Here is a 144,179-nt window from a genome sequence, read left to right on the forward strand (position 1 = left end):
AAGGTCTGACCAGAGCAGAATACAGTGGTACTATTACTTCCCTTGATCTAGATGCTATACTCCTATTGATGCAGCCCAGAATTGCATTGGCTTTTTTAGCTGCTGCATCACACTGTTGACTCATGTCAAGTTTGTGGTCTACCAAGACTCCTAGATCCTTTTCACATGTACTGCTCTCAAGCCAGGTGTCTCCCATCCTGTATTTGTGCCTTTCAATTTTTTTTTTTGCCCAAGTGTAGTACCTTACATTTCTCCTTGTTAAAATTCATCTTGTTTGGTTTGGGGGTCTCAACATCAGAAATAACGTTCTGACAGTAAGGGCTGTTCGACAGTGGAAAAGTCTTTCTCGGGAGGTTGTGGACTCTCCTTCCTTGGAGGTTTTTAAGCAGAGGTGGATGGCCACCTGTCACGGATGCTTTAGCTGATATTCCTGCATTGCAGGGGGTTGGACTAGATGACCCCTGGGGTCCCTTCCAACTCTACAGTTCTATGATTCTATATGCCACCTCTTGCTTTGGCTGGACACTCTTCAGTTACCTCTGGTCCTTACTGCTAGAAAGAAAACAACTCTGGTTTCACCATGAAATGCAAAAGATCTAGGTTTAGATATAATCTGAAGTTCCTTTTTTATTAGATTTGACACATGGGGTTTGGATTTTAGTTTTAATCCTAACTTTTGGCGCAGATGAGAAAAAGATAAAAAGCTCTGATAGCATAGGGCTGCCATATGTCCGGAATTTCTCGAACATAGCTGGGATTTGGCCATTGGAAACAACGCCTGGGCAGAAATTGTTTAAATATCTGGGAAAATCTGGACATATGACAACCCATGTTGCACGTGTAGATTTTGGCGAATTTACTTTTAAAAAAGCTCCACTACTTTGCCAAAAATAGCTCAACAACTTTTGTGTCTGCATTTTCACTTTTTGAAATATGGCAACCCTGTGATAGCAGGTTTTTAAAGTAATGGTACTCCCATAGTGTAATCAAAATAAAATGATGGCTTTTCCCTTCCTATCTCTGAGAAACAACTTGTATTAGCAACAAGGAAGAAAAAACTAACCAATGTTTACTTAGGAATTCCATTGAATTAAATAGAGCTTGTAATCCTGTGCCTACTTCTCTGGAAAAAGGCGCTATAGGACTAAATGGGACTACTTCTGAGCAGACATGCAAACAGACATGACATGACAACCATCCTGCTGAAATTAATGGTACTTCAACTACTGTACTTAACAGGCTAGATCATGTCCTATGCAATTTGCCCTCTTTTACAGAAGTTACAAGTGTGAATGGCATTACACATATCCAAATTTAACACAAAGAGACTTGAACGGATGCAACAAAATAAATTATATTGGATCCCGAGTCCCAGGTGGCTGAAACACAACTGCTCAGAAGCACCCACCTAGAGGCTAAAACATCAATTTCATTATAATGTTGGAGGTTGCAGAAACCTTTCTCCCAGCAGAGGAATCAGTAAAAGTGATGGGCAAAATCCAGGTAAGGTGAACCTTCCCATGTTGCTAGTAAGGTAAAGGTAAAGGTAAAGGGACCCCTGACCATTAGGTCCAGTCGTGACCGACTCTGGGGTTGCGCGCTCATCTCGCATTATTGGCCGAGGGAGCCGGCGTACAGCTTCCAGGTCATGTGGCCAGCATGACAAAGCCACTTCTGGCAAACCAGAGCAGCACATGGAAACGCCGTTTACCTTCCCGCTGTAGCGGTTCCTATTTATCTACTTGCATTTTGACGTGCTTTCGAACTGCTAGGTTGGCAGGAGCTGGGACCAAGCAACGGGAGCTCACCCCGTCACAGGGATTCGAACCGCCGACCTTCTGATCAGCAAGCCCTAGGCTCAGTGGTTTAACCACAGCGCCACCTGGGTCCCTCCACAGCGCCACCTGGGTCCCTAGTAGCTCTGGTTTATCAAGACCTTGAGCCAGCAGACGTCCATCACCTTCTTGATCTGCTCTTTGGTTTTGATTGCATGATAATGGAGTTAAGTGAAGTGCACATGTTTAAAATAGCTCAATGTATGCATTACCTGTAATGCAACTTTGTTGGATTCCTGTCCTGCATGCTTCACTTTGAAAGAAAGTTGGCCCATTCTTTTATCAGTTGGTCTATCACAGGTACATGATTTCATTACTTTTACAGAAGACAACTGGATGGGAATTGCTCTGTGGCTGCTGGAGTTCACATGCATAGATTAATTAAAATTGCCCTATGAATGGGAAAGTTGCATATACAGGTTGGACTAGATAATCCTCAGGGTCCCTTCCAACCCTATGATTCCAACCAATGTTTCCAAAAATGCCTAAGTTAGTGAAAGTGTGCATTAAAATGAAGTTATTAATGAAAACACCATACAAAAGGCATTATTATATTAGAGGAAGCTGCTTGCAGAAATTTGCACATTAGTCAAAACCTAATATAAAAATGTGTCTATTATAATAAATTTGCACTAAAGAGATGAATTTCCACCCTGATTTTTTTTAAATCACAGATTAAAATTTAGGTAAAGTGCTTCCGGAAAAGAGAATATCAGTGGATGTGCTCTTCCCTATCTGAAAGTGACCATCATAAGGACACAAGACTAACACTGCTAGACATGCAACTACTCTACAGTATTCCGAACTAAAAATGGAAAGTGTAATGTTGGCGGTCAACAAAAGAGGTTCAAAGACTCTCGCAAATCTTTAAAAATGTAGTACTGTATTAACACCGACAACTGGGAAACACTGGCCTGAGCGTGCTCCAATTGGAGAACAGCCTTTACCAAAGGTGTCACGGGCTTTAAAAAACGCTGGAACTCAGGACGCAAGGGAGAAACGTACTAAGAGGAAGGCACGCTTGGCAAACCCTGACCACGATCAACTCCCACTCGGAAACCTATGTCCCCACTGTGGAAGGACGTGTGGATCCAGAATTGGCCTCCACAGTCACTTATGGACTCATTTTTAAAACCGTTTTTATGGAAGACAATCTTGCTCTGCTACGACTGATCTCCAAAGAAGAAGCCAGGACTTTTGTTGGGGGTGGGGTGGGGGACAGAACTGACGTGATTGGTCCGTTAGTGAAGTATGTCTATTGTTTTACTTGATCATATACTTGCTGCTAAAGGTAAAGGGACCCCTGACCATTAGGTCCAGTCGTGACCGACTCTGGGGTTGCAGCGCTCATCTCGCATTATTGGCCGAGGGAGCCGGCATATAGCTTCCAGGTCATGTGGCCAGCATGACAAAGCCGCTTCTGGCAAACCAGAGCAGCACATGGAAACGCCGTTTACCTTCCCACTATAGCGGTTCCTATTTATCTACTTGCATTTTGACGTGCTTTCGAACTGCTAGGTAAGGTTGGCAGGAATACTTGCTGCTACCGGTAGATGAGGCCAAAAGGCCTGTCTAGTCCAGCGACCCTGTTCTCCCACGGTGGCCAACCAGTGATGCCCACAAGCAGGACTCACCCCACTTGAGCCCCCCAGCAACCATCATTCACAAGCATCCCTGCCCCCAACCGCGGAGAGAGCTAGGAGCCCTCGCTCTCTCACTTTCCCTGGTCCTCTTTGGAACGCATCCTGAGCGCGGACTCTCGCGGCCACCTGCTCGCTCACCCGCGCAAGACGCGCGTCCGCGGAGCCTCGTTAACTCTTGGCGCTCCCGCAAAGGCGCAGGGGGGGGGGAGAGAAGCGGGAGGGGGGGAGAGTCAAGGCGGCACTTCCGGCGTTTCCTCCCGGCGGCGGGGTAGGCTCGGCGGATGGTCCAGAGAGCCGCGTCGAGCGCAGACGAGGCGTCGGGTTTCGCTTCGGACGCTGCTGCTCCTGCTCAGCCATGGTGAAAATCAGCTTCCAGCAGCCGGCGGCGGGGCTCAAGCCCGAGAAAGAGGTGGCGGAGGCGGAGGCGGCAACAGGAGCCAACTATGGAGCCAAAGCCGAGGTCCTCTTGCCCCACGACTTGGTGAGTGGCGGCGGCTGGGGAGCTCCTTTTAGCACAAAGGATAATGATGATAACAACACATTAAATAAAGGGAAAGCGTTTTGATGTCAAGGGATGGGTTCCATTAGGGTAACTTGAAAAGAAATAAAATCAGCCCCGGAGAGTTGCTTGGTTGGGACGGAGCCCCCTGCAATGCACAGCGCGGTCCGCTGCAGAGCCCGGCCGGGGCGGGACGGTTTTGCCTGCCGGTTTTCCTCTTGCAAGCGCCGGCCGGCCGGCAGAGCAGAGCGGAAGAAAGAAAGTTGCCTGCTTCCTTCTCGCCCCCGAGGGAGGGCAGAAAATGGACGCGTTTTCGGCAAAGGGAGGCTGTGCGGGGGTAGAAAAGTGGGGCAGGATTGCGGGGGTGGGGAGTATCATGGCGAGAGGGCGCGTCGTGGCGCGCAGCCCTTCCCGTTAGCTGGCGAGCCTTTTCCCCGCGGCGTTTCTCCTTCCGCCGCAGGGCCGGGACTCCTGAGCGTGCCCGCCCAAGCCCCTCGGTTGCGGGGCCGAGGAGGCACTTGGAGGCGCCTGCCTTGTTGGGCTCCTGCATCCTTAGGACGCGAGAGAGAAGTCGGAAAGTTACAGCAGGAAGAGGCCTGGCGCCGAGTTGCAGCAATAGTCCTGCAGCTGCCCCAGCGGTAGAGGCAGCTCGTAGCTCCCCGCAGGCGGAGGCAACTTTTGCCCATCCCTGATGTCTCGGGTTATTTATTTATTTTTCAGCAATGACCGGAAAAACGTGCGCTTTGACCACGAGTTATTCCCCCCCCCCTTCCTTTCAGGCACCATCATTTGAAAAACCCAGCTTTGGGAAACTGTAAAATACGTCTTAGAACTCCTGAGCTTGTGCAGATATTTTTTCCCCGCAGAGTGTTTGTTTCTCAACATTTATATCCCACCAAGAGTCTCGAGGAAGTGCAATTATTCCCTCCCTCCATTTTAGGTCTTGGCAAAACAACAACCCTGCGAAGTAGGTTGATACTGAGCGAGAAACTGGTCTGAGGTGATCCATTGTGCTCTGTGGCTAAGTGGGGATTTGAATCTGGATCTCCTTGTTTCTAATCAGACACGCAAACCACTAGGCCACGCTGTTCTCTCTGTGACCAGGGCCTGCTCAGCAGGGAAGGGCTTCTGGACCAAGGCAAGAGGGAGATAAGCTATCAGACATGCTAGATCTCTGTTGCCTCCTATGTTGAAGAGGGAAAAAAAAGTATATGGGGGTTGTTGGTTTTTTTGAGCCCAGGGGTCCAATCCATGGCCTAGAAAAAGGGCCGTTTCAGCTGTGCTTCAGGGACCTAGTTGAGAAACCAGCATCTCCACAGTGGGGTGCTTTGGGTCTCTCTTAAGATTCCCTCCACCCCTGGGGTTTGCTATTGATTCTTCCTCTCTCCTGCCCCCTTGAATAGAATCAATGGTTGGCATTCTTTGGAGAGATTTCAAAGAATGTTACAAAGCTGAAGGAAGCAGCCAAAAGATTTCTGGGCTATAGTGGTTGTGTCCCTTACGGCAGGGGACTCCTGCTAGTGTCTCTCTCTAGATCAGTTCCTATCCAGCGGGTGGGTGGGGAGGTGCTGAGCTGCCTCCATGATCTCTTCTAAAATAATGGGAGCCTGACTTCATCCTTTGTCGTTTGTGTGTGCTGCATAATATCTGCCCCTGTTTTCATCACACCAGGAATCTCCGCTTGACTCCCGCAAATTGCATTGCACCGCCTCTGTTTACTCCGTACAATTTCTCTTTCTAACTCGCTGTCCCGCTCCGCCCCCATGAATAGCCTGCAAGACATCCAACATGCTTAGATAATGTTCTCATTCAGCCAGATTGCTGAGCATTTCCAGAGGCTTTCACTGACACGAGGAATGCGCAGAAAACTGAAAAACGAGAAGCATTGTAAAACGGAGGTTTGGATGACCAGGATTCTTCTACTTGAGTTTAAAGTTTTGTACAGAGTGTTATAGCATCCTCCTTCCCAAAGGAGCCCCAGGGAAGCACTGTTCCATTCCTCCATTTATATACGTGCTATTTATCTTAAATTCTTGGCAGGGGTGGGGAGTGTGTTGCAATGACAGCTGCCTACAGTTTTGTTTCTGTAGATGTGGTCTTGGTGAGTGGTTCAGGAAGTGAACAAATTAAGGTCTCTCCCACTGTTGCCAGAACTGGGTGTACAGAAGAAGCCGCTTTATTATTATTATTTATTATTTATACCCCGCCCATCTGGCTGGGTTTCCCCTACCACTCTGGGCGGCTTCCAACAAAGATTAAAACACATTAAAATATCACAGATTAAAAACTTCCCTAAACAGGGCTGCCTTTAGGTGTTTTCTAAATGTCAGGTAGTTGTTTATCTCCTTGACCTCTGATGGGAGGGCATTCCACAGGGTGGGTGCCACTACCGAAAAGGCCCTCTGCCTGGTTCCCTGTAGCTTTGCTTCTCGCAGTGAGGGAACCGCCAGAAGGCCCTCGGTGCTGGATCTCAGTGTCCGGGCTAAACGATGGGGGTGGAGATGCTCCTTCAGGTATACAGGACCGAGGCCGTTTAGGGCTTTAAAGGTCAGCACCAACACTTTGAATTGTGCTCGGAAACGTACGGGGAGCCAATGTAGGTCTCTTTGGACCGGTGTTTATACGGACTATTGGGCTACATAGCCCAGTCGGGCTGGTAGTGGCTGTTCTCTGTCTTCCCCACCATGTGCTACCTGATCCTTTTAACGCAGGTGTGGGAAAGATTTGGCCCACCAAGTGTTGCTGAACTACAACTTCCATCATCCTGACCATTGGCTATGCTTGCTGATACAGACTGCAGTTCAGCAAGCTTTGGAGGGTCTGAGGTTCCCAGCCCTGGTGTAACGGGAGATGCCAAGGATTGAACCTGGAAACATCTTTGTGCAGCATGCATAGCATCCCACTTCTATCAATAAGCTATAGTCCCCATAACCTGCTATATGATCTGCACTTGTTCTCATTGGATCTGTAGCCAGGGAGTACAATAGCTTGGAGTTCTCTACCCGGATAAAGAACAATTCTTCACCAAGTTAACCCAGATTCTGATCCTAGGAAAGCTGAGTTCCGCAGTCGCAATGCAATATGCAAATGGATACAATTCTCGCAATATATTCCGCAATCTCGAATCTTTTGCTTTGTTTGCCTTTGTTAGTATGGAAAAATTCAAGGAGCTATGCAGGACTGTGAACTCATTGAAACTCCTCTTTAAAATACTAAAGGCTAAAAAGGTAAAGGTAAAGGGACCCCTGACCATTGGGTCCAGTCGTGACCGACTCTGGGGTTGCGCGCTCATCTCGCATTATTGGCTGAGGGAGCCGGCGTATGGCTTCCAGGTCATGTGGCCAGCATGACAAAGCCGCTTCTGGCAAACCAGAGCAGCACACGGAAACGCCATTTACCTTCCCGCTGTAGCGGTTCCTATTTATCTACTTGCATTTTGACGTGCTTTCGAACTGCTAGGTTGGCAGGAGCTGGGACCGAGCAACGGGAGCTCACCCCGTCGCAGGGATTCGAACCGCCGACCTTCTGATCAGCAAGCCCTAGGCTCATTGGTTTAACCACAGCTCCACCTGGGTCCCAACTTTTGAAACTTTTAAAAACCAGACCTTGTGGTTCTGCCTCAAGAATAGTATTTTCCATGGTTTGCACTTGTGTGGAATATCCAGAATTATCACCATATTCATGTTGGAGAAGGCTCCACATACAGTTTTGCCTGCTTGTAAATTTATAGTGCTAAATTGACTTTCCATGGCAACAGTCAGTGGTGACATCACTGCACCATGAGGAAGATGCTGGCAGGGATTCCTGACATATTTTTTAGAGTTAAAATGAAGAAAAAGATAACACAGTTTCTAACATCACTGAATGCACTACTTGGATTAGTGTTCCCTGAGAGACTTGTGAAAGTGATTTTTATGTTTTATTGTTTTTTAAAAAAAACTATTACAATAAAAAAATACTTTTTTTAAAAAAAACTTGAACTACTCTAGAATTTATTTTATGAATATTATAAAACTGAGCTAACACAAATCTGTAAACGTCAGGTCTTCTCCAAGCTATGCAGCTTGTGTTTCGAAAGGAGCAGCAACATGAATATTATGCAATCATTTTACAGTGGTACCTCTACTTACGAATTTAATGCGTTCCGAACACACATTTGTAAGTCGAATCCCATAGGAATGCATTGGGAGAAAAAATTCGTAAGTAGAAGCAACCCTATCTAAAAATTCGTAAGTAGAAAAAGTGCTATCTAAACTGCATCCAAGATGGCGGATGGAGCTCCATTCGTAAGTAGAAACATTCGTAAGTAGAGTTATTCGTAAGTAGAGGTACCACTGTACTTTCTTACTCCAAGTTGAATGAGTCGTATCTCAACTACTAGGATGTTTAGATGACTGATATTGAGCAAGCTGAGCTACAGATTTTGTCTGAGGCTCCTCCCATACAATTCTGAGTCAGAATCCTTGCTAATCTACTTCGTCACTCAGAGATCTACTAGCAGATTCCATCCGACCTTCCCCCCATTTCTGCTTTTGTACAGGGGAATAGGAAGCTCCCTTATACAGAGTCACACCACTTAGCGCCATGTTGCCCACACTGACTGGCAGCAGCTTTCCAGGATTTTAGGTGGGGGGGGTGGCATTCCTAGCCTTACCTGGAGATGCTGGGGACTGGACCTCGAATCTTTTGCATGCACAACTGCAGGCACAAGCTCCTCTTCCTCTCCTCCCACCTGAAACCCCTTTTTGTTCCAAAAAATCTGCTTCAGGAGGTTGGGGAACTCTGCATACCTAGGTGGGGGGAGATGAGGCCGAGGAGGATGGAGAGGTCATGTTGTGCAAGCAGGCTTGCACCACTGAGTGTCACTTAAGCTACAACCCTTTAACACCTGTGCTATTTCTTCCCTCCCACTGTGGAATATGTTCCAGAACAAGGAAATCTGGGCAGCTGGAGCTGCTGTCAGACCATAAGCTCTTGGCATTGGCCATGCTGAGAAGGGTTGGTGGGAGTCATGAAGGGACTCCGTTCCCCCCTCCCAGTTTTAGAGTCACCCTGAGGGGGCTGGAGAAACAACTATTGGGAATTTGCATGTGCTCGCCTCCCTCTCAACCCACTCCCCTTTCCACATGACAATCCTGCACTTCTCTGATAGAGGAAAAAGGGTTAAGCAGCCAGGGTTTTATTGAATTCCCTTGTTCTGATTGCACACCCACACGAATCAGCACCCTGCCACCTCTTTCATTTGTGCAGTGACAAAGCTATGCATTAATCGGAAAAGCAGCTTTATGAGATATTTTGCGCATGGCTTGCTGCCTGCAGCATCTGCTTAGGGCAGGTAGTTGAGCTTTGTTTCTTAAAGCACATGGCTGGTGTTAAGGATGCAATCAGACGCATCCTTGTGATTGTTCTCTTCAAGTGTCTTCATTTGAGATCCCAAGTGTCTGTGACTCTCTGTGGCTTTGCATAAGTACCACATTTCATATGCTCTCTGCTGAAAAACTGGTTGCTGTGAAGATTGCATGTGGTACCTTTTCCGTTCTAAAGCAGAGCTTTTGAAACAGTCTGTATGCATGATTGTATCCTGGTTTCTGTTGATGTGAGTAAACAATAGCCATAGTGTTAAGGCTGTGCTCTTGACTTCCTGGGGTTATGAGGATCTAGCTCAAAGCCAAGTGCCAGCAAGAATTCTTGGGTGCTAGAGAGGACGAGGTGAGAGGTTATAGCCAGTTTACATGTGCAGCAAGAATAGTCCCACCCCACCCCCTCCACCTAGCTCAGGATGTCCACTCCAGTAATCTATAACTTTTCCGACCTGGAACCTGCCCTCAACTCACATGCATTTGGAGACCCACTTCTTAATTTTTCCTCACCAATACATTAGTATGGCCGTAGTGTTGCTGTTGCAACCCATATTAAATCTGGCTGTGCCCAGTAGTGGGTCACACACCCCACTGGGTGAAGACAAATGGCATATACTGACTACACTCCAGCTTTTCAAAAATGGGACATTTCTGGCCCTACCTGGAGGTTCTGGGGTTCGAAGGTGGGCAAAGCAAGCAGTGATAGAAACTCAGATATATAAACTAATTGCCAAATGTTTGCACAAATTGCTTAAGCCTAGGTTACGTTCGCCACAATGGAATGTCTAGGGGCCAATGAAATTATTTCATTTCTGCATTTCTGCTTTATATTTCAAAGAACAAAAAAATTTCAAAGCAGTTACAAACGCATTAAAACAATCCATAATAAAACAAATTGAAGCTTCAAGGAAAATATATCGGATCCTTCTCTAAATGACATTTTGCTTTCCCCATATTTATTTTCCTACAGAAGTACTGTAGGAAGCCATGGTGGTGTAGTGGTTAGAGGGCTCGACTAGGACTTGGGAGATCAGGATTCAAATCCCCATTCGACCATGAAGCTCAGTGGGTTACCTTGGAGTCAGTCGCAGCTTCTAAACCTCACGGGGTTATTGTAGGGATTAACTGAGAAGGGGGTGAACCATGTACTCCTCGCAGAAAAAGGTAATTAATAAGTTCTTCTGCTTACTTGCTTAAGAAAGCCAGGGATGGGGCAGCCAGGTGGAGATGCCTGAACCAACCTGGCCTCCAGAGATCTCCATGTGGTTGCTGTTGGACCCACAGAATGCGTCTGGCACCTGGGAATTTCTAATACTGCAAAGGAGAGGCTCTGCTGCTGAGCTGCAATGAGTGGATTTGGTGCTCTTGTGCAACAAAGCCATGACAGAAACATGGAATTTTTTTGGTAAGAAAAGGTGCTGGAAGGTTATTGTATAACCTACATGCAAGCAAATTGGAATGAATGAAGTGCAGTGTTGTGTGACCTCTTTAAATGTTGTGCAAACAGATCAGGATGAATGGTGAGTAATTGGGTTGTCTGGAAGAGTTCTTAACAACATTTGCTAAGGACATATAGCGGCGCTGAGATTGTGGTGGGCATGCCCACCACTTCAAGAATTCATTGTTATGCCTCTCAGGAAACTGTGCCTGTTCCCCAAACCCATGTGTTTTTTTTAGGCAGGGGGCTCTTAACCAGCATTGCCTGCAAAGCTCTCAATGCAGAACAGAAATCATCTGCCAAACTCACAAAATGCCCACATTCTCTGTAAGCACATTTTAGCTGAGGTCATTTTCATATTGCAATCTTAGTACAATATATAAGCCCTTTGGGAGCTGCAGACTGTAGTGGAAGAAATAAATAAATGGGGAAAGAATATCGAGGTCCCAACAGAATAGAAATGGGAAGATTTCAGGGCAAGTCATAAATAATTATGCCATAATGTTCCCATCCCTGAAAAACCGAAACAGAGGACCAAAATGCGATAAGAGTTGAACGGCTGAGTGTCCTTTGCACCTTATTTGGGGGAAATGGTCTAGGATGGCACCAGCTGGAAAATGAAACAGATGAAACAGCTTTGGAAAGCTAAGTGGGCAGGGGAGATGAAGGGACTTTTCTCTGACTGCACTGAACTTGGGTAAACTTGCTTTAATTTCCTTCCTCTTGTTTACATCAGTGGAAATCTCATTGATCAAACCTGCCTGGATACAAACAACTGTAAACTTGGATGTTGTTTATTACAACTAACCTTGAAATTGATCAACGGCAACTGATTTCCTGCTGATACACACACGTAAATTATATATAATACACAGGCATACAACCCACCCTGTTTAGAAGGTCCAGGTGTCTTTTGTACCCTGCCTTTACAAACATCCCTATTTCACCTGGGAGTGCTGCATTTTCCCCTAAATTGGCTCTGGGTTATTTTGAGTTATTTTCCGCTTGCCCTCCCATGATTTTGGGTCAGGTCTGCAGTACTGCAAGAAGAGGAGGCATGAAAGGAAGAGTGGGGGATACTTGCTCTAGGCCAGAGGCTCAAACTTTCCACCCAATTGAAAGGGCTACAAATACCAAGGCTCCACCTATCACAAAATAGCCGTGTCAAGGTTATAGCCAGTTTCAAAACGGAGGTGGAGGCCGACATAATAAAACAAATGGCAATTGTTGGCAACATTTCCTATGGCTATCTAACCCCTCTTTTTAAAAAATGGATTGTTTGCCGCTGAGTTCCCTGCAGCAGGGAGTTCCACAGGTCAGCTTTACTCAAGCTTAGCGCAGACATTGGGTTCTGGGGGTATTGTGACTCCTGGAATTATTTTTGTTTTAGGCAAAATGCGCTGACGCCACAGAAGCTCCTCACAAGTATTTTTAGTAGCCTCCTGTAGCTTCTTCTCTCCATCTCCTTTCACACTTTTACTCTGTGCCTACCCCGAAACTGACACTTTCTTTCATCCTTCCTACCTGGGCCTTTTACATTCACTTCTTCCTCCTGTAACAGCTTCCAAGTTTTATCCCCTTCTTCTCTATCCCCAGTTTATTACTCTCGCTTTTGGAGCGGCTGCTGCTGCTGCTAGCACCTGCCCAACCCAAAGTATCACATAACCAGGGGTGGGTGGGTTATACTGCAGAGGCCTTCCTGCCTGAAAGTGGGTTGAGGCTCCCTAGTACAGTGTTTCTCAACCGCTAGTGTGCCGTGAGATGCTGGCTGGTGTGCGGCGACGAGAAGGGCAATTTGCATTGTCACATGCCTGGCGTCCGCCAATAGGCAGCACTGACCCACCGGAAAGCAATATTTCTCCTCCTCTTTCCCAAAGCTCAGTGCAAACGAGCCTGCCGGCCGCCAACACACAACACTGACCCGCCGGAAAGCAATATTTGGCAAGTGTTTCTTACAGTCATAATTATAATATAGGGTGGCACAGAGTTAAATTTTTTAACTTTTTTAATGGTGGTGTGCCTCATGATTTTTTTCACGGAACAAGTGTGCCGTGGCCCAAAAAAGGTTGAGAAACACTGCCCTAGTAGTCCCTGACCCACAGCTGGAGAAACGTGGCTCTAGACGGATTTCCTATTAATAATGAATATATTTCCATCCGTGTTTTCTCCCTGAACACCAATCTAGCATCGTTTCCAAGGAAAGAAGAAAATGTCTCAGAACAAATCAGTCAGCCCTGGTGTGTGTTAATTTATTGACCTGCCCTAAAACGGACCAGATGTTTTTCAGGATCCTTTTGTTTTATAACAAGTTTGGGAAAGCCTGCCTTTTCATAGCTTTTTTTTTTGCCATTCTGTGCCTGTCACTCATTGCTCTGCTTAGTTTTCTGCAGGCTGATCCACCCCTTGCTTTATTGGATCGTACACTCCTACTGTATATATCCTGCCTGCCAACTGGGATGGACTTAAAATGCCAGAGCATGCTTCTTGCAAGTCAGCCAGGGAGCCTGTTCTCACCCCCTTACTTCAAGGCCCTCCTAGCTCTGACTATGCCCCCCACCCACCCACTCCCAGCTGAACTGTGGAGTATCTGTTGTGTTCATGGAGCTCAGCCAAGCCACACAACCTGCCTTGTTGATTAGTTTATTATTTTTCTTCCTTGCCGCCCCGGTGGAATGCTCGCTTCTCACTTCTGCCGAATTGCATATGCCTGTTGCATACAGGGGCTGCTGCAAATGAGCTCATTTAATGTTTTCGTGCAGTGCATCCTGAGCCGTACCTTGTTTTAAGGATTTGCAGCCACAGGCTTGCTCTCAGCAGTGACCCTTCATTGTTTTCCTAGACTGTGTGCCTGGTGTTGCTGCGTTGAATTAGCATTATCATTGTGCAGGCTGATCTCATGAGCGCTGGAACAGTGATGTAATGCCACACGCCGGATTCCAGTTGCCCGTTTGAAATTTATTTATCTTTGCCCCTCAGATGTCTCCAAAGCTTAAATTAGAAAAGGTTAGTTAGCAAAACAGGGCCTGAAACCAGTTGGGTGTCGTTTTGTTAAGTACAGATGGACGAAACCACAGTTTCCCCAAGTTATGAGCATAACAGGAAATTGTGGTTTATTCAGAACTGTGTGTGAGTTTGCAACCTACAGCCTTTGCATGTGAACAAGGAGGGGAAGAGATGGGAGGGCAAAGCAGCCAAGCCTCTTTGAACTTTCCTGTTCGTAACTAAACTGAACTAAACAAAAATGGTTCACTGTTACTTTTGAGTCCTGATTATATAAACGAAGCAACAAAATTATTGTACGCTAAATATTGGGGAAAATAAAACAAGTTACAGGATTATGCAATAGTGCCAAAGCTCAAAAGGACTATGAATTAAGGAGGATATTTCTTAAATAAAAAGTTATGTACCAGTATTCTTTTCTGATTTTTTTGTGACATGGTTTTTGACTATTACAAAACATGATGTTTGTGTAATTACTATTAATTGTTTTCAGTAGTGTATCCAAGAGACTCAACAGGGACAAAAATATTAATGGCAGCGTTCAAATAAAATATGAGCCACTTGGCCTGCAGAAACATACCCTCCAACATTTAGCCGTTGAAAATAGGGACGTCTCATTCCATAATGATCATTTTACTATTTATATCCCACACATCTTATTGGGTTGCCCCAGCACTCTGGGCAGCTTCCAACATATATAAAAACCTAATAAAACATTAAACATTAAAAAATTTCCTATGCAGCATTACCTTCAGATGGCTTTTTTTTGGGGGGGGGGGTTGGATAACTCCATACTCTCCAACATTTCTCCAGTGAAAATAGGGCCATCCTAAGGAATAGCAGGACATTTCATGATCAAATCAGAAACCGGGATGGTTTCTCTAAATCGGGGACATCCCTGGAAAATAGGGATTCTACAGGCACTTGGAGGGTCTGTAGAAACATATCTGTATAGGGATTCCATAGTAAGTAAGTAAGTATGTACAATGTCCATATTGTTGAAAGGGATGCTGAGGCTGAAGCAGAATGACTTGCTTAAAGCTACCTAGTGAGCTTATGGCAGGGGCAGAATTTGAGTTGAGGCCTTCCTGGTTCAGAGCGCACTGTCTTAACTGCTCTTGACTAGTTATCACAAAATATAGTACAGAATACGAATCACACACCAGCAGTAGCATACCTGCTTGCAGACTACCTGTTTAGACTTTGCTTTGTTTGCTTGGCACAATTTGAAAACAATAATAATCAAAACTGAAAAAGGTCTGCTGTTCATCATGGAAAGCAAACTTTCTGAAATGTTTTACTTTGTATTGCCGTCTTGACTCCTCTTATCTTCTGAAAGTATTCCATGCAGCACTGAGAAATCCTGATCAGTGTTTAAGCATGTCTTGCAATGCCCATACCAATGTTTCTGTTACCATGTCTCCTTCTTTTAAACAGGAGGAGCAGCCCTTGCCTTTTCCAGTGGAGACCAGGAAGCCTCTTAGTCGCATCTTCTACTGGACGTTGATGATGCTTTTGTTGCTCCTCGGCCTGATTTTGACATCGATGTATGTCTGCAAATACTTCTCCTATTCTTTCCCAAATCAGGTATGTATGGGGCATTGTGAAGGGTCTCCACCTCGTCCCTCCAGGATTCTCAAAGTTCATGTTGACTTAACCTATTGCCCTATCCCCATTAGTCATTTGATTCCTTCATCTCTCCCCCGCCCCCAGTTTCATTTATCGTTCATGCCCCACTTTTGCTTCCTAGGGAAGCCCAGATCCCCAAACAGCAGACAAAAACAAAAAGCCAGAATGAAAGATCTCTGCTGTATATAACAAAATGCAGCATAGATCAAAACATAAAACACGTCAAAAGCAAATTCATATCAAAACAGTGTCAGCAAAACAATAAAACTGTTAGATACATAAGAATTAATTAAACAACTTAATCTTCTGACCTTAATGTTCCCAGCCCTTTTCCATGGTACCGACAGATAATTTTTCTGAGAACTCAAGGGTGGAGTCTGAGAGAGAGGTAGACCCCAGCACTTACCCATTAAGCACACTTTTTCTTTTTTTCCTTTTTGGCAAATTAAATTTCCCATCTTTAATATTAATCTGCAATTTTCATTTCCAAGTCCTTTGTCATTGGCATTTCTCTTTCTTGAGTAATTCCTGGCTCTCTTTTTCCTCACTGGAGAGTTTGCTCTGTACGTACACTGTGGTGAAGGTTTGTGTAAAAAGTGTTCTGTGAGGTAATATTTAAGCAACACAGGTGGAAAACTGAGACTTGTGATATATACAGCTGGTCCCAGAGAAGAGGAGGTAGGAAAAATGGGGAAGGTTGTTGTTGTTGTTGTTGTTGACTCATCATGTGCTTGATTTTGAGTGACATAGAAGCTTTGGGTAGAGAGGCAGCACTTGCTTAGAGTCACACTTGAGAGCCAGCTGCACATCATATGCAAATGTGTGCAACAAAGCCCCAACTGTCCCTTGTTTTAAAAGAAAAGCGGCTTCAGGAGGCAGCCATGTTGAGGTTGTTTGCTGTATGTGCCTAATCTTAAGGGCCTTAGCTCAGTGTGTGGGATGCAGAAAGCCCAAGCTTCAGCCCCTGGTCTCTCCAGAGGTGGGTGGGAAACGCATGTCTGAAACCATGGAGAGCTCGTGGTAGAGCCTACACAGCTAATGCAGAGTTTGGTGGGCCAACACAGGGGCCAACACAACATAAGGCACCGTCCGCTGTTCCTGTGTGAAAGCTTTTTCTCTGACTCTTGCAACAAAGGCCACAGAGCCTTTTTGACCACCCCTTTTTATTTCCACAGTATGGCCTGGAAGATCAGGACCAGGAGATGCTCTGCCAGCTTTTCTACGTAGACGAATTGAGGGAGCAGCTGGAGCTGCATGAGAACGTGAGGATTTACCTCGGCGAGAATTATGAGCAGATCAGCATCCCAATGCCCCACTTTGGTGAAAGCGACCCTGCAGATATTATCCATGACTTTCAGAGGGTAAGGAACGAGAAACGTGCTGCGGATATGATGACAGCTTCTGAGGAAGGGCTGCGACTTGGGAGTCTCCTGAATATGCTTGTAGCAGCTTCAGAGACTTGCAGGAGTGGCAGGATAGGAAGCCCACATGAGATGCAGTTTTCCTGACCATGTTTTTAGTACAGCTTTCAAAAGAGGTACCTGCCCAGTTAGCAGTACCAGTTCCTTTCCCTAGCATTACATCACAGGTATCTCCTGTGAGCAGAGCTTGTACTAGAACAGGCATCCCCAAACTTCGGCTCTCCAGATGTTTTGGACTACAATTCCCATCATCCCTGACTACTGGTCCTATTAGTTAGGGACATAGCTGCCAAGTACCCCGTTTTTCCCGGGAAACCCCCGTTTTTACTTACCTTTTCCCAGTGGTCCCCCGTATCACTTCGTCTCCCGTTTTTCTCCGTTATTTTCTCCTGCCGGCGGCCATTTTTTTCTCTTTCTGATTTGCCTTTCTATGGGCACAAAAAATGGCCACCGCCGGCTTCAAAAGTCGCATCTACGCATGACCGGAAGTGCGTAGACGCGACTTCCGGTGTCAGCAGCGGCCATTTTTGGTGCCCACAGATGGGCGGGGCGACACCGGAAGTTGCGTCGACGCACTTCCGGTCATGCGTAGAAGCTACTTTTGAAGCCAGCGGCGGCCATTTTTTGTGCCCATAGAAGGGCAAAGCGACACCGGAAGTTACGTTGACGCAACTTCCGGTGTCACACGGCTGCCGGTCCCGGATTCTGCAGTCCGGGACTTGGAAGGTAAGGTTAGGGATCATGGGAGTTGTAGGCCAAAACATCTGGAGGGCCGCAGGTTGGGGGTGCCTGTACTAGAAGGATCTTTCAAGAAGAGGATGCACTAATTGTTAATCTCTGATGTTGCATGAAGGAACTTGAGTCTGATGTATCGCTGAGAGGTACTAAGGTTCCTTAGGCTGAGGGATCCTGGGTTATTGGAGTAAACCTCTGCTGCTCTCTCACCAAGACCAACATAGCCTCCCTTGTTTGAGCTCATTCTGCCTGTTTCTCCTTCCAGGGTCTGACTGCCTACCTTGACATCAGCTTGGATAAATGCTACGTCATTGAGCTGAACACCACCACTGTCATGCCACCTCAGAGTTTCTGGGAGCTGTTGGTTAACGTAAAGGTAAGGGGAAAATGTTCCTTATTCTCACAGGGGTGCTTTGAAGATAAAACAGAGGGGACGCATAAAATAGAATAGATGAAAATAATTGTGCACGGTCTGAAACACAGGGCAGGATTCACCTTACAAACACCAGGGCTTTTGCTTGTGCAATTGGACTTCCCCCCTCACTTTCTTTCCTGGAACAGGCCCTTAGATTGACCCTGGGTCAAGGGGGGGGAGGGATGGGAGAACCCCCCGAATAGTGGGCACTGGGTGGGGACATCACAAATTGAACATGTGCATAGCTGCCAAGTTATCCCTTATTTTAAGGGATTTTCCCTTATGCTGAATAGGCTTCCTCGCGAGAAAAGGGAAAACTTGGCAGCTATGCATGTGTGAATGAGGGGGTTGCCTGTATGTTGTAAACTGCCTTGATATACTTTATAGAACTGTTGATTATAAATATTTAAGTAAAAATAAATAAATATAGTCGGTCTCGTCCAACCTTGGATTTTACAAATACAGTCATACCTTGGTTTAAGTACGCCTCGGTTTGAGTATTTTCAGTTTAAGTACTCCACTCCACAAACCTGTCTGGAACGGATTAATCCACTTTCCATAACTTTCAATGGGAAAGTTCGCTTCAGGTTAAGTACGCTTCAGGTTGAGTACTCCGCGGACCCGTCTGGAACAGATTAATCCACTTTCCATTACTTTCAACGGGAAAGTTCGCTTCAGGTTAAGTACGCTTCAGGTTAAGTACGGACTTCCGGAACCAACTATGTTTGTAAACCAAGGCTCCACTGTAGGTTTTGCCAGGAAATGCGTAGTCAGCCTTGCATGCCTGCTATCTTCTTTGTCAGTCTCCTTCCGTGATGCAGATAAACCGATAGCTTGACTTTTACAGAACAGCTCTGCTGGCATTGGAGAACTCTCCTTAATTGACCGAGACAGCAATATTTTACAACAGGCTATTGATTTGGCTTGATGTGGCAGCACAACAGCATGGCAATGTGTTAAGATGCCCTGCTCCCATTGAACTTTCTGAATCTCCCAGGAGATAATCAATCACTGGGTCAGGAAGTGGGGGGGGGGCATCTGTGGCTTGGGATGCTTGCCATGGAACTTCCTATTCAGCTGATGGCATCACTGTGGGATCTCTCTGCTTGCCTCCTCTGCTGTTTTGGAATGTGTAGGTCAGTTTGCTGGTGGGAAGCTTGTTCGCTTAGTAGATGTTCTTGTGTTGGGCCAGGTGTCTGCTTTTAAAAATTAATTTCAATCATTATTTTTTACGCTGCCCTATAATTGTGCAATCCTAGGGTGGCTAACAGGTTTAAAATTTGGGGTGGGGGTGAGGGTTGGTTAATAAAACATAAAGCAGAACTAAAAACAGCCCAAATACCAGAAACTTAAAGTAGACGCAAAAGGCTTAACAAAACAAAAAAGGTCTCCACCTGGCGCCAAAATGTTATCTAGGTAGATGCCAAGTGAGCTTCTTTTGATAGGGCATTATAATCAAGGACCATTACAGTCTCAAGCCATTTAAGGTTTTACGGGTCAAAAACCATTGCTTCTGTTTGTGCCCAGAAATGGTCTGGGAGCCAGTGAATCTGGCAACACACTGTCCTGTTTCCTAATCTCAGTTCAGCAGAGTTGCAGCTCAGTTTTGAACTCTGAAGTTTACAGACCATCAGTGGTCCTGTGCAGGGTACACAATGGGAGGTCGCCCAGGGCATGGATAACTGAAGCTGAGCTATTCCTGTCCGGGTAGTCAGCACCCAGCAAAGCTGCTAAAGGGCTATACCTCCTGTGCCAAATATAGTTCAAGAAGCACCCCCCCCCCGACTGCAAACCTGATTGTTCAACGCCCTCCAGAACAGGCTGAACACAAGTCGCTTCGCTATCTTGTTTGGGTTGAATTTCAATGTACTGAGCCTCGCGTGCTCTATTAATATGCCCAGGTATTGATTTAACACCTCTTCCCCCTCACCTGAGTCGATGAAAATGAGAAGTTGGGAGTCAACCACAAACTGACTTCGCTGAAAAGGCTCCAGATGACCTCGCTCCGTGGTTTCGTGGAAACCTTTAAGAGCACGTAGGCAATAGAGCAGGAATGAATAAGCACCCAGAAATGAAGTGAACTCTCCTCCAGCCACAAACTATTTTCTAAAATAATTTGACAAGTTGAACTGCAAAGCACTGCCCCCATTTATCAGCACAAGGCAACCTAATTCAGAAAGAAATCATGGTCACTTTGCTTTGTTTCTAAGGAGCAGGGATTGAATTGGCACAATCCAACCTATTTGGTCATTCAGATCAGATTGAGTATGAGTGTACCCAAAGATGAATGAGGACAGAGTCTTGCACTTAGCAGGCTCAAAACAAACTATATTTTATTATTCTGTCCTAATATTGTTTGTTGGAAGCCTGTGGGGTGAAGAAGATTAACCCCTGCACATTAAACTAGTTCTGTTTTCTTTCACCGACACGTTCAGAGCCATATGGTGCACCTGTGACTTTGCAATATCATATCTGATTCCCTATTTAGTGCTTCTTAACTATACTTCTAGCCTCCTGTGGCTACATTTAGACCATTGAGAAACCAAGGGACACTGGGAAGGTGGTCTGGCTCTAAATGGAGCTGCAGTTTCCCCATTCTGCTAGGATTTGCTTCAGAAAAACAACCACCACCTCTCAAAACATCTTCAGTGCTCTCTCTCTCTCTCTCTCTCTCTCTCTCTCTCTCTCTCTCTCTCTCTCTCTCTCTCTGTGTGTGTGTGTGTGCTTTTCCTCCATGCACATCAGAGCCAACTAGCTTACAGCTTTAGAGAGTAAGCAAAATCCAGCAGAGTTTTGATTAGATCTTCTTACTTCCCTGTTGGTAAAGTGTATAATTGCATAAACTATCCTAGGCAGGACAAGCTTGCTAGTTTCCTGCTAGCAGAAATTGGTCGCTGTGAGAAGAGAGTGCAGGACTAGATGGTCCTTTGGTTTGATCCAGCAAGGCTCTTGAACAAAATTTATCCAAGAAACCCGATGAGATCGTTGCCATTTCCCCTCAAATTCTGTGTTTTTTTTTTAAAAAACCCAATTATTAGTGATCGGGCATTCCGTCAGCACAAGGATTTCTTCCACTTGTGCAACAGAACGTCCTCCTCTTCTGCTGCCCCTGAGTGTGCTCCATACCCTCCTCACATCTGCTTCAGAGTGTTGGGGGGGGGGTGTCCCCAGAACAGATTTAGAGGGCATGGGGTGCGGGGCGAGAAGAGGGGAAGTTCTGCTGTGCTGTATGTGTATTAGTGCTGAGTGTATTAGTCAGATACCACCCACTCTTAGTCGTATTAGTATTTCATTATCATTGTATGTTGCACTGCATTGAGTAACATAAGAAAAAAAATTGGTCCCTTCCATAGTGGTCCTACAAATTAAACGTAGACTGAGGGGACCATGTAAGTTTATTAGAACAGGGGACAAAGGTGGAGGCCCCCTAGAGGGTCTACTTGTTCATTTTTGGCCTTTTGATTCATCAAAACCAATTAAGCCATGAGAAGATTTCACCTGATACCTGTTTGTATTGATTGTCTTCAGGAAGCTTACAAAATAATGATGTTCCTGTCAGAAGTGTGCCGCTGCTCCCGGCTGGTTTTCAAAATGCCAATTAAATCTTTTGCTGATGAAGATGAATGAAATGTTGCTTGGATCAAAATATTGAAGCGCTGATAAAAATCATTTCTGAAGAGCTTAAAGATCGTGGCTGTCAGGCATAGTTTCCCCCTGTAAATTTAATCCTCATCAAATAATCTCTGTAATAGTGAAGATTCTGTGAATTTAATTCTGTGATTTCAGAAAGGGGCCTACCTGCCACAAACCTACATGATCCAGGAGGAGATGATAGTGACGGAACATGTCACTGACGTGGACCAGCTTGGCTTCTACATTTATGCCCTGTGCAGAGACAAAGAGATATACAGGCTGAAGCGCAGGACTGCGAGAAGATGTAAGTTTTTGCTGCTGCTGTTGCTGCTGGAGTTACAGCGCTCAGCTGGGCTTTGAAGGCAGAACAGCATTTATCTTTGCAATTCCACAGAGGATAACTATTTTATTTAGACATTTATTAACTGCCCATCAACCATGGCCACTGGTTGGCTTACAACAAATGTATGAAACAGTAAAATATACAGTAATGATGAATTAGAACAATAAAATCAGTAAAAAACATTAAACTCAACACAATATGCATAAAACCCCTCGGAAGGCTATTAATTCATCTAGCTGATTTACAGTAGGAGTAACTGTATGCTTTTGTAAAGGATATCATTATGATAGTCTTTATTACTGAAGCCATGTGCTTTAAAAAAAAAGCTTATTTCTTTAATAGAATACAGTGGTGCCTCGCTTAATGAATGCCCTGCTTAACGAAATTTCCGCTTAACGAAAGGATTTTTTGAGCGGAGGTTGACTTGCTGGACGAATTTGTTTTATGAATAATTTGTCTAGCGAATCGCGGTTTCCCATAGGAATGCATTGAAATTCAATTAATGCGTTCCTATGGGCAAAAGAAAATTTAAAAAAAATTCAATGCATTCCTGTGGGATTCGCTAGACGAATTTTTCGTTATAAGAAAAGACCCGTGGAACGAATTAAATTTGTCTAGCGAGGCACCACTGTAAATGCCTTGATGGAGGCCAATTTTTAAGAAATGGTTATGGGATTATTTCTGTGCTCTTGCTTCAACATCCTTGATTCTTGAACCGGTTCTATTCAACACGCATCATTTTTCCCTGCCACACCATGTCTTAATCTGACATTTCTTTCTGTGCTCTTCCAGATATCCACCGACGTGCTGCTGAGACATGTCATCACATCCGCCATTTTGAAAACACCTTTGTGGTTGACACAGCCATTTGCCAGAAGTTGTGAGAGCTGCACTCCCAATGTAACCCTCTTGGGCTTTTCCTCTACTCATCCATGCAGGCGTTCTTGCTCTGTCCTCGAGAGAATGTGTCTTAATTTACTTTTTGCTCCCATTGTTTGCGCATTACTAACTTCTCAGGTCACATGTGGCCAAACACTGGGCCTTGGGTGTCTTGGTTCTGCATTTACATCTAACATTCACACTTCACTGGGCTTAAAGTTCCACAGTGACCCCAAAATGTGAGTATTGGGTTTCTTTTGAGAAAACTAGCACAAGAATCTCTTCTGAAAGAGCATGAGAAGTTGAGAATTGGGAGGCCCTACTTCAAATCTACCACAAAGATATCTGAGTGACAGTGAACCAGCCATTCACTCTCAGCCTTACCAACTTCATAATACTGTTGTGAGGATGAATGGGGTTGGTTTGTTGGTTAGGAGCTCCTTGTAATAATGAAAAAGAAGAGTTGGCCTTTCTCACTAGAGTGCCACTTCCTTGTAAGGGACCCTTCTCAGCACAAAGGACCATTTGTATGAATCAGTCAACAGAAAATCTGCAGTAAAATTAATTCCATAAAAGGGCAATGAAGATGTATCAGTATCCTTGCAGCTCAACATAGAAATTCATGGACTTGTTATTCTAGGTCAGAGCTTCCCAAACTTTTCACGTTTTAGACATGCATCATTTTGCAACACAGCAGTTCGGTTTTGCTAGCAAGCCAGAGGTGAAACTAACCCCCTTTCAGTCTTGAGGAGCAGCGCAGGGAACATTTGCCAGACACACCTGCAGTCAGCACTCTGACGGGTCCACAGAGTTTGGAAAGCTCTGTTCTAGGCTTTACATAGCAGCATTCGTTGCCTTTCTGTGCAAGCTTGCCTGCCATTTTCTCCTCATTTCTCTGTAAGAGGCACAATCCGACAATGCAAGGAATGTGTGTACAACTGATCTGCATGCAAGATTGGTCGTGTTCTCCTGAATCTTCAGGAGAAGGAAAGGCAAACTCTTAAAATCCCGAGTTTGTAGAACAGCAAGAATAAACCATTCTGGGAGATGTTGCTGATGAAGAGGTCAATACAGCTGGCTCTCCCATGCCCAGATTGTCTCACCATCTCCAAGTGAAACAGGGCCCACTAGTCTTTTTACCATTGGATAGATAACAACTGAACTTGGACCAAATGTTTATCTTGATTGACTTATCTTTGGGATCTTAAATAAATGTTTCAGAAGATCACTTAGCAATTCATTTTTGCCAGATGTTTATAATGGAGGTTTTGTAGATGCAACAGCCAGATTGAGCTCTTGCTTTGTAGGAATGGATTGGTTGAAATAATGATGAGGACCTCCATGCAAATAGGTAGTAGGGCTGTGATTCATGTTGCCCACCCTCCACAATAATAATAAAGAGAAAGGGATTGGTAGCATTGCATACTGGAGGAAATATTGGCTCCTCATTTCCTTCCACACTGTATTCTACTCATTCGGTTTCTAAACATCAGAAGTTGAACAGTAGATTATGATCCAGGTCCCTAGATGTCTGCTCTTGTAAAAGATTGGTTAAAACAAGAAAAATCAAATGCAATTGGACTGCAGTTACACAATTTTCTTTTTTTGTGGCAAGTGGGAAAATGTGGTTGAGAGCACCCCTGGATAAGTAGAGTTCAGGGAATATGAGGAGGGAGAGGGATGCACAGAAAAGAGACCAACATCCTTTGACACAGATTCTTGCGGATAAATATAAATAACCTTCAAAAGCAGAATGTGTTACTTTCCTTTAAGCTGGTGTGGCAAGATCTTTGAGGCATCACTTTGCAAACATTGTCCCTGGGGGCAACAAGTTGTGATCATCACAGTTTTTAGCAGAACTTCGCTAAACACTTCCTACACGGTAAAATTCTCCCAGAAGATAACAGAACTGAAAGGTGTGGTTGTATTTAATAGTACTGGAAATGCAAATTGCACAATCTGAAGCATCTTCATAATGTGTCTTCTTGACCATTGAGGGCATTAATGGATCAGTCCCTGGGAGAACGTTGGTCCAGATGTTGTGTAGGGCATAGTGTAGGGCATAGGATGCTTGTGTGGGGCTGGTAGATGGAGGAGGTGGACACAGGAAGAAAAGATCTGATATTTGTCAGAAGGTTACAGAAGGTCTGAGTTGCCAACACATCTCCATTTCAGGAGTGTGCCTGCATCTCAAACTGAACTCTTGGTGATTATCAACAAGTTTTAGGTCAGCTATGCATGAGCAAATTGCTGTATAATATGTGCTTCAAGTGTCCCTATGGCATTTGCTCCCTGCGATGAAGTAGTGGCCTCGAGTGATCTGCCACTGTGTTGTCGGAAACTTGCCTACCCAAATATAGGGCATGATGACACCGTCTCTGTATGGCAAATTGAGTGGTTTAGCCAGTGTTAATAATAACAAAATGCCTAATGTATGGCTGCTGCAAAATGGAGAAAAACTCAAAACAATGCACACATTTTGCCATGTGGAGGTGGACTCAGTGTGATTCCAATTAAAGCAGTCACAACATAGAGGCATATTACTTTTACCTGACCATGCAAACAGAATTTTCAGCTCCTTTTGAGGTATGCACTCTGCTTGGTTAGGAGTAATGTTCAAATTCCTATTGATTTTCATTGCAATTTCACCTGAATGGTACAGATCCTGAAGGGAAAGGAGCATCATAACAGTTTCTTTAGTGAGCATCCTGGCACAGTAATAAAAATTGGGCTTGCATTTTCTTCTGCGCTACTCAAGTTGGAAATCCAACCTTTTTGTGTTTGGTTGTGGCATGTTTTAAGCCAGTCATTAACCTTGGTAACTTTGTGCAAAACCGGAAACACAAGGACAAGGCCTTAGTTCTTTGCTGGAGCTAAAGATGATTCAAAGAACAGGACATCAGTTATCTGGTGACGAGATTGGGGGGGGGGGGAGAAAGACCATTAAATGCTTTATATATTTTGTCCGAAAGAAATCTTACCTTTTAGGAGAAATGAATGAGATAATAAAATATTTTACTTCTGGTTGCAGTTGTCTATTTATTTCTGTGTATGTATTCCTGAAGGATTTTTCCAGTGCTTTTTTTTTTCTAGAAAAAGGGGTGCCAAATCTTCTCTTACAGTGACAATGGTACCCACTTGAGATGTGCCAGAACTGAGTTCTGGTGAGTTGTGGCTGAAATAAAGCCCTGATCATACATGTCTTCAGGCCTTGCAAAGATGATTATTTAAGCACATGGAGGAGACTGTGGAGATGAGCACACCAGCTTCCACACCACCACTATTTTCATTGCCTTCCAACTGTGGAGGGAGATGGTCTGAAACGGGGTGTTTTGGAGCTTTGAGCTTAGAGGGGGGGGGAGTGGAATTGCTTAATTCCATGCAATTCCATCAGCTGAGAACCCCCTAGTTAGCCAGCACTGAATGTCATGGCCATCTGGATGTACAGTTCCTACTCCTCGTAAAGCAACAGTAGGGGAATACCTTTATTACAGCTAACTAAAATGTCACAAAACAGCGAGCAGACTTTTGAGTTCCCCAAGAGGCCTTCTCTAACATCGATCTTTCCATCTTGTAATTATGAAACCAAAGCTCGTAAACCAAAAGAGAATGGAAGCTGCTGAATCATATTTCTGAGTAAATGTTCTGCGAGCGTAAAGCCCACCATGAATCTTCCTGTCCAAAGCATTACAATTTTGCAACGTAAGAGAAATATAATAGTAGTAGTAGTAGTAGTAGTAGTTTATTATTTGTACCCTGCCCGTCCGGCTGGGTTCCCCCAGTCACTCTGGGCAGCTTCCAACAAAGATTAAAATACATTAAAATGTCACACATTAAAAACTTCCCCAAACAGGGCTGCCTTCAGATGTTTTCTAAATGTCAGGTAGTTGTTTATCTCTTTGACACCTGGTGGGAGGGCGTTCCACAGGGTGGGTGCATAGCTGCCCAGTCTCCATTTTAATCCGTTCCCCCCCCCCCAAAAAAATATCCCGTAAATCCCCTGGTTTCCTACCTGCCAGGGAGGCTCCTTCTGCGCATGTCTGGACACGCGCAGAACCAATTTTGGGTGCCACTCTGCCCATGTCTGGGCACCGGAAATCGGACAGCGCTGGCACCGGAAGTCGCTTCTACGCATGTTCAGACATGCATAGAAGCAACTTCCGGTGCCACGCCGCTGCTGATCCTGGATTTTTCAACAGGAGACTTGGCAGCTATGGGTGGGTGCCACTACCGAGAAGGCCCTCTGCCTGGTTCCATGTAGCTTTGCTTCTCGCAGTGAGGGAACCGCCAGAAGGCCCTTGACACTGGACCTCAGTGTCCGGGCAGAACTATGGGGGTGGAGAAATGCAGAAAACTGCGCCTGAATTGGCTGTGCTAATCATTTTACTGGTAAAAACACAGGAGTAACATTATTACAGCCAATGGATTTATATCAATATTTAATGACAAAAACCAGGACAATAATAGAGAAATCAGTTGCCTGTAAACTGAAATACTGTTTGGGTTTGGGAACAACTGCTACCTTACCACAGTCCTCACTGTGGGCCCTGGTTTGATTTCCAGGAAATTATGAACATAATGTGATTTAATTGGCACACACAAGTCTGGATGTCCCTCTCACACAGTTTGTTTCATTTATTTAGGAATCGAAATGCCACTTTTCAAAACACAGTTTTCTCAAGGTAGCTTATAATTAACACCATATGACATGAATTTAAGCACACTTTAGCAAAATTGTTCCAAGGGGAGAAATTTCCACTTCACAACAGCACATCCAAAATGGCTGCTCTCTGAATATTTTAGTCGATGGTACTCGTTTGTGTATTCTTCTCCGTTGAGGCAGATTTCATAAACTCCTTTAAGATGAAATAGTAGCAGATACCATCCAGGAAGCAGTTGAGATTAGCCCAGCACAGGCTGATTTGAACAAATGAGCGAATAATCTGCTGGCAATCATCCAGTATTTGGTTCTTCACAAGATAATATAACACCAGGGCCACGTGCAAAGGGGTGAAGCAGACGAGAAATGTAGTCAGGTTTGCTGTGATTATATTGATGGATTTGCTCCTGTTTGTGAGGGGCTCGCCAGGTGCTTGGTTCCTTCGCAGGCGTACAATGATCCTGACCGTGCAGAAGATCATAGCTGTCATGCAAACGAGAAAAGCTGTTTCCAAGGTGATAAACAAGATGGTGTTTTTCCAAATACTTCCGGAAAAGCCGTAGAAGCAGGGGCCTCCGTGTTGGTGAAGTTGATATGTACATGCAGTTCCTGCCCACACCCCAGCTGAGATGACAAGGCAAGTTGTGGCTGCTTTCTTGGGAGATCTCAGGGTCACGGCGACAAACGGGTGCAATATAGCAATGTATCTGTCCACACATATGCATGCGGAGGTTAAGATGCTTCCGTACATGTTCACAAAATACAAGCTTTCCAGGAATGAGCAAAAGGCACCCCCGAGACCCCACTCGCTTTTGTGATAGGAAACTATCTTAAAGGGAAGAGCAAAGAGCATCAAGGTATCAAAAACCATCAGGGATGCCATGTAGATAATGGGTTCTGTCCATTGCTTGATCTTGCGGCAGGCAAACCACATTGCCATTCCGTTGAACAGCAATCCCAGGATGAATGTGGGAATGTATATAGCAAGTTGGAAGCGTTCCACATAAGGTGGAATGGGGAGGCTGTTGTTCCCTTGACTAGAGCAGTTGTCTTGAAGGCTGCTTATCTCCATCAGTTCAGTTTCCTTCAAAAATGGGAAGAGACAATGAGTCTATGAGTCCATTGGTCAGTGCCCCCCGCCCACCCCCCATTCAAAACCCATCTGAACCATGAGCTCACTGGATAGCATCAGGGAATCCATTTTCTTTCAATCTCCTATATGTAATATGGAGGTAACATACTCACCTACAATATTAGAGTTGCTGTAAGGATTGAACACTTAGGAGTAGTGGGGAAGACCAACATGGTTTCTCTGAGCCACCTTTGACAAGGTGCCCCATGATATTCTTGTAAAGAAGCTGGTAAAATGCGGTCTAAACAATGCTATCATTCAGTGGATTTGTAACTGGCTGGCTGACCGAACCCAAAGGGTGCTCATCAATGGCTCCTCCTCATCCTAGAGTAGTGACTAGTAGGGTGCCACAGGGTTCTGTCTTGGGCCCAGTCTTATTCAACATCTTTATCAATGACTTGGATGATGGGCTTGAGGGCATCCTGAGCAAGTTTGCAGATGCCACCAAATTGGGAGGGGTGGTTAATACCCCAGAGGACAGGATCACACTTCAAAATGACTTTAACAGATTAGACAACGGGGCCAAAGCAAATAAGATGAATTTTAACAGGGAGAAATGTAAAGTACTACACTTGGGCAAAAAAAATGAAAGGCACAAATACAGGATGGGAGACACCTGGCTTGAGAGCAGTACATGTGAAAAGGATCTAGGAGTCTTGGTAGACCACAAACTTGACATGAGTCAAGAGTGTGATGCAGCAGCTAAAAAAGCTAATGCAATTCTGGGCTGCATCAATAGGAGTATAGCATCTAGATCAAGGGAAGTAATACCGTAGTACCACTGTATTCCACTCTGGTCAGACCTCACCTGGAATTCTGTGTCCAGTTCTGGGTACCACAATTCAAGAAGGATACTGACAAGCTGGAACATGTCCAGAGGAGGGCAACCAAAATGGTCAAAGGCCTGGAAATGATGCCTTATGAGGAATGGCTTAGGGAGCTGGGTATGTTTAGCCTGGAGAAGAGAAGGTTAAGGGGTGATATGATAGCCATGTTCAAATATATAAAAGGATGTTATATAGAAGAGGGTGAAAGGTTGTTTTCTGCTGCTCCAGAGAAGCGGACACGGAGCAATGGATTCAAGCTACAAGAAAGAAGATTCCACCTAAACATTAGGAATAACTTCCTGACAGTAAGAGCTGTTCGACAGTGGAACTTGCTGCCAAGGAGTGTGGTGGAGTCTCCTTCTTTGGAGGTCTTTAAGCGGAGGCTTGACACTCATCTGTCAGGAATGCTTTGATGGTGTTTCCTGCTTGGCAGGGGGTTGGACTGGATGGCCTTTGTGGTCTCTTCCAACTCTATGATTCTATGATTAGCAGGGTCAGATCCCACCTTTGCCACTTCCACTCATGTAGGCCCTGCAATAGGACACCAATGGGTTTGATAGCACTGCAGTAAAGCTTAGAGTCTTATCATTCATATTGGTCTTACTGCAGAATAAACTAAATCACATCATAGTTAAGGGCTTCTCTAATCAACCTGGGTCAATTAGAATATGTTCTTCATTCTCCCATTGAAATGCTGCTGCGACGCAGATGTGAACGTAAATTTTATACCACAGCACTCAGTGAAGCAGGCAGAAGGTACTAATGGGGCTACCCATTCAAACTCCTAATAACCTATGAAGGAGTAGCTAAAACTGCCTCCTCCATACAACTGGAAGCGAAAATAAAAATAAAAATAACAATAATAATAATTACGGGTAACTCAACTGGAACTGCAACCAAATGAAGACAAACAACTGAGAGAAGTAGGCAGCTGAGAGGAAGACACGGAACTCAAAGAAGGCGACTGGCAGCAAATGAATAGAAAGGGAAGAAAAACAAGATGAAAAAGAGACCTGCAAGAAAAGAGGAACAACCGCAAAAGCATCGCAGAGATGGCTTCTTCTCTGCCTGACGTCTCATTGAAACTACCAGCTGTAAGTTTGAGATCTATAACCAAAACAGGCAAGAAATGAGATCTATGAGATCTATAACCAAAACAGGCAAGAACTGGGCTATTATTCTCTCTCTCTCTCTCTCTCTCTCTCTCTCTCTCTCTCTCTCTCTCTCTCTCTCTCTCTCTCTCTCTGCAATATAAAAAAATTCCTTCAGTAGCACCTTAAAGACCAACTAAGTTTTTATTTTGGTATGAGCTTTCGTGTGCATGCACACTTCTTCAGATACAGTGAAATGGGAGTCCCCAGGCACTTATGTAGAGAAGGGGTGGGGAGGGGTGGGGATGGGGAGGGGGGATCACTCAGAAGGGTGGTGGAAATGGGTGATTGACTGACTGATAGCTGTTGATGACCGCAAACGACTGCAAATGGTTTTGCATGAAAAAGCAAGGGTTGAGATGGCTGAAGATCGCTTATCATGTATAATGAGATAAGAATCCGATATCTCTGTTCAAACCAGGTCCCTCCATGGTTTTGAGCTTGGTGATAAGTTGTAATTCAGCAACTTCTCTTTCCAGTCTATTTCACTGTATCTGAAGAAGTGTGCATGCACACGAAAGCTCATACCAAAATAAAAACTTAGTTGGTCTTTAAGGTGCTACTGAAGGAATTTTTTTATTTTACTTCGACCCAGACCAACACGGCTACCTACCTGTAACCAAATCTCTGCAATATAACCATGTAAAACATTTTCTATTTCTGTGGGGGAGGGGTTAGTGCTTATGTCCCCCAATTTCATCTTAGCTCATGGGCATCTGACTCATGAAAAAAGAGGCAGACTATTCCGCTCTCAGCTATAGGTGCAGGGAAGGTTGTGGCATTTTTGTAAGTAATCTGAGCATTTGCCATTTCACGTTTTAAGCTCATTGTTGTACGTGGGTGCTCCGCGTGTGTAATGTTCCCTTGGAGCCTGGCTGCTAGAATTTAATTTTATTTTTGTTATGGTTTAGGAGCTGAAATGTGACCTTGAAATGTGCTGTGGAATACGGTGCTTGGTGATTTATTTATTTATTTTTAAAATATGCTGCTGAACAAGGATGTGACCTTGAGCTGTGTTTCAAAACCACTTTAGCTTTAGGTAAGTATTGTTGTTTTATTCAAAAAAGGCCGTGGCACACTCTTTAACTAGTGCCTCATTGCGAGACTCGTTGAGAATCCCCTGTAAGTTGCTTTGCCTTCCACAATGGAGAAAGGCCATTAATATTCCAATAATATTCCATTAATATTTGACTTCCTTCACCAAACTGGAGGCCTCCAGGTGTTTTGAATTCCAACTCTGGTCAGTCTGATTCTGCTGGCAAAGGCTGGCTTACATAATAAGTACCTATAAAACCCTAACAGTTCAATGTAAAACTACTTGAAGGGCTGTCTCCTCATATGTAAATCTGTTCATCCTTTAAGACTTGGTATTGCATCCTTCTTGTGTGTCTATCGCCTTCTGAGACCAGATTGGTGACAGATATAACAGGGTTTTTGTTGTTGTTGGGCCCCCCCACAAATCTATGGAAAACTCAAAAGGTGTTCTTCTGGCAACTGAAGTTATTCAGTTGATTCTGTTGTTGTTTGCTTATTTAATTAAATCATTAAATAAATTTATATCCTGCCGTTGCTCCCAAAGGGTGCCAGTGTATTACTTATTGGCGTTGCTCTTTGCGTTTTTGCTTTCCGCTGTTGTTCTTGGTTTGAAAATCTGTTGCTTTTACATTTGCTGCTCGGAGGCAGGGGGAAAGTGGAGTGTGCGTTAAATTACATAAATTATTCTTATCTAATTCTTATAAAATTGGTCTATTTTGGACTTGCTACCACAAAACATGGGGTCAGCAACTAACTTAGATGGATTTAAACAGGTATGAGAGATAGAATCATAGAATCGTAGAGTTGGAAGAGACCACAAGGGCCATCCAGTCCAACCCCCTGCCAAGCAGGAAACACCATCAAAGCATTCTTGACATATGGCTGTCAAGCCTCTGCTTAAAGACCTCCAAAGAAGGAGACTCCACCACACTCCTTGGTAGCAAATTCAACTGTCGAACAGACAAATTTATGGAGCACAGAGCAGGCATTGACTACTAGTAGTGATGACTCTAGTGATATATCAGAGTTAGAATGGGTCTGATTGCCAAGTGTTGGGAACAGGCTTCTGAATTTGATGGACCCTTAGTCTAATCCAGCAGGGCTCTTTACGTGTTTGAATAGACTATGTTTTTATACTTTCTGCAACAGGGATCAGCAAAGTTTACCTCCCCTGGGCTGGTTCACTCCAGCGGAGATCCCTCCGCGGGCCGGATTGTGCATGCACCCACGATTTCCAGTGTCTGCGTCTGCACAGATACAATTTCCAGCATCTGCGCATGTGTGGACGCGATTTCTGGTGCTGCGGAAGCAAGTCGCTACGCTGCACCGGTTTAGCGCAGCACGAGCAGGCAGCTCGGTTCGGGGGCGGCTCAAGGGCCGGTTAAACGACCCCCATGGGCTGCTTGTGGCCCATGGGCCTTAGGTTGCCTACCCCTTTGTACAACATTCAAGGTACTTAATATTAAGCGCAAAAATATATTGTTGCTTGCATCTGTCTGTCTCAAGAGACAACTGAGTGCACCTCCGGGGATGAAGTCAAACTGCTGCATTAGCAGCACCGAAGGAACCTCCTTGGGGCGCAAGCCTGGGCAGTGCGTATGGAGGTCCTAGGCTGCCCATATGACAAGACACCCCTCTTGGCCTTGCTGATGTGGTCCAAAGGAAAGCAGAGCCATATGTTTTGCACCAACTTGGCTGCAGGAGCAGCTGGAAGGAGGCATACAAGACACCATCCAACCGTTTTAGGCAATAAAAGTAAATAAAATTATGGTATAACGTGCACATGCTAGATAAAGGTAAAGATAAAGGACCCCTGACAGTTAAGTCCAGTCGTGAACGACTCTGGGGTTATGGCACTCATCTCGCTTTACTGGCCAAGGGAGCCGGCGTTTGTCCGCAGATAGTTTTTCCGGATCATGTGGCCAGCATGACTTAGCCGCATCTGGCAAAACCAGACCAGCGCACGGAAACACCATTTACCTTCCCGCTGTAGCGGTACCTATTTATCTACTTGCACTTTGACATGCTTTCGAACTGCTAGGTTGGCAGGAGCTGGGACCGAGCAACGGGAGCTCACCCCATCGCGGGGATTTGACCTGCCGACCTTCTGATCGGCAAGCCCTAGGCTCTGTGGTTTAGACCACAGCACCACCCGCTCCCTCATGCTATGTAGTCCTAAAACATGCTATGTAGTCCTAAAAGATATACAATAGAAAAGGTATAACCTGAATGTATTCTTTGCGGTCGAAACGAGATTACATAACAAACACCTAACATGGCTCACTTGGTAGAGCATGAGACTCTTAATCTCAGGGTCGTGGGTTTCAGTCCCACATTGGGCAAAATATTCCTGCATTGCAGGGGGTTGGACTAGATGATTCTTATGGTTCCTTCCAACTCTACAGTTCTGTGATTCACCCCAAAACAAGACAGGAAAACATTTTTCAGTCAAGACATAAAAAAGAAAGTGCAAAACCCTGTTCTTTCTGGTAATGGGCAGGTGTCATTTCCTTGAAGAGGATTTATGCAGGAGTAACTAGGCACAGTAACCATGGTCTAAATGCCAGTGCCTACCTGGAACTGAGATAATCTATGTTAGCTCCACCAGTTCGAGTCAGTCAGCATTCAGGATGGTGGAATGAGAGGGCTAGGTTCAGGCTGCCCACACACCATACATTTAAACTACCGGTACATGACTTCCCACAAAGAATCCTGAGAACAGTATTTGCCCCTCACAGAGCTACAGCTCCCATCACCCTTAAACAAACTACAGTTCCCCAGACTCTTTGAGGGAAGCTATGTGCTTTAAATGGTGTGCGCACTGCCTCACTCCCCACCTTACAAACAGATGGGCATCACTCTCAAAGCTGATAGTGTCAGCCATCTGATTACGGCTGTACATACAGCTTCTGATACACACACAAAGCATATTTTGTACTCAGGCTGAGGAAGAAATGCACTTTCAAGTATGCTATGCTATGCTATGCACATGCACACAAACACATAGAGGAGTTGCTCAAGTATGATAAAGGTAAAGGACCCCTGGCCGGTTAAGTCCAGTCAAAGGTGACTATGGGGTGTGGCGGTAATCTCGCTTCAGGCTGAGGGAGCCAGCGTTTGTCCACAGACAGCTTTCCGGGTCATGTGGCCAGCATGACTGAACTGCTTCTGGAGCAATGGGACACCGTGACAAGTGCCAGGGTGCACGGAAACACCGTTAAACTTCCCACCTATTTATTTGCTTGCACTGGCATGCTTTCAAACTGCTAGGCTGGCAGAAGCATGGACAGAGCAATGGGAGCTCACCCAGTCGTACAGATTTGAACCGTCGACCTTGCAATCGGCAAGCCCAAGAGGCTCAGTGGTTTAGACCACAGCACCACCCGTGTCCCTTAGTTGCCCAAGTATTTTCCAGGGTCTGCCATAACCAGTATTGAGGCCTACATGAGATGGCTTGCTGGATCTAGACAGATATTAGCCAAACTGGAGATAAAACATTGCAAATTAAAATTCTAGATGTGATCAATGATATCAGTACTTAAAGCTCATAGCACTTACCCCCAAACTCACTCTCCATAGAACCAGCCAGAACACTGGATGTTATTCAGTGAATCAACAGTAGGTCCTTCTTTACAAAGCCTTTCCTGCAGCAGAATAAACACCAGATCCCAAATGCAAATACTAGCTTCCTCTTACCGATGTTCTTAAAACAAACATGTACCTGCGCACTACTTAATTAGCTAGTGCCATCATTTGCGAAAAGCTGCAGCTCTATTCTGTCAACTCCAGCTAACGTTCTCAACACATCATTTGAACTCCTCAGACTTCTGACGTAGTTTCTAAAGGTATTTGCATATGATGCTCTACTTTTTACTATGTGGTAAACCTGTAGCAGAGGAAATAGTATTTAAAAGCCACATGCGTGACAAGCTTCTCAATTTGGCCATGATTAGGGAACAGGATTATGTTTATTTGAAACCACTTGAGAGACACTGTACTGTATAATAATAATAATAATAAATAAATAAATAATAATAATAATAATAATAATTTATTATTCATACCCCACCCATCTGGCTGGGTTTCCCCAGCCACTCTGGGCAGTTTCCAGGAGGATATTAAAATACAATAATCTATTAAACATTAAAAGCTTCCCTAAACAGGGCTGCCTTCAGATGTCTTCTAAAAGTCTGGTAATTGTTGTTCTATTTGACATCTGGTGAGAGGGCGTTCCACAGGGGGGGTGCCACTACCAAGAAGGCCCTCTGCCTGGTTCCCTGTAACTTGGCTTCTCGCAGCGAGGGAACCGCCAGGCCCTCAGCATTGGACATCAGTGTCCGGGCAGAATGATGGGGGTGGAGACGCTCCTTCAGGTATACTGGACTGAGGCCGTTTAGGGCTTTAAAGGTCAGCATCAACACTTTGAATTGTACTCGGAAACGTACTGGGAGCCAATGTACGTCTTTCAAGACCAGTGTTATGTGGTCTCGGCGGCCGCTCCCAGTCACTAATCTAGCTGCTGCATTCTGGATTAGTTGTAGTTTCCGGGTCACCTTCAAAGGTGACATAGAGCCCCACTGTAGCATATACTGTAGCAAAACCCAGGTTTAGACATTGATTTTTATATTGCATTGAACTGAAACAATGGCACTGCCACTTAACCTATTGTTGTAAATAATTAGCTAATGAACTGATGGAAAAGAAGAAAGTATGCAGTATAAACTTGCAGGTTAACAGTCACTACTGGAGGTGGTTCAAAACTGATTCTTGGCACCCTATGGAATGAATAGGGCTAGATCTGTAGTGCATTATGCTTGCATACTTCTTTTGAAAACCAGCTCACAACTGGGATAACTATTTTAGAGCTCTCAAAGGGCTACATTTGATGTTAAGAAAAAGTGAATGATATGCACGACCATGTTTTTATAACCTTCCCCAGCTTACTGCCATATTTACAGAATGAGATGTCAGTGTATTTGGTGCGAATGACAGACTAGTCTGCTCATTCTACAACAGTTTCGCTGAAGATGAGATCAAAATGTAGTTGAGTTTTACTTCCGAGTAAGGAAGTTTCTAGTTTACTTTGAGCAATTATTAGAGTCATTTATAAAACACGACCTTCAGTTCCAGGAAACCTGCACGTTATGAGTCATCTGCTGTTTTCCCCATGCTGTATAGTACAAGAGGGCAGACTATGACAGAATCATCCAGTACATATGTGGACTGAATATTCATCATAAGGCAATGTCAGAATTGAAAATAGTAAAAATTTAACAACTTAATGTATGTCACTTAATAAATTTTAAAATATTAATTGATGGACAAACAGACTGGGCATATGCCTATTGCAAAAATAGCACCAGTGATATTTCTTCCTGATCCCCTATGAAAATCCAAACTCAAAATGAAGTACATTTAACTTTACTAGACCCATCAAGATGTATAATTAGCGTCAACTTGTAAATTGTTTGTGAAAATGCTGTTTCTGCTCAACACAGAGGTTGCTTCTACTAGGGACACTGCCTTCGGAATAGTTTATAGCCTTTAATTAAAACTCATTATATACTAAATTTATTTCAGCTGTTTGTGTTCATGTGGATACTTTCAAGATATTCTCAATAGCTGTTCTACATACTCAGTCATCTCCTGGTTTTCAGTTGCTTTATTGGCCACATTTCAACAATCCTTAGCTGCAGGTAACCTCAGAAAACCACTTTCATCATTTGATTAAAATGAGCTTTCACAGAGCAAATATGGGATAGAAATTTCGTTTGCAGAGGCAGCTCAGACATAATCAGAATTATCATGAGAAAGCAATGGTCATGCACAGAATTGCTTCTCTCTTTTGTAGACCTACTATTTCCTTAACAATTAAGTTCAATTGGCCTTTCCCATAATTATGCTGCAAACAATTCCCATTATGCTGGTTGGATAGCTCAGTTGGTTAGAGCATGGTGCTGGTAACGCCAAGGTTGCAGGTTCGATACCTGTTTGGGACACTGCTTATTTGGACTAGATGATCCTTGGGGTCCCTTCCAACTCTGATTTCTTCTACTTCATTCATTTTCCTCTTCTAACATTCTGATTTTAACTTTTCAACTGCTCTCTTCTGGAACAATGAGCATATCCTTTTTATTAGCATTTTATTAGCATTTTTCCTCCACTGCACGTCCAATTTATTTGCTTTCTGGCTAAAAGGAGGCAAGTTAATACTTTGAAGTTAGACCACTCCCATTTGACAACACACCTTTGAAAACTCAAACTGGGCTCTTCACAATACCTTTGCCACATAGTACTCATAGAAACGTCAAGCTCTTGCAGTTGTTCTGATGCTGCATTCTTATTGATACAAGGAATCTAGTAATTATTGTTATCTAATTAAGTTTATGTGGGCTGAATAGCCCCAAATCTGGAAGTTTGTCTGCAAAATAGGATGTATGACCTTAACTCCATTGATGGCTAGTACCCCGCCCCTGAGGGTCATTCCAGGGCACAAGTGATCAAAATGATCTCTAGAATTCAGCTGCTGAATTCTAATAAGGGCCCTCCTTCAATGTCTTCCAACATCCCAGATGGCTGCTGAGACCTTCCTAGTCCTGAGAATGGGAGGCTATTTCTCAATCCAACAGAAAATTATCCACTCACAGGTCAACCCTGACACTATCATAGCAATAATAGCTAATGTATACAGAAAAATAAGGGATGTGGGTGGCACTATGGTCTAAACCAGAGCCTAGGGCTTGCTGATCAGGTTGGCAGTTCAATCACCGTGACGGGGTGAGCTCCCGTTGTTTGGTCCTAGCTCCTGCCAACCTAGCAGTTTGAAAGCATGTCAAAGTGCAAGTAGATAAATAGGTACTGCTCTGGCAGGAAGGTAAACGGCATTTCCGTGCGCTGCTCTGGTTTGCCAGAAGCGGCTGTCATGCTGGCCACATGACCTGGAAGAGGTCTGCGGACAAACGCTGTCTCCCTCGGCCTATAGAGAGTGTAACCCAAGTCGCCCGCTACTGGACCTAATGGTCAGGGGTACCTTTACATTTAAAGAAATAAGGTAGCTGGCATATGCATTCCATAAACCTTTGGCCATCCCGTATCATATACCCACACCTCATTTGGCATTGCATCCAACCCTAAATCTGTTTCATGGTTCAAGGCAGTTAAGTATTCAGTGGCCACAGGCTCATCCATTCCTACCTGTTGTTCAAATTGCAAACATTAAAGCTCATTTTTACAGGACAAGGGATGAATACAAGCAGGTTCTATTCATACTAACTGGATCCTAGAAAAGTATTCAAATGTTGTAAAAAATGCAACCAAAGTTTAATTGTAAACGTAACATTGAGAACATTGGAATTTTGAATGAACGTGTAAATATAAAATAGCACCCACCCTTCAAATTTAACAGCATTTTCTATTATAATGAATCTTAATAAAAGTATTTGGATTCTCAACAATAAAGACACACACACAGGCTGCCATTGTCACTTACAATTACCCCTGCAACCAGTCAAAATGTTTTGGTTGCAGGTTTTGCATAGCAGGGACACGAGATCTAGAATCAGGAGCTTTAATAGGCATCCATGTTTGTTTAATGACTAACAAAAAAGTTAATGCCTGTATGCTATTGCTGCTTAAGACTGTAGTATCTACTTACCTCAGAGTAAAACACAGTGAATCTTGCTTCCAATACAGAATGACATTGCACATGAACTGCAAGCTACTTCATGCTGTGATCTAGTTTCTTAAGGTACAAATACTATTATTTGGTAAGACTCCAAACCTTTGTAAATGACTCTTGACTGTCTGAAAATATGGGTAAAATAAAAAAATTCCTTCAGTAGCACCTTAAAGACCAACTAAGTTTTTATTTTGGTATGAGCTTTCGTGTGCATGCACACTTCTTCAGAAAATATGGGTTTATATTCCCTTTCTCAATGTATTGCTTGCAATTTGTCTTTATTTTAAAATTTACATGGACAGATTACAGTTCTTCTGCCTAAGCTTTAAGGATACTTTCATGAGGTATTCTTTCCAGTTGGTTCTGGAAATGTCCTGTACTGTATAAGGGTGAACATGATACCATTATCACGTTCTATTAAGCGATAGGATAGGAAACAGAAACTTTTTTAAAAAAGAAGTAACAACAGAATATATATATATGTACTCATTCATGTTTATTTAACACAAAGCTCAATGTGTACAATGAAACAATGATATCCCCATGTGATCTTCATTATAAAGACATGTCTGCTAAGATTTAGTATCCTGTAACGTATTAGTATGATTCTTTTCAATATAAATTTTTTCAGGTTTTCAAGATTGTTGCAAAAGGAGTGCAAGGGGGAAGGGAGAGATCTTCAAATCTAGGAGGCAGTATATACCATTTCTGACAGAAACCTTATTTTATACTTTTCTCAGAATGTATTTATATCAATTCTAAGATTTTAAAGCTATTTTAAATGATTAAACCAAACTGCTAGAACGCTTAAATGTTTATTTGAAACTGAACAAGTGAACTGAAGTATGAAAATATTTTCAAATAATCATCTGACATTACTTTTTTTTCTAATACTCTTCTCCTTCTTCAGCCTCAGCTTCCACAGAATCAACCCCTACTTCTTCATAATCTTTCTCAAGAGCAGCTAGATCTTCACGAGCTTCAGAAAATTCTCCTTCCTCCATGCCTTCTCCAACATACCAATGCACAAAGGCTCGCTTAGCATACATCAGGTCAAATTTATGGTCAAGACGAGCCCACGCTTCTGCAATGGCAGTTGTGTTACTTAACATACACACAGCACGTTGCACCTTGGCCAAATCCCCTCCTGGCACAACAGTAGGAGGCTGGTAGTTAATGCCCACCTAGAAGAAAAATGAAAGTTTAATTATGTTTCCCTACAGCACAAGGCTCCACCACCCACATTCAAGGGAATCACTGCAGGGCTGATGAGTTTTCCTTCTTCCTTACTTCCCATTACAGCAGGCAAGGACATTACAGAAAGAAAAGGAGAGGTGAACTGAATCTTAAGTAACTTGAACAAGACAGGTAGGTGAGAATATAAAAAATTATTTATCTATTTTCCACTATGTCCTGAGGTTCTGCTTCTACACCATAGGGAGGGAAGGCCAAATGTGTTTGTGGGCAATCATGAGCATCCCACTGTGAGCAGACTGTACTTTTGACCTGGGGGTTGTGTGTATCAATAAAATGATAAAACTACACAGGATTAAGATTCAGAATGCAGTCATCGTTAAGTTATATTTCAGCCAAGAAAGCCCTCTGGGTTTAGGGCAGTATATAAATTCAAATAATTATAGTAAATACTACTACTACTACTACTAATAATACTGTTAAATATATGGTTAACTTATTAATATATTAGGATCACATTATTTGGCATACACCAAGATCACAAAATCTACCAGGAAAGGGCAAACTATTTAAAAGCCTCTCTATCTAGTCAGTTTCGTCCCAAAATGCTAAACAAATACTTTAAAAATGATAGCCAAACCCTACTTCTTAAAACCTCAATTATTCCAATTCTGAAAATCAGTTGACAGGCACTGTTCCATCCAGTCACCTATTTGAAGGAATGGAGAAAACTGGACCTCCTTCCTTGCCCAAATTTCCTTGTTCCACAGAGGAAAAATCTGCAGCCCATTTCTATATGAGGGGTGGTTTCTGTTACATACTTTTTTATTTTACTTTTAATAGGTTAGTTGATGTGGTGTAGCAAAGAGTTGTTCTTTAATCAAGGAGACTTTTACTCAAATCCCAAACTATGCTATGAAGTTTATTTCAGGGTAGCCACAATCTCTCTGTCTACACTACTTTATAAGGCTGTGAGAATAAAATGTGATGCCACTATATATAGTGCTCTGAGCACTCTGGGTAAAAGGGATAATAAAAATAGAAACATTAATAATAGTCCTTAGCTACAATATTTTTAAAGGAAAAATCTCACCCTTTAATATTCTACTTTGAGAGCTTAATGATTATAGGAAATGCTAACTGCCACATTTTAGTAAAAAAATTGGTATGGCTAGTACTTTCCAAACTACTGGATATCTTGTGCCTTAGTGACAAATAAGAAATGTAATTTACATGAATATTGTTGGGATATCTAAAATGCACTTGCATATCATACCTAGTGTTTTTTTTAAGTGCACTGAATACTGCATACGCTCCCATTTGGATTACGAAGCACGGTACATGGGCCTGCCTATAAAAAGTATCTGGAAATCTTTGGAACTCATTAAAACTATGTGACAAGGATCTGCTCTGAAAGAATGAAAGGGGCCTCATGAATGAACAAATGTACTCTGTCATTTTAGACTGGGGCCTGTATCTTCAAGAAGCTTTTAAAACCGTATTTGATTCATTTTGATTAGTGCAGCATTTTCTATGAACTAATTTGACTAATTTCACTTTCAAAATTACGGACTGCACTGTTAAAATGGCAAGTGTGGAAACAACTACCTATTTGTTGTTAATTTAAAAAAGATTAAAAATGAATTTATGGACAGCTTGTGAACCATGAAAACCACCTATAAAGAAATGGCTGAAAGGTTCTGTAAACTCACTTAAAATGCTTTAAAATACCTTGAATCCAGTTGGACACCAATCCACAAACTGAATGGTACGCTTTGTCTTGATAGTTGCAATAGCTGCATTGACATCTTTTGGGACAACATCACCTCTGTATAACATGCAGCAGGCCATATATTTGCCATGGCGAGGGTCACACTTTACCATCTGGTTGGCTGGCTCAAAACATGCATTAGTAATTTCAGCAACAGACAACTGCTCATGGTATGCCTTTTCAGCTGAGATGACAGGTGCGTATGTTGCCAAAGGAAAATGGATTCGTGGGTATGGGACAAGATTTGTCTGAAATTCTGTCAGATCTACATTCAGAGCACCATCAAAACGGAGTGAAGCTGTGATAGATGAAACAATTTGGCCAATGAGACGATTTAGGTTGGTGTAAGTGGGACGTTCAATGTCAAGATTGCGTCGACATATATCATAAATAGCTTCATTATCTACCATGAAGGCACAGTCAGAATGCTCCAATGTTGTGTGTGTAGTAAGGATAGAATTATAAGGCTCTACTACAGCAGTAGATACCTGTGGAGCTGGGTAAATTGCAAACTCCAATTTGGACTTTTTGCCATAATCAACTGACAGTCTTTCCATGAGTAAAGATGCAAATCCAGAGCCAGTGCCTCCTCCGAAACTATGAAAAATAAGGAAACCCTGAAGACCTGTGCACAAATCAGCCTAGAAGAAAAAGACAGCAAGCAAAATATTACAGTATTCCAATAGCGTGTACTTAATGTACAAATCATTCCTACAAATCACTTGTTTTCACTGTGTACATTTAAAATATTTGGCTAATTAAAAATTTCCTTCCATTTTTCTTAACAAGTCTTAAAATCTAATGATCCTAGACTTATTTAATGTTGTCTGATTATTTCATGATACACTGTTTTGTTACATTTGTTATTTTGATGTTTTGTTAAGAAGTATATGTTTTAGATAGATAGAAAAATAAAACTAAGCAGTAGTAAAGTACAGTGTACGGGATTCTATACTACCGGTAGTAAGTTCTATTTACTGTAGAACTAATTTGCCAACTTAAATTAGTCAAGCCCATTAACTTCAGTGGGTCTACAAATACGTTTAATGTTGGATACAATGCACTGAATTTAATAAGTAGTAAAATAAAATCTTTAGCACATTTTCCTTGAAATCAAAGACTTCCAGAAAAATATTAAATGGTGCGTGTGAACAAAAGATAAATTATTTATTTATCTATTTCAGATAACATAAATTGTTGCTTTGGATAAAATTAGCTTGTTACTGGTGGCTTTTTTCTCACCATCTAAGACACATAAATGACTTCCAATTATTTATGTGGTCAATTAAAGTGATGGCTTTGGGAATACTTTTTAATGTGCAATAAAGAACCAGTTTTTCTGTTCAATCACATTTAAACTCTATTCTGACACAATAAAATCAGACCTTTAAGATTAAGGACCTAAACCAGAGTAACATGGGAAGTTTGTACATACCAGAATCCTGTTAACATAGAAGATCCCTATGCAATACTGATACGTGTTGATATTTTACTGCTCTCTGTACAAGTGTATGTTTTAAAAACCCACTCACTTACAGTTCTATAGCTGTCTGTGCAGAAGTCAAATTGATGGGTCTTTAAGTTTGTATAAAGATGGGAGGTTGTAAGGAGGGTGTGATTAGCAATTTGGTTGTGTTTGTCCTTTGGATTTTTCTGACTAGTTTGAAAGGTAGCGAAATAGGTTGATGTCTGTTCTTCGTTTACTACTAAAACTTACCAGCTTGCGAATGCGATCCAGCACTAAATCAACAATCTCTTTTCCTATGGTATAGTGGCCTCGGGCATAATTGTTAGCAGCATCTTCTTTTCCAGTAATAAGTTGTTCAGGATGAAATAGCTGCCTATAAGTGCCTGTACGCACTTCATCTATAAAAAATTATAAAGAATCTTGTAAACCATTCCTATTTCACCTTTGCCTGATGCATTTAGCTTTAAAACATAGTTTGCCACAAAACTGTTTTGTAAAATTTGTATTGCTAAAGTTAATATTAATCCATAATAACTCTAATATACTGCTCAAAACTGCAATATAGTCTATTTAACACTAGCAATTTCATACATCAGAAAGCAGCAATATACCTACCAACCACAGTTGGCTCAAGGTCCACAAAGACAGCTCTAGGCACATGCTTGCCAGCTCCAGTTTCGCTAAAAAAAGTGTTGAAAGAATCATCACCACCTCCTATGGTCTTGTCACTTGGCATCTGACCATCAGGTTGGATTCCATGTTCAAGACAATACAGCTCCCAGCAAGCATTACCAATCTGAACACCAGCTTGTCCAACATGGATAGATATACACTCACGCTGTTAAAAACAACAAAGACACATAAAAGAGTGGAAATTAGTTTGCTCTTTTGTAAATCAGAGAATTAAAAAAAAAAAAGTACCATCACAGACTATTTTTAAGTGGCTCTCTTTTCAAACACGCCACTATCTCAGCCTAGATCTATTTAATGGAATATCCGAGGCCTGCTTAACTAATACTTTTAAAGAGGAATGCATTTCTCCTACCCTCCATATGATCCAATTAAGTTTTACTTATGCACTCATTACCCGTCATCTTTCACAGCATTTTGCCATAATCTGGCCATTTCGCACTTCCCAAACGGTTAATAATTACAGTGCATTCCCTCCCTACCACTGTCTCCTTTCGCCCTTCTCCGCGATTTCATGCCAGGATACCCGGTTTTACATTTCAACAGCTCTGACTTATCCCACTGTGGGCCTAATTCAAAGGAAAGCGACCGCTTTCACGCCTCCTCCTCCTCCATGCCACGCCACCCTTTAATAGAAAAACCACAATATTCCACCGCTCCGCACCATCGCGAATCTGAGGCGCAACGACGGTCACCCCTCGCGCTCTCGGCCCTGAGGAAAGACCGCCAACGGCGCGAGGCTAACTGACTCCCTCGGCAAGATTCGCGCCTTTCGGGGGTCACGCGGCTGCTCTCCATTGGCTGCGGGAACCGCCGCTGGTTCGCTCGTGCTCGCGCGCCACCTTCACACGAGTAGGCCGGCCTTCGCCGCACACGATGAGGGAGACCTCGGGTTTCCGTCTCCCCGCTTGCCATAGGGCCCTGCTTACCACCTTCTTACCCCGAGCTCACGGCCCCCGTCAGAACACCCTCAGCCGAAGGGGTTTAACACCCGCCATGCAGTCCCCCCCTCCCAAAGCCCCACCAGAGAAGCCCCCGTTCCCTACCATGGCGCCTCGCGGAGATGACGAGTTTCACGGTCACCGGTGGAGCGTTCTGCGCCCTGTCCCGTCTGAGACTAAAGTCAATTGTTCAGCCGTTGGGGGCAACGGGCTCTCTCGCGCCCCTTTCGGTCGCCCTACTGGTGCCCTATTGGCGGAGGCTGCTCCGCTGTTGCACGCTGATTGGTTGAACGGGTTCTTTTCCAACTCGGGGTGGTTGTGCCTTGATATGATGGGGGTGGTTGTGGGGCGGAGAGGAGCGTGACGTTTTAGGCGGGAAACATTTTCGCTCCTGGGGGGAGGGGTGGGTAGCTAAATGGATCGTCGGAACCCCTCGTCAACAAAAGCATCCTTCTACAATATGGGGGGGGGGAATGCACCATTGTCACTCACTGGCAAGTGTGAAAAATGCATGCTTTTCACACATAATTGAAATGTGTGAAGTAGCCCATGATTGTGGATTGCGAAGTGCATTGAAAACACACATTTACCCCCTACAAACTTTGAATTAACCAACTGCCCTTAATAATTACAGGTAGGTAGCCGTGTTGTTCTGACGCCGAAACAAAATAAAAAAATAATAAAAATCCTTCCAGTAGCATCTTAGAGACCAACTAAGTTTGTCATTGGTATGAGCTTTTGTGTGCATGGATCTGAAGAAGTGTGCATGCACACGAAAGCTCATGCCAATGACAAACTTAGTTGGTCTCTAAGGTGCTACTGGAAGGATTTTTATTATTATTTTGTTTTGCCCCTTATAACTTTATCTTCTTTGAAGGCTGCAGCCTTATATGCACTTAGGTAAAGGTAAAGGGACCCCTGACCGTTAGGTCCAGTCGCAGATGACGGGTTACGGCGCTCATCTCGCTTTACTGGCTGAGGGAGCGGGTGTTAGCCAGCATTTGCCTGCAGACAGTTTTTCCGGGTCATGTGGCCAGCATGACTAAGCCGCTTCTGGCAAACCAGAGCAGTGCATGGAAACACCATTTACCTTTCCACCGGAGCGGTACCTATTTATCTACTTGCACTTTTGGCATGCTTTCGAACTGCCAGGTTGGCAGGAGCTGGGACCGAGCAATGGGAACTCACCCTGTCACGGGGATTTGAACCGCCGACCTTTTGATTGGCAAGCCCCTAAGCTCTGTGGTTTAGACCACAGCGCCACCTGCGTCCCCACACTTATTAGGGAGTAAATCCAACTGAATAAAGCAGTGAAACTGTATATGATTATATTGCTTTTCACAAAAATATGGCTCAAAGCAACTGAGAAACTCAGAAATAAACTGTTGTGTATTGAGTCAAAGGATTTTATATCTGTATTATTATTGTCTGTATTTGCATTAGGATAAAGTAACTGCCTTTTGGTTCCAGAGGGTACAGCTACTATTGGTTCATTTAAGCTGCTGTATTTGGATCCTCTGTCTTATTGGTTTCCTCCAAAAGGCAGCACTGTGATTGCTTGATATTGTTCCCTCCAAAATGTATCCCTTCCTAGCTACCGTGTTTCCCACATTTTAAGACACCGTCTTATTGCTTTTTTCCCTCAAAAAACCACAGGGTGGCTTATTTTTGGTGGCATGTCTTATTTTTTTTACGTTATTACAGTTTTTACAGCACCTTAAGGTCTTCTTGGCCGGGCCAGGCTGCTGGCTCGGGGCACTGCTGGGCACTGCGCGCCATGCTGCTGGGCTGTCTGAGCGCTGCTGGGCGCTTTGAGCAGCTGGGCGCTCCGCGCGCTCCAGCAGCCGTTTCCAGGCGGCGGAGCGGCGGCGGCCGGGTGGAGGCGAGGCCGCTGGCTCTGGCCCTCAGCTCCGGGGCTGCTGGGCGCTCCGCGCGCTCCAGCAGCCATTTCCGGGTGGCGGGGCGGCGGCGGCTGGATGGAGCTGAGGCCGCTTGCTCTGGCGCTCGGCTCCGGGGCTGCTGGGCGCTCCGTGCGCTCCAGCAGCCGTTTCCGGGCGGCGGGACGGCGGCGGCTGGATGGAGCTGAGGCCGCTTGCTCTGGCGCTCGGCTCCGGGGCTGCTGGGCACTCCGCGCGCTCCAGCAGCTGTTTCCGGGCGGCGGGGCGGCGGCGGCCGGATGGAGGCGAGGCCGCTGGCTCTGGCGCTCGGCTCCGGGGCTGCTGGGCGCTCCGCGCGCTCCAGCAGCCATTTCCGGGTGGCGGGGCGGCGGCGGCTGGATGGAGCTGAGGCCGCTTGCTCTGGCGCTCGGCTCCGGGGCTGCTGGGCGCTCCGTGCGCTCCAGCAGCCGTTTCCGCGCGGCGGGACGGTGTCGGCTGGATGGAGCTGAGGCCGCTTGCTCTGGCGCTCGGCTCCGGGGCTGCTGGGCGCTCCGCGCGCTCCAGCAGCCGGTTCCAGGCGGCGGAACAGCAGGCCTCCTCGGCCAGGCAGAGGCAGGGCCGCTGGCTCCGGTGCTCCTGGGTGCTCCAAGCTGCTGGGCTAGAAACTAGAAACTGGGCTAGAAGCAACAGAGGCCCGGCCGCTGGCTCAGCTCTCCGCCCGCGCTGCTGCAGGCATGGAGATACACTATGTCTTATTTTCGGGGTATGGCTTATCTTTCGCAAATGCTTAAAATTGCTGCCCTGGCTTACTTTATGACTACGTATTAAAAAGGGGGAAACACGGTAGTCCCCTGTCCCTATAAATGTAGCTTTCCTCTCCTCAGTCTTCAGTCTTGTTCACTTTAATAAAGAGCTGTTACTAGAGAACTGTCTCCAGCATGTTTTGTCAAGAGAGCTGAAATCACAAACCCCACGTCACAACAACTGGCGACGAAGGTGGGATCCGGAATGCTGAGGAGCGGTTAAACACAACCCTGCCTCAGAGTCCGGATTGCAGCTGAGAACAAGACTCACTGGCCAGCTGAGAAGACGACCCTGCCCGCTAGGACAATGGAGAGTCCAAGGGTATTGGAGCCCTTCCAGCCATCAGAGCCCCACACCTGGGAAGACTACGTCGAACGCTTCGAGTTCTTTGCAGTGGCTCAAGGGATCACCGATGCCAGCAAAAGAAGGGCCACATTCCTGAGCTACTGTGGGCCCGAGACCTTCAAGCTGGCCAAGGCATTACTTGCTCCAGCGAAGCTGAGTGAGACATCTCTCAAAGATATTCTTGCCTGCCTAACAAGCCACTTGGCGCCTACTGAGACCAAGATGGCCCGGCGGATGGAGTTCCATAAGAGGCAGCAGCATGCTGGGGAGTCTGTATCCACATTTCTGGCTGAACTCCGGAAGCTCGCTCAGCACTGCGGCTTCCAAAATCTGGAAGAGACTCTCCTGGATCGGTTTATTGGTGGTCTGAGCAGCAAGAAAGCCAGAAGACGCATCGTGGCTAAAGAAGAGGTTACCCTTGCTTCAGCCTTGAAAGAGGCCACCGCCACGGAGAATTATGAAAGAGAGGAGCTTGATGCCAGTCGCAAGGCCACTAAGCCACAGATAGAAGTTGCGCATGCCATGGACGAGCTAGAGGCTACTCCGAGCCAGAGCCCAGTCCGTGGGGTTGAGTCGGTGCGTCAGGCCTGCACAGTGCACAGAGATCGCCGAGGCAGTTGCCCAGGTTGTGGCGGAAACCATGAAAGGAAGAGTTGTCGTTTCAGGGATGCTATCTGCCGGACGTGCGGAAAGACGGGTCACATCGCCAGGGTCTGTAGATCGGCGGCGTCGGGAGCGACAGGAGCACCTAGACTGGAGCATCGCAGACCGCCCACAGCAACTCGTTTTCTAAAGGACTGCCACTACGTAACGGAGATCAACGGGAGGGCCGTGCAGTTTCCAGCGCAAGGCAAGGCACACGTCAAGGTGAAGATTGAGGGTCAGCAGTGCGACATGGAGGTGGACTCCGGATCCGCATTCACCATCGTGTCGGACCAGACCGCGAAGACATTCTTCCCCAGGGGTAAGTTGCCCCCTCTGGAGCCCTTTCCGGCAACCTTGCAGTCGTACTCAGCAGGCCGCATCCATGTTATGGGAATGTGTGCCGTGAGAGTACAGTTCCGGGACAAACAGGCTGTACTCAAACTGGTGATTGCGAAGGGCAGTCGCCCCAGTCTCCTGGGCACTGACTGGTTCCCTGCCCTGGGACTGAGTATCTCAGGGCTTAATTCAATCCAAACGTGCCCTGAGATGAGTGAGGTATTATGCAAGGAATTTGCTGGTCTCTTTAATGGAAAACTGGGTTGTTATAAAGGGCCCCCAGTTGACTTCGAGTTGGACCCCGGGGTGGCTCCAATCCGACTCAAACCAAGGCGAGTGCCATTTGCACTGCAACCCAAGATCGAGGCAGAGCTGGATAAATTGGTCAAGCAGGGAGTTCTCTCAACCGTGGACTCTGCTAAGTGGGAGACTCCAATCGTCACACCCCTTAAAGCAAATGGGGAAGTCAGGATATGTGCAGATTACAAATGTACTATCAATAAGGCACTCAGGGGAAACTCATACCCCATTCCAGTCGTATCACATCTGTTGGCTAAACTGGCTGGGGGCAAGGTGTTCGCCAAAATTGACCTGGCATAAGCTTACCAACAGCTGCCAGTAACCCCACAATCAGCGGAAGCACAGACTATTGTCACACATAAAGGGGCGTTCAGAGTTAACAGATTACAGTTCGGAGTTTGTGTGGCCCCAGGGATTTTTCAAGGGCTCATGGAACGCCTGTTAAGAGGTCTGCCGGGGGTCTTGCCATTTTTTGATGATGTTTTGATTGCTGGAAAAGACCCACAGGAACTGGTTGCGCGTGTCCGTGCAGTGTTGCTCAAGTTCAAGGAGGTGGGGTTGCAACTGAAAAAAGAAAAATGCAGTTTTGGGGTGCCAACTGTGGATTTCTTGGGGTTTAAAATTGATGCATCAGGCATCCACCCCACAGATGCTAAGATTAAGGCCATCATCGAGGCGCCACGACCACAGAACAAGACGGAGTTGCAGTCATTCCTGGGACTTATTAACTTTTATCATTCGTTCTTACCCCAGAAAGCTTCGGTAGCTGAACCATTACATAGACCAGGGGTCCCCAGACTTTCTGCGCGGCGGGCCGGTGCCCGCCGCGCCGACCGCGCGGTGGGCCGGAGGGCAGGGGAGTGCGCGCGCAGCGGGCCGGAGGGCGGGGGAGTGCGCGCCCGTGCGCATGCGCACACGCACACGGGCGGGAAAAAAATCGCCAAAAATCGCTTGTGCGCATGCGTATGGGCCTCCCCCGACCCGGAAGTGCACCAGAAATGACCTCTTCCGGGTCGGGAGAGGCCCATACGCATGCGCACAAAGGATTTTCGGCGATTTTTTGCCGATTTTTTAGATCGTCGCTGCGCCGCGCGCCGTGAGAGCGGGCGGCGGCAGCGGGCGGCGGGAGTCGTCGCGGGCCGGATTGGAAGGCCGATTGGGCCGCATCCGGCCCGGGGGCCGTAGTTTGGGGACCCCTGACATAGACTATTGCAGAAAAAGAATGTGTGGCGATGGGGGCGGGAGCAGCAGAAGGCTTTTGACTCCTTGCGAGGAATGCTGAGTAGCAGGAGCGTCCTTGCTCATTATGATGAGTCAAAGCCGCTGGTCCTGGCATGTGATGCCTCTCAATACGGTCTGGGGGCTGTGCTGAGTCATAGGGAACCGGATGGGTCGGAAAAGCCCATCTCTTTCTATTCCCGTACGTTGTCGCCCACAGAGCGCAACTATGCTCAAATTGATAAAGAGGCACTGGCTATTGTGTCCGGAATCAAAAGGTTCTATGATTATTTGTACGGTCGCCATTTCTCCATTGAAACGGACCACAAACCACTGTTAGGGTTGTTCAACCCAAACAAACAAACGCCACAAATTCTCTCCCCCAGAATGTTGCGTTGGTCAATATTCCTGAATGGGTTCCAGTACACCTTGACCCATGTGCCGGGGAAACAGTTGTGCCATGCTGATGCGCTGAGTCGATTGCCCCTTCCTGGCGGGAGCAATGAGGATCCTGCTCCGGCGGAGCACATTATGATGCTAGAAACACTCCCGGGGGCTCCTGTAACAGCTACGGATATAGCTGAGAAAACTAGGAAAGATGCTGTTCTCTCCCGTGTGCTCACTTGGGTGGGGAGGGGGTGGCCAGGTGGTCCGCATGAAGAAAAATTCAGGCCTTATGCGACAAGGCAGCACGAATTGTCCATGCATAAGGGTTGTCTCCTATGGGGAGATAGGGTGATAATCCCAGCACCACTGAGAAACAGGGTTCTTGAGACGCTTCACATGGGACACCCGGGAATGGTCAGGATGAAGTCGCTAGCCCGCTGTTATGTGTGGTGGCCTGGAATGGACCAGAACATAGAACAATGGGTACGAACATGCAAGGCATGCCAAGAGGTGCGGCCAGAAGTGGCCAGAGCACCAGTCCACTGGTGGGAGCAGTCCAGGACTCCCTGGAGCCGGCTGCACATAGATTTTGCTGGGCCATTCCAAGGGAAGGTCTTTTTGGTTATCGTTGATGCATATTCCAAATGGTTAGAAGTGGCGATGGTCCCTAGCATGGCATCAGCTGCCGTAATCAAGGTGTTGAGGCAGCTGTTTGCTACCCACGGGTTACCTGAGACCATTGTATCAGATAATGGGGCAGCTTTTGTATCCCAAGAATTCAGGGCATTCTTGGCTGATAACTTTATAAGAGGGGTCACATCCGCGCCCTTTCACCCATCCTCCAATGGGCAGGCTGAGCGCATGGTAAGAACAGCCAAAGAATCCATTGCGCGCTTAATGGAGGGTAACTGGTCGGCTCGCATTGCGCGAATGTTATTTTTGCAGCATGCGACGCCGTGTACTGCGACGGGCAAGTCGCCAGCCGAGCTGCTCTTAGGTAGAAGACTGGTAACGGTGCTGGATTATGTCCACCCAGATAAAATGCCAAACCGTAATTCAAGAGCAACCCCCCAGGCTGAGACTGACACAACAAGGTATCTCGCCCCTGAAGATCTGGTCTGGGTGAGGAACTGTTCACGAGGTCCGCGGTGGGTGGCCGGTGTGATCACCCGGGCTAGTGGACCTGTGTCCTATTATGTGACCTTGGAAAATGGGCAAGTTTGGAAGAGACATATAGATCAGCTGAGGCGCCGGGCGCTCAGCAGGGAGGAGTCAGATAATTCATCCCTGGCTAATGACGCACAGCTGCAAGACCAGAGTGAAAATGGTCCAGAGGTACAGTCACCAGGGGCTTCAGCAAATGAACCAGGGTCTGCTAGTCCTCATGATGACGAGGTACAGGTCGGGGATCCTGAGATGTCTGGGACTCCATCTGTTCCTGATGAAACCCCTATAGCAGCCCCTCCACCACAGGTAACACCCAATCCAGAACCTGCAACACCTGTTGTCAGGAGATCAGGTAGAAGTTGTAGGACCCCACAGTACCTGAGGGATTACGTCTGCTGTGCTCACTAGGGGGGGAGGGGTGTTGTGTATTGAGTCAAAGGATTTTATATCTGTATTATTATTGTCTGTATTTGCATTAGGATAAAGTAACTGCCTTTTGGTTCCTGAGGGTACAGCTACTATTGGTTCATTTAAGCTGCTGTATTTGGATCCTCTGTCTTATTGGTTTCCTCCAAAAGGCAGCACTGTGATTGCTTGATATTGTTCCCTCCAAAATGTATCCCTTCCTAGCTAGTCCCCTGTCCCTATAAATGTAGCTTTCCTCTCCTCAGTCTTCAGTCTTGTTCACTTTAATAAAGAGCTGTTACTAGAGAACTGTCTCCAGCATGTTTTGTCAAGAGAGCTGAAATCACAAACCCCACGTCACAACATAAACCACTTAGAAAACAGTAAAAAACAAGTATACAGAAAAGACATCAAAAGACTAGGTTCATCAGGCCTCCTCTCCTTGAGCTGTCTCCTGGGAGCAACCATTTTTTCAATCTGCCTCTCGGGGAGATAGAAAGCAAAGTCGACCACTATCCCAAAAACATAATGTACCACAGTACAATTGTGTTGTAAAATATCACCATTCTTATTTAAAATTAATACAGAAGCGTCCAAAATGCACAACGAAATGTATATGTTTTAGCTAATGAGCAACATTATTCAGAAAGAAAACCACCCAACAGTGCCATCATGTGGGAAATGCACCTGTCATTTGAAATCCTGTGTTTCTTTCTTAACTGCCTTAAACAGTTTCTGTACTTGCCACAAGGAGGAAGCAGAACCCACATTTAGAAAAGATGCATAGCATTTAAAGAATGGTTTAAGAAAGTAAAGGGAAATAAGTTTTCCGCATTTGTAATGAGGGTTACAAAAAGAGTAGAAGGGCTGTATTTTAGTATTCTTTTCAAATCTTCACCCAAAGCATTGTCAAAAATCACTGAATAACAAGAATGCCTTTATGTGCTAGCCATAGCTGCCAAGTTTTCCCTTTTCTCACGAGGAAGCCTATTCAGCATAATGGAATTTTCCTTTAAAAAAAGGATAACTTGGCAGCTATGGTGCTAGCTGTTATGTTCTGCTTAACACAGATTAATTGAATCGGAGGCAGTTTTCAAATCAAACTGGATTTTATTCTAAGTAAAATATTATTATGAGTGGGTGGTCACTGACCAGATCCAGACACTCTGGGAGAAGACTGATTTTCTAGATCCATTTCCACCATGGTTTCGGCCTGGCTTTGGCACAGAAACTGCCTTGGTTGTCTTATGCAGTTTGCTTAGATACAATAAAGTTTAATACGAACAGTCAATTTCAACAAGTACAGTGCCTTTATATGTTGGTTGAATACTGCAAATCAGTTGCATAACCAGCCCTTGGCTTAGGCTATTACCAGAATATTTGCAGTGGGCAGGATTCCAGTGTCAGGGAAAGGGAAGGGAGTATTTAGTAAAAGAGCTAAACCCTAAATTAAACTCAGCAAATAATCATTTAAATTATGGCTATTTCATAACTTTAATAAAGTTTTGTTTTAATATGCCAACTGTATGCCATTTATTCCCTAGTGTTTGCACTCATTGGTTAGAGCAGGGGTCAGCAAACTTTTTCAGCAGGGGGCCGGTCCACTGTCCCTCAGACCTTGTGGGGGGCCGGACTATATTTTTTTGGGGGGGAAATGAATGAATTCCTATCCCCCACAAATAACCCAGAGATGCATTTTAAATAAAAGAACACATTCTACTCATGTAAAAACATGCTGATTCCTGAACCATCCGCGGGCCGGATTTAGAAGGTGATTGGGCCGCATCCGGCCCCCGGGCCTGAGTTTGGGGGACCCCTGGGTTAGAGCATTTTAAGCCAGAAAAAAGCTTCTTAATTATTAACCAATAGGAACATACAATGTTGCTGTCTATCAGGCCTAATTATTCCTTTATTCCAGTATTGTCTGCTCACCTGCTACCTAATCCACTGGAGAGGTGAAGGATTGAACCTGGCACCTTCTGCATACAAAGAAAGCATATGCTCTACCACTGAGCTATGCTCCCTCTCAATAACAATTGGGTAGCATAATTGGCTTCGTGCTTTTTATATTCCTGGAAGTTCAAACGCTGGGGCCATTCCTTTTTAAATAGCAGATGAACATTCAATAAAGGAGTTTAAAACAGGTCTGCAAAACCTGTGATTCACCAAGTGAACTCCTTGCCTCCCACTTCATCTGCTATGTTTGGCAGGCAAACAGGACCTTATTTTTTCTGCTTGCAAAGAAGAAGAAAAAAGGTAAGCAGCCAATAGCCCCCCACAATACATGGATGGTGGGCTGCAGTAGCGTTGCCACATCACAAATTGAGTGCAGATTTGTTGTATAATATCCATAGGTCCTTGCATCACAGGCAAATATATTTCTGTTATCCCAGGTTTTTTAATCTGTTTGGGTGATATTCAATTATGGTCAAAACTTATGTAAATGGGACTTACCCTTCCTTTCCTCCCTTCTATAACTGCATGTACACAACCTAAATCTGCTGTGGAGAGTCGGGGGATCCTTCACAGCAGAGATTGAGCTTGTGGCCATACTCATATATGTTGTAGTCTAGCCTTTTATTTTTGTGACTCATGCTGGAAGAAAGCAGGCAAAAATATTTTTCATCTCCCAGGGTTCATTGCCAGTGGCAGACTTGCTTTACTAGCTCGCTGCTGGCTGAAATGCAGCCGGCTGTCAGCCAAGGTCGCTTTAGTTCAGGTGCTGGAAGTCTTTATTAATAAATACCTTCCACCCAACATCTAACAGCATCATTCAGAAAACAGGATGAACTGAAGCAGGGATGGGGAACTTCTGGCTAGCAGACTCATTGTAACCCAGGTGCTGGGATTCTCCCAAGGTTACATCCCTTGTCCAAGGACGTGCCTTCATGTGCTTTTGCTTGTGTTCAGGGAATGTGTCATGCTGAGAGGTAAGTGAGGGGCACATGGAGCTCATCAACCTGGGAAGGAAAACTCTGAACCTAAACCTCCACTGCTGTGAGGGATATCCTTGGGAGAAGAAAAGACTAAGGAGTAAACCCTACACAAATCCGGAGTGGAGTCCTTAAGATGGTTGGATGGTGTGTTGTTCCTTCTGGAACTCCGGCAGCCAAGCTGGTTCCAAAGTATGCCTCTGCTTTCCTTTGGACCATGTCAGCAAGGCCAAGAGTGGGGTCTTATCATCTGGGCAGCCCAGGACCTCCATACACACTGCCCAGGTTTGTTCCCTGGGGAGGTCATTTGGTGCTCCTAATGCCGCGGTTTGACTTCACCCCCGGAAGCACACTGTTGTCTCTTGAGACAGCTGGATGCCAGCAAAAATATTTCAATGATTGCTGCATTTTACAACATATCTTTTCCCTTACATATTTAAATGGAGACATTTGATTTTATGATAATTTCCCCTATTATCATTAGTGTTATGTATTGGTTTAATTTGTGTACATGGTTTCTCTGCTAGTCCTGTAACTACCTTTCCCGCTCCTGGGCGATTCAAATGGGTGCGGTGACAGTTGCTATTGGTTAACTTGTTAGCACAATTTGGATCCTCACTCTGATAGGTTCCCGCCAAAATCTAAATGTATCCTTTTCCCAACCCCTGCTCCTGAGAGTATAAAAGGAGCTCACCCTTTCCCTCCAGTCAGTCAAGATTCCTACTGCAATAAAGAAGACTGTTTTTGTTATACTTGACTCCTAGCAGTTCCTTGCTAGTATGCTGAATCACTATTCTGAGCTGACTTCACGAAGAGCTGAAATCACACTCACGACATAACAATTAGCATTCATCTTTAAACTTAGATTAAATGTGTGGTGAAGGCGGGGAAGATGACTGATTTTACTCCTCTTTATAATCCTGGTTCTTGTGCCATACTGTCTTATATTCTGTAGCCGCAGAGCTCTGTAAGGGTGCGGCAGAGAAGAATCACAGTTCTAAATTGCAATTAGACTGGATATTTCTCATTCTTCCTTCCACTCATCGCAAAATAATACAACACCACATAAACTTTTCTGCTGGGGGGGCACTGTAAAATATTAAATACATAGGAAAGACAGACAGAAACGAAATTTTGATGTAAGCACACTGCAGTCATTTACATTACTTCAGAGAAGAGGCCAGCTCCCAAACTTTCAGCACTTACTTTGAAAATAGTTCTAGGCAAGGACCTGCTTAAGGAAGACAATGTAATGACTGATGTGCTGAGGCATGATTGATAGACGTTGAAAAGACGTGTCAGAATTCTAACATTTAAAAAAGTGCCTTATCTTAAAAATATAGAAAAGCAAACGGAACAAGCTGGGTTTTTCTTAAAGGAAATTAGCAGTCAAAATAGATGTTGAAACCATGTTATAAATAGCAAAGATAAAATAAGTAGGATTTCTCTGTCATTTCAAATAATTTTGCTGTTACTTGTTAAGTGGCTGTTAGAGCACTTTAGGACTGAGTTTCAAGTCATAAATAATGATGAGGCCCTGCCTGTGATTTCAGAGGTGGCAATATTGTGTGTAATAAGGAAGTTGTTTCCCTTCCCAGGTGCATCATCTGTGGTTTTTACTTTCTGCCGCCATTACTTACAGACTTTCAGTGATCATTTCCCATTATATACTGGAAACAACATTCAAATCAACAGCACATTTGCTGTTAGCCCCAGTGGCTGCAGGCTGAAAGCAAGACTGGATACAGTGCAGTAGCAACAGGAGCAGCACACTGACACCAGTGCAGTATGTGTGCAGAATTGTGCATATTTAGACAATGGCCCAGTTTTCATGTCACCTTAATCCACAGTTAATTTAAAGAATGAACAGTGTGCTGGCCACACTGTTCAGAAGTTTGTGCTTCACTCCTTCCCCGCACCTGCCTGTTGCCTTCCTGGGGGAGAAGCAAGCCAGATAGGTTGCATGCAGGTATGGGCTCGTGGTTTGTGTCCCACAAACAAACCACAATCAGTAAGCCAAAAACAAACCTTCGGTTCCACTTGTGGTTTGCTTGGAGAGAAACAAACCAGCAGACTGGTTTTACACCATCTTTCTGGTGCAGAAGCAGCAGGACTGGGGGGTAGAGTGAAGCGCAGACATGAGCAGTGTGCACCAGTCAGTACATTGTTTGTTTGCATGAAACAATCATTTGTCTTCTTTGTAGCTTAATGTGTAAACTAGGCAGAAAGTTAATTTCCTGGACAGAAATGATAATGAGGCAAGAGGGGCATATTAGACAAGGCGAAAGGGAAAGAAAAGAAAGATTGACGCTAGTGACATATAGGTAAAGGGGCCCCTGACCATCAGGTCCAGTCGTGTCCGACTCTGGGGTTGCGGAGCTCATCTTGCTCTATAGGCTGAGGGAGCCGGTGTTTGTCCGCAGACAGTTTCCGGGTCATGTGGCCAGCATGACAAAGCTGCTTCTGGCAAACCAGAGCAGCGCACGGAAACGCTGCTTACCTTCCCGCCGGAGCGGTCCCAATTTATCTACTTGCACTTTGATGTGCTTTCGAACTGCTAGGTGGGCAGGAGCTGGGACCGAGCAACGGGAGCTCACCCCGTTGCATGGATTCGAACCGCTGACCTTCTGATCAGTAAGCCCTAGACTCTGTGGTTTAACCCACAGCGCCACCTGGGTCCCCCAGTGACATATATCACCATCTAAAAAGAAAGTTTGGAAAACGTCTATAGTGATTAGGGAACTAGGATTAGCAACATTACAGGTGCCCAGACAAAGAAAGAGGATGTGGGTACAATCTGCTTTACCAGTGGGGAAGAAGTGAGAATAAAGATTGAGAAAGCTGAGGACAATACACCAGCTTTCTGTTTTCCTGGATCACTGGTAAAAAGATTTTTGAGTTCTTTATTGGTGAAAATATTCAGAATTCTGTCCTCATGAAGGATCTAACAGACAGATCTCTTGCATATTCTAGATAGTGAGACATGAGACTCGGGTGCCACATGGTCTTAAATTACCCTTGGCTACAGGCAAATTCGTCACACCGTGTCAGGAGGGTTAAATACTGTGTTATGGTGTAATGTGCTTCTTGGCAGCTCACATTGAGCAGGGGACATATTACTGTGTTTTGTACCAGCTGTGCCCTCTGAATACTGGCAGGCCGACAGATGAAGTCCTAAGATGGCAAAAACATGATAACAATTACTGTCTGAATACAAAAGCTTCCAGCCTTTACAGTATAATAGCAGGGTAATCCAGTGCTCAAGGAGCTGGCGTAAAGCATGCTGGCCCAATTGAGGCTGCCGTATAGTCCATCAGAAGCCCAGAGGAGGTGAAAGGTATTTACAAACCAAATACAGTACACAAAATACAGAATGTTGGTGTATCCAACCTTTCTGCCAGCTGTTGATGTACACAGAGGAGTATTTCTAAATCACTCTGTTCTGCTTTGGTCAGACCTCACCTGGAATACCGTTTACAGTTCTGGGCACCACATTTTAAGGGGGATATCGACAAGCTGGAACACATGCAGAGGAGGGCGACCGAGGTGATAAAGGATCTGGAAGCCAAGCCTTATGAGGAATGGTTGAGGGAGGTGGGTATGTTTAGCCTGGAACAGTGACTGAGAGGAGATATGATAGCCATCTTCAAATATCTCAAGGGTTGTCACATGGAAAATGGAGCAAGCTTGTTTCTGCTGCTCCAGAGGGTTTAGGGGGGGGGGTCAAACCAATGGATTCAAATTCCAAGGAGATTTCCACTAAACATTAGGAAGAACTTTCTGATGGTAATATCTGTTTGACAGTGGAACAGACTACTTCTGAGGATGGCTGATTTGCCTTCATTGGAGGTTTTTAAACAGGTTGAATCTTTAGCTGAGAGTCCGGCCTTGTGGTGTGTGTTTGTTTGTGTGAACCTCCGCGTCTCTTCCAACTCTCCAATTCTAATATTCCAGCAGGAGAGGGACTGCCTGCCGTGGCACACTGAATCCCCCAAACTTCCAGTCTGGTGGCAAATTCTGCATAAATTGCACAATCTGCAGCAGGGCCATGCAGCACCAGGAAGCCTGCAAGGAGAGAAGGAGTGGGTGGGGTGGGAGAGCATCAGTGTGCTGCCCACATGGAGCCAGAGAGCTTGACCCTTCCTAACAATGACACCCTGGGTGAGGCCAATGAGGAGCTAGTGGGCACCCCTTGACAGAAAACACCTGCTTGGCGTGCTCCATGAGAACTCCAGAGGAGGAAGAGCTCAGGGTGGAAGGGGCAGACAGCTCCTGTGGTTGAAGCTTTGCATTTAAGTCAATCACCTCAGGGTTGTGAGCCCCTAGTGCCTTATGGCAGTTAAATCTAGAGAAATAAATGTGTTCACTCTTCTCTAAGAACTCTCATTGTGAGTGAACAAATGTGCCAAACTGCATTTTAACTGGTATCTTATCTGTAAGAAAACCAGTCTTGAATATCCATCGTTGGGAAACAACCCTTTCACCACACTGCTTAGCATTTTTAGAATAACCATTGGACTAGGATCTTCAGTGTTGTACAAACCTGTGCACATCAACCAGTTTGAGCTCAAGCGGATTACTAAGAACAAATCATAGAAAGAAGGTTCTAATAATTATATATAATCTTTTTTAGTGCATGTTCTTTTAAAACCAGACTTTTAGAATTCCCTGAATAGAATGGAATGCAAATGAGATAAGGGTTCCCATAGGGTTGCTGAGTTCATTATTTGACCTCCACCATAAGCCAAGTGCAGTTTTCATGATTTAATGCTGAGGAAAACCTGAGCTGAAAAACAACTGGCATGCAAACCGTAAACTTCTTCACCACATATTTTATTTCCTCTTTTTAGAGGGAAGCAAACAAACCAGGGTTCCTGTTTGTGTGGGTTTTTTTTTAAAATGTCACCCTTTTGAAGTTATGGTGAATTCAAGGTGGTGTTGTAGTGGTGGCAAAAGACAAAGTACGCATTTCCACCATCACTACCAGGTACTTAGTTGTAGGATGAAGGGGAAGATCTGCAGATGCTGTCAGAGAGATGCGTATCTTTGGTAGCTATGTTCTGTGGAAAATCACACACTCAGTAGAGCAACTTTAATGATGTTGTTTTTCCTGGTTGCAGTCAGAATTATTCAGAAACTATGCTTGTTACAGGCAAGCTACCAATCTCCTCCCTCCCTGACCCCGAGTAAATGAAAAAGTAAAAAGAACCACTGGTTTCCTCTTTTCCAAATTTCTGGTTGCACAACTAGGGGAAAGTGGGGCACATTGAGCCATGGGGCACATTGATCCTTTCCATTTTAAAACCGTACTTTAGCTTTTATACAAAGTTTGTGGCAACACTACCACAACAACAGTGATACTACATACTGTCATTGTGTTTGTGTTTTCAAAGAAGTTTAAACAAAAATCCAGATTTGTTAAATTAGGTAAGCTTTAGTAAAAAAAATTATATGTATTGTCAACCATGTAGCTCTAAAAGTTGTAAAGGTAGCTGAAATATATTTTCATTTATGTGATCATAGTTAATATAGCCTGGCGTGCTATGGTCCATGGGGTCACGAAGAGTCGGACACGACTAAACGACTAAACAACAACAACAACAGTTAATATAGCTGTAGTATGTTCTAAAATATTTGTCATGGCTGCCAGCCTGTTTTGCTTAAAATAGATTTATGTCTTAAGTGGTGATGTGGGGCACATTGATCCAATCGGAAATGGGGTACATTGAGCATGGATCAATGTACCCCATGGAAAATATCATTCATAGTTTATTAGTTTTTGTGTTATATTCTGTTAGTTTACAATTCTTCAAATGTGTAAATTAATAAATGTATATGTCTGGTGGGTTGCTTGCAACAAGCTTCACGACTTCATTATGGACTTTCAAAAAATGCAGCAAGACAATTGGCGTATCAGTTTGGGAGTAAGAATAAAATTCAAATGCCACCAACTTGGGAGAAAAATGAAAAGGCTGGCTTAGATTGGGCAGAAGGATTTATGAAATGTCATTCTGCTTTACTGTCACTTCGCATTCCACAGGCAACAAGTTTGTCAAGAGCAACAAGCTTCAACCATGTTAACGTAAATGAGTTCTTTGATGAACTCCACTTCATTCTAGAAAGAAGTAATTTCTCAGCAGGTGATATATACAATGTAGATGAAACTGGTGTAACCAGTGTGCATGTATAAATGCATTGGGAAACAGCATTCCTCCACTTTTCATATCTCCAAGGGTGCATTTCAAAGATTATATGATAAAAAATGGTCCAAAAGACTGCATTGGTGCTGCACATCCCAGTGGATGGATGACAGCTGATAATTTTATTCGATGGATGAACCATTTCATCAAATACTCTAAAAGTTCCAAATATCACCCAGTGCTTCTGATTCTAGATAACCATGACAGCCACATCTCTATTGAAGTTTTGGATCTCGCCAAGGCAAATGGAGTGACAAGTTGAAGTGATGCTGACTCTTAAGAACTTTGAGATTTTTTTGAAACTCTTTTGGAAGTTTATACTGTGTAGTAAAAATGCCTTCTTTGCTCTTAAATTTGAATGGCTCAATGTGCCCCAAATGAAGGATCAATGTGCCCCACTACTGGGGCACATTGATCCATTTTTTTGGAAAACTTAAATGTGATTTTTTGTTTCTTTGATTTTGTTTAGAATAGTGCCTTAAAAAATGTTAAATTCAAAAGTTTTCTTTTATGTGCATTATTTTGAGGTGTGTAGAGCTTAAAGTAAAAAATGGCTCAACGTGCCCCACTTTCCCCTACTCAGTAAACCAGGCATCCCCGAGCTTTGGCCCTCCAGATGTTTTAAACCAGGTGAAATATACTCGGAGTCAAGAGTGAATTTCATGCTCTTTATTCAGCTCAAAGTCATCAAGGAGGAGAAGAGAAGACGAATGGAATTTCCCCAAACCGTCTGCTTATATACATTATTTACACAATGGGCCTTGCGTGATTGGCTACTTCAGGGCTACACCTGTGGGCCAATTATATTGTGGATTGACTTCTGCCTGCAGCCTGATTGGCTGCTCCTACAGGCCAATCAGGTAGCAGATTCACTTCTGCCAGCCGCCTGATTGGCTGCTCCAGCAGGCCAATCAGGTTGAGGATTCACTTCCACCTGGAGTTGGATTGGGTAGCTCCCGCTGATTCTGAATCCTATTGTTCTAGGATTCAGCTCAGTACATAACACCCCTCCCCTCTAAGTTCCAGTCCTGCCCGGGAAGTTGCATTCGTAGTCCCCAAGGTCTGCTGGCCGCCTCCGTGTGCGTTGTGGCCTGGGGTGTTCCTTGGTCAGGGGTTCTGGTTCTGGCTCGTGTTCCGAGGCTGCTGGCTGTGCCAGGGCTGTCTGGTCTGGCGCCACTGAACCACTAGGTTGTAGCTCTGGTTCCGGTGTCCTTCCAGCCTCGGGGCGCCCCTCTGTGCCTACTGCTTCTGCTTCCCCTGCCCACCCCTCTCGCTCTACAGGCCTCACTGCCCTGCTGTCCCCTTGGGACCCCTCTGTCCCGCTCTCCTCCCGGGTTCCTCCTGGGAATCGTCGCCGTAGCTGGTCGCAGTGGCGGCGCCAACATTGCCCCCCTTCCGTTAGTACCTCGTACGACACGGGACCGGTCACCTTGGTGACTGTGGCGGGTACCCATGCTGGGCCTGCCCCAAAATTCTTTGCATACACTGGGTCCTGGGCCACAAATGTCCGGGGGTTCCTGCCTTTCCCCACCACTACCTCATCCTGAGCTCTGTCGGGGTGAAGTCGGTCCAGTCTAGTTGCAAGGCGCCGGCCCATTAGTAATTCAGCTGGGCTCCGGCCCGTCGTTGTGCTTGGGGTGCTGTGCTGTGCTAGAAGAAATGCGGCAAGGCGGTATTCCCAGTCCCCTTGTGTCATGCGGCGGAGGCTGTCCTTGGTGGTCCGCACCATGCGCTCCGCTTGGCCATTGGTGGCAGGGTGGAATGGTGCTGAGCGGATGTGGCGGATGGCGTTCTGCGCTGTGAAGGTCTGGAACTCCTCTGACGTGAATGCGGTTCCATTGTCCGAGACGAGGGTGTCAGGGAGCCCGTGGGTCGCAAACAGCTTACGTAGTACCCGGATGGCCGCCGCCGTAGAAGTGGATGGTACCAGTGCGACCTCCAGCCATTTGGTGTAGGAATCCACCACTATGAAGAATGTTTTTCCCTGGAAGGGGCCAGCGAAGTCCACGTGCAAGCGTGACCATGGATGTCGGGCGGACTCCCAGGGCTGGACTGGGGCCCTTGGGGGATCCGGGCGGGATTCTTGGCAGGTCTGGCAGTGTTGGACCCAGGCCTCTATCTCTCTGTCAATCCCCGGCCACCACACATAACTCCTGGCAAGGGCCTTCATCCTCACTACCCCTGGGTGTGTCTCGTGTAGGGCTGTGAGGACCCTTTTGCGGAGGGGCTGGGGAACAACAACCCTGCTTCCCCATAACAGGCACCCCTTGTGGGCCGACAGTTCATGTTTGCGGTTTGTGTAGCCAGCGAATTCTGGCCCGGGGCTGCTGCTGGGCCATCCTCGCCACACCCAGTCCAGGACCCGGGAGATGACCCTATCTTTTGTGGAATGGTGCGCAACTTCTTGTGCCTGAATGGGTCGGTCGGGAAGCAGCTCCAGGGTCATAACCTCTTGCGCAGGCGCTGGGTCGGGGCCTGTTTCTGGTAGTGGTAGCCTGCTGAGGGCGTCTGCGTGGCCCATCGCCTTCCCAGGGCGGTGGATTAGTGCATACTGGTAGCCGGCAAGGAAAATTGACCACCTGAGGACACGTGGAGACAACACTTGGGGGGTCTGCTTCTCAGGAGCAAACAGGCCAAGCAACGGCTTGTGGTCAGTCACTATGGTAAAGGGCCGCCCGTACAAGAAATCATGGAATTTTTTTACGCCCTTCACGATTGCCAGACCCTCCTTGTCAATCTGTGAGTAGTTTCGTTCGGCTGCAGCAAGCGTCTGGGAGAAGTATGCCACCGGCACCTCTCTTCCATCCGGGAGTTGGTGTCCCAGGACAGCGCCGATGCCATAGGGAGAGGCGTCGCATGCACCACTGGCAGCCTCTCGTCGAAGTGTGCTAAGACCGAGTTCGAGACGAGCAAGTCCTTGACTGCCTGGAATGCGGCCCTTTGTCGCTGGCCCCACACCCAAGGGGCCCTTTTATCTAGGAGTCTGTGTAGGGGCTCCGCTACCGCTGCCTTATGGGGAAGGAAGGCATGGTAAAAGTTCAATAGTCCCAAGAATGACTGAAGTTCGGGCTTGCTCTTGGGCGCTGGGGCCTCACAAATGGCCCGTACCTTGTCACCGGTTGGATGGACCCCTTCTGCGTCCACCTTAAATCCCAGAAAGTCCACCTGCGGCACTCCCAGTAAACACTTTTCCCGCTTCACCTTGAGGCCCGCCGTCTGGAAACGGTGCAGGACGGAGCGGAGGCGGTCCTCAAATTCCTCTGGTGTGGGCCCGGCGATCAGTACATCATCGAAGAAGGGGGTGACGCCAGGAATCCCTTTAAGGAGAGAGTCCATTAGATTCTGGAATATGCCTGGTGCCACGCTAACGCCATATTGCAGCCGCTTAACTCTGAATGCCCCTCTGTGCGTCACAATCGTCTGAGCCTCTGCTGTGGCTTCGTCCACAGGCAACTGTTGATACGCTTGGGCCAAGTCCAGTTTGCCAAAGATTTTTGACCCAGCCAGGGTGGCGAGGACATGGCTGACCACTGGCACTGGGTATGCATGGGCCGTGAGAGCCTTGTTTATGGTGCATTTGTAGTCTGCACAGATGCGGACCGAACCGTTAGGCTTGATGGGTGTGACAATTGGAGTTTCCCAGGGGGCGTTGGGCACCGGCTCCAGCACTCCTTGCTCCACGAGCCGGTCCAATTCCTCGTCTATGCGGGGTTTCAGGGCGAACGGGACCCGGCGGGCCTTGTGCCTGATGGGTCGTACAGCGGGGTCTAGCTGTAGGGCAATGGGGGGTCCTGTATATCGTCCCAATGCCCCATCGAAAACCCCTGGAAACTCTTTGCATATGGCGTCCACGTCCACTTGTAAGCTAGTGCGGTTCACCCCGGTAACGGCTAGCCCCAGAGGTCCAAACCATGCCAGTCCCAGTAAGCTAACGTAGGGGCCCTTAACTACCAGCAAGTCCAATTGTTGCTTTCGCCCTCGATATTGCACCCTGAAGGTCCCCACCCCCATAGTAGGGACCTTACGTTTCTGGAAGTCCCGGAGGGTGAATGGGGCCGGCCTTAGTTTGGGACCCCCATTAGGGCACAGTTCCCTTAATGTTCGGGCCGAGATTATGGATAGAGTTGAACCCGTGTCCAGCTCCATGCGGCATGGGGCTCCCTCTATCTGTACCTCTATATAAATTTTCTCTGTGCTGGGATGGGGCAACTGGAATACCTGGTAGTCCGTGATCTCCGTCGAGTTGCCTTGGTGCATGGTGCCGTGTGACCTGGGGCTCCTGGGTCGGTCATCTGATGCTTGTCGACGGGTGAGTCGAGCCCGACACACCCGGGCGATGTGTCCCAATTTTCTGCACTGCCTGCACTCTGCGTTGCGGAAACGACAGGTCCTCCTCTCGTGGTTCTCCCCGCAGCTTGCACAGTTCCCTCCTTCTCGTCGAGGCTGCTGTGGTGTGTGTGCTGCTTGAGTGCGCCGCTGTACTCGGTGTACTTCCTCCCTGTCAGATTCGGATTCGTCGGTGAGGTCTTCGTGGTAGACCCTCGGTTGGGATGGCGGGGCCGGTCGTGCCTCTTGCGTTGACCTCTCGGCGGCTTCGGTTGCCAGGGCTTCCTCCTGAGCAATCTGGAACGTGAGGTCTTTTTTGGCATAGAGGCGTCGTTGCAACATCTCGTCCCTCAGGCCACCGACGAGGCGGTCACGAAGCATGTTCTCCAATTCTGAGAAGTTGCATAACCGGGCGGCTTGGCGGAGGGAGGTCACAAACCCAGTTATGGTTTCCCCCGGGGCTTGCCGCTTTGCGTAGAAGGCATTTCGGCAAGCTACCACCGAGGGCTGTGGTGAGAAGCGCTCCTTCAGCCGTTCCATTATTGTTTTGTAAGAGACGGTAGCGACATCTCTAGGTGCAAGGAGAGCCCGGGCGATTTCAAACGTCTCCTCTCCACAGACGCTGAAGAATGTTGCCCTCTTCATGGCATCGTTGGTGACTTCTTTCGCTTGCAGGAGGAAGTTGAAACGGGCGGCGTACCCTTCCCAGTCTCCTGATGCTGGTTTGAATGGCGAGAAGCTGCTGTCGGTTGCCATTCTGGGTTCCTTGGGTCCTGGAGCTGAAGCCAGGATGCACGGTGCGATGCAGCGGTGCAGCAGGTGGCGGTGCTGCGGTGCAGTGCGTGGTGGCGGTCAGCTCAGCAGGATCCCACCTTCGTCGCCAGTGAAATATACTCGGAGTCAAGAGTGAATTTCATGCTCTTTATTCAGCTCATAGTCATCAAGGAGGAGAAGAGAAGACGAATGGAATTTCCCCAAACCGTCTGCTTATATACATTATTTACACAATGGGCCTTGCGTGATTGGCTACTTCAGGGCTACACCTGTGGGCCAATTATATTGTGGATTGACTTCTGCCTGCAGCCTGATTGGCTGCTCCTACAGGCCAATCAGGTAGCAGATTCACTTCTGCCAGCCGCCTGATTGGCTGCTCCAGCAGGCCAATCAGGTTGAGGATTCACTTCCACCTGGAGTTGGATTGGGTAGCTCCCGCTGATTCTGAATCCTATTGTTCTAGGATTCAGCTCAGTACATAACACCAGGCATCCCCAAACTGCGGCCCTCCAGATGTTTTGGCCTACAACTCCCATGATCCCTAGCTAACAGGACCAGTGGTCGGGGAAGATGGGAATTGTACTCCAAAACATCTGGAGGGCCGAAGTTTAGGGATGCCTGTTTTAGACTACAGTTCCCATCATCCCTGACCACTGGTCCTGAAAACCAGTGCAAAACAAAACAAAAAACTTTACACCAAGCAGTTAGCTGCTGACAGTGATGCTCTGCTTCTCAGAAAAACTTGTTTGTTTGTTTGTTTGTTTTTAAATTAACAAGTGATTTACAACAGCAGAAGCAAATATATTTATTGCTAGGTTTATGTTTATTGTTTGTAATAACTTTTAAACCAAAACATGAAAGAGAAGGGCTACAGTACCCAAGAAATCCCTAGCTGTAGTAATGCATTGATAACTTGCCCTTTTTGGTTGCAAGCAAATAGCAATATGGGAGATAGACAGGTAACTAACAAATAAACATGAAAATGGGTTGTGGGACCCATAGTCCTTTGGATGCTATTGGACTCCAACTTCCATCATCCCCAGCTAGTTGTATTCCAACAACATTCTGTGAGCCATCAGTTTTCCATCCCCTTATTAACGCGATATTTTTTCTCTTAAAAGCAAAGCGTTGAAGAGAACAAAGAGTTAAATGTGTGGGTACAACTGAAACCAAGTGATGCTAAAAATAAAAGTGGAATTTCCCCCAAACACTGAATGACAACTCAACGAGGAGGTATGTGGCAACTTAAAAATGACAAATGTACTATGGCACAGACATTTATGAACTGAAGTGCACTACACACACACACACACACACACACACACGAGAGAGAGAGAGAGAGAGAGAGAGAGAGAGAGAGAGAGAGAGAGAGAGAGAGAGACTATTTCAAACCCTCCAGCATTTTTCCAGTGAAAATAGGGACATCCTAGTCCATAATAAAGGGATGCGGGTGGCGCTGTGGGTTTAACCACAGAGCCTAGGGCTTGCTGATCAGAAGGTCGGTGGTTCGAATCCCCGTGACGGGGTGAGTTCCCATTGCTCGGTTCCAGCTCCTGCCAACCTAGCAGTTCGAAAGCTGCGTCAAAGTGCTAGTAGATAAATAGGAACCGCTACAGCGGGAAGGTAAACGGCATTTCCATGTGCTGCTCTGGTTCGCCAGAAGCGGCTTTGTCATGCTGGCCACATGACCTGAAAGCTGTACGCTGGCTCGCTTGGCCAATAACGCGAGATGAGCGCCTCAACCCCAGAGTTGGTCATGACTGGACCTAATGGTCAGGGGTTCCTTTACCTAGTCCACAACAACAATAACAACAACAACAATTTATTATTTATACCCCACCCATCTGGCTGGGTTGCCTCAGCCACTCTGGACGGCTTCCAACATACAGTATATATAAACATTAAAGAAGTTCCCCATTCAGGACTGCCTCTACATAGTTAGATGGACAACCTCTGCCCTGCGGGAGGAAGTGGAGACCAGGCAAACACAGCATTCTCCATGTGGACTTCTCCCTCCCTCGCCTGTTCTATCGTTTTTTTTCAGTCCTTTTAAACTGTAAACCACCTTGGGTGGCTTGGCAAAACGACAGTATACAAATGCAACGAATAAGAAAAAAATCCTTAGCTAGTCTTTGGACAAAGGTGGCTCATTTTTTTAGACAGGGGCGGCTTTGGGCGGCCATTTCTTAAAGCAGCACTGCAGTCTAGGCTCTGAGAATGTTAATTTTTGCAACACATAAAAGGGGCTTGGAAACGCATCAACTGAGACAGGAGAAAGCTCTGCGTACAGGCTGCTATAGAAGCCTGTCAATTGTTGTTCTGAGGGACGAAATCATTGCTTATTGAGTCCGTAATCAAGTTATAATAAACATCTGCTATCCTTCACTTAGGGACGCGGGTGGCGCTGTGGTCTAAAGCACAGAGCCTAGGGTTTACCGATTGTAAGGTTGGGGGTTCAAATCCCCGCAATGGGGTGAGCTCCTGTTGCTCGGTCCCAGCTCCTGCCAACCTAGCAGTTCGAAAGCATGTCAAAGTGCAAATAGTGCATTTCCATGCACTGCTCTGTGTTCCGACAGAAAAAACAGCATTTTGAGTGGTAGTGCACTTGTGACCATTACATATATTTGGGCATGCAGTCCTTAGGTCCATGCTTTCCTAAATAATTTCAAAATCTTGATCTTCAGAGCCTTGCTTCTGTTGTGCTAGATATTTGGTTGTTAGCATCATGGAAGCTTCCTGGAATTCCTTGTTCACAAAGTAATAGCAAATGGCATCCAAACAGCAGTTGGTGTTGGCAATAATTCCTGCAAGGTTTGTAAAGTTGTCAATTTTTTCTATCTGAGTGCAGCTGGCCTCAGTGTAGTCAGCTATGAACCGAATTAAGTATGCAAGATGAATAGGTAAGAAGCATATGACAAATACGCTCATATTTGCAAAAATGATATTGATTGCTTTCTGGATGCGCTTTTCTTCGTAGGGGTTTGTTTTCTTCTTCTTCACGAGTTTCTTTGTGATTTTAATGGAACAGAAACTAAAAATTGTTAATGGTATAAAAAATCCCCAAATGACAGATGCAAATACATACATTGATGGTTCTCTGGATATCCTTCTAAAGCAAGTGCCTGATGAAGCTCGTTTCTCAAATTTTTTAGTTACATATACAATGCTGAACATCAATGCCCAGAGAAACCCAGAGATAACTGCTGACTTCAGAGGAGACCGTATATGTCTTGCTTTGAGGGGATATTTTATGGCAATGTATCGATCAACTGCTGTGCTGGTGATAAGGAAGATGCTCATATACCTGTTAATGAAGTATGCAGACTCAAAGACCAAACACTCTGTAGACACATAGTTTGTCTTATAAGCCATCTTGAAAGGCAAAGTAAAAAGCAACAAGAAATCTGCAATGGCTAAATTGGTCATGTATACCCTTGTTTCAGTCCACTTGCTCAGAGTGCAACAGAATATCTTCAAGGCCAAGGCATTTAGGATGACTCCAATGCAGAAAATGGGGAAATAAATAAGTGCTTGAGTGAGAAATATCGGTTGACTTCTAGTGTTGTTGCAGATCAATTCTAGAAGCACTTCTTGGGTCATTTCCACACCGGTGCTGTAAAAGAAGCATGCTATAGTTATTATATACCTTTACTGGCCAGGTAAAAACGTTCCTCTTCAACAGGGCCTTTGGCTGTTTAACATCCTGTGCACTTTGGGATGTGTTAGTGGGAGCGGGTGTGGGGAGCGGTGTTATTGGTTTGTTTTTGTTTTTATTGTGTGTTTTGTGTTTTTATCTTATATTTTAATGCTGTGAACCACCCTGGGATCTACAGATGAAAGGAAGTGTACAAATTTTTATAAATAACATTAACAATAATATTTCTGTAATGCCAGCATTCAAGCTGTTAATAATAATATTTCCTACTTCTACAGAGTTTTGCATTCCAAATATTTTGCTTATTTAAATATGCACACTTATTTAAATATGTAAGCAGCACTGTCATATAAATTATGACAGCAGCCCCATAAAAGTATATCAGTATTATTTATCCTCATATAGCAGTAGATAGTCCTGATCAATTATAAATATAACTGGAGAACTCTGTTTTTTCCTGGCATGGTTATAACCAGCTGGAGTGTCAGCTTGGCCCCGCAACCATAGGTGCCCGGAGCTGTGGGTGCCATACAGCGTGCATGGCCCTGGCACTGAAATTTGTGAGTGCCCGGCCCCTTCATAGGGAATTTTGTGGGTGCTCTGGCACCTAGGGCCCCAGGGAGTTGGCACCTATGATAACCCGCCTGAACCAGAGGGGTCTGCAGTCATACTTGGAGCTAACTGAATGGAGTTAGTGCCAACACTGTTTACCGTTATAGTCATGTTGCCATTATAATGTAGTCGGGGAGTTCTATATGACAATCTCTTGAAGCTCAACTAGATTTGGTGTCACAAAGGACTTTCTATCTGCTGAGGCTGATGTGCTGACTAGTCACAATGATCCATACCCTGGTAACTTCAAACTTCAAAATTGCCAGTTTTGAAACCAATGAATGAGCATCTATTAGAACATTCTGTTCTATTCCCACTACTCAAAGTGATTGTCCTTATCTAGTGGCTAAATCAGAATAACAAGATAGCATATAAATTATGTACATTACAAATAATGTGTAACGTTGACCTTGCAGAGTCTCGTTTAAGGACTTCACCATCTCACAAATGGAGAAAATCGTCCCATCGTGAGATTAAAAAGAAAAAGATAAACAAGCCACCCATACCAGTATTTTTATTTTCACACTATTTGCTTCCCAACTCGCTGCATATTTTTAACAGCTGCTAGATTAGAAAAAAAAGCCTGAGTTTACACACAGCAGTAGATTCTAGCATGCAGAAAAGCCTGGGGACAACCTTTTTGGCAGGCTGCAATCAACTGCTGTGTAAACTCAGTCTTTGCTTCTAATCTGGCGGCTGTTAAAGAAATAGGCAGATGTGAACCCTGGAAGCAAAGATTTTGCAAATCTGAGTGGTGATCAGCTGCAGCAGAGAGAAGCTTTCAGACTAAATGCACAAAGACAATGTTTCCACACAGCAGAACTCACCACTCAAGAGTTCCAAGTAGTCCACTTGAACAGGTCTGGCCGAGATCTTTCGGTTGAGCTTGGAGTATCCTTGCCGCAGGTTTGTTTTCTTTTCAAGAAGTCTGGTTACTCAGCTTCCTCTTTTGAAAATCTTGTTTCTCACAGCCTGTTTTTCCAGTGAACCAGTTGTCCCGCTCTTGAAAAGTTGTCTTGAAATCCTGTCTTGAAAAGTTTAGTATTTTAATTTTGAAGTTAGTTTTCTCAGAATTCGTAGGCACAGTGGCAAATTTTTAAGACTCTATCTTTGTCAGTTAGATCTTTATCTACTTACGTGTATATAGGCTTTCCTGAAAACACATTTTTTTCCATGACTAATAAGTCATTTGTTGTTTTTCTGCTGCTAAATAATGCTTAGTCGAGGAAATGCATTCGAAGGCTCGTGGTCTGTTTCAAAATACAGCACAGTATCTCACTAAGAACATAAGAACAGCCTGCTGGATCAAGCCAATAGCTCATCTAGTCCAAACTGCTTTAATATTGTTTTTAATGCTGCAAAGCTGCACTAGGACCTTAGGATGACGGGCAGATAAGAAGTAAGGGAATAAATAAATAATATTCTCCATGCTTTCTGACTTCCCTGCATTCCCTCTAGTTCCTCCTCCTTGATTTTTGACTTCCCTGCTTTCCCTCTTCTCCTCCTGCCCGACCCAATTTTCCTTCTCTATTTAGTGGCCCTTGCTTCACCATTGCATTTCTCCTTCCCATTTCATGCCATATTCATTTCCCTTCCTTTCCCTTCCACTAACCCACAGAGTCTTTCTTGGACATAGGACCCAACTCCGAGGGGCCAAGGGGGCTTCAGTCCCACCCCCAATAAAATATTTTTTGGGGGGCTTCCCTAAAAGTGGATGGGCACTGCCATTCAAATGGTGTGTGTGCACCATGTCATGTGACTGATTATGCGGGAGAGGGGCTTACCTGGCCCCACCCCAATATTTTATTGAAGTTGGCACCCCTGGCTCTGAGCAAGTTCCATTCTACCTATGTGTGCAGCTTTCTCCTGACGGGCAGGCTCCCCGCTTTGCAAGAGAACAGCTGCAGTCTGCAGCCAGTATGCCATGGTGCAAATGCAAGAGAGAGGTCAGTCTGCAGAATGGAAAGAGGAGGCATCCTTTTTTTTGGGGGGGGGAGGGAGAAAGAAAGAGGAATGCTCTTCCACCACCACCATAACTTCTCTCCATCCAACGACAAATTTCAGTCAGTAAAAAAACGTAAGAAGGGTGCAAAGCAGGTCTGAGCCCCGACAGAGAGGCTTGATATTCCTTATCCATGCTCTGACCCAGCACCCTTAACAAACTACAGTTTCCTTAGCAAACTGATTCGCCTCAGGTAGCAGAGCTGGTGGATGGATGGGCAGCCCTGTTTAGGGAAGTTTTTAATCTGTGATATTTTAATGTATTTTGGTACTTGTTGGAAGCCACCCAGAGTGGCGGGGGAAACCTAGCCAGATGGGCGGGGTATTAATAATAATAATAATAATAATAATAGATGGGAGGGATGGGAGGGAGGAGCACAATTTCACCTGAGTGGCCATATTAGTCTTGATGTAGCACCAGCACAAGTAATCCGACAGTTTTGGATGGGATTGGCAGGTGAGCAGGTAGTTGATTCATTATTAACTAGATTAAATGGTAGTTGATTCATTATTAACTAGATTAAATGGCTCTAGTTACAGGTAGGTTGGTCTGGCGTAGTCGAAACAAACAAACAAAAATTCTTCCAGTAGTACCTTAGAGACCAGCTAAGTTTGTCATTGGTATGAGCTTTTGTGTGCATGCACACCTCTTCAGATACACTGAAACAGAAGTCTCCAGACCCTTATAAATAGTGTGAGGGTGGGGAGGGGTATTCTCAGGAGGGTGGTAGGAATGGGTGTTTGACTGATAGGTGTGGAAACTCGTTGATGACTGTTAACGACTGCAATTTGTCTTACAGGAAAAAGCAAGGGGCGAGATGGCTAAAGATAGCTTTATCATGTATAATGAGATAATAATCCAATGTCTTTGTTCAGGCCAGGTCTCACGCATGGTTCCAAGTTTGGTAATGAGTTGCAGTTCAGCAACTTCTCTTTCCAGTCTATTTCTGAAATTCTTTTGTAATAAGACAGCTACTTTGAGATCTTGTATAGAATGTCCTGGGAGACTGAAGTGTTCTCCTTCTGGTTTCTCTGTTTTGTGATTCCTGATGTCAGATTTATGTCCATTAATCCCAGGGTTGTGGGTTTGAGCCCCATATTGGGCAAAAGATTTCCACATTGCATGAGGTGTTAGACTAATGATTCTCGTGGTCCCGTTCAGCTCTATAATTCTATGATGCTATGAACTAGCTAGTCATGGGAGGCATTCAATGTAGCTTTGAGATTGCATACATGGTGGAACAATCCTCCCAGAGGCAATGGTGTGTGTGTGTGTGTGTGTGTGTGTGTGTGTACGCACGGGGAGGACAGAGTAGAAAGCCCTATTGTGCTAGCAGAAGGCCTTATGTGGCTAGTGGGACCTGCTAGTTGAATCCAGATCCATGTATTTTAAAAAGAACTTGTTCACACATTTTTGTGTGGATGACAACAGCCTATGATGTCTCAACCACACAAAAGCAATGAATAACTGTAAGGGGTACTTCCTTTTCCAAACATCTCTGTTCAAGGCCTTTAAAAATAAATAAATAGAAAAGTTCTTCCAGATACTCTTTTGCCCTTACCCAATCTTGAAATAAGGGTTGGCTGCTAGTGGTGCAAGGTCAGTCACCTGTGTGATTAACTCTTTTTCTGTAGTAGCTAACAGCAACAGGCTCATGGATAGCTCAGTCGGAAGAGCATGAGACTCTTAATCTGAGGGTTGTGGGTTCGAGCCCCATGTTGGCCAAAAGATTCCTGCATTGCAGGGGACTGGGCTAAATGACCCTCGTGATCCCTTCTAACTCTACAATTCTATTATTCTTTGTGGTGAACTAGTAATAAGGAAGCTGGGGGAAGAGAGGAAAACAAATCTTGAAAGAAAATATTCCAACATTCAAAAGGCATCTTCAATTTAATGCTGGCCAGGATCAGGAACCCAAATGGGAAGTTAGCAAGCTGCAGGCTTTGTGAGGTAGGTCACACCAGCGGGCAAAAGTGACTGGCAAGCAGTTGAATATACACATCCCATTTATCATTCTTTTCTGTCTTCAGAGGCGGTGAACAGGATAGAAGAGAGTCAAAGTGTATATTAAATTGTTTATTTAATATGTTTTAACACATGCCCGTGATCAGTTGTTTCAAGGCACAAAAGTGGTTTTTGTTTTAAATGTAATACAGCTTTCGAAAACACAGTCTTACAAAACAGAAATAAAACCAGCCGCAGTAAAATAACAAACAATTGAAGGTCAAAAACCAACAGTAAACTCAGTCAGGGAAAGTTCTGGAGGATGAAATGCCTGCTTCTCGAAGGAAAATGCATCCCCTTGTCATCCTTTGAAACAAAAGAAAAAGAAAAAGAAAAAGAGAGAAAGACGGTGGCAAATGGCTGACAGTTTCTACAACTACCTGGGTCTAGGCAGGGGATCTAATAACCTCTTTCAATGGGACCAGAACCACCCCTTCTCTTAATGAACTATTTATGGAGACACATCACTTTGTTATTTGCTTGTTGTCCTTAATATAGTCTAGTAAATTGAACTAGGAGCTGCTATTCAGCACAGCAGGAGGCCTCATTAGCTGGATGCAATTGGAAACGTGGTTTCACTTGGTGCCCTCCACTTTTCCCCAAGGCAATCTGTGGCTAAAGCAGTGTGCATGAAATGAAACTCTGCTATGCTGGCAAGACATGTCGGAGATCTCCCATCTTTTAAACCAAGGCTTTGTTTCCGACGGCACATTTCTCAGAGGCCCCCCCCCCCAATTGATTACTATGACTCAGCTGAATCCAATAAAAAAATCCATCACAGCAAATACTTAATTGTTCACATTACCCCGATTAAGTATTAAAATATAGTTCAAGGAAAAGTAAACATCTGTAAGAGAAGGGGCGTAGAATGGGGAATACAGATAGGAACAGAGTGATCTGTTTCCATTCACAATAAGGTGCTCATCTTTTTTGGATATGGGTTCCTCCTGTTGCCTCTGCAGAAGCAAATTTTTTTGGGGGGGTGGAACCCCCAAAGGGTGCTTTTAAAAACAAAAACAAGCAACTCAGTAAGGACTGAGTATGTTCAGTGGGTAGACTACAAAATTGACTGCTGAAGGGGAAAATGAAACGCCTGGGGGGCAGGAGACCAGCTCCTGGGGGTTGAGCCCTTTTGCCCCCCCTATATATTTTTGGAGTAGGGGCTGGGGCCCCCAATGTTCAAAAAGCATGGAGCCGATTAATGGACAGTTCCAGTGACTGGCTTCTTCCCCTCCTATTCCTGCCGCGGTAGGGGAAAGCGAGTCAAAGTAGCCTTCTGTTGGTGGTGGTGCCAAGAGGAGCTAGTGAAGTCACCAGCCATTGAAGTCCTCCTTGCAAGCTGGTGCCTCTGCTGGGGGGGACAAGAAGGAGGAGGAATGGAATGATGGGGAGTGGCTGAAAACCTGAACAGGAGCACTGCCAACTGCAACATTTTGTTGCAGCAGGTACCAGTTGTCCTACATATTACTAATGAAATCATTTTCTAAGTTATGCAGCCAGAATGGCATCGTCCACACACAAGAGGGTGGTGTTGCTATCAGGAGGCTTGGGGCGACCCTAAGGGTTATAGAAGTACACCCACTAAAAAAACACCTACTTTAGAAAAAAATCCTCAGGTGGAAGAAACCCCTTAAACAGCCCAATCAGGCCCGTGTCCATGCTTCTTGGCCACAGAATGCAGCCTGACTGCTGGAAGGTGGGAAGGGAGATGGAAACCAGGGGAGAGGGAAGAAACTAGATGCAGTACAGCTGACGGCCCTCCCTGGCCCACCCCTCGCCTCCACCCTAGCAGGAAGAAACAAAGCGCGCCGGCCAAGCAAGTGAGTGAGCAGCCAGCCGCCGAGCGAGGCTTTTTACCGGGCGGTGGCTGGCTGCTCACATGCGGGGGGGACGGACGCTGAGTGTCACCCCCCTCCAGGGTGGCACCCGGGACGGACCGCCCCCTACGCCCCCTTGCTACGCCACTGGTCTGAACCCTGAGAGAGTCACTGCTAGTCAGTGCAGACAATATGGAGCTGGGTGGAGCAATGGTCCGACTTGGTGCAGGGCAGCTTCCTGTGTTCACTGCATACGGAAGGTCCTACTTCTGTTTCTGAGAATAGCTATCAAGGTGCAGCCCAAGCTTGGCACCATGATAGCATCCTTAAACCACATAGCTCAGTCTGTCAGGCTTGTGGTTATGCTGGAGCCTGGCTGCCAGGAACTGTGCTTCACGACTTAACATTAGCAGTAAAATAACCATGTTATGCAAATAATATGTGCATTTCTGAATAACCTTCTAGGATAAGCACAACACTATTCATATGTTAAAACACACACACACACACACACACACACACACACACACACACACACAGAGCTTTTTTCTGGGGGTCTGCAGGGGTCTGCATACCCCTAAACATTTTGTGAATCTTTGTACTTTTGTCCATTTACTGTGTTTGTGTTTATTTCCCCCGATTTGAACTATAAAATGGTGATTTTCTTGAGTCAAAATGAGAGTACCCCTAAACATTTTTAAAGAAAAAAGCACTGTGTGTGTGTAATGAATTGATGCTTTAATTGACAGAAGGAAGTGCATTTCTTTCTTAGAGACAATTCCTTTTTGTGTATAAAAAAAGAAATGTATTTATGTGTTACATTTATATCTCACCTTGACCCCAAGGAGCTCAATTTGGCAATCATAGTTTTGCCTTTCCCAATTTTATCTGCACAATATCTGTGTGAGGTTGGTTAGACTGAGGCCTCATTTGCACTATAAATTTGAAGCAGTATCATGCCAGTTTAAACAACCATGGTTTCCCCCCCAAAGTATACTGGGAAGTGTAGTTTGTTAAGGGTGTTGAGAGTTGTTGGGTGACCGCTATTCCCCTCACACAATTCTCAGAGTGGTTTAACATTACCTCTTCCCGGGGAATTGTGGGAATTGTAGCTCTGTGGGGGGAATGGGGTCTCCCTTAACAAACTACACTTCCCAGGATTCTTTGGGCAAAGCCATATACAGTGGTACCTCGGTTTATGAACACAATTGGTTCCGGAAGTCTGTTCATAAACTGAAGTGTTCATAAACTGAAGCAAACTTTCCCATTGAAAGTAATGGAAAGTGGATTAATCCGTTCCAGATGGGTCCGCAGAGTACTTAAACTGAAGCGTTCATAAACTGAAGCATGGGTGTAATTGGTTCCAGAAGTCTGTTCATAAACTGAAGCGTTCATAAACTGAAGCGAACTTTCCCATTGAAAGTAATGGAAAATGAATTAATCCGTTCCAGATGGGTCCGCGGCGTTCATAAACCGAAAATTCATAAACCGAGGTGTTCATAAACCGAGGTTCCACTGTATATATTTAAAGGGGTATGATGCTGCTTTAAATGTATAGAGCAGGTTGGGGCCTGAGAGACAGTGAGTGGCTGAAAGTTAGCTTCACAGAGTGGGATTTGAAATCTGGTCTCATAGTTCTAGTCCAACACTCATAACCACTGCACAATGCTTCTGTACAAAAAACTATATTGCGCATAATACAAAAACCAGCATTTTTTTTAAGGTAAAGCTCTTAATATAGTATATGCACTCTGCAACCAAATGTACTGTATATCAATCATAAAACAAACTTACAAAGCATAATACAAACCCATCATTATAAGTTGTATCAGCTGCAAACTAAAAGCACTAATTCAGCTGAGGAAGGCCTGAGTATAAAGACAGGATCTCAACATGAAAAATACTATCTTGGATATAGGGATATGTATCTTTCCGCAAGAAGCATGGATCTAGAACATAAGCTGCCCTTTCAGCAAGAGATGTTAAACCAGAGCACTGATCTCCATCGGCGATAATTCAAGGGAGCAGCATCGGTTTAAAATGTATAAATTAAAATTAACGTGATATCCAATCTGTTTACTGGTCTTGATGCGTCTGTGGGGCTTCGTTTGACGTATCGCTCGAAAGGCGACATTTCAATTGACTGGACATAGTGCTCCAAAGGTGAGACTAGATGCATCTTAAAATGACATGGTGATTTCAGCTGTTTAAACTTTGCAGGTGTGAATTTTCGGGTGTTTTGCTTTGCAGCTGTGAATCTTGAGTTAAGTTGGACCTGGATCGCGTCGTATTAAAAGGAGGCAAGAGAGCTGCAGCTTCCTGGAATTCCTTAGCAACCATGTAATAGCACATGGCATCGAAGCAGCAATTTAGCTTGGTTATTAATGCAGTTGCGTGTATGGTATTGGCGATGGCTTGCCACATCTTGCAGTCAGCTCCTTCAAATGCTTTTGCTACGTAGCTAAACAGTAAACTCAAGTGGAAAGGCAGGAAGCATATAATGAAGGTGACCAAGTTCACTGAGACCACCCAGATGGCTTTCTGGGTTAACTTTTCTTCATGAGGACTAGCATTATGTTTCTTCCTGAGGCATCGGATGACTTGTATGGAACAAAACAACAATATAACCAGAGGTATGAAAAAGAAAACGATTAATCTGACCAGGGCAAGAGCTTTGTTCTCATTAGCAGGTCTATGAAAACAAAACGATTTTCCTCCTCTCAAAGAGAGAATGAATAGGATTGTATGAAGCAAGCAACAGAGCCAAACAAATAAGCAGAGAAGAGCTGCCTTCCGCGGAGACCTGATTACTTTGGCTTTCAGAGGATGTTTGATTCCAATGTACCGATCAAGCGCTATTAGCATGATGATGCCCATGCTCATTGGCATGTTCATGCTACTGATTCCGAATATGACAGAGCAAAAGTCATCTATGTGCCACTCGTTGTAGTGAAAGTAGATTATGAATGGTAAGATAAGGACCAGCGTGTAGTCTGCCAGGGCTAAATTGATCATGTAAACTCTGGTCTCTGTCCATTTGCCCAGTTTGAAGCAGAAAACCCACAAGGCAACTGTATTAAATATGACTCCGAAAAAGGTGATTAGGCTGTAAAGAATAATTTCAAAAGTAACTATGCCCTTCTCAATCGTGACATTGCAGTTCGCCATTATGACAGTTTTCTGTAAAGAGATATTTTTGAAATAAGTAGCAAAAATGGAATGCAGAGGTAATTAAAGCTTGATTATTTGTTCTAACAACAGCACCCGGATTATTGAGATCCATTCCTATTATTATTATTATTAGTCAAATTTGTAAACCACTGTATACCTGTAGATCTCAGGGCGGTTTACAATCTGTGTCTGGGCCTGTCAATTGAACTAAGGAGTTTTGGGGTGAGGTGCCATGGTCCTAAAAATCCATCTGTAGCTGACTAAATAATACTTGTGAGATGTGTGAACTGTTTTGTGTTTTGATTTGTCTTTTTACTGAAAGGGGCTGCCCATTTTAGCAGAGGATCGGCTGCTTGACTCATCCCCCCTTCAAATCATTTCTCTGCTTTCCAAGCAAATTTTATTCTCACAGAGAAAAAATACAGTGATTTTGCATATACCCCCCCCCCCCGTGGGTGAGAAAGCAGCTGTTGAAAGTGATTTTGAATGTGACAATGACATTTAGCCTCTGGGCAGTCCCTTCCTCCAGTTTCCACCAATCTTGCTCTGCTTTTGCCTGGCTTTGTCTCTGTCACATCCGCACCATACATTTAAAGTGATATTATACCACTTTTTACAGGCATGGCTTCCCCTGAATGATAATGGGAGATGTAGCTTGTAAGAGGTGTTGAGAATCGTTAGGACAGTGTTTCTCCAGCTCAGCTCGGCTCTCCAGCTGTTGTTGGACTACAACTGCTGTCATCCCTAGCTAGCAGGACCAGTGGTCAGGAATGATGGGAGTTGTAGTCCAACAACAGTGAAAAAACACTATGTTAGGAGACCCTTATTCCCCCTCACACACCTACAATTCCCTGGATGGTTTCACAATCAGTTTTCCAAGGGAAGTGAGGAGGAATAGCAATATCCTAACAACTCTCAACAACCTTAGCAAACTAGAGTGTTATTATAGTGCTTTAAATATGCTGTGGGTGCTGGTATATGCTTGTGTATTTGTGTGTTTATAAGAGTAGAGAGATACAATCAAACCTCGGATCCCGACCGCCCCCATTTTGGAATGTTTCGGCTCCCAAACGTCGAAAACCCAGAAGTAAACGCTCCACTTTTCGAATTCTTTTCTGAAGCTGGATGTCCGACGCTGCTTCCGTTTGAGTGCAGGAAGCTCCTGCAACCAGTCGGAAGCCGCACCTCAGTTTTCAAACATTTTGGAAGCCGGACGGGCTTCCGGAATGGACTAGGTTCGACAACTGAAGTTTGATTGTAGCTTATGCATGTCTTATGTATTGTCTAGTTTGACCCTCAAGTATGGGAAGTTCCTAAAACAGGACCTGTTAGTATTAATGAAAGTTGCACAGTAGCCTACATAGATTTATACACTACTATGCAAATATGGTCTGATCTGATTCAGAAGCCTGTTATTAAACTGCTTATGAAGGGGAATCTTTCCAGCACCCCTAATACCTTACGCCCAATCATCCTGTTATGAATGGCTGGGGCAACCCAGGACTCAGCTACATTACTTGTGTTACAATGCTATAACTGCATCATAAACATGCGACACCAGATGGTGATTGTCTATGTGATTTTACATAGAGGCCCCCCCCCGTTATGATTTAATTTATGACTTATTTATAGTGTTTTTCCTGTGTGTAGATTCAGCCCCTAGTCAGATGGGCAGGTGCAATTAATAAAATTATTATTATTATTATTAAGTTTGTATCTTTGCTCAGCCTTCAGTGGAGCAAAATGTAAAAGAAGAATGCATGATTACCTACCTTATCTGATTGCAGTTGCCCACAATGAAATGTTCAGTTTAACATAACCTTGTTTATCTGGATGCCATAGGAAACATTTCATCTGATAGCTGATGAAATAGCACTTGTTCTATCTGATGCTTCCAACTTTTCAGAATGCTAGTTCAGCAGGAGCTCTGCAAGCAAGGGCCATAGCATTAGTACTATCTGAGGTTGTCATGCCTAATAAAGGTTATTGATTTGATTTGACTATCTGAGGTAAAATTTTGCAGTGTTCCTGGAGAGGAGAAACCCAGCTCTTTATGACAAAGCGATAAGCTTCAGAAACTTAAACATACCTTGCCAGATTCTCCTCTGATTCCTTGTGCCCTTTTCATGTCATAGTTTTGTTGTTGTATCTACCCCCATTTCCCTCCCTCAGTATTTAATCTACATTAAATCATCACTGATCAACATAATTTTTCGCCATATTTTTCCACAGAAAGAAGAATCTAAACGGTTCTGTGGGTGCTAACATTCTGGCCTGAAGCATGTGTCCAGGGCGGCTGTCTACCAGCTCCATCTGGTACACAGGATGAGACCCTACCTGCCCACGGACTGCCTTGCCAGAGTGGTGCATGCTCTGGTTATCTCCCGCTTGGATTACTGCAATGCGCTGTATGTGGGGCTACCTTTGACGGTGACCTGGAAACTACAACTAATCCAGAATGCGGCAGCTAGACTGGTGACTGGGAGCGGCTGCCGAGACCACATAACACCGGTCCTGAAAGACCGACATTGGCTCCCAGTACGTTTCCGAGCACAATTCAAAGTGTTGGTGCTGACCTTTAAAGCCCTAAACGGCCTCGGTCCAGTATACCTGAAGGAGCGTCTCCACCCCCATTGTTCTACCTGAGGTCCAATGCGGAGGGCCTTCTGGCGGTTCCCTCGCTATGAGAAGCCAAGTTACAGGGAACCAGGAAGAGGGCCTTCTCGGTAGTGGCACCCGCCCTGTGGAATGCCCTCCCACCAGAGGTCAAAGAGAACAACAATTACCAGACCTTTAGAAGGCAGCCCTGTTTAGGGAAGCTTTTAATGTTTGATGGATTTCTGCATTTTAATGTTTTGTTGGAAGCCGCCCAGAGTGGCTGGGGGAACCCAGCCAGTTGGGCGGGGTATAAATAAATAAATTATTATTATTATTATTATTATTATTATTATTATTATTATTATTATTATTATTATTGGACTTTGCTAAAATGCACTAGTTCAACCAGATTGCAATGTGAATGAAGTGGCAGATCTTGGGGTCTCAAATTTCAGCAGCACTCTTTGCGACACCGAAATTTGGTGCTCCTCTGCCTCTCATGCTCCATTCTAAATCATAATTGTCGCACCTCGAAGGCTCTGCACCCAGTGTGACTGAACCGGTCACCGTTCCCAAAATCTGCCTCTGGGTGAATGCAGTCCTCATTGGTCAGAATGCTGACTTGTGTCACAGATACGTCTCTCCTTCCTTGGAGGTTTTTAAGGAGATGTTAGATGGCCATCTGTCATGGATGATTTAGCTTTGATTGCAATGGGTTGGGCTAGATGACCCTTGGGGTCCCTTTTCAGCTCTACGATTCTATGATTCTGCTTTCTCGCCTTCGCTTACAACAACCAGACACATCATATCAATAACAATAGGAAGTTTCAAAATCAATTTAAGTGTTCTTAATCCAAATGGCTGGATTGACTGTTGGACTACAGTGAGTGCCTCATTTTGAATAGCGAGTGCTGTGATGACTAGGGTTTAGGATTTTTTAAAAAAAAAATTCCAAGAAAATGCACAAAAGACCAGGGTCTCTGAACAGGTGGCAGGTAATGGGGAAAGTCTCTGTCCGAGATTCGAAAGAGCCACTGCCACTAAACTAGATAGCACTAGGCTGGATGAAAAAGCCTGACTATACAGCATAGAGATAGAAAAAGGCTAGACTCATTCTGTCACAGCCCATATCGGTTGGTACTTCCAGTGAAAGATTTAACTACCGGTAGTTTCCCACTCTAATTTTCAGTGGAAAGTATATAAGATTTTCAGCATAGAAATGTCAAGAGGTAGGGCAGGAGTAGCCAACATTATATTTATTTATACCCCGCCTTTTTCCCTGATAGGACTAAAGCCAGCTTACAGATAAAAAAAAGAACTGCTAAAAACACAGAAAAAAACAATAATTAAAACAATGAAGCATTGATAGAATTAAAACTATATACTATATATAAAACTATAAAATCTATTGAAAGTCTGGGAGCAGCCACCAAGAAGATGCCCTCCTGATGCTGTTTGACTACAAATCCCATCATCCCTGACCATTGGCCATGGGCACTGGAGTCCAACGACATCAGGAGGGCACCACATTGCCTATCTCTGGCACAGGGTGAAGAAGATATTCATGTATCAGGAAAACACTAAATGCACCTGATGTTTATAGTCCAGGAAAGTTTATGTCATAATAAATGTGTTAGCCTTTCAGGTGACCCAAGACTACTTGTTGTTTTAATCTTAGTGTGTAAATGACAAGTTGGATTTACCTATGAAGCTGCCTTAAACCAGGTCAGACTATTTGTCCATCTATCCCAATATTGCATGTTCTGACTGGCAGCAGCTCCCAGGGACTCAGACAAAAAGTTTGTTCTCATCACCTCCTACCTGAATTGAAGATGCCATGGCTTCATCCTGGAACTATTTACATGCAAGGCCTGCACTGGAAACATAATCTCAAAATACATGAAATTATGCAAGTTACTAGACCGGGAAGCTACTTCACAGAAAATATTTCTGCAGAAATATGGATAAAACTAATTGAGTTCCTGCTGTTTCTGTATAGTCCTATAGAACTCAATTAATTATAACATATACTAACCTTGTATACAAGCTGGGAAAAAAACTTGTTCGATGGTTGAATGCAGAGCTTGTATCAGGATAGGACAAACACCACTGTCAGTGCCCTTTAAAAACTAGCAGGAAGGTTCTGTCTTTTATTTGCATTGCCTCTTCGTCTCTATGCTATAAAACAGTTTTCTGCCCGCCTGAAGTCTCCGAGTGGTTGGCATTAAACCGTACAGAATCTTGCGTGCTAAAGGGCTGGTTTGTGGTTTTCTTAAAAGCAAAGGGTATGACACTAGTAGAGTTTCTCTTCTCTAAGTCATGACGGAAATGGGTTTTCATTTCACTCTTGCGTCAGGCATGAAACATTCTTTCTCTCATTTACTTTCTGCTGCATCCCTGTTGCCCATTACTGGAGAGTAAGACCCATTGAAAAGTAATGAAATTTACTGCTGAGTTGACATGTGTAACGCCACACACTTAGATGTTATTTGTTTGAGGACACGGCTAAATGCACTTAGAGAGCACACTAAACCGGGCAAATGAGAACTGTCAAATCAGAATAAAAAGTTGTACAGATCAGTGTTTTGTTCTGTTTGTGCTAGATGCAGTGCTTTTTTCTGCATACCCCTAAACATTCTGTAAATCCAAGTTTGGCCTCATTGAGGGGCAGTATTTCACTATGAGTAGGGAAATGAGAGTACCCCTAAACATTTTTTTTAAAAGAAAAAAAAGCACCGGCTAGATCTGTTATAATTCTGTATGTAGATAAGAATGATCATATATCCATAGTTCTGGAAGGCTTCCATGAACTCCTGAGCAGAGGCAGTTTCAGAGTTGTATGACCAGTTCGTATCCCTTCAGCCGAGGTAGCAGAGCCAAGTGTCCACTAGCTGTTGAACTTCTACTCCCATCATTGCTGACCACGGGGCATGCTAGCCGGGCTGCTGAAAGGTGAAGTCAAGGGCACCATGTTGGCTATCTATATATCAGATCGTGACCTTCATGTGTGTTAGAGAAGAATATATCTCCCTAATATTTAAAGCCCTAAACGGCCTCAGTCCACCCCCATCGTTCTGCCCGGACACTGAGGTCCAGCGCCGAGGGCCTTCTGGCGGTTCCCTCGCTACGAGAAGCCAAGTTACAGGGAACCAGGCAGAGGGCCTTCTCGGTAGTGGCACCCACCCTGTGGAATGCCCTCCCACCAGAGGTCAAAGAGAACAACAATTACCAGACCTTTAGAAGGCATCTCAAGGCAGCCCTGTTTAGGGAAGCTTTTAATGTTTGATGGATTTCTGTATTTTAATATTTTGTTGGAAGCCGCCCAGAGTGGCTGGGGGAACCCGGCCAGATGGGCGGGGCATAAATATATTATTATTATTATTATTATTATTATTATTATTATTATTATTATTATTATTATTATTATCTCACTACATTATTATATGTAGTGAGGACCACTACATATACTTATGCACCTTCAGTAGGCTGGCCTTTGCTTGCTGGTAAATGTGTCTTCATTTGATAGATGGGGAAGCAGAAAGGACCGACTTTGACCTTGCAAGGGCTTCAAGCTCTTTATTCTAAAGCGGGTGTGCCGGTGTGCCTAAGCACCAAACCAAACGTGATGGGGGAAACAATGGGATTGGATGCCCTCTTTTCCTAAAAGCAGTCACGTGTGGGGTTGGGATGATTTGGAATACGGCCGCCATGCTTGGGCAGGGAGGGGAGGGGAGGGGGGAGGTCTAACCCTCACTGCTGACTCCTGAAACGTATCCTTCTTGCAGTTGCTTTTAGGAAGAGAAAAATGCATCTGGGATCACAGATTCCCTAACTCACCTGTAGCTTGGCCCTAAGACTCATGAATCTGAAAGTTCTCTGTTTGAATCTCTGCTATGAACTCCCTACTTTGGGCATGTCCTTGGAAACCTTCTCATCCCTGCCCTTTTCCTTCCCCCCTTCTGTAACACAGGCTATAACATGGGTAGGCAAACTAAGGTCAGGGGGCCGGATCTGGCCCAATCGGCTTCTCAATCCGGCCCGCGGACGGTCTGGGAATCAGCGTGTTTTTACATGAGTAGAATGTGTCCTTTTATTTACAATGCATCTCTGGGTTATTTGTGGGGCATAGGAATTAGTTCATTTTTGTTTTGTCAAAATATCGTCCGGCCCCCCACAAGGTCTGAGGGACAGTGGACTGGCCCCCTGCTGAAAAAGTTTGCTGACCCCTGGGCTATAATAACCATGTCTGGCCTTGCAAGGAATTACTGTATAACCCGGGCCAAGTGTTTTGCGCACGCTAAAAAAGTGTTATAACGGTTTAATATTACAGCATAGCTGATGAATTTCAGCTTTGGAAAGTCATAACATTGTGGGCTTATATTTTTCTATGACACTCTGCATGATCTGCACTCCTTCTTTTGTCTAACATTTTTTCTTTCTTTCATCCCACACCTCCGTTATAAAAGGATGCAATTATCCTCCCTGTTAAAACATCCTCATGAAAAGCCTAATCTGCAGACAGCAAACTCGAGTCTATTGGAATGAGCATATATTAATTTTAATTCCACGGGGAATGTCAGTTCTGTTAACAGCTTTTGTCTAACATTCCATTATATACATACATTTAAAAAACATGTTTCACTAGATATTTAATTGCTTCAAAATATTCCAAGCCAGTTTAAAAGCCAATCTCTGGAAAGTTTCAGGATGTGGGTGGGAGACTCACAGCTATTAAAAATGCCATTTTGGGTGCATGTTTTACATCTATGGAACTGTGAAGTAGGAAAGATGTGTAGTCTGAAGCTTTGCATTATGGGTATTATTATTTTTAAGCAGCAGTGCTACTCATCTTCCACTAAAATGGCCATGTGAGAGCCTGGGGTGGAAAGAGTGGCTGCACAGCTGGATGCGGCCCATGAGGGGCCCTTCTGAGCCCCCGTGGTCCTTGGCCAGTGCCCAACCTGGTACCAGTAAAGATTTGCCTTTATGGTGGGTTAAGAACTTAATTCGTACCGGAGGTCCGTTCTTAACCTGAAGCACCACTTTAGCTAATGGGGCCTCCTGCTGCCACTGCACCGCTGCCACACGATTTCTGTTCTCATCCTGAAGCAAAGTTCTTAACCCGAGGTACTATTTCTGGGTTAGCAGAGTCTGTAACCTGAAGCGTCTGTAACCCAAGGTACCACTGTACCTTACCTTCCAAGTCCCGGACTGCAGAATCCGGGACCGGCAGCCGTGTGACACCGGAAGTTGCGTCAACGTAACTTCCGGTGTCGCTTTGCCCTTCTATGGGCACCAAAAATGGCCACCGCCGGCTTCAAAAGTAGCTTCTACGCATGACCGGAAGTGCGTCAACGCAACTTCCAGTGTCGCCCCGCCCATCTATGGGCACCAAAAATGGCCGACACCGAAAGTCGCGTCTACGCACTTCCGGTCATGCGTAGATGCGACTTTTGAAGTCGCCGGCGGCCATTTTTTGTGCCCATAGAAGGGCAAATCAGGGAAAAAATGGCCGTCGGCAGGAGAAAATAACGGGGGAAAACGGGAGACGAAGTGATACGGGGGGCCACCGGGAAAAGGTAAGTAAAAACGGGGGTTTCCCGGGTAAAACGGGGTACTTGGCAGCTATGCTGTACTGAACAGCTTCTTCTTCTTCAATTCCATGGTGCTGTTGTTTGCTGGAGATGGTTGGAGGATGGGTGGCGGCTAACGGATTGAGGTTAGAATCATAGAATCATATAGTTGGAAGAGACCACAAGGGCCATCCAGTCCAACCCCTGACAAACAGAAATACTGTTTTTTGGGGACGGGGTGGGCAGGGGTGGGGGACTCCCTGGTTCTGAATGGGGTAATTGTACCACTAAAGGACCAGGTGCACAGCCTGGGAGTCATTTTGGACTCACAGCTGTCCATGGAGGCGCAGGTCAATTCTGTGTCCAGGGCAGCTGTCTACCAGCTCCCATCTGGTACGCAGGCTGAGACCCTACCTGTCCGTGGACTGTCTCGCCAGAGTGGTGCATGCTCTAGTTATCTCCCGCTTGGACTACTGCAATGCGCTGTACGCGGGGCTACCTTTGAAGATGACCCGGAAACTACAACTAATCCAGAATGCGGCAGCCAGACTGGTGACTGGGAGCAGCCACCGAGACCACATAACACCGGTCTTGAAAGACCTACATTGGCTCCCAGTACATTTCTGAGCACAGTTCAAAGTGTTGGTGCTGACCTTTAAAGCCCTAAATGGCCTCGGCCCAGTATACCTGAAGGAGCGTCTCCACCCCCATCATTCAACTGAGGTCCAGCGCCTGTTGGAGATTCATTCCTCGTGTCTGCAGTCATGGGATTGTTGTCTATCACATGACGGTGTATGTTTTCATTCCACAGAGTGGGAAATGACAGGGACAGGATGCTTGTGTTACTGTGTTCCATGAAATGGGATTATTGTCCTTTGCTGTCTTTGCTGTCTGATGCTTGAGAGAGAGAGAGCCATGTTGCAGTGCTCTGTGTGTGTTTATATGTAAATAAAGTAGATTAGCCAAATGCTGAGTTGCTGAGGTCTGTTATGCAAACTGCGAACACTCTGCGGATCCCTGAGTGTGTTGATGTCTGTTGGCATTGGTCGCTGTGATGTTCGGGCCGAAGAAAGATTTTGAAGCTCCCAAACGATTGACCAAGAGGGAGAGAACATGCCAGTCTCTGCCAAGGTCCTACTTGTGTGTAGGACGACTCCGAATAGTGCCGAGGGCCTTCTGGCAGTTCCCTTATTGCGAGAAGCGAAGTTCCAGGGAACCAGGCAGAGGGCCTTCCCGCCCTGTGGAACGCCCTCCCATCAGATGTCAAAGAAATAAACAACTATCTGATGTTTAGAAGACATCTGAAGGCAGCCATTTAGGGAAGTTTTTAAATGACTGATGTTTTAATGTATTTTTAATCTTTTGTTGGAAGCCATCCAGAGTGGCTGGGGAAACTCAGCCAGATGGGCGGGGTATGTATAAATAAATAAATATTACATCATGAAAGGCTGCTTTAATGTATTGCAAAATTAGCCCAGGCAAAGTCTGATCCTGCGCTAGCTGTGACATTTGAGAAAGCAGCCAAAGTAACTGGGGATCCAAGAAGATACTGTATTTAATTTCCTGCCATTGCTGTCTGCTTTTCGGAATGGAGGAACCTTTCCAAAGGCTTCAACAGTGGAGATGGGACATTGTCCTCCACTGCACCTGATGTAGGGCATGCCACTCCATGTAGTTCTGCCCTCCAACATCTTTCCCATCCACCCTGCAGCGATTGTCGCATGTGATGTCTGCCTCAATCTGCCTAATCCGTCTGAAATGTCACACCCCCATGAAAGAACTGGTCACATCTTTTCTTTCAATTCTTTCTTCCTCTTTTAAAAATAGTACTGCTTTCTCAGTGTGGGAAATGCAACCAGCCAGCCAGCAAATAATTTATTTTTCTGGTAAAGCTTCATTTTCGGAAATGCCAGTGTGTGGGGAGGTGAATCAGGGGTGGCCTGGCTGCATTTCAGTGTTTTGCACAAGTGCTGTCGTTGCACGCGGGGAAAAGCACACCATAGCTGGAGACTTTTTAACAAAACCAGTCGATGAAATTGCAAAATTGCTTGATAATATTTGCATATATGGGTATGCCTATATTGCATTCATTTACAGTTCCCAGTCCCCTGAGCAGGGCAACGTTTCAGAAGCAGAGCTATCTGGGTCAGACTTCCTGAACAATGAAGACTTTTGGTGTCTTTGCAATATTGGATTTATTAAAAAACACACAAGTAGAGCATAGCACCGGTGGAAGCAAGTAGCACAAATACTCCTAGGAAGCCGCAGGCCTGTTTTTTTCGGGGCATACTCAGACTTCCTTTTGTGCCACATTTCTAGGCACTCTTTAAAGCTGTGGTTCCAAGCGCTTTAATTTTTGTCCCAGGGCTTTCCCCATGAAAACCCGCAATCCACAGAAAACCCCAATTGCTGTTTGTTTGGATTTAGAATTAAAAAGCAGGGTCTTTTTAAGGGAAAGTGGTGGCATCGGGGGCAGGGGGGAACCCAGGGTGGATGAGCCCTCACATCATGTCTACAGAGAGAGAAATGCATGTACGGGAAAGAGCTTTCAGAGTAGATCACTGTTAGCTCTCAGTTCTCTTTCTCCCCCCCCCCCCTTTACAAAAACTGCAGTTTCTTTCACATAAAAACTTTAAGATTTACTCTTGCACGGACTGGAGGATGTCCTCTTCCCTTCAGGAATGTTCTGGGTACATCTCTTTTATTTATTTATTTTTTTTGTAAATTAAATTTTACAATTTTTTTGTTCATCACAATAACATTGTCTCAACAAAAAAGAAAAATGCAATTCCCAAGTCCCCCCTCCCTCTCCCCACAGCTTCCCTCAACTCCCTCTTCTGGTTCATTACATATTAATTTATCCTGCCTGTTTTATTATCTCTCAATAAAGCTTTCTTAAGTTTGAATATTATTCTGATCTTGTCATTTTTATATTGTAATTGTTCCTTGTTTTATTAGTTGTAAGTGTTTAGTCAAACCCTGCTAGTGACTCCACTTCTTTGGAATATTCTGTAAGTACAACATAAATGGTTCCCAGTCTTTTTTTAAAAGTCTCTGTCGTCTTTGTCTCTAATTTTTTCCTGTTAATTTCACCATTTCTACGTAGTCCACCAGTTTTTCTTGTCGTTCTCTTTGATCTGGGTACATCTCCTAAAAATTAGCTCCCATGGACAAACCACTAACCACCACTAACTGAGTCTGAGTAATTTTTCAGTGAAGGATGTAGTTGGCATGTCTTGGCCAGCATTAATAGAATCATAGAATTGTAGTGTTGGACGGAACCACAAGAATCATCGAGTCCAACCCTCTGCAATGCAGGAATCTTTTGCGCAATCTGGAGCTCAAACCCATGACCCTAAGATTAAGAATCTTATGCTCTACCACCTGAGTTATCCCAGACATTCACAATCTTTTTTCTGATGGTTCTCTCTTAGCTATTCTGCAGCCTTTACCTCCTCCTTTTTGGTCAATACTTTACTATTAAAGTATGTTGAAGCAATAAAATGCCACAGCTGTCTCCCAGGAAGATGCCTTTCCATTTAATACATCCAACCTCATATTTATAGTCTCTTTGAACTTGTCAGTTTGGAATTGATTCCCATTGATTAAACTGCCACCAGACCCTGCTCATTCCTGTGCTAACTCTGCAGTCTCATTGCTTTTCTCTTCCTTGGCCACTTGCACAAATTTATAATTATACAGGCATTGGTGGTGGATTTATTCCAGAATAAAGGAAGTCATCTGCATAATGGGCATCGTTTTGTGTACATGGTTCTTTTCACAAAAAAGTAAGAACTTTAATGCAAGGAGTGCCTTTCATATTAAACTTATTATGGCTTCATTGAATTCAGAACACAGCAGACTGATTATTTAGCTGGAGAAGTCTGAAGTCTTTTAGCAGGAGCCTTGTTTTAACAAATTACAATGAAAAGAGACTTTTCGTTGGACGTGTGTGTCACACAGCTAGTTGCCGCAAACGGAGACTGATGATAAATTCCCGAAAACATATAGGTAAAAAGAATGTGACCATTGATTCTTTTAAATGGAAATATGCAGAAGTTTGTCAATTTCAGTCACTGTGGGATACTTCCTTTTTTTGCTCTAAAACGGGAAGCAGTTATTAATCTGTAGAAAAGAAAGATGGGCTACAAGCCTCTAAAGTCATGGAACAAATTGCTGCAGAAGCAGACAGTCTGTCTATTCGAATCCATGGGATATTTTTCAAAGGATGTTAATCCACAGAAAATTGGAATGCCCCCTCCCCCAAACAGCAACTTCACCTTTTAAAATAAAAGTTAGAATCATATTGATTTATAATCCTATGTAAACCAATCCGGGAGCCTTTGTGGCTGAAGGTTGGGGGTACAAATGCTCTAAATAAATGAAATAATAGCCCATATTTAGGAACCAATATGAAATATCAAAGCTAGTTAACAAACAACCATTAATCCAGTGCTGTAGACCTAATGGTACATTGGTTTATTATTTTTTCTAAATAGCAGTGCCTCACGAAACTGGCACAAACTGCTTTTGACACTGAAGTGAGTTTCAAGGCCAAACTAAATGTGACGATTCCCTGTCCTTAGCTCTTGTGTAACTCCCCCCGCCTCAAAAAAAGGGTTGCTGAAAGGAAACCTGAGATAGATTGGGATTATTTGTTTATCCACACTCAACCTTTCCTCCACGCTTCCCAGGCACGGCCTGCATTTTAAAGCTCCATATCCAAGTTCCAAAATAATTATTTCATTTTTCTTTTGCTCTGGATCCTTCCCTGCAAAAACCTGCACTATAAAAAGCTGAATCAGAGCAAATGGCAATCTGTGGGAAACCTGAATAGCTGTTTGTTGCACTTCAGCTCCGGGACAAAAAAGAAAAAGAAAGCAGTGTTAAGACATGAAGCTTTTAAGCGTAGACTTGTGCCTGGAAAGAGCAGACCAGAAGGTAAGTGTGAATAAGTCCTATAAAGAGAGGCGAGCTTAACTCTTTGTGTTGTGGTCTGGAGCTGAATTGGATATCTGTTTTTGCTTGGCATCAAAGGGAGGTTTCCTTCTCTTGAGAATAGTGTCATGTCCCCTTTCAGTGTCTTGTCCCCTTTCACTAGGGACACCTGCCTCTTTTCTTGTCTGTGAAACACACATACAAGTGGATCCAAAGATGTTCAAGACTAGGTAAAGGTAAAGGTACCCCTGACCATTAGGTCCAGTCGCGGACGACTCTGGGGTTGTGGCGCTCATCTCGCTCTATAGGTCGAGGGAGCCACCGTTTGTCCACAGACAGCTTCTGAGTCATGTGGCCAGCATGATTAAGCCACTTCTGGCGAACCAGAGCAGCACACGGAAACGCCATTTACCTTCCCGCCAGAGTGGCACCTTTTTATCTACTTGCACTTGATGTGCTTTCAAACTGCTAGGTGGGCAGGAGCTGGGACCGAGCAACAGGAGCTCACCCCGTCACGGGGATTCGAACCGCCGACCTATCAATCAGCAAGCCCTAGGCTCTGTGGTCTAGAGAGATGCAAAGAAACACCAGCAGCTCCCACAATCAAATGCACTTTTACAATGTGATGGGTCAGCTATCTGTAGATACAAGATAACAAGCTGTTCTCTTTGCAACTTAACTTTCCATAACCATAAAATATAAAGTTCTTAGAATCCCTAATCAAAAACATTACATCTGCCAGAAACTTTGTGCCACTATCAGCCTTTGTTGATGTGGCCAGCCAAATGAGAAACTGTACAATGGCCAGGGGTGGCGCAGAAATCTGTCGGAAGTGGAATTTGCTGCTGCTTGCTATTTTGTCCTGGATCCAGAACGGGAATAAAGCCAGAGAATACAACCAACGTCAGTCCAGCAAATATGATCAGTGTTTGCTCATCATGCCCTTTGTTGTTATTATTTAAATAGCCCACAGTCAATAAATCAGAGGATTACATACTGTAGTCCTTGCAGTGGTTCACAAGCTTCATTACGGTGGTAGAATCATAGAATTGTAGAGTTGGAAGGGACCCTGAGGGTCATCTAGTCCAACCCCCTGCAATGCGTGAATCTCAACTAAAGCATCCCTGACAGATGGCCACCCGGCTTCTGCTTAAAAGCCACCATGGAAGGAAAGACCACCACCTACCGAAGGAGCCTGTTCCACTATCGAACAGCTCTTACTGTCAGAAAGTCATCCCTAATGCTTAGTCGGAACCTCGTTTCTTGTAACTTGAATCCATTGGTTTGGGTCCTACCCTCCTGAGCAGGAGAAAACAAGCTTGCTGCCTTCTCCTTGTGACAGCTCTTAAGGTATTTGAAGACAGATATCCTATCTCCTCTCAGTCTCCTCTTTTCCAGGCTAAACATGTCAACCTCCTTCAAATGCTCCTCATAAGGCTTGGTCCCCCTCCTTTGCACACATTCCAGCTTGTCAACATCCTTCTTAAAACGAGGCACCCAGAACTGGACAGGTGGGGTTTGTTTAAAACAGGCATCCCCAAACTTCGGCCCTCCAGATGTTTTGGACTACAATTCCCATCTTCCCTGACCACTGGTCCTGTTAGCTAGGGATCATGGGAGTTGTAGGCCAAAACATCTGGAGGGCCGCAGCTTGGGGATGCCTGGTTTAAAACAACATAGAGTGAGACTTACTATTACTATTGCTACTTCTATTATTAATAGAGTGGGACTATTGCTATTATTTCTATATAGAAATACTATACTATACGACTGTTGAAGCAGCCTAGAATAGCATTGGCTTTTTCTGCTGCTGCATGATATTGTTGACTCAGGTTAAACTTGTGGTCTCCAGTCCACAGGGACCTCACCTGTTCTCCAATAATTCTCAAAGATTATAGGCAAAGGCTCTGAGATTACAGCTCCCTTTAGTACCCTTGGGTCAATCTCATCAGGTTTCGGAGATTTTAATTCATTTAACGTACCACCCCATTCCCTATTTTGGGCTTCAACAAGTCTCTGGATTTGTGGTTGAAGATAGGAGATGGCCCATCTATCACATTAAATACTTATACTGATCTTTAATGTATTTTTATTGCTTCCTTTGTTGTATTGTATTCTATTTTATTGCATTACGATTTGAATTCTATGGAATACTATATATAAGGAATAAAAGTAGCAATAAAAATACAATATAACTAGCGCAGCGTATTCAAACAGCTATAAAAGGAAGAAAAATCTTTAAGTGGTCTCCCAAGATCCTCAATTAATGCTCAAAGCGGTCCATGGTGGGTGGGGGAAGTTTGGGAATGACTGCAATGCATAATTATCGACAGTGCATTGTTTTCATATTTCCTTTAAATTGACTGGTATGGAAATAAGTAGATCGTTAATTACCTTAAATTTGTAATGTAGATAAAGAATTAGGTACAGATGGAGATACAGAACAATGAAGGCGAGAACGAGCCGTCTCAAGAACAGTTTCTTCTCTAGAGCAATTGTGGCCTTAAATGGAAAATCTGGACTTTGAAGTTATCTTATTTTTACTTGCCATTTTGTATTGTATTGTTTAATTAATGTTTTGCAGTTATTTTAAATTTATGTGGAGTGCCTTATCTGAGTGGATGGAGCAGCCGAGTAATTTCGTTACAATAAAGATAATCTTATCTCTTACCTTACCTTACCTTACCTTACATCTTATCAGCACCACACTCTAACCAACTGAGCTATCCAGTTATCCATAGGGAGGAGCGGGGGGGGGAGGGGGGGAGAGCTTCAGATCTGTGGGCCAAATGCAGCCCTTCATGCCTCTCTATCTGGGCCTCAGGACTCTCTACCAGGCTGCCCCCCTCTCCCCAGCCACACTTCCTACTGTCCCTGGAATTTGTCTTTGAACTCTGATCACACCTTTTGATAGTCTGGATGGAGGCTAGAGATGTCTCTCTCTGTGTGTGCAGAAACTAGCTATACAAAGGTAAAATTGACATTCCTACACCTGACATTCCTACACCATTGACCCCTTCATGGATCAATGCCTTGTCGTGGCGAAGGGGCTTGAATAACTCAGAGAAGCTATGAGCTATGCCATGCAGGGCCACCCAAGATGGATAGGTCATAGTGGAGAGTTTTGACTAAACGTGATCCACCTGGAGAAGGAACTGGCAAGCCACTCCAGTATCCCTGCCAAGAAAACTCCATGGACAAAGACAACAGGCATATAAAAGTTATGACGCTGGAAGATGAGCCCCTCAGGTCGGAAGGCGTCCAACATGCTACTGAGGAAGAGCGGAGGACAAGTACAAGTAGATTCAGAGCTGATGAAGTGGCTGGGCCAAAGCCGAAAGGACGCTCAGCTGCGGATATGCCTGGAAGCGAAAGGAAAGTCCGATGCTGTAAAGAAAAATATTGCATAGGAACCTGGAATGTAAGAAACATGAATGGAGGTAAACTGGATGTGGTCAAAAATGAGATGACAAGAATAAATATCGACATCCTGGGCATCAGTGAACTAAAATGGAAGGGAATGGGCGAATTCAGTTCGGGTGACTATCATATCTACTACTGTGGGCAAGAATCCCGTAGTAGAAATGGAGTGGCCCTCATAGTCAACAAAAGAGTGGCAAAAGCTGTAATGGGATGCAATCTCAAAAATGACAGAATGATCTCCATACGAATCCAAGGCAGACCTTTTAACATCACAGTAATCCAAGTTTATGCACCAACTACCGGAGCTGAAGAAAGTGAAATTGACCAATTCTATGAAGACCTACAACACCTTCTAGAAATGACACCAAAGAAGGATGTTCTTCTCATTACAGGGGATTGGAATGCTAAAGTAGGGAATCAAGAGATAAAAGGAACAACTGGCAAGTTTGGCCTGGGAGTTCAAAATGAAGCAGGGCAAAGGCTAATAGAGTTCTGTCAAGAGAACAAGCTGGTCATCACAAACACTCTCTTCCAACAACACAAGAGACGACTCTACACATGTATATCACCAAATGGGCAGCATCAAAATCAGATTGATTATATTCTCTGCAGCCAAAGATGGAGAAGCTCTATACAGTCAGCAAAAACAAGACCTGGAGCTGACTGTAACTCAGATCATCAGCTTCTTATAGCAAAATTCCAGCTTAAACTGAAGAAAGTAGGAAAAACCACTGGGCCAGTAAGATACAATCTGAATCAAATCCCTTATGAATACACAGTGGAAGTGAGGAACAGGTTTAAGGATTTAGATTTGGTGGACAGAGTGCCTGAAGAACTATGGATGGAGGCTCGTAACATTATACAGGAGGCAGCAACGAAAACCATCCCAAGGAAAAGGAAATGCAAGAAAGCAAAATGGCTGTCCAACGAGGCCTTACAAATAGCGGAGGAGAGGAGGCAAGCAAAATGCAAGGGAGAAAGGGAAAGATACAGGAAACTGAATGCAGATTTCCAAAAAACAGCAAGGAGAGACAAGAGGGTCTTCTTAAATGAGCAATGCAAAGAAATAGAGGAAAACAATAGAATGGGGAAAACCAGAGATCTGTTCAAGAAAATTGGAGACATGAAAGGAACATTTCGTACAAAGATTACCATAATCAAGGACAAAAGTGGTAAGGACCTAACAGAAGCAGAAGACAACAAGAAGAGGTGGCAAGAATACACAGAGGAATTATACCAGAAAGATATGGAGGTCTCGTACACCCCAGGTAGTGTGGTTGCTGACCTTGAGCCAGACATCTTGGAGAGTGAAGTCAAATGGGCCTTAGAAAGCACTGCTAATAACAAGGCCAGTGGAAGTGATGATATTCCAGCTGAACTATTTAAAATTTTAAAAGATGATGCTGTTAAGGTGCTACACCCAATATGCCAGCAAGTTTGGAAAACTCAGCAATGGCCAGAGGATTGGAGAAGATCAGTCTACATCCCAATTCCAAAGAAGGGCAGTGCCAAAGAATGCTCCAACTACCGCACAATTGCGCTCATTTCACACGCTAGCAAGGTTATGCTTAAAATTCTACAAGGCAGGCTTAAGCAGTATGTGGACCGAGAACTCCCAGAAGTGCAAGCTGGATTTAGAAAGGGCAGAGGAACCAGAGACCAAATAGCAAACATGCGCTGGATTATGGAGAAAGCTAGAGAGTTCCAGAAAAACGTCTACTTCTGCTTCATTGACTATGCAAAAGCCTTTGACTGTGTCGACCAAAGCAAACTATGGCAAGTTCTTAAAGAAATGGGAGTGCCTGATCACCTCATCTGTCTCCTGAGAGATCTCTATGTGGGACAAGAAGCTACAGTTAGAATTGGATATGGAACAACTGAGTGGTTCAAAATTGGGAAAGGAGTACGACAAGGTTGTATATTGTCTCCCTGCTTATTTAACTTATATGCAGAATTCATCATGCGAAAGGCTGGACTAGATGAATCCCAAGCCGGAATTAAGATTGCCGGAAGAAATATCAACAACCTCAGATATGCAGATGACACAACCTTGATGGCAGAAAGCGAGGAGGAATTAAAGAACCTTTTAATGAGGGTGAAAGAGGAGAGCACAAAATATGGTCTGAAGCTCAACATCAAAAAAACCAAGATCATGGCCACTGGTCCCATCACCTCCTGGCAAATAGAAGGGGAAGAAATGGAGGCAGTGAGAGATTTCACCTTCTTGGGCTCCTTGATCACTGCAGATGGTGACAGCAGTCACGAAATTAAAAGACGCCTGCTTCTTGGGAGAAAAGCAATGACAAACCTAGACAGCATCTTAAAAAGCAGAGACATCACCTTGCCGACAAAGGTCCGTATAGTTAAAGCTATGGTTTTCCCAGTAGTGATGTATGGAAGTGAGAGCTGGACCATAAAGAAGGCTGATCGCCGAAGAATTGATGCTTTTGAATTATGGTGCTGGACTGCAAGAAGATCAAACCTATCCATTCTTAAGGAAATCAGCCCTGAGTGCTCATTGGAAGGACAGATCGTGAAGCTGAGGCTCCAATACTTTGGCCACCTCATGAGAAGAGAAGAATCCTTGGAAAAGACCCTGATGTTGGGAAAGATTGAGGGCACTAGGAGAAGGGGACGTCAGAGGACAAGATGGTTGGACAGTGTTCTCGAAGCTACGAACATGAGTTTGACCAAACTGCGGGAGGCAGTGCAAGACAGGAGTGCCTGGCGTGCTATGGTCCATGGGGTCACGAAGAGTCGGACACGACTAAACGACTAAACAACAACACCTGTTTTTGCCTCTGGACACACACACCCCTGCAACGTGGCCCTTGGAATAAGAACGTGGTCCTGAAGCTTATAAGTGTTACTCACACGGGATATAGGGACTATTGGACCCCCCCCCCCAATGTAACCCAATGCATATTTTCTATTTTTCATTTCCCTGATCTGCTTAAAAAGGAACCAGTATGTTTCAGTGAAGGCTGGGGGCAGAATCAAGGAACTACTGAGATTAACATTGTCAAAAATGGGGATTTGACCATGATGTGTTTCTTTGACCCAGCAACAGGCCAAACCCTCCAAGTGTCCCTATTTTCCAGGGACAGTCCTGGATTTAAAGAAGGCATCCTGGTTTCTGATTTGATCCTGGAATGTCCCGGATTTCCTTAGGACGTCCCTGTTTTCATTGGAGAAACGTTGGAGGGTATGGCATGCAGAACTCTTAGTAGAGCCTGTTTCAGTTGAGGCTGTACTGTATTAAATTCAGTGCCGCTTCTGAGTAGACATGATGACCTTTGTGACCTTAGTCTGTAATCTCTCTCTACAGTCCTTCTGAAGCCTGTGGGAAAAGATCTATTTTGTGATTACAACATTGAGTCATTGAACTCCTGATTTACATAACATCCAATGCAATGAGTACTGGAGAACTCAAAGCCTACTTTTTAGATCAGACATAGGCAAACTCGGCCCGCCAGATGTTTTGGGACTACAATTCCCATAATCCCTGGCCACTGGGTCCTGTTAGCTAGGGATCATGGGAGTTGTAGTCCCAAAACATCTGGAGGGCTGAGTTAGCCGATGCCTGTTTTATATGGTCCTAATAAAGGTATCGTTCGACTATGATGAGTTTGGGCACTTTGCTTTTAGTACTTTGATGCAGGAATCTCTAGGTGGCATCCAGATGTTTTGTCTCTGCATGTGCAGTGCCAATGTTGGTGTGCTGGGGAGTAGCTGCACGCACTTTCTCCCTTCCCATAGGGTAATGTATTTTTTTTCTTGCGTGGTTATAGGTTGTAAGAACATGAAATTATTATAGTGGCTCTATAAAACAATTTACATAAATTTAATAAAATGACTCCAGTTACAGACTGAATGAAATCATTAAACATTTCATTATGCAGGTAATATGCATGAAGGCTGCAATCTTGCAGAGTCAGGTACCCGAGAGGAAGCCCCACTGAGCTCAATGGGAATTACGTTTCACTAGACATTTAAAGGATTGGGTGCTAAAATAGTTTAAGCAGCGCCAACAAACCGATTCCATTTTCTAACGGGAAATTAATATGAGTTATTAGTAATAGAAGGATACGTTTCTTCACAAGCATTAAATGCTTATGTAAAAGTTGTCACTTCGCAAGAACCGAGCTCTTAGCCAAAAATAAGAAGAAAAGAAGATCCTTAGATCAGTTGGCTTTTCCTGGTAAAAAGTGAGTCAGATATCTATTATGAATGTCCTCCATGATAGGACAATAAAATGACTCAACTTTTCAACTCCCACGAATGGACTAAAATATATCTTATCCAACCCATGGCTGAATAGAAGCTTTCTCCCCCCTGCCCTCTAAAGTAGCCGTCAGTAATAGCTGGAGCTTGGCCAATGGGAATATTCTTCATAGAAGAGATTTGACTAGCGAAGCCAAAGAAGAGCCACACAACTGTGTAAAAAGTTTCATCTTAGCATCCCAGTCATGGACTGATGTAGGTAAGGAGGCAGGCAGATCAAAATACCTCCAGTGGACAGTTACCTTTGTCTCCAACTCCATCTAGCCCCTTATTGTCTCCAGCAGCTTCCCAGGGTCTCAGGCAGACAACATTCGCACCAACTGCTACCTGATCGGTTTTTATTGGAGGCACCAGGCACTGAGTATGGGACCTTCAGCATGTGGAACACAGGCTCTGCCACGGAGACCCAGTCCCCTCCCCACAGAACTTGGTAAAAATTCACAGGCAATAGCAGTACAGGGTAATAAAAGCAAAACTGCACCCACGGGTAAACAGAAGTATATGTGTGACAAAAGCAGACATACAATCTTTAAGCACAATGATGGAAAGTTATGGCCTCAGGCATTCGGCATGAAAGCTGATGAGGTTTGCTGGCTCAGGAGAGTTGCTGTATGGAGTCACTAATCATTTGCCCTCTGTGGAGGAATCCAGATGTGATTTGGGTGGGGTGGGAAGGTTATCTAGGGAAATTCTGTAGTGTGAATTGAAATCAAAGTAAAATGAAAAGCAAAGACATAAAAAGGAAAGTGGAGCTCCAGTTCAGGTATTTGCACTGTACACAGAAGCATCAATGAGTCCATGCTGGTTTCTACATTACAGCATATGGATGCAAAGTTCATTCAATCAAGGTGGAGGAGGTTTGATAACTGGCCAAGGACTTTGTCCTCTCAAGTGCGTTTGCCCTAATATGAATTTGTGTTAAGGCATTGTGCCCATGTGCCTATCTTGTTTCCAGATGCGTGCTTTTATAGTAGTAGTAATAATAATAATAATAATAATAATAATAATAATAATAATAATAATATATTTATACCCCTTCCATCTGGCTGGGTTTCCCCAGCCACTCTGGGTGGCTTCCAACAGAAAAATGAAATAAAACAATCTATTAAACATTAAAAGCCTCCTTAAACAGGTCTTCTAAAAATCTGGTAGGTGTTTTTCTCTTTGACATGTGGTGGGAGGGCATTCCACAGGGCGGGCGCTACTACCGAGAAGGCCCTCTGCCTGGTTCCCTGCAACTTGGCTTCTCGCAACGAGGGAACCGCCAGAAGGCCCTTGGTACTGGACCTCAGTGTCCGGGCAGAACAATGGGGGTGGAGACGCTCCTTCAGGTATACTGGACCGAGGCCATTTAGGGCTTTAAAGTTCAGCACCAACACTTAGAATATTTTAGAATATTTGTATTGTTTTATGGGTATTTTATTACGTAATTTCCAATTTGGTTTTTTTTGTAAATCACTTTGGGACGCCTTTGCATTGTGGCCAACGTAGTAAACTAACCTAGCTAACTAACTAACTAACTAACTTTACAGAGGATGGTTTTTCCGAAAGTGCTTTTCAAATGCAAGTTTCCTAATTAAAGACAAAATACCATAAGAAAGGTGAGCTGGAGGAGTCCACCTGAAGTCAGCACCGGGACAGCAGAAAGCACACTGGTCAATTGATCTTCTCCACCATGGTGAGATAATTATTTCTTAATTTGTGTTTATTCATATAGGTGAGCACGTGCAGCTTTAGTGTAAACCTTTAGCCTCTTTTGGGGGGCTATACATAAGCAGCCATCCTGTTCCCAATAAGTTGCTGAGTAGAATTCAAATGCTCTTATCTCTGGGGTTTATTTTCTTACACTGGGCCACAACATACCGTTACTGTCGTGAAGCCCCTTAGGCAAGACAGACTCCCTCTCTCCTTTCCTACATCTCATTTTTAAATCCTATTCAAACGCTTGCTATTGACATAGACTTATATCAACGCTGAAATGAAATGAAGAAAATCCAATCAGTCTTCACTACTGGTGTGCCAGCCCTGTGCTTTCTGTTGCTGTGGGGAAAGTAGTTGCGGAAGATTGCCAGCATTTCACTGAAATCAGATCGAGGATAAGAATTCTCATGGTGGTCATTCCTTTGTCACCATCTTTGACAAACTCGGTGCCTTTCAGATGTTTTCAACTACAACTCCCGTCATCCCTGGGATGGGGCTGATGGAAGTTGGAGTCCAACCACATTTGAAGGACGCCCAGGTTGAGGAAAGCTGATCTGTTGGACTTGCACTTGTGCAGGTGTTCAAAGAGTGCGCTCTCAAGTCTGTCGTCAGAAGAAATTGGGCAAGGGCATTTTCATCGAAATTTCATGCAAGATGAGGGGTGAAGCCGGATGCTTCCCTCAAGACCCCGGAGGACAGTTTGTGCCAGCAGTTAAGGAGAAGAGAGAGGGGGGGAGACTAACAAATCCATCTGCATGTCTCTTCCTCCCAGCTTATTACTGACCTTTGCAACCCATGAATTTCTTCAGAACTGAGAAGGGCAGAGAAACACCCAATGTGGTTTACTGACATCCCTTTTCTCTCATGTGGTTTTTTCTTCTTTTGCTTTGTTGCTGAGGTGGGTGATGGGTGTTTCTCAGAGTGGGTGTTTGTGGGCAATGATTCATACCACTCAGGGCGAGACCCTAATGGATTGGAGGAAAGTGAGTTACCCAGGGTGTTCAGCTACTCAGAAACCACAGAGTGAGAGGCTGTTGGCTCAGAATCAGAATTGGGTGCGAGACAGGGGGAGAGAGTAGGTCACCATAAATGAAAAACAGGCTGGAAACTGTTGCTAATCTGGTTGCTTAATCTGTTTGAATGTTTTGTGTTTGTTTTTACATACAAATTTGGTTGAATTGGAAGTTTTGATTTTTGTTGTTGTGGTTTGGCTGGTTTACCTTATGGCAGAATTGTTAATTTGTTAGAATTTTAGTTCTTAATATTTTATACATTACTATATATAAATATCACCTTGCCGACAAAAGTCCGTATAGTTAAAGCTATGGTTTTCCCATAGTAGTGATGTATGGAAGTGAGAGCTGGACCATAAAGAAGGCTGATCGCTGGAGAATTGATGCTTTTGAATTATGGTGCTGGAGGAGACTCTTGAGAGTCCCATGGACTGCAAGAAGATCAAACCTATCCATTCTGAAGGAAATCAGCCCTCAGGGCTCACTGGAAGGACAGATCCTGAAGCTGAGGCTCTAATACTTTGGCCACCTCATGAGAAGAGAAGACTCCCTAGAAAAGACCCTGATGTTGGGAAAGATGGAGGGCACAAGGAGAAGGGGATGACAGAGGACAAGATGGTTGGACAGTGTTTTTGAAGCCACCAACATGAGTCTGACCAAACTGCGGGAGGCAGTGGAAGACAGGAGTGCCTGGCATGCTGTGGTCCATGGGGTCACGAAGAGTCGGACACAACTAAACGACTAAACAACAACAGCATATATAAATAGAAATCTATCTATCTATCTATCTATCTATCTATCTATCTATCTATCTCTATCTATCTATCTATCTATCTATATCTATCTATCTATCTATCTATCTATCTATCTATCTATCTATCTATCTATCTATCATCTATCTAGTTAATTCATTTTTTGAGTACCGATCATTGACCATAATAAAGAGATCAATTGATTGACTAAAGAGTTTTAAGAGATCAAAACTCCTTAGTCGATCAATTGATCTCTTTATTATGGTCAATGACTGGTATTCAAAAAAGACAGATTACAGAAATAGATAAAATATTAAGAAAGAAAGCAAAATAAGAGAACCACGACAATAAATTACCTAGTCCATGTGTTGTACTGTTGACTGCCAGGCATAGAGAATAAAACCATAACTTTACTAAAAACGAGTTTTACATGCAGCGGCTCCACATCTAGCTACCCCGGCAGAGGTGGACACATTCTGATCTGAAAGGAGTAAAGCATAAAATGAATCTGATCATCTGGGGGTTTTCTGCAAAAAAGGGTTCAATAAAAATCTTATGTGTATCATGATAAAAGGAGCAATACATTAGAACATGAGTTTAGTACCAAGGCCGGTGCTTCTTTTCTGGGGAGACGCAGGGGGATGCACACCTCTAAACATTTTGTGAATCTAAGTTTGGCCTCATTGAGTGGCAGTATTTTAATAAGAGTAGGAAAATTAGAGTACCCCTAAACATTTTTTTTTAGATAAAAAGCACTGACCAAGGAGGACCTGTGTCATCCTACCCACCCACTGAGCTCTTCAGTAGAAGGCATCTTCTATTTTCCCCCAGCATCTGAGATGGCTAAAAGAGTAAGACAGAGACAGAGAGAGGTTATTCTTGGGGGTGGCACCCCATTGTGGAATACTCTCCTCTGAGAGGTTTGCCCGATGCCTTTCTGCTTCTCCAAACCCTTTAGATGCTATTTTAACCTTGCTGGCTGTTTTGAGCTGCTTTTGTCCACTTTTAGCTCACGGTGCTGTGTTTGTACCCACCCTTCACTTGTTTTATGATTACTTGCAAACAGCCCTAGGAATATGATGCGAAAGATGTTATAAAAAGGCCTACGAAATTCCTACAATGTCTTTCCGCCATTTGATAAAGGTGATATCTCCCAAGCGACAAAAGAGTTAATCACATTTACCGTAGTAGGACCCAGGCGGCGCTGTGGGTTAAACCACTGAGGAAGGTTGGCGGTGCGAATCCCTGCGACGGGGTGAGCTCCCATTGCTTGGTCCCAGCTCCTGCCAACCTAGCAGTTTGAAAGCACGTCAAAAATGCAAGTAGATAAATAGGAACCGCTACAGCGGGAAGGTAAACGGCATTTCCATGTGCTGCTCTGGTTCGCCAGAAGCGGCTTTGTCATGCTGGCCACATGACCTGGAAGCTATACGCCGGCTCCCTCGGCCAATAATGCGAGATGAGCGCTGCAACCCCAGAGTCAGTCACGACTGGACCTAATGGTCAGGGGTCCCTTTACCTTTACCGTAGTAGGAGCAGATGCTGCAGAAAAGTGAATCCTTTTCTTAAAAATGAAATGAAATATCTCCATCAGTAAAAGCATCTTTCTGAGTGCAACTGTGATGTGAGTTCTCTACCTCCATTGAAACTGTTCAGAAACTTCTTGTTGAGTGCATCAGAGTATATTTTTATAGCTCGCTTGTTTTTGATCGTGATGCATCAATATCCTTTCCTGGAATCTGAACGGACTGGTTCACCGTAGTAGCACATATTCATCAGCTATGCAGGGCTGCAGTCAAAATGTCTTGACTGAAAGATAATGAGTGTCCCAGTTGACATAGCTTTGTTTGCAGTGCCTCTGAAACCTTTTATACTCAGGGTTGACTTCAAAGGGAATGCAGAAGAAAGGGGGAAAGGTTGCTGTCAGATTTTCTCCCAGCTTCACTCACTCCCATTACTAACCTGACATCTCAGTACCAGTGTGTCTGTTGTGCCACAGAGTGTGTATGTTGACTCTGGTTTTTTTTTTTTGTAGAGCTTTCAGATGGATTCCAGCAGCTTTCAAGCAAAGGGTCAGTTTTTTTTTAAAGCAACGGAACTGTAATAATAATAATAATAATAATAATAATAATAATAATAATAATATATTTATACCCCACCCATCTGGCTGGGTTTCCCCAGCCACTCTGGGCGGCTTCCAACAGAAAAATAAAAACAGCACACTCTTTTTTTTTTTTTAAATTAATTTTAATTTTTTATTAAGTTTACAATAATGAAAAAAGACAACAATACACAAATAGAACAAAGATAGAAAAAATAAAGCAAGAAACAAGACAAAGAAAAGCACAAAAATCTGTATACCTGATCTTATTCTTTTCACATTAAATATAGGGACCTGATAGACCTCAGGTATATCTGTATACCTGATCTTATTCTTTTCACATTAAATATAGGGACCTCCTCGGGTTCCCAACTACTATGCTTCCTTGCCAATTAAAAATTTAGCAATTTCCAATACATTTTAAATAACATTTTCTGAAATTATTATACTTTTATCTAATTTACTTACTCCCTAATTCCACAGCCTTGGATGACACAGCCTTGGATGACACAACCTTGATGGCAGAAAGCGAGGAGGAATTAAAGAACCTTTTAATGAGGGTGAAAGAGGAGAGCGCAAAATATGGTCTGAAGCTCAACATAAAAAAAACCAAGATCATGGCCACTGCTCCCATCACCTCCTGGCAAATAGAAGGGGAAGAAATGGAGGCAGTGAGAGATTTTACTTTCTTGGGCTCCTTGATCACTGCAGATGGTGACAGCAGTCACGAAATTAAAAGACGCCTGCTTCTTGGGAGAAAAGCAATGACAAACCTAGACAGCATCTTAAAAAGCAGAGACATCACCTTGCCGACAAAGGTCCGTATAGTTAAAGCTATGGTTTTCCCAGTAGTGATGTATGGAAGTGAGAGCTGGACCATAAAGAAGGCTGATCGCCGAAGAATTGATGCTTTTGAATTATGGTGCTGGAGGAGACTCTTGAGAGTCCCATGGACTGCAAGAAGATCAAACCTATCCATTCTTAAGGAAATCAGCCCTGAGTGCTCCCTGGAAGGACAGATCGTGAAGCTGAGGCTCCAATACTTTGGCCACCTCATGAGAAGAGAAGAATCCTTGGAAAAGACCCTGATGTTGGGAAAGACTGAGGGCACTAGGAGAAGGGGACGACAGAGGACAAGATGGTTGGACAGTGTTCTCGAAGCTACGAACATGAGTTTGACCAAACTGCGGGAGGCAGTGCAAGACAGGAGTGCCTGGCGTGCTATGGTCCATGGGGTCACAAAGAGTCGGACACGACTAAACGACTAAACAACAACAACAATTCCACAGCTTCTTTATATCCTAAATCTAATCTTAATATATAACTTTAGCATATTTTTTAAAAAATACAATTTAAAATCTTTCCACTCGTCTTCTGTCGCTTCTTCTCCCCACTCTTAAACTTTGTCTCCTATGTTTCAGTCCATATTGGTGTTAAGTGTAAAACTACACCAGTGATTCAGGAGGGCAAGGCAGCAGCCTCCTCACCCCAGGAATATTGCAGATTTTTCTAGAGGCGGCTTCAGGGAAATGTCACTCGAAGCAGTTTTATCCTGCTACATTACTCTTTCCTGCGTCTCCAAACTAGGCATTTGGTAGGATTTGTTTTGTGCGAGAAACTAAGTACGTTTTAAGAGACAGTCCCTGGAGGCAGAGTTTTCCAACTTAGGCCAAGCATGCTTCTTATTTGCAGTGCTTATATGAGTCCCTAGAGAGAATGAAGACATGCACACCTGGCACTGTAAGAGGAATGTTATCGGGGAAAAGCAAAGCATTCACAAAAAGTACCCTGTGAATAATACCGGTATATTGCAGTAGAAAAATAGCAGAAGAGAAGAAAGTGATAAACACTGGAAAAATACAAGCAGTCTGCATTCGGCATAATTTCATGTCTGCAAAGGGGAACATGATGTAAAACTTACCTTCCGATAATTAACATTCGAGCTCCATTGGGGCATTTTTAGCATTACAATATTTGTCCATTGGAAGTCTGGGCTGCCCCATGTAATGCTTAGTGCTTGTGGTAGACTCATTGTAATTCTTCCATTCATATAATAATTTTCATATCATTTACTGTTTTATCATTTGTATGACATTTACTGATTATTTTGTAAATGAATATTTGCATTCCCCCCATATTTGTCAGTTATTTTTAACTTTCTTTTTGGTGTGGTTCTGCCTCTTTGGCCACTATCCAGATGTTTGCAGGATCAAATGAATTTAGAACCTGTTTCTCAGTGCCCAGAAAGGTTTATTTTCCATCATTAAAAGAACGAAATATTTGCCAATATTTTAAGTAAAAAACGCAGCTAGAAAAAAACATTGTAGTGCTAATTAAGAGATGGATAAATAAATGGGGTGATAAAATGTTGCACACAACACTATAAGCAATGTTGCATTGGGCAACAATTCAAAGTGTTGGTGCTGACCTTTAAAGCCCTAAATGGCCTTGGTCCAGTATACCTGAAGGAGCGTCTCCACCCCCATCGTTCTGCCCGGACACTGAGGTCCAGTACTGAGGGTCTTCTGGCAGTTCCCTCGTTGCGAGAAGCCAAGTTGCAGGGAACCAGGCAGAGGGCCTTCTCGGTGGTGGCGCTTGCCCTGTGGAATGCCCTCCCATCAGATGTCAAAGAGAAAAACAGCTACCAGATTTTTAGAAGACATCTGAAGGCAGCCCTGTTTAGGGAGGCTTTTAATGTTTAATAGATTATTTTATTTTATTTTTCTGTTGGCTGAGGAAACCCAGCCAGATGGGTGGGGTATAAATAATAAATCATCATCATCATCATCATCATCATCATCATCATCATCATCATCATCATCACCACATTATTTCATAAGGGCTGAAAAGTGGCATATAAACAAGGCATAAACAGGAGTGAGTTGCTTTCATCTGGTTTATTGCCAATAGGTGGCAGCAGATGACAGTCAAAGACCAGCCCCCTCAAGCTCTCGGATAGTTTTTGCACAATCTTGGGGTGGTGCCAGAGACAGTTTGCCTCCAAAGGCAAATTGTTTTCTGGGGAAGGGGGCTTCTTTCTAACCACAGCACAAAACGGAAACATAACCACTCTTCCCATTGTCCAAAGTCCCTTACAGTGTTTTAGACAGTCTGCTGGAAACCTTTTTTGTGTGTTTCAGATTGCCTTTCTAGCCATATGATTTAGTTACATTTGTTTTCAAATCTTTTGTTGATTTTTATCTGGCTTTTAAATGATCGATTGGTTTGTGTATGTATTTTTTTTAACCTGTATACCACTTGATTTCCTTTTTTAAAAAAGTTGCTTATAAATTTTTTAAATAAACAAATAAATATTGTTTTCACCACCATAATCTGGTCCAGAGTGAGAGGCAGGTAAAGAAGCAAGATGGGGGATTTTTTCCCCCTGTAGGTGTGGGTCCCCAGCAGATTCCCCATCATGCATTGCATATGGTCCCCGCCCTCACCCTCACCCCATTCTCTTCCAAGCTCTTGGTTGGTTCCTCACCTCTGCAGCTCTTTCACCTGCCATTTGGACCAGAATTATGGAAGCCACACAGAGGCTCTCTCAAGGCATAGCTGCCAAGTTTTCTCTTTTCTCACGAGGAAGCCTATTCAGCATAAGGGAAAATCCCTTAAAAAAGGGATAACTTGGCAGCTATGTCTCAAGGCCTTGTCAGATGTTGGATGAATACAGAGGGTAAAAGACTCTCTGCTCATAAAGCTGCAGAAAAGCAGTTGGAGATGGATTTTCCTTCTTGAAAAAGGCATTATGTTCCCAATAAATCTCAAACACATTCTTCTGCAGATCACTTTCTTCCTGATGTTCAAGGAAAAGCTGGGTCGAAGAGTAATGCTCTTAAGGGAATGATTTCTCTTATGCACTTTTCAATGCACCCCCCCCTTATTTTTCCCCAAGTATTATCCAAAAAGTGCCCTTTTGTCTTCTTGCTGTATTTTAGCTTTCTCCTTCAAAGTAAATGTTTATTAAAGGGGGGGAAAACTAGTGGAGGGCTTCTGAAAGAGTCACCATTTCAGTGATCTGAGTGACTGTTACTGTTTCCTCTTTATCAGGGTATTATCAGGAGTTAAGCTTCCTATAAGAGCACAAAGGAGGATGGGAAAGCCGTGACTTTCCAGATGTTGGTGGACTCCAAGTCCCATCAGCCATTAGCCACAGCGGCCACTTGCCAGGAATGATGGGAGCTGTATGCCAGCAACATCTAGTGGCCTCTAGCCCTCAAGTCTGAATAAATCACTCTACTGGCCTTTTCTCCTTTCTTCCTAAATTTCTGACTAACTTGCTTCTCTTCCTCTAGTGAAGTTGCATATTCTTCTTTGAAACCTTTTAAATTTTTAAAAAAGTGATACAGAAAAAAAAGTGAGGGGCGAAAGAACAAAGGTATGTATAAGAACACACACACACACACAATATAATCCCATAATTCCAATAAAAATTGATATAGTGTTATTATCCTAATAGATATGTACATATTAATAGCCTACTACATTAAAGGGTAAAGGTAAAGGTACTGACCGTTAGGTCCAGTTGCTGACCACTCTGGGGTTGCAGCGCTCATCTCGCTCTATAGGCTGAGGGAGCCGGCGTTTGTCCGTAGACAGCTTCCGGGTCATGTGGCCAGTATGACTAAGCCGCTTCTGGTGAACCAGAACAGTGTAGGGAAACGACGTTTACCTTCCCACCTATTTATCTACCTACACTTTGAGGTGCTTTCGAACTGCTAGGTTGGCGGGAGCTGGGACCGAACAACGGGTGCTCACCCCGTTGTGGGGATTCAGACCGCCGACCTCCTGATCGGCAAGACCTAGGCTTTAACCCACAGTGCCACCCGCGTTAAAGGGTATGATATCGTTATTCTTCTGTTCATCAGTATCAGTCTCTTGGCCACCATTAGGGCACATAGAATCCATTTCCGTTGTCCTGTCATTAATTTCTATGCAATAGGTATACAGTTCAAAAGAATATTCTCTGCTGAAAGATTTAACTTTTTTTCCTGCACAGTCATAGTTATACAGTCCAGTACTTTATCCCAAAACTTATAGAATACTGTACAAACCTATGTTTCAGGGAAGCATTGTCCTTGCGACATCTCCAAAGCTAGCTAGTCCTTTTTTATATGCTGTACAGCCATATCAGTCTTTACAGCCACAGCAGGTGCCGTAACTCCAACGGTTTGACTTCATCGCCAAAGGTGCATTCTTCCATTATTTCCTAAGACAGGCAGATGCCAACCATGAGTCTATGACTGCAGCTGCTTTCTTTTAGAAATCCTACTTCATGTTTCTCTTTCTGAAGGCTTATCCTTGTCAGCTTCGCAACCAAGATATGTAATCTAATCTTCTGTGAATGATTGCATTTATTTTCTAGGGAGTTTGTTTTCAGTTGCCAGTGTGGTGTACTGGTTAAGAGCAGTAGACTCGTAATCTGGGGAACTGGGTTCACGTTCCTCCACATGCAGCTGCTGGGTGACCTTGGGCTAGACACACTTCTTTGAAGTCTCTCAGCCCCACTCACCTCACAGAGTGTTTGTTGTGGAGGAGGAAGGGAAAGGAGAATGTTAGCCGCTTTGAGACTCCTTCAGGATCCAAACTCCTCCTCCTCCTCCTCCTCCTCCTCCTCCTCCTCCTCCTCCTCCTCCTCCTCCTCTTCTTCTTCTTCTTCTTCTTCTTCTTCTTCTTCTTCTTCTTCTTCTTCTTCTTCTTCTTCTTTTTGCCAGACAGGGATCCAATTGCTGGGCTGTGACAGCGACTGACCAAACAGAACTGCAGAAGTCCTGGACAGTAGCTGGAAGAGTTGAGTGACAGCTGTGGCAAGAGGACATACATGACTAACATAAACAATGCTGCCATTAAAGTAAATGGGCTTGTCCCAGTACATATATGCGTACAAAATTAAAATATCATTGGTCCATTTTTTAAGCTTTTGATCCTAACACCTGCTTAAGACATCACCTCTCTCTGAAAAGACAGTGATGATGCAAATGGAGTCAGTGGAACTGTGAAGCTAAAAGCGTTGAAGATTAAAACCAACCAACAACCTAGGTACCAGGAAACATCTACAAAGAATTCCCATCCCTAGATTAATTTATTGGAATGGTATGGCCTTTACACAAACCATAATGAATTTTAGTTTCTCCAAGTGTTACAATTTAAAGCTTTATGTTATTAGGTGACACAAAATTTCTTTTTAATCCTACATTTAAGTCCCTGTAGGTGGAACTAAGTTCTCTCTCTCTCTCTCTCATATATATATATATATATATCATATATATATACTGTATCTATATCTGTATCTATATATCTATATCTATATATATACACACAGTGTGTGTATACACACACACACACACACACACACACACACACACACACACACACACACACAGTGTGTGTGTGTGTGTGTATATATATATATATATATATATATATATATATATATATATATATATATAATATCTATGTATATTCTCCAGAGAGCATACCTCCCTTTATTAGACTGGATAGACTATTTTAACAATCTAACAACTGAGCTATTACCTTGAAAGTTTGGCAAAAGGCCAATCACTGTGGGGCTTCTAAAACGTTTCCGAAAGCAGTATTTTCACTCCTGTATTGTGAAAATTATAGTACACTAGCAGTAATTAATATTGTCATTTAGAAAACAAAAACAACAGGCTAAGACAGATATTTTGTTTCATACTGTCTGAGAAAATTACACCTATTAACAGAACAATTCAGGAACCAATCTCCCCATAATTTTAGTCTTGGTACAATTATGTCAATACATCCCTAGCAGACAGCTCGGAGTGTCAGACAGTAAACAATAGTTCCGTCATATTTCATTATTGTTTCTTTACAAGGAAGATGACATTTTCTATCTTTAGATTATGGACTAATTTTCAGACAAGTGGTTCTTGGAAGCTTTACCACAGATTATGGTTATCTCATTTAAAACACTCAAGGGATTGAGATGACTTGAAGCAAGTTTGTCAAAGGTGGCAAAACATTTGTTGCTTTAATATTGTTGAAGGATTGTTTAGTTATGGCTGAAATCTGAGCACTTAACATCTTCCATAATGGGTGATAACAGATGTTCATTAAACTCCATTGAAATAAAGAGGTTTGGATTTGGGTAATTTACTTAAACAGTTTGCCCTAATCTATATACACGTGCATATGAATAAAAACAAGTGTGTTTCTCGGTGTCAAATTGCACATGGTATAAAAATGTCATGCCTGTTTATTTTGCAAGAAGCTGGGCTTCATTGGGATCAGGATCAAACTGCAGCAGGGTGTAGAAGAAGAGACCTGGGCTTCAATTTTCCCCTTATGCTGCACTCACAAATTAAGCGCTGTGCTCTAAACCACTGAGCTTCTTGGGTTGCCAATTGGAAGTTTGGTGGTTCGAATCCCCATGATGGGGTGAGCTCCCGTTGCTCTGTCCCAGCTCCTGCCAGCCTAGCAGTTTGAAAGCACACCAGTGCAAGTAGATAAATAGATGCTGCTGTGGCGGGAAGGTAAACGGTGTTTCCGTGCGCTCTGGTTTCCATCACACTGTTCTGTTGCTCCAGAAGCGGTTTCGTCATGCTGGCCACATGAACCGGAAAGCTGTCTGTGGGCAAACGCCAGCTCCCTTGGCCTGAAATGAGATGAGCGCCACACCCTATAGTCGCCTTTGACTGGGCTTAACCATCCAGCAGTCCTTTACCTTTACCTTACTACTATAATCTATGGAAATGAAAATGGAGTTATACCAGTATTTATTTTTCTTCTGTGGCCAATAACAGCTTTCTGGGAATTTGGAATGGAGTCAGAGTGTGCAATTAAAGAGTTAGACCCCTCTACTTGCCATGCTTCCAATCCAAATAGGCCCCACCCTGTTGATAAATTGAAATAATGTTAGATGTTGCACTTGCAGAATTCCCACATCACGTGTGGTTTGACCCCTCAGTTTTAGTGAAAGAATCAATGGAAGTAACTGGCTGTCATCAATGTCCTAGGAGACACAGTTATGTAAAGCTAATAGGCTTTCTGATTAATTTAGGCACTAAATGTTATAAATTGATAGATACTATTACTATACTAATATCCTTGATTAAGAAAAGGCTCCTTGTATTAATGAATTCTAATGCATTAAAGAGCTTCAATGAAATGACATGATTTTGGAGATAAAGAGGAAGAGGAGTCATTATCACAGACAGAGATAGTAATTGCCATTTGGGCCAATTTGAGCATGGCAAGATCTTAAGCAGGATAAATGCCATGCACGGTCATAACAAACGATTTCTCTAGAAAGACCCGGCATTCCTGAGCAATTGTTGGCTAGGATTCTGATCTCATACATACCGAGAGCTGGGATTTTTGCTAAAGGACATTTGCTTTCAGATGTATGTCGCGATCATTTGAGGAGAAGTTATACAGAACCTGGAAGAGACTATTTTTCCTGCTTACACAGCCACAGCCAACAGCACTGCCACAGACAGGGTGCAGCTGTAGGGCACCTAGAGAACTTTCCCAAATAGCCAAATGTTGCTTCCATGGATGCTTCAAAAACTTTATGGTGATGCTGTCAGCTGTTTCCAGGTAATGCATGCTTATTTTGCTACATGCCTATCTCACCTTTCCTTCAAGGAGCTCAAAACAGCATTCTGGGCTCCTCACCTCCATTTTATCATCAGAACAACCCCGTGAGGTAGGTGAACTTGAGACAGAATGAGTGACCCAAAGCCATGCAGTGAGCTTCATGGCCCACTGAGGCTTTTTGAACCCAGATTTCCCTCATCCTACTTACTACCCATGATGCCTTAAGCACCCTCATTTAGCAATGCCCACTAGGGTGATGACTTTTTCATTTTTTTCTCAAAAATTATTTCCTGTAGCACAAATGGATGAACTTTTCCCTATTAATGACTAAAATGAGGTATGTTCCATTGAAATATTAAAAATGGTTACGCACAAACCGTTTTAAATTTTTTTGTATGCCGTTTTACCATTTCATAAAATTGTATTAACAAATCTATATATATTTCGTATCAAATTTGGACACAACACCACATTCCACAATGGGGAGTGTTCTTAGCAACATAGGGTATACAAATGTCACACCTGCACAAGGTAAAAGCCCCTTTTTAGGACCTCAAAACTCAGCCAGCAGACCCTGCCGGACATGGTGGGAAAAGAACCTACAGGAGAGGTAGCAAAACATCGTCCTCTAGCGGCGTCTAGCTATTACTGCAGCTAAAAAAAGCTTCCTTGTGTGTTTGATGACCCTATATAATGTTGTGTATATGTGACTCTAAAGCTTGGGTTCAATTTTTTGACTTCAAAAATGGTCAAAAAACTGATGAATAAATTTTTTTAATTCATTTTGTGCGCGAGGTTTTTTAAAATCAACTCTCTTTGAAAGTAAGGTTTTATCTAATCTTTAATGAAAGCTCATCAAATTATGATACAGGGAAATGAGGTTGTAAAAAAGTCATCACCCTACTGCCCACTTTCATCTTTGACTGAATCCCTTTAAAAGATAACAGATAACTAACCTAGTACTGAATGGAACTCAGTTTTTGCAGTCTTCATGTTTTGTTTTGTTTTTTTTTGTAATTTGGAGGGTAGGGGCTTCAGAAAGGTACAAAAGTGTTTTCTTAAGAGAGAAGAGGGAAGCTATCTGTGTTTCCTTGGCTATTGAGCCATGCAGTGTCACAGCCACCTTTGATTTGGATTTTGCCCCTGCGTGTGCAAAAACTTCTGGTTTGTTCATTGGGGGCTCCTTTTGATACCAATGTAATTTTCATGGGACCACTGAAGTTGTTATTAGGATGATGGGCCTAGTGACTGAAAAATATGACAAGGAGATAAAAGTAAACTTCATCTCTGGGGTGAATTCATGTACAGTTTTCAAAATGATGCTATACTTGCCCTTTAAAAGGACTTGAATTTAAATGGTTTTAATAGAGCACCACTGAGGGAACTCTGGGACTCAGGGGACCACACCAAATGGTCTTTTCTGAAGTACATCCATTTATAGCATTCCCACTACAAGTTAGTTGTTTACATGAAAATACTTTCAAATAACCAGAGGTGTGAATATTTACTCCTGCCAAAGTGACTATGGCTGCCCCCAGGCAAAGCTACTGAACCTTTAAAAGAATTGCATTGAATTTTCTCTTTAGGAATAGAGATAAAGACAGCAACTGAAAGGGATGAGTACCAGAAATTGGAAACTGGGTTACTGGATGGAGTGGTAAGATGGGAGTCAGAAGCACCCTTTTATAAAAAATATCTTAGAAGGTTGTAAATTTTTGTGATAGAAATATGAATATAAGTTTACTGTTGTAAGCAAAACTTGGGAGAAAGTTTGGGAAAACTTGGGAGAAAGTTTGAGAAAACTTGGGAGTGCTTGGGAGAAAGGGTAGGATTTAAATCAAAATAATAATTAACATACTTACATTCAGTTTAAATGTGAAGCTTGTTTTTTTAAAAAAATCCACACAAAATGGGACAGATCTGTGCTTGAGTGTCAGTGAAACAGAAACGGGAGTGGCTTAGCAATGAACAGAACAGCCTATTATTGGTCCTTCAGCTCTGTGGTAAACCCCACACTGAGTAGGTGATTGGTCTAGACCAGTGATTCTCAACTGGAAGGGGGGACGACACACGTGATACGGGGTTATCCCAGGGGGCACAAAAAGTTATCCCACCCCTTCATTTAAAGGAGGGAGGAGCTTCTTCAAAGAGCACCTCAAGACAGCCTCCCTGTTCCTGGTGAGTTCCTCTGGGGGCTGTGTTGCAACCCTGCCCCATCTCAGGCAGAGAGGACACTTGTGGGCATGCGGAGTTGGAAAAATAGCAGCAGCAGCAGCTTGTTCACCCCCTTCACTGCTTGGAGACACTTTTGTGGAGATTGAGAATAACAGGTTGGTCTGAAGGTGCTACTTCCAAAGGGATTTGCTGCTTTGAGATCTTTCTACCTCACCATTCACTCCAGCTGTATCTCTAAAGCCTTTTTTTATTTATAAAAAAGTAGAAATTCTCACCAAACCTCTGCAGTGTACCATTGACTTTTATTGCAATAATAGTTTTTAAAATAAAATAAAATAAAACAACAACAATCCCAAAGCTGTATTGTCAGAATTCATAATACAAGTTAGGCTCTCTTTAAAAAGGCTTCCATAATTCAAAACACTTAAATGCACCAGTTTTTGTGCACCTGCTTTTATAATCCATTCTCTCTTCTTCCCATTAGTGAGCTTGTTCTTTTTTGTCCTTGGTTTTTTAAAAGCCTGTTCTTATTCCCCTTCTCTGCCCCACCCCCCTCCGAATGCTGGAACACTTGAAGAACCTTTTGTGATGCTGTAACACTTGTCAGGTATTTCCAGCTTTAATGAACATTTTCGCCTTTTCACCTTTTGCCTTCCATTCTTCAGAACTTTTCCCCGTGCGAGAAAGGGACTCTACAAAAGGAGACAGAAAGTCAATCGTAAGTTGTCCTTTCCAGAGATCTTCTCCCCCTCTCTCTTTGGCCTTTTTAAGTGCAGTGCAATCCTATACAGTATACAGGTATGTCTACTTAGAAGAAACTCTGGGAAGAAAGACCCTGATCTGCCCATTTCTCTAAGCCAGTATGCCAAGCATCTCTTACCACAGAGTGCACTGGTTCAGGGGCATTTGAAAAAAAAAACCAATGGCTTTGAGGCATCCCCAGGTCCCCTCTTTGTTTCTGGTGCTGTAGATGACAAACAGGATGGTGGTGGCAGCAACTACTAGACAGTGAGACCCGGATGACAGCACTGCAGGGCTGTTGTGCAAAGTTGGGCAAGGAAGGGGGTGTAAGAGGCTCTGCTGAATACTCCCTCTCCTCCACAAACCCAATTACAGTAAGTTTAATGATACTTATGAGAGGGGAAGCAAGTATGGAATTGAGGTTTCAGTGGCAGAAAATGTGTATGCTCATCTTATGGGAAACACTTAATGAAGAGTGCTGTCTTTTAAGTCTCTCTGTTGCCATGCTGTTACATATTGGCAGGCCCTTGTCATGAAGAGCTTCCTGAACCAGGAGCTGAAGATGATACATTGCTCAATATCCTAGGTGTGAGGATTTCTTTCCAGATAGCACTTGTACCCAGAGGGAACACTTAAAATGGCTGCCCAGTTGCCCTGGCATCAACCAGGCTTGGTTCACTACTCTGGGTGGTTTACTCTCAACTCGTGAAATTTTGCTTTACCGGCCTGATTTCTATGAACTGTTGAAGCAGTGAACAGTGTTGGACAGGTGGGCAAGTTAATCCCTGGTGTGGTAGAGAAAAATGGACTAGCCAGTTCCTTTCTTGACTTTACATTTACTGACATCTACTGCAGCCAGCTGATGAACAGTAAGGTTCACAAAAACTCTTTAGGTGGCTTCAAATTCTTTCTGTCATAAGACGAGGCTTAAAATTTTTTTTTTTTATGTTTACATTTTAGAGCCAAGCTACTTGTTACGATAAACATTTGTTTTTGTTTTTGTTTTAAAAAGCTGACTACTTTTATGTGAAAGGAAAAGCTGTTGTGTGAGATTGTCATCCAGGTCACAATTTTGATGCAAACGGCAGTCTCTTCTGCATTTCTCACCAAATCTCCCCCCCCCCAAAAAAACTTGGGTAGCTGTGTACCTGTATGCCTGAAGGTGCAGTTAGCAATTGGGAAGTGGGGGTGGGGGATTATTTTTGACATAAAAGTGGAATGAGTCCTAAATTGGAACCTTACATGGCTTCTTTTCCTTCATAATTTGTTAAACTCTTGTTTATATTGCTGTAACCCATCCTAAGACTTTCTAGTGAAGGACGGATAATAAGAATATATTGTTGTGATGAATAAAAAATGAAATTATTTAAGACTTCATTTAAAGGAGTTCCCAAGTTCATAATAGTTTTTTGTCATTATGTTTTCTCAGTTAATGAAGCCTAACATTACAATGATTAGCATGTGGCCACCAACAGCCCCTGGAATTTTTTTTAGGCAACAAGAGCACCTGTATTTATACAAGTTGAGAACAACTGGCCTAAATGAGCCCTAAGATTCCTCCCAGTTCTAAAATTGCTTGATTCTATTATTAAATGAACAAACAACTAGAAGTGGTGTTCAAGATGTCTAATCAAATAGCTGTTCCCTCAATGCATGGTTTTCCTGTATTTCTCTGTAGCATTTTGTGGGGGGGAGAGGCTGTGCCCAAATCAGTTCAATGTCTGCCCTTATCTTGGCAATGGTGAATTCAGTGTTCTTTGGTTTATTTTTGCATTGCGAAATAACTCTTCCACTGACTGTATTTATTTACTGCATTTTCTATTTCTAAAAAAATAAATGAAAGTTAACATTAGGCTCTAATCTAATGATTAGATATGAGTCATATGTGATTTGTGTTCATTTTGTGTGGTATTCATTGTGAAGTAAATAAAAACCAACACTCACAGCATTTAAAAAGCTTTGCAGGCAAGAAACAAATGACTGGTTTGACTTTGCACACACATGGGACATGAAGCTTCTGACTCGATCTTCCTTTGCTTCTGCTTACATCTGAAGGAGCAGCTGTACTTATATACCGTAATAGCTTCTGTTCCTAAAAGTCTAATAATTTCTCACATGGAACAATTAAAACTACCATGCTGGAGAATGGAAGTTACTTTATTCTACATTTTCTTGCTTTGCAGAATTTAATCCTAAGCAGTGTTGGCATCAAAGTTTGAAAATAATGGGCTCAAAGGACATTTTCCAATGTTGCATGAGCCTGGGTGTTTTCTGAGCAAAGCTCCATTGCTTCCTCTGCTTATTTGAATTGCGGTGCTCTGTATATGGTACAGCTTGTTTTCATCCATTGTACCACAGAGAGTTTTCATCCTCCAAGTGTCTTCTCTCCAAACGACTCACCTCAGGGTTATTTGGCCGTCTTCCAAAGTATTCTTTCCACCCTGCCCTCAGATGATTCCAAGACCTTTCTGCACTTTTGAGGCACGCACATCTTCACCGTAATCAAACAAAAACGGCACAAGGGCACATGAAGGTCACACCAAGCACTTCTCATCAGCTAAATGAATCGTTTTAATAAATGCCCAATTGGAAATGCAGACCCCAGAAGTTACATTCCTGGCCTTTCAGGGGACATTCAAACGAGGACGAGGAGAACAGAAACAAATCAAGGAGACGTTCCCAAACAAAAGGTTTCAACCTGTATAATTTTAGTATCTACCTAAAGCCTTGTATTATGAGACTCTCAATATTGAATGGGCAGGCGCACGGGAAGCTGCCTTACACAGAGCACTCACTCAGTACTGCAGCTGCAAACTGGCAGCAAATTTCAGACACAAAGCCCTATCTAGAGATTGTGGGTTATTGAATCTGCCACATTTTGCATGCAACACGTGTGGCGTACCACTGAGCCACTGAGGATATTTTATGTTCCCCGACCCATGTCAAACACTCCTTGGAATTATCAAGGCTTTACCTGCTGAAATGGCAACAGCTACTATTAAACAAAATGGACCCGATCCAGCTGGTTCCTTCTATGTGGCATTAGGTGAATGCAGCTGTTTCATAAGTCCAGCTTTCAGCTCACAGATTGCTGCTTACTCACCATGCGTTTATAGGACATTACTTCCCCCAAAGACTCATGAGAACTCTACTTTGTTCAGGGTGCTGCAAATTGTAGCTTGGAGGGGGGGGGAGTAAACTACGGTTCCCAGGATTCTTTGGAGAAAGCCATGGGCTCTAAACCAGGGGTCGGCAAACTAAGGCCCGTGGGCCGGATCAGGCCCTATTGCCTTCAGGATCCAGCCCGTGGACTGTCCATGGATCGATGTGGGGATTCTGTTCATTAGGGCTGTGCCATTCCCCCCCCTTGAATCATTCCATTCCCCCTCCCTCTCTGGTTGACAGCATAATAATTCATAGCATGAATTCAAGCCTGACATTAAAAATTAAATGGCAGCTTGGAGTGCTTACGTTATTAATAGCCATAGTGTGTGTGTGTGTGTGTGTGTGTGTGTGTGTGTGTGTGTGTGTGTGTGTGGAGTCTCTCTTTTTTACAGTTATAACATGTGGTTCATGAGAAAAAAGTGAAAGATGGTGAACTTATTGCAGATGCTGTGTAGCTCTCTTTAAATAATGCCCCCCCCACTGATTAAAGAGAGAGATCAATGGGGCATTCTCCGTCCAAAGCTAAAAGTTCAATTTTATTTCAGTAGGAAACATGTGCAGCACAATCCTAAGCACATTTATTCAGAAGGAAAATCTACTGAGTTATGGCACACACTCCCCCAGTGAGTATATGCATAGGATTACAGCCTTAAGTGCACATTCTGACTAAAATTAATGGAACTCAAAAGCACCTCGCTTTGGCTGCCATGTGGCCTCTTTCTGCATACTGTATTCTGTTTTCCTAGTCATGGTGTGAAAATGTGCAAGGCTTGACTTCTGCTTTCCCATCTTGTATTGCAAACCTCTTATAAATTTTCCCCTAGTAATTTTCAACTGCTCAACACCAGCTTTTAAATGGCCAAATCTGCTATTTCTTCATCCCCCTTACTTTCCTTCTGCTTTAATAACCTTCATTACACCGAGTTATGTGGAAAACCCCCACATTTTATTTTTTACATGTGCAGAAGCTCAGAGCGATTGAAAGGATAAAAGAGGTTATCCAAGGATGCTTCTGCCATCTGTTCATGCATGGCCTTCTCTCACTATATGTTCTGACCTATTGGGCACATTTTCTATTTAGAAGGAAAAGGGGGAGGAGGAAAATGTTTATATGGGAACTAAGTGGGCAAAGGGAGACACTGGCAATTCTTTGTATAGAAATGCCACACTAAAAGATAAAATAGTAAATGCAGAGGAGAAGACTGGGGTGTAACTGTCACATAGACAGCACCAGGTATTCCCAGATTACTCACTGTATAAATTGATTAATTTAGCGTGAATATCAGCAGAACTCCAAGATAAGTGCCTTTTTCATATATTATTGAAGGAAATGCAATAAACTTTTGCTTATTATTGCACGTTATTCATCACGGGTTTTTGTTTGTTTGTTATATTTATCTAGAATATACAGAACATTTCCTGCCATTCGCTTCACATGCCCACCACGTGTCCCTATTTTCCACGGACAGTCCCGGAATTAAAGAAGCCATCCTGGTTTCTGATATGATCCTGGAAGTCTCCATTTCCCTTTTTCTTCCCCTCCACATCTTGGAGAACAATTAAAAGTGGTGGAGAGATCAGGACTCCCTACTGTCCTTTTTTGGAAACAGGAGCCTTCTCTCTCTCTCTCTCTCTCTCTCTCTCTCTCTCTCTCTCTCTCTCTGTGGGTGTGTGTATGTGGGTGTGGGTGCAGGTGCAAAAATGGAGATAAAATACCTGCACCAAATGAAGGAAATGGTGAAACTGACATAAAAAAAGCCCTTGCTATAATTTAGAAGAAAAATATAACCAATCTACTTTAATTGTAGCACTTCAGCAGCCAGCAATTTTTCAGAAACCTGTGAAGTGCTTATTCCTCCATTGTAAATTGAGCCTTACGTGACAAGCCTTTACATGTCTACTCAGAATTAAGACGCACCGAGTTCAATAGAATTTACTCTCTCTGGTATGTTCCTGATCATTCTAATAATATAACAAACAAACAACAACAACAACAACAACCACCCACCTTTTTCCCTGACAGGGACTCAAGGCAACTTACAGCTAAATTTTTATTCCATTCCACTGAATTGAAGGTGCTGTGCATGATCCCTTCCTCTTCACACATTTTTTCTTTACAACAATCCTGTGACTAGGTTGGGCCGAGAGGTTGTAATTGGCTCAAGACGATAGATGTATATAAGTATATCACATATATGTGTGAGGGAGATCAAACATGGGAGAAGCTTCCCGGTGTAGAATAGAATGTCCCTGTTTTTATCTGAGAAATCTTGGACTCGGAGGGTATGATTTCACCCCCCCCCATGTATCTGCTGGGCAGCCAGTGTAGCTGTTTTAACAATGGTGACACATGCAACCAGCTATGGCCCCCATCAGCAGTCTGGTGGCCACATTCTGCACCAGCTGCAGCTTCTGGATGAGGTCCAAGGGCAGCCGCACATGCAGCATATTGCAGTAATACAGTCTCTTCCAGTCAGGGGTGGAGCAAGCGGGGGCGGGGGGCGGTATGCCTCAGGAACCGCTCTAGAGGGGGTGTCACTCAGGGCCGTGCCCCCGCCCCGTGATCAGTGCCTCCAAAGCCGCGTGCCTCGCTCCAGCTACAAACTCCAGGTAAAAAGCCCCCCCCCCCCGCCGTGCTGAGCGGTTTTTTTACCTGGAGTTTGTAGCTGGAGGTGCACGGCTTTGGAGGTGCGGGGGTGGGGCGGTGATACCCCACCAGGTAACAATGCATGCGCTGTTACGTAGCGACGCTGTGCCCACCCAGGGGCATGGCAATTTGCTGCCCCGGGTGTCGCGGCGCCTCACTATGCCCCTACTTCCAGTGAGACAAGATTATGTATTTGAAGCCTTGAGAGCTCCCAACTTGGATGGCTTCAGTTTTGTTCCCATTGATTTTGTGCCCCTGATAGGCATTCCAAAGTTCTTGATTAACCTCTGCCAACAAATCAGCGCAAACTCCAGTAGGTTATGCATTAAACCACTTGAAGCTTGCAGCCCCCAACTGTTCACAGCAGCTGGGGGAGCAAGTGTATTAGTTCATGTCACTGGGTCATGCAATGAGAACAGAGGAAAACAGATTTTAAAATCTGTCAGCCTCGCCAAAGATAAAAACTAGGAAGATCACCAGCAAATCCAAGGGGCATTCCTCCAATAACCTCTCTCACAGCAGTGTGCCATGCATTTTAAAAGATGTTAAGCACAAGTATTTCTGTTTATTTGGTTTTTTTTTTTTACAGCAAAATCCTTTCCTTCTACTTTCCGCGTCTGGTGTGAATTGTCCCTTCCTGGCCTTTCTGAACACATCTAAGTTAGGGATGACTTATTTGCCATGACAGATTTAAATATTTTACTAGATGCCTGTATAAATTATGAGAACCCTAAACTTTTACACAATGCATTTTACAGATGCACTTTAGAAGCCCAATGAGCATCAGATGGGACATATGCCAAGAAGTAATTTATTGAGACACTGGGGTGTGCTTAAGGCTTTTGTCGTCTGGAAACCAAAGGTGTGATGGCTTGTGGGCTTCAATATATCACTTGTCTTTAATGAGAGATGATATTATAGCAAATGGGTGCCCAGCCACAGATGGTGAGCAGTTGTCTATAACCAAATGAAGATCAATGTCTCATCCAGAACCGGACTTACTGATTGTGCTAGTTGTACGAGGTGAGTATCAGAAGGAAAGTAGCAAAAATACGAATGCACTAGGACAGTTCTCACAAATATGTGGGCTGACATGCTGGCTAATGGTAATAAATGCTTTTCCTCAGTACTTTGTGAGCTCCTGCGGGTTTATTCATATTTCTGAAACTATACAGCGGGAATAATAAAATTGTACAGCCTCCGAGATGGCTGTCAGCCAGCAGTTTGTCAGCCACCAGCTCCCCATAAATATGTATATTAAAATATGACACCGAAGTCATGTTGACTAGAATTGTTTCCAAACCTTCTGAATGTTTGAGCAATTGGATTGTTAAAAAATAATATACCATACCAATAAATATGAAACATCACACCTGCAAGACAGGGAAAGAGAAAGAAGGTCCCCTTGGTGGGTCTTAAGTTAGTCATATGCCAAGCCCTGCTTCCAGGACAGCTCTCAGAGCCCAAGATTCAGGGTTGGCCTATCCCGTTTCTCTACCTGAGGCAAAACAGGAAGGTGATGCCCTGTCCTCTCTCCACTGCCTTCTTGGAAGTCTCACTTACTTTGGTCACATGGCTGCGGTTTCCGGGTTCTGGTGAGATCTCTTGAAAGCCCCACCAGATAACCCAGAGGCCTCGTGCAACACTCTGCTTTGCTTACTGTGGTATCAGGAAAGTTTCTTGAGGCCTCCACATGATCTCAAGGAGATCTCAGAGACCTCTTGCGAGATCTCTTCAAAACTCGGATGCTGCATTTTTTTGATTATTTGAAAAAAATATAACCAAATGACATTGTGGCCAAGATTTCGAATTTGAGCAATGCGAAGAAAATGATAATATACGAAATAGAGGAATATGTATTAGCTGAAATGTGTGATATTATGCAGAATGTGGAAGGGATGGAAGGAAAGGTGGGAAGTCAATTATAAGAGAAATGTATAACAAATTTGAAATTAATTGGTTAAAGTTATGAAAATTTAATAAAAATCTTAGAAACCGAAAGCTGCTTCTGCTTCCCCTCACTTCTCTGGTGGCGGTGTGTGTGTGTGTGTGTGTGTGTGTGTGTGTGTGTGTGTGCCTGCAGAGACACCCCTTGGATTCTGCCCATGAGTTGGCTGCCTCTGTTTGCCTCATGGGCAGGCTAGTCCTACCCAGAATGCCCCTAACTTCAGAGTGTATCTGGTGGCTCCCTTGTCCCCTAAAGTATCAGAGACTATTCTCATCTCAACAAAATTCTTCTGTTGTTTTTTTAAACAAATATACTTTTAAACATTTTTTCCAATTCATTATATATCATCTCCCAAAATTTTCTAACTTCTCTATATTCCCACCACATATGTTAAAAAGTACCTTCTTTTTCTTTACATTTCCAACATTTATTTAACCCAGTTTTGTACATATTTGCCATTTGTACTGGTGTAATGTACCATCTATACATCATTTTCATGTAATTTTCCTTCGAAAGAGAACAATCTGTAAATTTTAAATCTACTTTCCACAGTTTTCCCCAGTCCTCAAATTGTATATTATGTCCTATTTCTTGCACCCATTTAATCATAACCGATTTGACCTCTTCATCTTTCGTTTCCCATTCAAGCAAAATACTATATGCTTTCTTCAGTAGTTTCACATCTTCTTCTATCACTTCCTTTTGAAATCTAGAAATTGTATAACTAAATCCTTTCTTTCTATCTTCCTTAAACATCTCATTTAATTGTTTGTTAATGCAGCCAGCCAGGGGCATACCCAGGATCACAACTGGGGGGGGGCACAAGGGGCAGGGCCAAGGCACAGGAGGGGAGGGGCCACAAAGTGGGAACGTGGGCATTGCATGTATATTTCATCCGATGGAAATCCCATCCACTTTGGGCCTGCCCATAAAAATCAAATCTAGAGAGAGAGACTAGGGCAAGGGTCATCAACCTTTTTCAGCCATGGGCCGGTCCACAGTCCCTCAGACCATGTGGTGGGCCAGACTATATTTTTTGGGGGGAAATGAGCGAATTCCTATGCCCTACACATAACCCAGAGATGCATTTTAAATAAAAGCACACATTCTACTCATATAAAAACACATAGCTGTCAAGTTCTCCCTTTTTTAAAGGGAAATTCCCTTATGCTAAATAGGCTTCCTCACGAGAAAAGGGAAAACTTGACAGCTATGGTAAAAACACCAGGCAAATAACCCAGAGATGCATTTTAAATAAAAGCACACATTCTACTCATATAAAAATACGCTGATTCCCGGACTGTCCGGGGCTTGGATTGAGAGGGCAACTGGGCTGCATCCGGCCCCCAGGCCTTGGGTTGCCCACCCCTGGACTAGAGTGATGTCCACTGTTTCAAAGAACTCTTTCTTGTTGCAAGACTTTTTGTGGGTGAGCTCAGAGTTTGTTTGGACACTGGGGGAGAACCTGGAGGCCAAGAGGGAGGGTATGTCAGAAGGAAAATGGATTGATATTGATTAGCAACTTTCTATTATTTTGTAAATTGCCTGTTTCTGTTTCCGTTTTCAGTGCACTTCTTAAACCTATTTTTTAAAACATTAAGTAATGTACAGAAACAATATATTCAAATCTCATCTAAGAAAGCAGATCCAAAGTTCAGAGCACAAGAGGAACATACGTTTGTATGGAATATTAAAGAAAGGTCTTGTTCATAAGCAACAGCTGCAAGACTTTTTGTACCTCATCACCTCATCAAGAGGGCAGCGGAGCAACCTGCGTAGGTAAAAAACAAAAACCGTCGGCGTGGCAATTAATATTGATCAATATTTACCAATGAATTTTGCTCCAACTGTCCTTGCAGCTTCGGTGGGATCAAGGGGTTCAGGAATGCTTTCTAACCCAAAGCCTAAGGGGGGGCGGAGCAACAGGGACTACTCAGTGCAAATGCACCGCTCTTCTTCCCGGAAGGCGTAAGGACGCCAGACCAGGCACAGCAGCAGAGGAGAGACACTGCAAACGCACCCTTGGGAGCAGCTGGGACTGGACCTTCATCAGCCGTGTGTGTGTGTGTGTGTGTGTGCACGTGCATTTCAAGGAAAAGTCTCGTCCCTCCCCGCCTCCCTTGCACAGCTGATGGCTCGATTGCTCTAGCCTCTACTGTTGCCCGGATCTCCGCCCTGCTGCCACCCAAACTCGGGCCGGTGAGGAAGGGCTGCTCCTCTCCACCCGCTGCCATGCTGGACTTTGCTATCTTCACCGTCACTTTCCTGCTGGACGGGCGCAGCGCGGCTGTCTGGCAGGCGCCTTAGGGCCAGCCCTGCAACAGGAACAGCCATGCCACTTGGAGCCGCCGCGGCCGGTGGGCGAGCAGTGCGCGCCCCGCGCCTGCCCACCAAAAGTTTGACGCCAAGAAGTGCGGTGGCCTGAGGGAAAATCCGGCCAGGGAAGGGCGAGAAAGTCCCAGCGGAGCGGGACGCCTGAAGGGACGCTGTCTTCCCGTGCCGCCCTTCCCGCCACCTCTGTCCAAGCCAGGTCCCTCCCTCTCCCTCAGGATTTCCTGCCCCGTTGTTAGCCAAGCTGGGCTGCTGCTCCAAAGTGGCCGCGCCAGAGGAGTGGCTAATCCCCGCCGGGCGCTGCGCACAGGGAGCGCCCAGCCTCAGCCTGTGGCTCGCTCTTTTTTTGCATTTTTTTTTGCTTCTAGTGGGGGGCAGCGGCTTCCCCCTGCCCCATGCTGGGTACGCCCATGCAGCCAGCTCTGAAAATGGTCTTTAATTTCTCCATACTCTTTTAATTTCCATTTACCTTCTTGTTCTTTCAATAGATCTCTATATGTAGGCCATCTTCCCTTTTTGCCAAGCGGTTTGAGTAACGAAGCTTCTATTGGTGATAGCCACCAAGGTGATTTTTGTTCTATTAGATTTTTATACATTTCCCACACTCTCATTAATGATTTCCTAATTATATGGTTATAGAATCCTTTATGCATTTTCCCTTTCCCATACCATAAATATGCATGCCATCCATATCTGTTGTCATGTCCCTCCAAATCTAACGCTTCTTCCTTTTCCAGTTTTATCCAGTCCCTAATCCAAACAGAACAATTGACATTTTCAATGGGACCTGAACTTGCTCTGCATCCAACTCAATGTAAATTTCTCCTCCAAATGCTGTCTCATATATGTAGCTGAGGACTTATAAAAGCGAGTATTGAATAAACTTAGCATTTTAAGTAAATGGCTTCAGAGAAAACAAAGGCTGGAAGAAAGAATAGGTAGATATAATTTTCTCACAGGAGACAGGTAAAGTGCCTATTCTGAGGCAATGTTTTGTAGAAACGGTCGACCAGATCTCAAGAGTTCCATTATGCAAAATTCTGACACTGAGAATCCCAAAGCAAAAATGAATATACAAGAGCTTCAAACCCCACTGGCACCTTCTGCAAGACAATATATGGGGGAACGTACGTATTTCTTTTTACATAACCTCAATGCGTCTCAGTTTAATAGACTATTATAGGCCTATATACGCTGCTAAGACAAGACCTGCTGTTATTGTGTAGGGCAACCAGACAGATGAATCAAATCCATTTAAAATTATAAATAACATAAAACTGTTAACTCTAGAAAGTGGTAAGATTTTAATCTTACGCTGCTGCTACAAGCACACCAGTGCCCTCGAGAATGTCTGCCTTTCTCAAGTCTGTTCTTAATCCAAATGTATTGACATACTAAATCCTCTATAAATAAGTAATTGCAACTGTCTTCAATCTTTCACGTTTGTTGTTGGCAACATGTTTTTGTTTTAGTCAATTTTTCTTTGTTTTTGCTTCCTGTGATACATTGGAGAACTGTGCCACATAGAATCAGTGGACAGAATGGGAATGTTGTGGTTTAGTCGTTTAGTCGTGTCCAACTCTTCGTGACCCCATGGACCAGAGCACGCCAGGCACTCCTGTCTTGCACTGCCTCCCGCAGTTTGGTCAAACTCATGTTCGTAGCTTCGAGAACACTGTCCAACCATCTCGTCCTCTGTTGTCCCCTTCTCCTAGTGCCCTCAATCTTTCCCAACATCAGGGTCTTTTCCAGGGAGTCTTCTCTTCTCATGAGGTGGCCAAAGTATTGGAGCCTCAGCTTCACGATCTGTCCTTCCAGGGAGCACTCAGGGCTGATTTCCTTAAGAATGGATAGGTTTGATCTTCTTGCAGTCCATGGGACTCTCAAGAGTCTCCTCCAGCACCATAATTCAAAAGCATCAATTCTTCGGCGATCAGCCTTCTTTATGGTCCAGCTCTCACTTCCATACATCACTACTGGGAAAACCATAGCTTTAACTATACGGACCTTTGTCGGCAAGGTGATAACTAAACCTAAATGAAAGCAATAGTTCCTTGCTGCAGATTAATTTGTAGCAGCAAGAGACACAGTCTTTCTTCCTTTGATACTGGTGGACAGTGTGGTTGTTGGCTTCTTACTGAAGCCAACTCATCGTATGACTTGAATGCTGAAATAACGCAGAAGCAGCAATAGACATCTACAGGCTACATTCCAACCAGTAGCAGACAGCACAGTAGGTTCTGTGCTGCTTACCTGACCTCCCTCTGACCAAGTCACTGATGTATACCTGGATAGAGAAGGGAAGGGACAATGCGGCAGTGAGGTCAGTGTGGTGCAAATGTGCTGGTAGAAGCATTCCATTGGCTCTACTGGTGCATTTGCACTGTGCTGACCTTGTCGCTGCTTCCCTCGCCCTTTCTCCAACCTGGGATGTAGCAGTCATTCAGCTGGAGAGAGGTCACATAAGACCCATAGCAGCACCCACTTCAGATAACAACAAGTTGAGATGCATAGGAAGGCAGCTGTCTCAAGGACCTGTACTTCAAAATTCCCCTACTTGAAAATTTACATGAGTGAAGACTGGGGCCATCCTGAGTGGAAGGTGAGGCCCAAACTGGTTCCTCCATCCTTCAAGAATTTGACTGATGCTGCCAAAACCAACCGTACTATTCATCCATATGGGATGCATGTGGATTGAACATGTAGCCATGGGTATCAGATTTATATCCATGTCCCCCCCCCCCGTTTTTATCCTAGGCAGCATGTTTTATGCATGCAAATTGTGAGTCTGCTTTTGCAGACTTCTTTGGAGGATGAAGGCTATCTGGTATTGTCAGTGAGTGGCTCTGTTGTGTGAAGTGGATATAGACTTTGAAAACTGGATCAAGGAGAGTCAAATTTAGATACCTCCGGTTCCGGTCGCGCTAGAGAGCGGAGGGGAAAAGCGGAGCTCCGTGTTCACGGAGGTTTCAACGCTAAATCTGAAAGCTTACAAGAGTCGGAGGCAAAAAAAAGGGGGGTGAGCGCTCAATACACCCCTTCTACAACAGCAAAGCACAGGGCTTTGCTGGAAAAGGGAACAGCGGCGTGAGAAGGCAGAACTCCGTGCCGGCACCCCTCTTATCAGCGGTGGTGGAGGCGACGGAGAGGAGCCGAACGCAGATCGCAAACGCAACCAAGTTGCAACCGAGTTGCCTTTCGACAGAGCGCCCCCAGATCCGCCTAGCGAGCGCCCAGAACTCCCTGATCTAAGAAGAGGAAAAGTAACCGGTTTGGCAACACGGAAGGAACTCTAAGATCAAACGTACTGTAACAAACCGGAGAAGAAAGATCAGGGGATCATTTGCAACATCGCGAAAAGAACCTGCTAAGTATAATTCTATATGTTACTTTTTTAAAGGGACTAACTAGTGGGAAGCTTGTCACATTGTAGCATTGGGAGAGACCGAACTGAAAGAAAGACTTTAGACTCCCGTCTCCCCCCTCCCCCCTCCGCCCACCGGCTCTTTAAAAGATACTTTAAGCAGAGAGAACAGAGAGAACAGGACTCTGGAAAGGAGTGGAGGGGGAGGAAGAGACTGAAGTGCCGAAAGCAGCTTACAGCGCGCTTCAAAGAGAGGTGTAAGGACACTTTGCTTTTATAACTTTATGCAAGTGGGAGACCTTAGGAGAAGGGCAAAATGGAGATCTAAATTGTGCTAAGTCACGTAGCTTCATCTCTTCCGCTTTCTTTACGGAAATACAGGAGCAAGGAGAGAGCAATTAAGTGAATAAAGCAAAGTGGCCAAAGGGGAAGCAGAGACAGTCAAACAGCGACACCCTGTGGACAGAAAGAATGCTTGCAGTCTGTAGCTCACAATTTAAAATATATTGTGCCTAAAGACCAGCTAGCGTATAACTGAGAAAGTGCTGCCTGGTGGACTAAGTGCTGCATAAGACGCTAAGGGGAAATAATGTCTCGCTGAAACTGCGCCAAGGGGGATTCCCAAAATTGAAAGGAGCAAATCAGGACGTGTTTTTTTAAGTGCGGAAAAGGTTTCTTTCTCTTTATGAAACAATATATTGGACTTTGTAAATCATTTCAGGACAAGATAATGACGTCAACAAGGAGCACGAAAGCAGGTGCATCAGGAAATCAAAATAGAAGACAATCGATGACGGCGGAAAATGATGCATTAGCTGATATAAAGGAGTTGATTACTGAAATGAACAAATCAATAAATGAGAAACTAGATTCAATGGAAGCTAAAATCGAACAAAATTCCAAAATGATTTCAGAAATGTCGGGTCAGATAAAAGAACTGAGTGGCAAGAACAAGGAATTAGATAAAGCAGTGAAAGAGGTGAACCTGAAGGTAAATAAACAGGGCGATTCGATAAAGAAGATAACCGCAGAAAATAAAGAAATACAAAGAGTACAAGCAGCAGAAACAGAAGAAAGACGAAAATTGAAGCAGCAGCAAGAAGAATTGGCAGACCAGATAGCCATGCTGGAAATGAAACAAAGATCTTTAATTCTGCGCGTGAGGGGCGTGCCAGAGGTCCCAAGCGAGCAAATAGATGAAAAAATAGTAAAGGAATTAGCAGCGTGGCTAAAGGTCAAAGAAGAGGACCTCTGGCTAGACATAGATAAAATCTTCAGAATAAGGACGGATAGGAGGAGAACTGATAAGATGCCAGGCGACTGCTTGATCCACATGAACTCGATGTTGTTGAAGGACAAAATTTTACAGAGGAAAAAACAAGCAAATTTGGTAATAGAAGGGAGAACAGTTTCCATTTTTAAAGAAATTCCAAAGAGACTGAGAATGAAAAGACAGAATTATAGAGTATTAACAGACGCCCTGAGTAAAGGGGGAAGCTGGTATGTTTGGGAATTCCCCGAAGGAGTAACATTCTCATTTAAAGGAAGAAGGAAGACGATAAGGTCGGCAGAAGAAGCGGAAAGTTTTGTCAAGAGAAACAAGAAAGATCTGAGGGGGGAGGAGGAGGAGGAGGAGAACAACGAAGAAGAGGGTCAAATCGAGGGATAACTGAAGGTTTAAAAGTAGTGAAGGGTTTTTATAGTGTTGTTTACTTTATCTTATTTTTTTTACCTTTTTTGTATTTTTCTGCTTGATAGCGTGTTTAGATAATTGAATTTAAATCTTAGTTAAATATAAACAACTATTAAGATCTATTTAGATTTGAGGGAGGAAATAGGAGGAATTAAGCAGATAAAGCAGAAGTTTGAGGGAAAATTGATATCTCCTTGGTGTTTAAAATTCTTTGCAAGTTCGTGAAATTTATTTTAGTGACTGGGAAAGTGTTATAATATTAATAAAGGAATGAATCTCAATATTATCTCCTGGAATGTGAACGGTTTAAATAATAAAATTAAACGGAATAAGATAGAGCATGTTTTGAAAAAAAGCCAATGGGACGTGATATGCTTACAAGAAGTTCATATTGCAAGAAAACATGAAAGAGTTTTGAAAAATAAAAAATTGGGGGAAGAATTTGTTTCGCTAGACCCAAAAAAGAAAAGAGGGGTAGTAACATATATTAAACATAAAATAAAAACAGAAAAAATATTTCAAGATAAGGAAGGGAGAGTGGTCGGAATGAGACTCTATCTCCCCAATGGTAATGTTATGGTAATAAATGTCTATGCGCCAAATGGGGGGAAAAACAAATTTTTTTAAGGAGTTAAGTGACTGGATAGGAGAATTTGTGAATGATGAAGAAATAATCCTAGTAGGAGATTTTAATGGGGTAGTGAGACCGGATATAGACAAATCAAGCAACCAGAAAAAGAATAAAGGGAGACTACCAGGTGTGTTTTTCAATATCGTGGCAAATTTTGATTTAGTAGATTGTTGGAGATTAAGAAATGAAAGAGAGAGAAGGTACACCTTCTATTCAGAGTCTAAAAAATCAGCGTCGAGAATTGACATTATGTGGGTATCTAAAAACTTACTTTCAAAAGTAGTGAAAAATGAAATAATGACAAAATCTTTGTCAGACCACAACCCGGTGATGTTGAAAATAAAAGATAATTATAGGAAATTTACCAGATGGCGTCTAGATGAGAGTGTTCTAAATGACGAGAATTTTGTAAACAAAATGAAGAAAGAAATAAAATTTTTCCAAATCAATGAAACAGAAGATACGAGCTTAGAAACAGTCTGGGATGCAGGTAAAGCATTTATAAGAGGTATGTATATACAGCAGAGAAGCAAAATAAAAAAAGAAAGGGAAAATTTTTTAAATATAATTAAGGGGGAAATAGAGGAAGGAGAAAAAGAATTAGCTAAAAACCCTAAAAATGAGAAAGCAGCAATACAAGTTAAAATCTGGCAAAATGAGTTATCAGCATTAATGGGTCATGAGTTAGAAAAGAAAATTAAATGGGCAAAACAGAGAACATTTGAAGCCGGGGGGAAAATTGGGAAACTATTGGCATGGAGGTTAAGGAAACAACAAAGCGGGCAAATAATCACAAATATTAGAAACGGGGGAGAAAATTGGATTAAAAGAGAAGACATACAAAAATGCTTTGTGAAATATTACAAGAAATTATATACAGGGAAGAAGGTAGAGGAGGCGAAAATAGAAGAATATTAAAAATATTGTAAAGTACCACAAATAAGTGAAGAAGAAAAGAGAATCTTAAATAACCCAATAACAATACAAGAGATTCATGAAAGCATAGGTAAACTCAAAATAGGAAAATCACCGGGACCTGATGGTCTCTCAAATTTACATTATAAAGTATTTAGATCAGAATTAGAAGGGATGTATCAAAAATTAGTAAATAAGATATTGGAGGATGGCGTCACTCCCAAAACATGGCAAGAGGCGTTTATAACGTTAATACCTAAAGGAGATAAAAGCAATGATCAGGTGGAAAACTTTAGGCCCATCTCCCTATTGAACTCAGATTATAAAATCTTCGCCGGAATTTTAGCAAATTGCTTGAAAGGGATTCTCAATAGGATTATAGGAGCAGATCAGCAGGGTTTCCTACCAGAAAGGAAGATGAGCAGAAATGTGAGAATTGTATTAGATCTTATAGAGTTTTTGGATTGGAACCCTGGGAAAAAAGTAGCGTTTATATTCCTGGACGCAGAGAAAGCTTTTGATAATGTAAATTGGAATTATATGAAAAAAATGACGGTGAAAGTAGGAATAGAGGGGAAATTCTTCCAAGGTATAAACGCAATATATAAAAAGCAAGTAGCGAAATTAATTATCAACGGGGAATTATCAGATGAATTCGAAGTGTCAAGGGGGACACGCCAGGGGTGTCCACTGTCTCCTCTCCTGTTTGTGCTAACAATAGAATGCCTGTTGAAAATAATAAAGGAGGATGAGAACATTAAAGGGATTGGGCTTCCGGTTGACCACGCCATCTTGCTCAGACGGGGGTCCGCACAGCGGAGCGGACCTCGGCGCTTCAGAGGTGGAGGGAATCGTTCCAGCGAAACGAAACCTCCTTAAAAGCCCCAAATCGTGCTTTTTGGGGACAGATTTTGCCTGGCGGCGCCAAAAGCGGGCTCTCTCCTCCCCGGATCGGCTTTGTTTAAGCCCCCGAGAGCGAGGAGGTGAACCGCGGCGGACAGGCTGACATTGCTGCTCTGAGAGTGCGAAGCTGCGAGTCTGGGAAGTGGAGGTGGCCAATTCTTCAAAGAACATTCAGCAAATGAATAGACTGTGAGTAATTTGGATTCTTTGGAATGTAAATTAAGGCAACAATTTGGACCTGGGAGAGAGGGGAAAAGAGGAAGCCACCCCCCCCCACGGTAACATAAGAGACAGTAAACAGAAACCCGAAGCCGTAAACAGAAGATTTTAACTTAAAAGGATTCCTCAAAGGCATCAAAGAGAATCTCCCCTAAATGCAGGGTAAAAGGGGAGAGAGACTGTTGTGATTGCCCTGCAGAATGAAGTTAAGACTAAGAAAGACCTTTCTTTTTCTCGGGAGCCGGCAGCCCAGAAAACCCAGTGAGCTGACCAGGATTTATAGTTAAATTTTATTTCTATCTTTATCTCTGGACTTTTTGGAAATTCTTTTTTGGTTTATATGCTTTTGAAATGTGAGTTCGAACTTTATTTTTAAGAATGCAGCCAGCTTGTTAAAATGGAGTCGAGAAAATAGACTGCGATCATATTCCACCCCATGTGACAAGTTTTGACCTTGACAGGACTGAACTATGTCAACAAAAAGGTACCCGCCTGAGTTTCAGCGGACTGTTTTGACCTTAATGTGGGAAGCAAGAATAGAACTATGTCAAGAGGAGACACAACGGCTAGTGTTACAGCAACAATTCCAGATTGTGATGACAGAATATGATTTCCTAGAAGATGAAGCTTTTGAAACTGAAGAAGATGAATGTGAGAATGACAATGATGACGACTGTGATGATTTAACACAAAATGAAGCCCATCACGAAAAAAATGATGATTTTACTCTACAAAAAGTTGGATGGAGTGCCTCCCCTTCGAGGGGGGCACGACTGGACTTACTGGAACTCCAGAATGACCACAGGGAAGAAGGAAAAATTAAGCAGAGAAGAGAAGAAGCTCAGGGGTCTGATATGGAGGCCTGGATGGCAAAAGACTGCAAACAGGGGGTGGGGTGAAGGGAAAGTGAAGTGGTGATTGTAAGGATGGGTTAATAGGACTATAACTGGACTGCTGACTATGGAACTTGCTGGATTGGTGGGGTGGAGCCGGTACTCGGGGGGTGTAAGGTTAGTTTGGGAATAGTTATAGGTTAAAAAAGTGAATTGATTCTGGAAAAAGGTGAAAATATGGAGGCCTATAGAGGGGTAAAAATTAGGCACGGGAAGAAAAAATGGGAGTTTGATTTCTCAGTGATTGGACAATAGGCGAAAATGATAATAGTTTAAAAGTGGTACAAGATATAAAGGTGTATGTTATAAAATATGAACTATGAAACTGTTGAAGATGATAAATAAGGGAGGAAAACCGGGGAAGGGTGGGAGGGTGGGGAAGCCCACAAAATATGGTTTAACAATTATGAATTTAACAATTATGATGAATTTTTTTTTTGTCTTTTTTCCTTTTTGTCTTTTTTTTCCCTCTTCTCTTTTTTCTCTTTTTCTCTTTTTGTATTTTCTTTTTTTCTGGTATGACAATAGATGGTTGGATGGATGAACTCCTGCGTACTGCCCTGGTTCACTGGAGCTCCCTGGTGGCAGGGGGGGGCTTGGGGGGCAGGGGAGGGGGAGGAGGACAGAAACCCAATCATAAAATGGACCACTTCTGACTGATCACCTGCGTGGGATACTTCTGTGGCAGGGGAGGACCCATGGAGGGGGGTGGGAAGAAGGTGGAAAAGGTGTTTATGTATGTACCATCTTTTGTAATTTGTAAAAATCAATAAAAATTATGTTAAAAAAAAAAAAGAGAACATTAAAGGGATTAAAGTTAAAAGCAATGTGTTTAAAATTAAAGCATTCGCTGATGATGTAGTAATAATGGTGGAAGATCCAAAGGATTCAATAAAAAATCTTGAATTGGTGCTACAAAAATACGGAGAGGTGGCAGGATTAAGGATAAATTGGAAAAAAACTAAAATATTGGTTAAAAATATAAGAGGACAAGATGAAGAGGAGATAAAAGCAATAACAGAGTGGGAAATCGTGAAGAAAGTAAAGTATCTAGGAATTGCAATAACAACAAATAATATTAATTTATTCGAAAATAATTATGCTAAAATCTGGAAATCCATTAAAAAAGATTTAGAAAGATGGGGAAATTTGAAATTATCATTCTCAGCTAAAATTGCGGCAATCAAAATGTCAGTCTTACCCAAAATGTTATTTCTTTTTCAAATGCTCCCTATTATAGATAAAAAAGAGGTTTTCGAGAATTGGAGAAGGGATTTAAGTAAATTTATATGGGAGGGGGAAAAAGCTAGGATTCAATTTAGGTTACTTACTGACATTAAGGAAAGAGGGGGGTGGGGGGTCCCAGACTTAAAGATCTATTACGCCGCGGCAGGCTTGTGCTGGGTTAAGGATTGGATAAAATTGGAAAATAAAGAAATTTTGGATTTGGAAGGGTTTAGAAATTTAGCAGGCTGGCACACATATTTATTAAATGAAAAGAGGAAACCCAAAAGAATTCTCAGATCACGTTTTCAAAAAAGCATTATTAAAGATCTGGATGGACTATAAACACCTGTTGGAACCGAAAACGCCTTGGTGGACATCACCTTTAGAGATGACGGCCGTATGCAGTAGAACTTATGATAAGAGATGGCTAACTTATCAAGAATTATTGATAAAAGAAAATGGGAAATTAATATTGAAACCGTATTATGAGATCAAGGATAAGTGTTCGAGCTGGCTGCAATACCATCAGATGCAGAGTCTTTTAAGCAAACATAGGGAAATTGGTTTTGTAGATAATAAATCTAAATTACAGGAGATCTTGTTAGATAATGAAAGTAAATTATTAGCAAAATTATACAGCCACTTGTTAGAGTGGGAGCTGAAAGATGAAGAAGTGAAATGTACAATGATAAGGTGGGCACAAGATCTAGGAAGACCGATATTCAGAAAGCAATGGGATAATTTGTGGAGGGAAGGCATGAAATTTACAGCCTGTTCAAATATAAAAGAGAACATGATGAAGATAATATACAGGTGGCATCTCACACCGGAAAAGATAGCCAAAATTTATAAAACCAATTCGAAAGAATGTTGGAAATGTAAAAAGAAATTAGGAAATTATTACCATTGCTGGTGGCTGTGTGATAAAATACATGAATTTTGGAACAATGTGTATGAAAAGTTAAAAAAGATGCTTAAGTTTACATTTGAGAAAAAACCAGAGATAATGTTATTGAGTATGGTGCCAGATAATTTCCCTAACGATAGGAAAAAATATATTATTATATGCATGCGCTGCAGCTCGCCTCCTTATAGCAAAGAACTGGAAAGGAGAGAAAGTACCAACAATTGGTGAATGGCAAGTAAAATTAGTGGAATTCATGAACTTGGCAAAGATGACAGCAGCAATTAATAATAATAATAATAATAAATTTTTATTTATACCCCGCCCTCCCCAGTCAAAAACCGGGCTCAGGGCGGCTGACACCAACAGAACCACAATAAAACATAAAAACAATTAATTAAAATACAGATTAAAATACAGTATTAAAATTTAAAGTGCAGCCTATTTCAAGTAGGCCATAAGTGGCTGACATCAACAGAACCACAATAAAACATAAAAACAATTAGTTAAAATACAGATTAAAATACAGTATTAAAATTTAAAGTGCAGCCTCATTTCAAGTAGGCCATAAATCCAAGCCATGAGGGAGAAAAACACAGGGGTCAGGCTGAGTCTAACCCAAAGGCCAGGCGGAACAGCTCTGTCTTGCAGGCCCTGCGGAAAGATGACAAATCCCGCAGGGCCCTGGTCTCCTGGGAAAGAGCGTTCCACCAGGTTGGGGCCAGTACTGAAAAGGCCCTGGCTCTAGTAGAGGCCAATCTAGCCATCTTATGACTCGGGATCTCCAGAATATTATTGTTTGTGGACCTTAAGGTCCTCCGCGGGGCATACCAGGAGAGGCGGTCCCGTAGGTACGAGGGTCCCAAGTCGCATAGGGCTTTAAAGGTCAAAACCAGCACCTTAAACCTGATCCTGTACTCCACCGGGAGCCAGTGCAGCTGGTAAAGCACTGGATGAATGTGATCCCGCGGCCGGGACCCTGTAAGGAGCCTCGCCGCGGCATTCTGCACCCGCTGGAGTTTCTGGGTCAGCTTTAAGGGCAACCCTGCGTAGAGCGAGTTACAATAGTCAAGCCTGGAGGTGATCGTCGCATGGATCACTGTGGCCAGATCGGGGCGAGAGAGGTAAGGGACCAACTGCTTGATGCGGCGGAGATGGAAAAATGCCACCTTTGCTGTGGATGCAACCTGCGCCTCCATGGAAAGGGAGGCGTCAAAGGTTACACCCAAACTCTTGACAGAAGGCGCTGGTACCAATTGAGCCCCTGCAAAAGATGGGAGTTGGCCCCCCAACCCCATGTCGCCCCGACCTAGCCAGAGGACCTCTGTCTTCGAAGGATTTAACTTCAGTCGGCTCCCACGTAGCCATCCAGCCACAGCTTCCAAGCACCTGGTGAGTGTGTCCGGGGCCGAGGCAGGGCAGCCGTCCATCAACAGATAGATCTGGGTGTCATCAGCATATTGATGACAACCCAGCCCAAAACTCCGGACAATCTGGGCAAGGGGGCGCATAAAGATATTAAAAAGGATTGGGGAAAGGATTGCGCCTTGCGGGACTCCACACACCAAGGGGTGCCGCGGCGACAACTCCCTCCCTAGCGCCACTCTCTGTCCCCGACCTGAGATGAAGGAACGCAGCCATTGTTGGACTGTGCCCTGAATCCCCACGTCGGCAAGGCGGTGGTCTAAAAGGTCATGATCGAACATATCGAAGGCTGCTGACAGGTCTAAAAGAATCAGCAGTCCCGACCCACCTCGATCCAGCTGTCTACGGAGATCATCTGTTAAGGCTACCAGAGATGTCTTGGTACCATGACCAGGGCGAAAGCCGGACTGAAATGGATCTAGAGCCGATGTTTCATCCAGAAACCTACCAAGCTGTTCGGCAACCACTCTCTCAATTATCTTACCCAGGTACGGAAGATTCGAAACCGGGCGATAATTGGATAGATCTAAAGGATCTAGAGATGTTTTCTTTAAGAGTGGACGCACCACTGCCTCCTTCAACTCCTCTGGGAAAGTCCCTGTGCCCAGGGACAAGTTGATGATCTCACCCAGGGGGGCCCGTACCTCATCTGGACACGCTCTAATCAGCCAAGACGGGCACGGGTCCAGGGAGCAAGTGGTGGGCCTTCCAGCCCGGAGGAATCTGTCTACATCGGCAGGGAGTATCTGATCGAATTGGTCCAATACTGAACTCGAAGACAGTCGAGGGGCCTCCAGTTCCGTTATTGTATCCAAATTGGCAGGGAGGTCACGGCGGAGTGTCAAGACTTTCTCCGCAAAAAAGCTCGCAAATGCCTCACAGCTATGGGTCAAATTCGTATTTAAATTTGGCTGTTCCTCTAGGGTTGTTAAAGACCTGATTATTCTAAAAAGTTGTGCTGGGCGAGAGCTAGCGGATGCAATGGAAGCTGAGAAGTAGGACTTTTTTGCAGCTTTCACCGCCATCTCATAGGCTTTCATAAGTTTCCTGTAAGATGTTCTTGAGGCTCCGTCGTGAGCACGCCGCCATACTCGCTCTAGCCGTCTAAGGTCCCGCTTCATTTTCCGAAGCTCCTCGGTAAACCAAGGGGCCCGGTTTCGGCGGGGTCGCAGAGGGCGCTTAGGTGCGATCTCATCGATGGCCGCCAAGAGCCGGTTGTTCCAGTTCTCGACCAGCTCTTCTAATGAGCCGCCAGGGGGAGCAGGGTCCCGCAAGGCCTGACGGAATCCGTCAGGATCCATCAGCCTATGCGGGCGAGCCCAAATAGGCTCGCCACCCAAGCAGGGGAGGGGCGGGAAGTCAATCCTGGCTTTCAGAGCGTAGTGATCAGACCATGGCACTTCCACAGTTGGGGACATGATCACGTCTATACCCGCACCAAAGATCAAATCCAGCGTGTGGCCTGCTTGATGTGTGGGACCCAAAACAAACTGGGAGAGCCCTAGTGTCGCCATGGAAGACACCAGATCCGGAACCCGTGAGGAGGGGGTGGCATCTGCATGGACGTTGAAGTCCCCCAAAACCAGTAGGTTAGGGAACTCCAAGGCCCAGCCTGCCACCACCTCCAGCAGGTCCGACAGGGTGGCTGCTGGTGCGCTAGGTGGTCGGTACACCAGCCAGACAGCCAAGCCCCCCTTGGTGCCCCACACTAGGCCAACACATTCAATGCCGGTGATTGATGGTGATGGCAGAGCCCTGAAAGAGCAATCCTCCCGGATTAACAGCGCTACCCCTCCCCCCCGACCCACAGTCCGCGACTGGTGGAGGACGGAGAAGCCCGGGGGTGTTATTTCATGCAGGGCAACTACTTCGCCCTCACGCACCCAGGTCTCAGTCACGCAAGCCAGGTCGACCTCCAGTGAGATGAAAAAGTCTCTCATAGTGGCGGTTTTATTGCCTATAGACCTGGCATTGCACAACACCAGTGACGGAGGTGGGTAATCCCTGCTCGCCCTACCCTCGTCCCTCGGGATGGGGCGAAGATTGGAAGGGATTCGAGCATCACCACATCTCAAAACCCTTCGCCTGTAAAATCTACCCCCACCGCCATACCTCCCTCGCCCTTCCATGGTGGTGATCCCAAACCCCATGTTGGCCTCATCTATAAAGGACTGGTACCCCCTCACTAACCAGTCATCCCTGGGCCAGGTCTCTTGGGTCGGAGGGGTATAATGATGGAGTATGGAATCAGCTGGACAAACATCCCCACTAGGTATGGCCCATAATTAGAGATATCCCGATACAGAAAAGTAAAGCAGAATGGAAATATGTTGAAGAGTATTTAAAAAAAGAAAAGATAAATACAAGTTTGGTGATATGCTTTGAGTAAAATACATATAGGAGGAATAACAAATAGATAATAAATGGAGGAAATGTCAATTTGGTAGATAATGTGGGGATAGAGATAAAGCAGGACAAGGAAGAACTGATAAAGGGAAGCGATGTTCAAACAATAGGAAATGTTTTTTTTTTCCTTTCCTTTTTTTTCTTTCTCTTTTTTTTAATCTGTATTATATTTTTATGTTTATGTATGTGTTGTTTTTTACCTGGTATGTATATGTACATGTGTATGCATACATATTACATATGCATGGGAGTATATATATATGCTATATTCTCCTTTTTTTTCTTTTTTTTCTTTTTTCCTTTTTTTCTCCTACCTTTCTCCTATCTTATTGATTTATGTTTTACGATTTGTTATGTAACTTTGATATATAATTTATGATTTATGGTTTATGTTTTATGATCTCGTTTGTAACTATAAAATACGAAATAAAGGTATTTAAATTTTTTAAAAATTTTTTTAGATACCTCCTATGCAATAAACAGGGACGCGAATGGCTCTGTGGGTTAAACCACAGAGCCTAGGGCTTGCCGATCAGAAGGTCGGCGGTTCGAATCCCCGCGACAGGGTGAGCTCCCGTTGCTCGGTCCCAGCTCCTGCCAACCTAGCACTTCGAAAGCACATCAAAGTGCAAGTAGATAAATAGGTACCGCTATAGTGGGAAGGTAAACGGTGTTTCCGTGTGCTGCTCTGGTTCACCAGAAGCGACTTTGTCATGCTGGCCACATGACCTGGAAGCTGTACGCCGGCTCCCTCGGCCAATAACATGAGATGAGCACCGCAACCCCAGAGTCAGTCACGACTGGACCTAATGGTCAGGGGTCTCTTTGCTTTTACCATGCAATAAACATTCTGCATGGCTGAGCAAATCAGTCTCCTCTGTTCACAAAGCAGAAGCTTCAACAACCACCTCACAAAGTTGTTGTGAGACTATATGATTAAGACGTTTACTGCAAAGTTCTTAGAAGTGCTTCTATGTATGAAATTTATATCAGAATGTGTCTATATACAAGAATCAGGTATTGTTACTTGCAATCAGGGATGTCAGGAGTATGGGCAGGAGTCAGGCTCTGGGGCCTGTAGTGCTTTGCAGGACTGGGGCATGCCTCAACTTGTGCTGGAGAAGCAAGGCGTGGCCACACAGGTGAAGTCCTCAGCTTGTGCTGGAGAGGCAAGGAGTAATCACCTAGGTGAGGCCACTTGAGATCTCACTGCACCTGGTGGCAGGAGCTGGGAGGGATAAAAGCCCAGCATTTCCCTTCAGCTCTTTGCC

General features: G+C 44.1%; 5 protein-coding genes, 1 long non-coding RNA gene and 1 other non-coding gene across 7 annotated transcripts; 3 read left to right on the forward strand and 4 right to left on the reverse strand.

Moving 5' to 3' along the window:
• Positions 1 to 3,726: 3,726 nt before the first annotated feature.
• On the forward strand, positions 3,727 to 25,854 carry ITM2C (integral membrane protein 2C). The gene is made up of 6 exons (XM_035133568.2): positions 3,727 to 3,959; positions 15,213 to 15,362; positions 16,580 to 16,765; positions 17,826 to 17,936; positions 21,762 to 21,912; positions 22,744 to 25,854. Exons 1-6 carry the CDS (start codon positions 3,834 to 3,836, stop codon positions 22,833 to 22,835), a joined length of 816 nt encoding a protein of 271 aa, XP_034989459.1. The 5' UTR covers positions 3,727 to 3,833; the 3' UTR covers positions 22,836 to 25,854.
• Positions 25,855 to 26,902: 1,048 nt separating this feature from the next.
• On the reverse strand, positions 26,903 to 35,445 carry LOC118094007 (G-protein coupled receptor 55-like). The gene is made up of 2 exons (XM_035133907.2): positions 35,194 to 35,445; positions 26,903 to 28,574 (listed from the first exon to the last, which is right to left on the reverse strand). Exon 2 carries the CDS (start codon positions 28,560 to 28,562, stop codon positions 27,630 to 27,632), a length of 933 nt encoding a protein of 310 aa, XP_034989798.2. The 5' UTR covers positions 28,563 to 28,574; positions 35,194 to 35,445; the 3' UTR covers positions 26,903 to 27,629.
• Positions 35,446 to 37,564: 2,119 nt separating this feature from the next.
• On the forward strand, positions 37,565 to 37,634 carry TRNAT-GGU (transfer RNA threonine (anticodon GGU)). The gene has a single exon. It is a non-coding gene; the product is annotated as a tRNA-Thr (tRNA).
• A 2,566-nt stretch (positions 37,635 to 40,200) lies between these two features.
• On the reverse strand, positions 40,201 to 44,871 carry LOC118094006 (tubulin alpha-3 chain). The gene is made up of 5 exons (XM_035133906.1): positions 44,853 to 44,871; positions 44,362 to 44,586; positions 43,996 to 44,144; positions 42,239 to 42,919; positions 40,201 to 40,497 (listed from the first exon to the last, which is right to left on the reverse strand). Exons 1-5 carry the CDS (start codon positions 44,869 to 44,871, stop codon positions 40,201 to 40,203), a joined length of 1,371 nt encoding a protein of 456 aa, XP_034989797.1.
• Positions 44,872 to 68,230: 23,359 nt separating this feature from the next.
• Positions 68,231 to 82,735, forward strand: LOC132592152 (uncharacterized). The gene is made up of 3 exons (XR_009557590.1): positions 68,231 to 68,327; positions 72,179 to 72,267; positions 82,588 to 82,735. It is a non-coding gene; the product is annotated as an uncharacterized LOC132592152 (long non-coding RNA).
• On the reverse strand, positions 68,327 to 72,470 carry LOC118093895 (G-protein coupled receptor 35-like). The gene is made up of 2 exons (XM_035133726.2): positions 72,189 to 72,470; positions 68,327 to 70,707 (listed from the first exon to the last, which is right to left on the reverse strand). The coding sequence occupies exon 2, from the start codon at positions 70,692 to 70,694 to the stop codon at positions 69,750 to 69,752; it is 945 nt and encodes a 314-aa protein (XP_034989617.2). The 5' UTR covers positions 70,695 to 70,707; positions 72,189 to 72,470; the 3' UTR covers positions 68,327 to 69,749.
• LOC118093781 (G-protein coupled receptor 35-like) lies at positions 78,529 to 85,135 on the reverse strand. The gene is made up of 3 exons (XM_035133492.2): positions 84,989 to 85,135; positions 82,128 to 82,282; positions 78,529 to 80,364 (listed from the first exon to the last, which is right to left on the reverse strand). Exon 3 carries the CDS (start codon positions 80,350 to 80,352, stop codon positions 79,384 to 79,386), a length of 969 nt encoding a protein of 322 aa, XP_034989383.1. The 5' UTR covers positions 80,353 to 80,364; positions 82,128 to 82,282; positions 84,989 to 85,135; the 3' UTR covers positions 78,529 to 79,383.
• Positions 85,136 to 144,179: the final 59,044 nt, after the last annotated feature.

This window comes from Zootoca vivipara, chromosome 5, assembly GCF_963506605.1.
Source record: "Zootoca vivipara chromosome 5, rZooViv1.1, whole genome shotgun sequence".
NCBI classification, from domain to species: Eukaryota; Metazoa; Chordata; class Lepidosauria; order Squamata; family Lacertidae; genus Zootoca; species Zootoca vivipara.

Coding starts and splice junctions, on each gene's coding strand:
- LOC118093895 (XM_035133726.2), bottom strand. CDS start 70,694: ATGACCCAAGAAGTGCTTCTAGAATTGATCTGCAACAACACTAGAAGT.
- LOC118094007 (XM_035133907.2), bottom strand. CDS start 28,562: ATGGAGATAAGCAGCCTTCAAGACAACTGCTCTAGTCAAGGGAACAAC.
- LOC118094006 (XM_035133906.1), bottom strand. Junction 44,145..44,361: donor CCTTGAGCCAACTGTGGTTG/GTAGGTATATTG, acceptor AATTTTTTATAG/ATGAAGTGCGTACAGGCACT. Junction 42,920..43,995: donor TGGATCGCATTCGCAAGCTG/GTAAGTTTTAGT, acceptor TTTTTCTTCTAG/GCTGATTTGTGCACAGGTCT.
- LOC118093781 (XM_035133492.2), bottom strand. CDS start 80,352: ATGGCGAACTGCAATGTCACGATTGAGAAGGGCATAGTTACTTTTGAA.
- ITM2C (XM_035133568.2), top strand. CDS start 3,834: ATGGTGAAAATCAGCTTCCAGCAGCCGGCGGCGGGGCTCAAGCCCGAG. Junction 16,766..17,825: donor TTATCCATGACTTTCAGAGG/GTAAGGAACGAG, acceptor TTCTCCTTCCAG/GGTCTGACTGCCTACCTTGA. Junction 17,937..21,761: donor AGCTGTTGGTTAACGTAAAG/GTAAGGGGAAAA, acceptor CTGTGATTTCAG/AAAGGGGCCTACCTGCCACA.